At 39.5% G+C, this 144179-nt stretch overlaps 1 protein-coding gene across 5 annotated transcripts; it reads right to left on the reverse strand.

The window, feature by feature from the left end:
• Window positions 1–58900: 58900 nt before the first annotated feature.
• Window positions 58901–106965, reverse strand: ocrl.S (oculocerebrorenal syndrome of Lowe S homeolog). 5 transcript variants are annotated; one of them, XM_018232988.2, is made up of 24 exons: window positions 106812–106965; window positions 93937–94010; window positions 88176–88255; window positions 87436–87474; window positions 86876–86989; window positions 84680–84787; window positions 83973–84096; window positions 83036–83203; window positions 82321–82422; window positions 81445–81559; window positions 81195–81311; window positions 79439–79626; window positions 78448–78559; window positions 77328–77437; window positions 75334–75469; window positions 75036–75146; window positions 73087–73252; window positions 71177–71412; window positions 70552–70575; window positions 67486–67605; window positions 64285–64369; window positions 63977–64104; window positions 61779–61890; window positions 58901–61683 (listed from the first exon to the last, which is right to left on the reverse strand). In XM_018232988.2, exons 1-24 carry the CDS (start codon window positions 106848–106850, stop codon window positions 61559–61561), a joined length of 2733 nt encoding a protein of 910 aa, XP_018088477.1. In that variant the 5' UTR covers window positions 106851–106965; the 3' UTR covers window positions 58901–61558. The 5 variants fall into 5 exon arrangements, with proteins under 5 accessions (XP_018088477.1, XP_018088476.1, XP_018088478.1 ...); XM_018232987.2 differs by having other exon boundaries at window positions 84674–84787; XM_018232989.2 differs by lacking the exon at window positions 70552–70575 and having other exon boundaries at window positions 84674–84787.
• Between the last annotated feature and the right edge of the window lie 37214 nt (window positions 106966–144179).

Raw genomic sequence — 144179 nt, forward strand, 5'->3', positions numbered from 1 at the left:
GGTTGCTGAACAAGGAAAATTTGTGTCAATGTTACTGCATAAACCTCTGTTCACATGTACACTATAGTCACACTGGTTGGTAATATTAGATATGTCACAATGCAATTCATACAAATGCACGTAAATGTTTGTGTATATCCATTCTGAAATGCATTATTGAATTGCATTTAATTTCAACTTTGACAGCTAGGTATGGAAACATAAAGAGTAGGGAATCAATTGCTATTGTGTTTATGTAGTAGCATGTGGAAAAGTTGCCAAAGTGCAGTAACCCTAAGTAATCAATCAACTTACAAATAGCAATTAGTTTTGATCAGTCTATTGCAGCAAAAACAATGAAATCAAATATTTGATTGGCTGTTATGGGTTATTGCACCAGGCGTATTTGTATATCCCTGTATAATCCCATATGAGTTGTCATTTCCCCAACATCTGAAAGAAATCAAGTTCGTCACATCTGGTTTAATTTTGACATTTATTACCAGAAGCCTCTTGCATAGACAAATGATTTATACAGAGTACAGCATTATACATATTCATCTTCTTCATCATTTTGTCTTAGATGGAAACACAACATTAAATAATTGGGAAATTCTGTAGAAGAAAAAGGTTTGCAGATGTTACCTTAATTGCACTTTAGCCATATTTTAAGCCATCGCTGATAACCGATTGTGTAAACAGTGGCTACGCAAACTCCATTAAGCATGGAGTAGTGAAAGGAAACTAATCCGTTGCCAAATTTCCTTATTTATAATACTTGCAAGTGTTTGCCTTTTGATAATAAACCATACCATACTGTCAGGGAGCCGGGAGCCCCCTCTGGGGAGTAGTCCGGATCTAGGAGGAAGCCCCTCAGGAGGGATCAGGGTCGTGGTATCCAAGGGTAAGGCAGGAGAATAAACAAAGTCCAAGCACAGGTCAAAAGACAGGCGGAATACAAACAAAGTCCAGGGCCAGGCAGGGGGTCAAATGGCAGGCAGAGTATCAGCGAAGTCCAAGTCCAGGCAAGGGGTCACAACAAGGAATCAGGCAGATATAAGCAGAGGAAACAGCAAGGGAACCCAGGAATCACTCAGGGAACAGGATCCTATTTTCGGGCGCCATCTTGGCGCCTCAGGCGTCCTTTTATCTTTGAATTTGGTGCCCTTGCGCCAGCGTCAGCGCGCCTGCGACCGTCGCGCTGTGCTGGCGTCACAACGCCAGCGTCGGAACCCACGTGGGTTCCCTGGGCGCCGCCATCTTGGATTCTTCGCCGCCGGGAGCGGACGCGACTCCTCGCGCTCCCGGCGGTCTTGACAGTACCCCCCCCCTCACGGGGGGCCTCAGGACCACCGGGACTTGGTTTCTGGGGAAACTTGGAGTGGAAGTCTCTTACCAAACGAGGAGCATGTACATCACGGTGTCCCTCCCAAGAGCATTCTTCGGGGCCAAAGCCCTTCCAATGGATGAGGTATTGAAGGGACCCTCTGGAGATTCTGGAATCAAGGATTCTCTCCACCTCGAATTCTTGTTGACCCTCCACAGAGACAGCAGGAGGAGGAGATTGGACACCAGAAAAACGGTTGGAGACGGTGGGTTTCACCAGGGAGACGTGGAACACGTTGGGGATTCTCATCTCTGGTGGGAGTTGAAGTCTGATGGCTACAGGGTTAATTATCTCCAAGATGGGGAACGGACCCAGGAACTTCGGACCCAACTTGGGAGATGGCACCTTCAAGCGAATATTTCTGGAAGAGAGCCAGACACAATCACCCACCTTGTAGGGAGGAGAGGGCCTTCTATGGCGATCCGCGAAAGTCTTGTGGACTAGAGCACACTTCTCCAGATTAGACTTGGTTGCAGCCCAAATAGCAAGCATATGGGCTGCCAGATCATCTGCAGCCAGGACGTCCGACAACACGAAGTCCTGAGGAAAGGCTTGAGGGTGCTGTCCATACACCACCATAAATGGAGACCTTCCTGTGGAGGAATGACATGCATTATTATGAGCAAACTCCGCCCACGGGAGGAGGTCAGACCAATCGTCCTGGCAAAGAGACACGTGGTTCCTCAGGAACTGTTCTAAGGCTTGGTTCACACGTTCAGCTGCCCCATTCGTCTGCGGGTGGTAGGCAGACGAAAATTTAAGTGTTATTCCCAAGTCTTTACATAGAGAACGCCAGAACTTGGCGGTAAACTGGGTGCCTCTGTCGGAGACGATCTCCACCGGGAAACCATGCAGGCGGAAGATGTACTTAATAAAGAGTTGGGATAATTCCACCGCAGAGGGTAACTTCTTCAAAGGGATGAAATGGGCCATTTTGCTGAAGCGGTCAATGACAACCCAGATCACAGTATTCCCACCGGAGGGAGGAAGTTCGACAATAAAGTCCATAGAGAGGTGCGTCCACGGACGAGAGGGAACCGGCAAAGGCTGTAACAACCCGCTGGGGCGGGAATGGCTAGGCTTAGAAATGGCACAGACATTACAAGCAGCCACAAAGTCCTTTACATCCTTGCGGATATCAGGCCACCAGACTAGGCGCCTCAAGAGTTCAAGGGTCTTGGCCGGACCAGGATGTCCAGCTTGCCTGGAGCAGTGGGTTTGTTGCAGGATGGCCAGGCGAAGTTCTGGGGGGACGAAGGCCATGCCAATCGGAGTATCTTGAGGAGCCGAGGACTGCCCAGCCAGAATCTGGTCGGCAAATTGGGGATACAGAGAGGCAATGATCTTGACTGGTGGAATGATTGGTTCCTGCCTCTCAGGGTCACGGTCCACCGGAGTGAAGCTACGAGACAAGGCATCGGCCTTCAGATTCTTGGAACCTGGGCGATAAGTCAAAACAAAGTTAAATCGGGAAAAGAAAAGGGCCAACCTGGCTTGTCTGGGATTTAGCCTCTTGAGGGACTGTATAAACTCCAGATTCTTGTGATCTGTGAAAATCTGGACAGGAATTTCAGAGCCCTCCAGGAGGTGACGCCATTCTTCAAGGGCAAGCTTGACTGCTAAGAGTTCTCGATTTCCGACATCATAGTTCTGCTCTGCGGATGAGAACTTCTTGGAGAAAAACGCACAGGGGTGCAATTTTCCATCAGTGGAGTGTCTCTGAGACAGGATAGCTCCGGCTCCGACTTCAGAAGCATGAACTTCGATGCAGAAGGGTAGTGCAGGATTGGGATGTCGGAGAACAGGAGCGGACGTGAAGGCCTCTTTCAAGGACTGAAAGGCTTCTATGGCAGATGGAGGCCACAGGCTGGGTTTACCCCCTTTCCGGATGAGGGCCAGGATAGGTGCAATGCGGGCAGAGAACCCCCGGATGAATTGTCGATAATAATTAGCAAATCCGATGAATCTCTGGATTGCCTTGGTACTCAGTGGGAGAGGCCACTCCTGGATGGCCGACACTTTCACGGGGTCCATCTCAAATCCCTCTGGAGAGATAATGTATCCTAGGAAGGGGATCTTGGATACCTCGAAGACACACTTCTCCAACTTGGCGAAGAGAGAGTTCTTCCTCAGACGAGAGAGAACCTCCTTCACCTGGGAGCGATGACTTTCAAGGTCCTTGGAAAAGATCAGGATGTCGTCCAAGTATACGACTACGAACCTTCCTAGGAGATCTCGGAACACATCATTAACAAACTCCTGGAAGACGGCAGGGGCATTGCAAAGGCCGAAGGGCATAACAAGATATTCATAGTGCCCATCCCGAGTGTTGAATGCCGTCTTCCATTCGTCACCCTCCCGGATGCGAATGAGGTTGTAGGCCCCCCGGAGATCCAACTTGGAGAAAATCTTTGCCCCTTTCAGCTGGTCAAAGAGCTCGGCAATCAAGGGCAGGGGGTACCTGTTTTTCACGGTGATCTTATTCAGGCCCCGATAGTCAATACAAGGCCGAAGGCCTCCGTCCTTCTTCTCCACGAAGAAGAACCCAGCCCCTGCAGGAGAGGTAGAAGGGCGGATAAACCCCCGCTGGAGATTTTCTTGGATGTACTCCTTCATAGCGGTAGTCTCTGCAGGAGAGAGAGGGTAGGTGCGCCCTCTGGGGGGCATAGCTCCTGGCAGGAGTTCAACCGGACAGTCGTAGGAGCGATGTGGGGGAAGGAACTCTGCAGACTTTTTACAAAACACATCAGAAAATCCCTGGTAAGTGGAGGGCAAAGTCTTTAGTTCCGCAGTGGAGACATTCACCTTCTCGAGGGGTTTTGGCGGAAGGCAATGTTGCAGGCAAAATAAACTCCAACGAGAGATCTGCCCAGTGGACCAGTCTATGGTGGGGTTATGCAGACGTAACCACGGAAGACCCAATATTACTGGAGTAGAAGGGCAGGGAATGATGAAGAAAGAAAGTTTTTCTTGATGCAGCGCCCCAACTTGTACAGATAGTTCCGCCGTGAACATTGTGACGAATTCAAACTCCAGGGGTTTGTCATCTATGGCGGTAATTCGCAGGGGTGAAGACAATGGAAGCAGGGGAATCTTCATGCGTTCGGCAAAGAAGGCGTCCATGAAATTGCCATCCGAGGAAGGCCTTTTCGAAGATAGATTTACTTGCCAGGTGAATCTGCAAAGGAAGGAGAAGTCTGCGTGAATTTTCTTGATACTTCTCCTGAGGCCCTCGAGTGATGCCCCCTACATGAGAAACCTGAGACATACCTCGGGGTACAAAACTCTTGGCTTTGGCAGGACAGGCGTTGGCAAAATGGGAATGCCCACCACAGTACAAACAGAGACCTGCCATACGTCTTCGGAGTCTTTCCTGCTCGGAGAGGCGAGCCTTTCCTACTTGCATAGGATCCTCCAGGGGAGACGTGGACACATGAGTCACAGGGACAGCGGATGCTTGCAGAATCGGCCTTTGAAAGCGAGGGGCCAACATGGGAGAAAATCGTCTGCTGCGCTCTCTCTCCACCTGGTGTTCTCTGAGACGGGTGTCAACCTTAATGGATAGAGCGATCAGCCCTTCCAGGGTGTCAGGAGTCTCTCTGGAGACGAGATCATCTTTGATGCGGATGGATAGGCCTTGGTAGTATACGGCCTTGTAAGCGTCATCACACCAGGAAGTCTCCGCCATCAGAGTTCGGAAGTCTATAGCGTACTCATTGACACTGCGGCTTCCCTGCCGGAGCTGCAAGAGACGGGCAGGGGCGTTCGTAACCCGACCTGGAGCATCAAAGACTATGCGAAAAGCTTGGAGAAAGTCTTTAACATCATAAGTCACCGGGGAATTCTTCTCCCAAAGAGACGTTGCCCACTCCAATGGCTTGCCTTCCAATCGAGACATCACATACCCCACCTTAGAACGCTCACTTGGAAACTGTGTGGGTTGGAACTCAAATTGAATTTGGCATTGTGTGGCAAATCCCCTGCAGGCTTGTGGGTCCCCACTGAAGCGAGGGGGAGGTGGAATGCGAGGCTCACCTGTCGGGTAGCTTGCGTTCGTAGAGGCTGCCGCCATGGGGGGATCTCCAGTAGGTGGAGCAGCGGAGGGCGCAGAAGGCACTTGAGCTAGCAGGACATCGAGTGCTTGCCCAATGCGAACCTGCTGGTTTTCGTAGTCCTCCATGCGGGATGCCAGTCCGCGGAGCGCTCGTCCGACATGAGGTGTGGCTTCCTCAGAAGGATCCATGGCCCGAAAATAATGTCAGGGAGCCGGGAGCCCCCTCTGGGGAGTAGTCCGGATCTAGGAGGAAGCCCCTCAGGAGGGATCAGGGTCGTGGTATCCAAGGGTAAGGCAGGAGAATAAACAAAGTCCAAGCACAGGTCAAAAGACAGGCGGAATACAAACAAAGTCCAGGGCCAGGCAGGGGGTCAAATGGCAGGCAGAGTATCAGCGAAGTCCAAGTCCAGGCAAGGGGTCACAACAAGGAATCAGGCAGATATAAGCAGAGGAAACAGCAAGGGAACCCAGGAATCACTCAGGGAACAGGATCCTATTTTCGGGCGCCATCTTGGCGCCTCAGGCGTCCTTTTATCTTTGAATTTGGCGCCCTTGCGCCAGCGTCAGCGCGCCTGCGACCGTCGCGCCGTGCTGGCGTCACAACGCCGGCGTCGGAACCCACGTGGGTTCCCTGGGCGCCGCCATCTTGGATTCTTCGCCGCCGGGAGCGGACACGACTCCTCGCGCTCCCGGCGGTCTTAGCGGTCTTGACACATACCTACCTATAAGGTGAAACTGTTTAAACATTTGAATGACATTGTTTAAATGGGGTTTGGGGCAGATATCAATTGAAAAATAGAACTAATGGTAAATGAAACATCATGTTAAAGTATAAAAAAAAGCACTCATTGAGCTGTTAAAAATGTTTCCATTAATCAAATATATATGGGAAACATTATTTCTACAATCCCTGTTATATGTTGCTCGGAAGACAATAAAGGGTTTGGCTTTTAATGTTAAGATAGCAAAATAAAGTATTCAATACTAAGGGGAAGATTTATCAAGGGTCAAATTTCGAAGTAATGGGAGTTTTTTTTGAACACTCATAACTTCGAAATTTAAATTAAAAATCGAATCGAAATTTATCAAAAAAGCAAATTTTTTTCCCCGGGTGAATAGGTCCGTATTCGTTCGAATTCAAATCGTCCAAATTGAAGTAATAGCGCATTTGAATCGCACAATATAACGTTTTTCCAAAAAAATCTTTGATTTTTCAAAGTCCACCAATTGACTCCAAATAGGTTCTAGCTAAAACAGTAATTCAGCAGGTTTTAGATGGCGAATGGTCGAAGTCTAATTTTTAAAGAGACAGTACATTTTTTTCTCAAATTCAAATCGAATTTGGACTATTCCCTAGTCGAAGTAAACAAAAATTAGCTTGAAATTCAAATCTTTTTCATTCGAATTTTCACTTCGACCTCTGATAAATCTGCCCCTTAGTATCTGGGTATAGGTTATTAAGTTACAATGTAAAGACTGCTTTGTCAGTTCCCAAGTACAATAACCTTATTCATGAATGTTTATGTAGGAGGATGGTGGGAGTTACCTGCACTCACACCCTGTGCCATCCCTCAACAAGGTCTTGTGAGTGGAAAGTCTACATCTCTCATGTTGTGCCAGGAATTTGGATCTGCATAGCATTGCTTTGGATTCACCTGGACACCTGATACTGTATCATAACAAAATCCAAAGCTTAACAGATAGGAACAGCATCCACGTTATTATACAGCACATTCTGTAACCATTGTATTGAGCCATAGATTAAAATGTTGATCTTGCAGAACAAGTAATGGCTGTTGCGAAAAGTGGTTATTCATTGTATAAGAAAGTGAGTGCTAATCCTATCTAGCATTCTTACACAAGAGAACCCAACTAATATACCAGAGATATATAAGACACAGCAGACCCTGGCTTGATTGACCCCAATAAGAATGATCCTACTCTAAAGATGGCCAAAGATGTTAAGATTTTTATAAGATCTTTTTGTCATCGTAAGACCAAGCTTATCTTGAAATGATAGTTTAAATGTACGATTTGTCCATCAACTAAAAAGACAATTTAAAAGAGCAATTTTGTCTAGTTGAAGCCAGGAAAACTGTGGGTAGCTGCCTGCTTGGCCCTGCAAACAATTGAACAATGGATACATTTCACTGTGAACGATGATGCGTGATTGTTCCATGTCCACTAACCTCACGATAATTTGACGGACTTGTCGGATCACACTAAAATCGGTCATTAAGGAAAGAAAACTCTTAACGTCTACGGTGAGCTCAAAAGAACCAGTGGCATCTGAAAAAGAAAAACAGAAATTAACCCACTAAGTGAATGACCCACCTGAAGGTTCCCAAAGAAGATTTCAAGAGTGGAGTCCAAGTTACTATTAACTGCTTGAGGGGCTGCCAGAATGAGTAAGTAATTAAGGAGACTTGAATTTTATCTTTGACCTGTGTTCCAACTAAATACATATCTCATAGGATTCTAGTCTAGTCTAAGGTTACTAAATAAATAATTACTGATTCAACATTATCTGTAATCTGACTTCCCATTTAGGGCCACACATAGTTATTCAGCTGAATCCAACCATATGCAGCCCCTCAAGTTTTACCAGATACTTACTTCTTCTACAGCTTTGCCATTCAGTTTGGTCCCTTGCCCACAGGCATGCACCATGCTCAGAGACAGTTCCAAGAATTTAATGGGCTCCTGTTAGCGACTAAACCATATTTACTAGCTTTTAAAACAATTATAACAATAACTTACATTTTATACAAGCAAATTATTTATATATTGAACTGTAGCTTTTTTTATTTACTGCAAAACACCATACACAGAAATTCTTAATTGCAAGGGTCTACCATAGTATTTACACCATAGCATTTACAAGTTAATACTGGCATGTAATGTGAATAAAATGCCTCAGAGCGATAATAGTGCTTTAACTGCCTCATCAGTTCTAAATAGAATTAAAATATTGTGTTCCCAGTAATTGTAGTCAGCTCACAGGTGGTTTTAAAATGAAAACATAACCTTACATTCTTTTAGCCATAATAATAATAGTAATATGCTGCACATCTGGTTATCAACAGAGAGGAAATGTATTCAACTCAGATATTGATTTTACTAACTACACATGTGCCATATCACAGAATGATACAGGTGGGATATCTTATCAAAAGGATTTCCCTGCACACGTTCTTGTACTGCTGAGTTAAGTATCTGCAGCACGTCTGTTCAAGTGTCTTCCTGTCTGCATGAACCGACACATGTCTAATCTCCCAAAGGAAAGGCTTCATAGTCTGCATTCCTTGATTACATCAGAGTTTACAGTCATTAATTAGAGAGAGGAAAATCCTTTCCTAAAACTGTTTTCCTAAATGTACGGAACAATGGAGTGCTATAATTGGATATGATTTCTCATGCCTTACAATATAGCAATTTGGCATTAAATGTCTCTGGGATTAGGGTTAGACATTATAGAATAAAAAATAAAAAACCTTCTACTTGTAGAAAACTAAAACAGTAATAAATATAGAATGTTTGCTCTAGAATGTTTGTTGTAGTATTTGCTTACCTGCTGTTTGACTGCTGAGGGTACTAGATCTGGAGCAAACTTTGGAGTTAATGTAATACAAAGCACAACAATAGTGCTAGTTATAGTAACCCCTAACAACAAGTCAAATGTTTTCTTTCAAACAGTTGACCTTTTGGCCCTGGTGAGTTATTATACCTAGTGCAAATGCCTTGCCTTTTATTACATTACCCCAAACTTCAACAACCTCTTTCTCTTGACCACAACTGTAAGACTGATTTTTATGGAGTTTTTACCATCCCCACAGCATTTCTACCTCCTCTGTCACTGAGGCCATGTCTTGATTTTTGAAGCTCTTGATTTTTAAACTGTCCTCTCCACCCGTTCTCCATTAGACTCATGGGATGGAACAGATTAAAGACCCTACATAGAAATGACAGGATGCCTTAAGGGGGCAGAACACTGAGCAGAAAAAACACAGACCACTTGACATCAAACTGCTGCTTTACTTCTCACGTTTCAAACCTAGATTTGTCTTTCAGCAACTCCAGTATGAAGCTCACACCCAAAAGGGGCCTAACAGTATGGGGATCTATTTGCACTATGCATATTGGTATTTTACTGTCCACTCTTCACTACAGCAATAGGCAAGTGTGAGAAAAATTCATGAACAATTTACAGCTGTCAATCAAATTTTTTACATTTTGTATTTTATATACTGTTGCTCATTTTACTCTCTGAAAATGAACCATAAAGATATTTACCACCCACATATGCAATCAACCTCCTACATACTCCCAACTTAAACAATATAGCTCTTGCTTCATGCTGCAAATAAGTAAGATTTTCCCAAAAAATAATTCTATTAAAACCAAGCTATATTGTTTAGGTGCAGGAGACAATTTTGTATGTATTTCTCCTAGTTCGAAGCTGTGGTATACTATGTATGTTGTAAATAGCATAAAAGGGGCAAATGAGAAGAGGTATGATGATGCCATCTGGAACCTTTAGACTCTTTTCCTGTTGATTTTGCACTCAAACTGTATCAAATTAAGACACTGACTGACCTTACTTGGGGTTCTATTTGAAAGGAAGTTGTAACTAAGGGTGAGGCAGCATTTAACACAATGTGCTGAATTGACACCTAAGGACCTCAACATGTACAGACTCACACTGAAGGGCACCAAAGGCTTAAGCAAAGATTCTTCCAATTTTCAGATGGCTTCAAGATTTGTCACAGCTTTACTGGTCACCCTTGCCTTTTACAATTTGGAAAAATAGTTCCATGCGGTCCAATTAGAATTTAGGAAGATAAAAACATATTGACATATTATATTAGCTAATAAAGGGTGGCATCTAAACAGCAAAAAGGTGTGCCATAATGACACTGGGGTTAGTAAACTAATATCAATAGAATTTTCAGAATGTAGGATAAAGAACCACCCTAAGGTAGTACAAAGGACATTGCCAAAAAAGCCCAAAAATGTACCCACTTTATTGAGTAGAATATAAAGCATGTGCATATATCAATTTCTTTATACAATTAGATTACATATACCAGTTCATAGGTAAAATAAGGCTTAACAACTAAAAAGAGGCACTGCAGGTATGGGATCCATTATCTGGAAACCCATCAACCAGACCCGTAAACTCCAGACCATGGACATTTTATCAAAAGTGAGTGTAGGAATATGTGTGATAAAAATGATTGACAGTGGGATCCATTGTTTCTTGCATGATTGTGAAAGTGCAATTTACAAACATTTACGTTTGTAAATTTGTATAAGAGAGGTAGTATAATAGTGACAGTAACTGGGAACAAGTGTGTGTTTTTAAATGTCTGATTGATCACATTGAGTTAGTGTGGGACTATGAGAGTGCACCTTATTCACTATTAGCAGACGCAACACTGTGCAAAATCTGGGCACCCTAAAACCCAATACAGAAAGCTCTTGCTTCTTGTCACTGGGTCACCCAGTACCCAATATTTATACCTGTGATTGACCAGGGGTTACGTCCTAAGTTACCTCTGCATACTGAGTTTTGGGTCAAGAGACTAGACACCAATGGATATAGATTGTCAGCTTGTGTGCAGAGAGATAACTGTGTGCAGACACTCCTCCAGAAGTCTAGGGGATTTTTGAAGATGTCTGTCTTGCTCTCAGTATCATAGCAGTGGAGTGTTTTAATCACCCTGCTGCATCACCAAAAATGCTGTGGGTTCTATTTAATTGCTTTGAATGGGAAGGGCCAGTTTAAGGCCTTAGTGTGTCCTGGGCAAAGATACCCTGGGCAAAAATATTTTTGAAACTGATACCCACTGATACCGCACCCATTTTATTTCAAACATAACAGATGTACCAGTATAATTACTAGACAGAATGCATAAGGATCATACTAACCCCAGAAGTGCCAGTATAATACCATAAAAAATGAATAATCAGCATATTAACCTCCAGACGTGCTAGTACATGTACTACAGAAAATGGACAATCAGCCTATTAACCCCAGCTGTGCCAGTGTAATCACTGTAGAAATGGCCAATCAGCGCTGAATCCCAGAAATTCTAAAAAAAACACTGAAAAATGGCCAATGAGCAATCCATTAACTCCATGCATACCAGTAAGATCAGTGGGTAGATTGAAAGCATTACTTTACACTTGCACGAGCAGAATATAAGAAACAAAGTTTTCTTCTTTCCTTGCTCCCACAGTTGGGATAGACTAGTATAAGGTACTGTTTTATTATTTCAATGAAAAGGGGGACTATTTTTTTTAAAATCTGAATTATTTGATTTAATGGAGTTTATGGGAGATGGAGTTCCCATTTTTCAGAGCTTTCTGGATAATAGGTTTCCGAATAACAGATACCATACCTGTACCTGTATATCAGAAACAAACTCATTTTTTAAAACAAATAGGAGGTTGGCAAAATTAAAAATAAATGCAATGGGCAACAAGCCACAATCTTATAGAGTTGTTTTCAGATAGCTTAACTCCTCTGCTGTTGGAGAGGTATAATTTACGAGGATCCTTGGGGTAAATTTACTAAACGTTGAAAATTCACCAGCAATGGCTTCACAGCCAGCACAACAGGTGTAAATTCGCTAGGACAATGCTAATTTACTAAAATGCGAAGTTTTGTCCAGGGCGCCGAACACTGGTGAATTTTTGCTACAGTTACTTCGGCAATCAAAGCAAAGATGCTCTAGCGTTCAATTCTGCCTAGCGCAACTTCGTTAGAGGTCTTTGCTCAGGCTAGTTTGAATACAGCGCGAAATTTAAAGTTGAATGGACGTATATACTGCAGGAAAAACATTACATTACACAAGTCCAGGGAAGCTTAATAAAGAACATAGAGTTGTTATAATGCCCTAAACATGAGCTCACTGTATAGTTTATATTCCATATGTTAGAAAATGTATGGGGGAACCCGGTTACCCAATAAAAAAGGACTTTTGCAGTCTATCACTCTGAGAAAAAAAAAGACGCCAGCGTTTTTTTTGGACTTAGAAACTTTTTCCACTAAAAAATATGATGTAAGTAACAGAAGAATGAGGAAGATATATGCCCTACAGTGCACTTCACCTGGTCTGAACTGGCAAAGGCAAGTCTAGCGAAAGAGGTAACGTTCAGTAAAATCTTATGGAATTTGCGGAGTAACGTCCATTTGCCTGAGCAAAAATTAGCCTGGCGATAGAGTGCGAATCACCGCTAGCGTCTATCTCCTTCGCTAGCAAAGTGACACCCCCAGCCCGTTAGTAAATCCGCGAAGTGGCCAAAAGTGGTAATGCTGGCGAATTGTCACCAGCATTAGTCACTTTGCCCTTTAGTAAATTGACCCCCTTATGCTTTCTGTTTCAGCCATAGTTTGCTTAGACGCAACAGTTCCAGAAATAGAGAAACACAACTAGCATCTGAAGGCAATAAAATCCCTTTTCTTTTTACTACATGAAGCACATTAGATTTAAATCTTTCTTTGTACACACACAATATTAGGGGCTGAATATTAAAGGGTCAAATTCATCTACCTTCTGAAAGTGGTTTAAATTTGTTAATCAGTATACTTTTGATATTCACTTTTGTTGTTTGTGTTTAATAGTAGAAGGATCCATGCCTATTTTCAGTGAATACAGCAGTAAATATGCTAGCTAAGGTTTACATTTAATATTCCCAGTTAAAGTGCCAGAGAACATAAAAATGATAGTTGAACTGTGTATGGCGATAAGCAATTTAATTTTTTTTTTTAAATGTTTCATCATGAAATCCATTTACTTGGGTGAATCTTCAGCTACATGCTCTGATCGAGAGAGAGAGAGAGAGAGAGAGAGAGAGAGAGAGAGAGAGAGAGAGAGAGAGAGAGAGAGAGAGAGAGAGAGATTGAGAGAGAGAGAGAAAACTATGCTGCCATTATCATGAAAACTGTAGGTGTGTGTGGCTAGTTGCATTGGGGGAATCAAGTGCATAAGAAGCCTTAGTGCAAACTAACTATGTTGGGCCCTTTCCCGTAAGAGACTCAGTATCCCTGCTTTGGCTACACTGAGGATATTTACATTAGACATGCCTTTGTTTCTACCCCTGAACTGCTGTGTTGTTGTTACTTTTGTTTGGACACATTTAGGACTTGGTGGTGGTTGAGGTTACATGTTTGAATTGTACAACATATGTTGAATATGGGGTTAATGAATGGGAATTAAAGCTGAAAGTCTGCAGTTCAACTGCATCTGAGTTGTTTCATTTAAAATTCATTGTGCTAATTTACAGAACCAAAATTAGAAAACATTTGTCCCTGTCCAGATATTTATGAACCTAACTGTAAGTTCATGTTAATATCGACACCCCCCTTAAAATGTTGTGCATGCCACACTCTGTTTGTATAGTTTTAAATTAAAAAAAAAAAAAAAAAATATATATATATATATATATATATATATATATAATATTTTTATTGTCTCTATTCTATTGAATGCAGGTTTTTATATGGTTGAAGCGTCAGGCTTATAGCACCCTACAATAATTGCAGCAGAGTAGAATTTGTCTTGAGGTCACGGTTCATCCATGACTTACATAGAAATGTCATCACTATATTTGGAATTTCATAAGGGATGGAGCTCTTTTGTAACCACTCCATAATAAAATGCAATAGGGGTGGCAAGGATGGGGCCTAACCGTACATTTATCAAGGGGCTTTTGGGTTTTTAGTTACACACCTGCCTTTCAGATCTGTATTAGAACCATGTGTAACCCTCTACAAGCCTGAGGGGATTTTTACATCACAGGATACAGCAGAGTAGTTATATACTTATATAATATAAATTATCGTGCAAATTTGAGTGTAGTCTCTTAGAGCCTTCTGTTAAATCTTGATCTATTGCTCATAATTTCCAAAAATCACTTCAAACACTAACATACATGAATGACTTTAAGTTTCCCAGTAGCTTACAACTGCTGTTTGTATAATAACAGAACATAGAAAATGTTCTTTTGTCTGCATTTATGTAAATGCAAGAATATGGCACCATTGTATTATTTGCCTTTAGGCTGACCCTTTCCTCTTTCTAATGAGATCTCAACCAATGGCCAATGTCTAAAGCCAGTTTACTTCAAATAATGTTCCTATTTCATATTTTAATGGGAATATGTAAGAGAGAAACCAGAACTGTGGAACTTGTCTTTTTTTGTCTTTCAGATTGATTCATTTAGTATTTTCATTTTAAATATGTTTAGAAAGGCAGAGACCATAAATGTTAAAAGCCAGGAAAGCCTATTATGAAGCATTGTTCACAAAGTTACTCGTATAATGTTCTGTACAAAACTGTAATCCAATCCTGCCCCAAACAGCATCTACCCAGGCTCATTCTTATAGAGCAAGGACTACATTTAGCTACTTATGTTTAAGATGCTCTAACCTATAGTGATGAGCGAAAATTTTTGCAGAGTTTCAATATCAACATCATTGAGCCACTCTGGTGAGACCTCAAACGTGAAGTTCATGCAAGATAGCCCAAGAATTTATGGTAACTGGAGGCTTTTTGCCAGGAAGAATGGGCAGCTTTGCCATCTGCGAAGATAAAGAGCCTCATCCACAACTACCACAAAAGACTTCAAGCTGTCATTGATATTAAAGGGGGCAATACACGGTATTAACTTTTAAACTTTTGATCAGGGTCATTGGGGTAGTTTGTGTAGTGATTATGATTTAAAAAAAGTAAACACAGTTGTTTGACAATAAATGGCTTCAGCCAACCACTGACCATGAGTGAAAGAAAAGTTTTTATGTTATCATTCATATTCTCTGAAAAAGGGCTAAGAAATTCTGCCAGGGTATGTAAACTTATGAGCACAACGGTATAAATATACTGTATATATATATAGATAGATATAGATATATATATAGATAGATATATATATCTGTTTAATCAATATGCATATCAATTTTATTGAACACAAGCCTCCATAGATGATTCCTGAAAACATGTAGCAGGTTTTTCTATCCTGACAATAAAAAGGATCATGCAGGAAGTCTGAGGTAGGCTTCAAAATGACATAATCCCATGGCAGCTGTAAAAACAGCCTGAGTATTTGTTAATTCTAGCAGTAAAGAAGTCACTAGACATAACTATTTTCTGTGATGTTAAAGACCTTAATTATTTTTAGGTACATTATTTCAGGAAACACATAACAAGGAAATAGTAATGTAAAGATGTAGATAATGGGATTGGCATAGCTGGAATAACTGCATAGTGAATATTGCTATTATACTAGGCAGGCTTCGAAGTTTATGAAAACTTATTTGGAACAAACAGTTATCATTTCTAGTAGCTGGTCAGCACTACTATGTTAGAGCATAAGCACGTGGGTGCTACTAGCAGCTAGTCAACACTAAAGTGCGGAATACACTGCTAGCTGTTTCTTTTGTTTCGGGAACAAGCAGTTTGATGACTTGTTCCAGAAATAGAGGCCATAATCACTGAACATATCTGTGATTTCTAAATTGCACCCACAATTCAATTATTATTATTTCTAGTTGGTGTATATTATTATAATCGGGCAATGCAGTTTCACACTAGCAAACATGTATCTACTTGTCATCTTGAATTCTCAGTTAGAAAGCAATGTCAATAAAACTGTAAAATAACAATACTTATTAACTATTAGTGCAAGTCTCATATTACTGGAAACTAGAAACCAGAGATGGAGGAAAGTTATTGGGTCTAAACCTTTTAAAAACCACAAAACACTTTTAAAACCCTAAAAGGCTTAATGAATTCCCAAGCAATCTATGATGTGGTTTTAGAAAATCTTTAGCCTTAGCTTTAAGTTCCATTTCATACCAAAAACAGATATATTTATTATATAACATTATTAAACATTATATAAGTAAAGCCAAAGACTGGCCTTCCTTTCAACAAGTCATTTAGGTGTGAACCTAAATAATACTCTCCTATGAGTAAATCTTCAGGATTCACCAGTTCAAGATTTATTAAATCAGCTACAAGTATTTAGTTGAATATTCATCTTTTTTTAATAACACATTTTCTTTCTAATTTTACAGTTTGATAATATCACTTACAATGTGCTCTGAACATTATTAATCATATTTGCAATTGCAAACTTAACATAGCTTAGGGCATGGGTGTCCGCAGAAAATTTTCCAGGGTGGGGCAAGGAGGCATCTGTGGGCAGGCCTGTGAGATAGGTGGGTGTGTCACTGCCATCAAGGGGTGGAGCTATGCCACGGCGATCAGCCGATCGCCGGGTCAATCAAGGGAATCCTGCACAGTTTCCCTAATTTGACCCGGGCAACCCTTCAAAATACCGGTTGTCTGACAAGTGGCAACCCTAGTTCACACAAAGATGGCAAAGTGGCAAGTTCATGTATAAATACCCCCAGAACTCACAAACAGATGGCACAGGGGCAAGTACATGTATAAATACCCCCAGAACTCACAAACAGATGGCACAGGGGCAAGTACATGTATAAATACCCCCAGAACTCACAAACAGATGGCACAGGGGCAAGTACATGTATAAATACCCCCAGAACTCACAAACAGATGGCACAGGGGCAAGTACATGTATAAATACCCCCAGAACTCACAAACAGATGGTACAGTGGTAAGTACATGTATAAATACCCCCAGAACTCACAAACAGATGGCACAGGGGCACGTACATGTATAAATACCCCCAGAACTCACAAACAGATAGCACAGGGGCAAGTACATGCATAAATACCCCATGTAGCCACATGTTCTTTTTTTACAATTCATTCTGCTGGGTACCTACATAATCTAGATGACAGTCCCAGACCCAACACCACAGTAATAAAAGCCACACAAACATGGGAGATAAAACAAACACTAGAAACCCACTGGTTACCAGGGACCCCCATACAAGTTAAAAAAAACAATTGGTGGTTAGGATAAGGGCCCCCCATAAAAGTTAAAAAAAAACTTCATTGGTGGACAGATAGAGACTGTAGAAAGAGAGGGACTCACAGAGAGAGTCAGAGTGCAGAGAGAAGCAGAGTGCAGTGAGACAGAGTGCAGAGAACAACAGAGTGCAAAGAGAGAAAAAGACAGAGTAGAGAGAGAGAGAGAGAGACAGTGCAGAGAGAGACAGAGTGCAGTGAAAGAGAGAGTGTAGTGAGAGAGGCAGAGTGCAGAGAGAGACAGAGACTCACAGAGAGAGACAGAGTGCAGTGAGAGAAAGAAAGAGTGCAGCGAGAGAGAGACAGAGGGACAGAGGGACAGAGAGAGAGAGGCAGAGAGAGAAACAAAGACTCAGAGAGAGAGAGGGGTAGAGAGAGACAGAGTGCAGGCTAAAGAGATTCCTGAGAATTACAGTGACTGCTGGCTTCCCCTTCTTACCACATCAGTTCCTGTACTTCCGTCTTCGGCATCAGTGATGTCCACGCTCGTAAGGGGGGCTGGCTAATCCCCCTTTGAGCCTAAATCCTGCCTGGCCCAAAACTTTCTTCCTTGTTCCCCCCTGATGGCAGGCAGGCAGGCCTGCACACAGCACAGCATGAGAACGGAGACGAGTGGAAGGGGCGGAGCCACAGTGGGAGCTGGGACGGAGGAGCGGTCCTAGAGCCCACAGTTTGAAATGAACATTATAGATCAGGAGCGGCCCACATTACAAAATGCCCGAATAAACAGATGGTCAGTCTGCTGGTCCCAGGGGGGGGCACTGACCCCTCTTGCCCCCCTCTGTGGACGCCCATGGCTTAGGGTGTGGTAAGAATATGACTTCTTAAAAGAGAACTAAAGCTTAACTAAAGAAGTAGGCTAGAAATGTTGTACATTATGTTTTGAGCTTCTGTACCAGCCCAGTTCAACCACAGTCCTTTAGCAGTGAAGATTTGTGCTTCCACTGCACATGCTCTGTGCTGCTGTCAATTACTGAGCTTAGGGACTAACCAACAATATACTGAATCTATGTAATATATCAAAATAATTCAAAGTATTGGTACATGGCAGCTCAAAAACCAGCATGATCAGCATTAGAATTGGATAATCATCAACACCCAGGGGACTGTATTTCAGGGGATCTACTAGTAGACCTTTAGCTGGTGATCAGTAGATCTCAAGACACTGTCAACAAACATCTTTTCTAAATCACCCTCCTATTTCATGCTTTTCATTCAAATATTTATTATGTTAAGGTTACATAAGGAATAGTTGTTTGTTAAATATAGCAATATACAATTCCCCATCAATCAATATTTAATAGTTGAATTTGAGTTCTTAAAGGACCAGACTACGATAAATCTTGAAATTTGAATTAAAACTCAAATTTGGTTTGGATAATTCACAAAAAAATAAAAAAATAATTTAATTTTCAATTCGACCCTTACTAAATCTGTCCCTTCAAGTTGCACTAGCAAAACAGGTTTTACAGGACTACAGAACAAGTACCTACTTGACAAGTGCTAAATTTAGTCTCTCGTCTGTCTATGAGAAATATGTATTGTGTGTTCAAATCAAATCTATGTCTGGGTTTTCCCCAAATAGTCATATCCTTCAAACAGGGGTATAAAATCAGTCCCCAGAGTTTTTGATATTTCCCCTCATCAAAAACAAGAATGTGCAGTAGTGTTAAACAATAGACAAACACCTGAAAAATGTGATGATGTTCATACGAAGAATGCTGCTCGCCCAAATCATTCCTGGCAAGGATAAACCTAGCCCTTGAAGGATATAGCAGGAAACACACGGACGAGAGAATTTCAACTATTTCCTACTGTAACATCTCAAAGGGTTTCCATTAGAATATTACCTAGTTTCTCGTGCTTCACATGCTTTGGCACTTGTTGATTTCCTCATTTAAGTAAATCCTTGGAAGATTTGTGTATACAGTAATTCAATGGGAAAGCACTCTCTTTTTCCTGTAGTATGATCAGATATTAAGAATCATGTCATTATTCTAAGGAGAAACCTTTTTGTTAGTTACGAAAAATAGTGGCAAAAGTAGTCATGACAAGGGCATGTTGTGATTATTTTTTTGTTTGCGGTAAATTTATTTTCATTGTTGTGTTTCCTAAGCTACCTTTTCCTCTAGTATAAAGCACAACGCTCTGCCACTGTATTAATAAGGGGCAGACTGGGGTTGGCATGTCAGTCAGATACACAACCTCAGGAGCAGCAGTGGCGGAACTACCGGGGGAGCAGGGGGTGCGAGCAGGCCAGGGCCAGCACCCCCTTAGGGCCCCCCGGCAGTCCGTTCGCCGATGAAAATGCGACCAAATGCGACCGTACGGAGGGGGCGGGCCCGGCTGCGCGTCACGCACCAGGGCCCGCCCCTCTCTAGGATCGCTACTAAGGAGCAGCATCTGGCTCAAGGTGCTAGGTCCACCCTAGTGTCAAATTTAGAATATTTTGCAAGGAGCAGAGTGCAGCAAATTCCATAGCCCCAAGTTTACAGCAGAAGGGTCATATTGGCGTTATTTTGCTCTCACTAGGGCTCACTATGGCTCCTACATCTTTGGAATTAGTAAATGAGCTCTCTGGGTTGAAAAATGAAAGCCATTTGCTGTGCTGCAGTAACATAAATGATTCTAAAACAGGTACAAAATGCGTCTGTTCCAAAGAAGCTGGAGCCGAATCAAACATATGAGCAAAATGCAATCAGCACAGAACCCTAGAACAGAATTAGTGCAGAATATCGTTGAATTTATAAATGTCTATAATGCATTAGATGAACATTCATAAGTCTATAAGTGAGGGATTTCATGAATAGCTGGAAATAAACAGAGTCCAGAAAAGTGCTTTATTTTTAATGACATACTTATTACTTGTATTATAATACATTATGACTGCATGTTGTATGTCACACTAGACTGATTTGACAGTGCCCCACACCCCTCTCAGATCCATCTCTATTTTCTGTTCATATACCCACACCTCAATTTCCCCACAAACAAAAATACAAGCGTGTTGTTTATAACTGGTCAATGGTATCCGAACACTAAGGGGCAAATTCATCAAGGGTCGAATATTGAGGGTTATTTAACCCTCGATATTCGACTGGGAATTAAAATCCTTCGACTTAGAATATCGAAGTCGAAGGATTTTAGCGCAAATAGTTCGATCGAACGATCAAAGGAATAATCCTTCGATCGAACGATTAAATCAATTCGAAGGATTTTAATCCAACGATCGAAGGATTATCCTTCGACCAAAAAAATTTAGGAAAGCCTATGGGGACCTTCCCCATAGGCTAACATTGAGTTCTGTAGGTTTTAGATGGCGAACTAGGGGGTCGAAGTTTTTTCTTAAAGAGATAGTACTTCGACTATCGAATGGTCGAATAGTCGAATGATTTTTAGTTTGAATCCTTCGATTCGAAGTCGAAGTCGAAGGTCGAAGTAGCCCATTCGATGGTCGAAGCAGCCCAAAAAACACTTCGAAATTCAAAGTTTTTTTACTTCGAATCCTTCACTCGAGCTTGGTGAATTGGCACCTAAATGTTAGGAGAAAACTGGGAATTTATCTATGCAAAAATATTTTTTGGTCTCCCATTTATATTATAAACCAGATATAATTAGATAATTGATCATTGGTTTTGAAAAATATTTGTTTTCATCATTTATATATCTTTGACTAATTTAGTGAACATAGTGTATACTTAACTTTTGCCCTCAGGTAAATGAACCAAATTATTTTTGTAAGAGGCTCCCTTTTTAAAAATAACACACAAAATGAGTATTTATAGAAGAGTGGAGTGATGTATATAGGAATAATGATATATGGCCTTATACGCTCATTTATGTAATTATATAGCCTGTCGACAGTGGCCTATGAATATTTTCTCTTTACTCTTGCTCTTATTCCAAATACAAGAAGTCTTATGTGTATTTAATATTGGTTAATATACTGAATTCCACAAATCTTAACTTAAAGAACTGTAATAAATTCATTGCTAGTTAAGAAAATATTGTCCTGTTATAGAATTTTGCAGATGGTTCTGGTAGTAAGTTTGAACAAAAATATAAACTTGTAACAGCACTTTAGGTACAATACTGAACAATATATAGATTAGAAAAGGGGTCCCCAACCGACGCACAAAATTTGATGCTGTCACACCTGGATTTGAGGCGGAGTGCGCAGTTGAGGCCCCACCCCCGGTCCTTATAAAAAATTAGGGCTTTACACTGGTCACTGGGGCAAAAAAGGTTAGGGACCGCTGGATTAGAAGATTGGTGAGGGCAAAAATGCAAATCCAGGTCTAAAATAAGATATCAAACTTTATGTAACAGTCAACCCAAACACCCCGTACATGTGGACACATATCCTGGCTTTCAGAGCTTCAACAGAACTCAGCAGGCAATATATGTGTCTTTACGCACATGGCACACTCATTTAAGTTCTCTTTTTTTGTCTTACTTCAAGATGCTTTGCTTCCATGGTAGATCAGTGACAGCACAGAATACCACAAGCCAGAGTTTACAGTACTCAATGAAGTTCTAAGGGCGCTGTGCTGGAATTACTGAAAATCATACACATGGCTCAAAGCATCTGCCACTGGCATGAAAATAAAAAGGGCATTTTAAATCCTGTCTTTTTGCTCAGAGGGGCACAATGCTCAGAAAGCTATTTAGTGGCTGTTTGCAGTGTGCATTGGTACTTATCTAAGACGCAGGGCTTCATTATTCAGGGGGGTACTAAATGAAACCAGCCAAGTTATCAGTAACAACTAATGAACAGTTAGTTTAGTATAAAATGACCTTGAAAATAAGGCTCAACAGTTTTTATAGTTGTTTGCTGTAGTTTTACAAATGATATACATAATTTCATATTATCAACACAAATTCACTGTTAAAACTCAAAAAAGTCAAATCAGTTACTATGCAGACAGTATTGAAATGATTTCCCTTCTGCTGAACACAAATAAAAGCACCTACCTTAAGTATGAATGCATTAAAAATAAATAGAAGAGATCAGCTATAACCCAGTGGTGTAACTGTAGAGGTAGCAGACCCCGCAGTTGCAGGGGGCGGGAGTCGGCAGAGTTGGGGTGGGGCGGAGGTGGGTCAAGAAGTGGGCAGGAAAATGGGGATTGGAGTGCGCCAGGCCCCTCTGAAGATTTTTTTTGCAAGGGGGGCGGCGCACTCTAGTTGTGCCACTGCTATAACCTATTCTCCATGCGAGTCAAAAATCAGTGCCTTTGTATTGGCAGATTTAGTGAGACTAAGGAGGCAGTTTACTTGCACTAGAAAATGCTGAGATGGTGGACCTAACTGTCACTAAAGCTCTTAGAGGCCTATTTATTAAGGGTTGAATTTAAGTGGTTTCAGAGGCTTTTGAAACTATTTATCTAATAGTATGATGGCACGAAAGTTATTAAAAGACCCCAAGTATGAACAGAAAAAAATGCTGAACGATGCACTAAAAAACACAAAAACCTCTAAAAATTTTATTTTCATATATTTACAATAAAAAAATCTAAAAGTCCAAATTGATTAAAAATGGTCATAATAGGATCAGCGCAGCATAATTTGGAACTTGATACCTTAAGTCTACTAGAAAATCATGTTAACATTAAATAAACCCAATAGACTGGTTTTGCTTCCAGGGTTAATTATTTCTTAGCTTGGATTAAATACAAGGTACTGGTTTATTGTTACAGAAATAAAGGATGTGATTTTTTAAAAATGTGATTATTTGGATAAAATGGAGTCTATGGGAGATGGGTTTCCATAATTGGGATCTTTCTGGATAATCGGTTTCAGGATAACGGATACCATAACTGTATATAAATGGGATTGTATTTACATGACTTGGAAACCTTTATGTTACAAATTTATAGAGATGAGGTGATCGATGCCCTTGTCCCCAATATAGGAAGCATTGTGGGTCACTCACAATGTGCTTTTGTGTCTATATGTATGTATAGTTGCAGGCAGGCCCGGATTTGTGGAAAGGCCACCTAGGCCTGGGCCTAGCACGGCAGGATTTTGGGGGGATGGCATACTGCCCAACCACACCCACATTGGTTCAGAAACACTGGGTTTTCGAGGGAGATACAATCATTTTTTAAATTTCCAGTGCGGCAATCCCCATTGCTCCAGTCCAGATGATGAAAGGGGAGGGGACAGGGGTGACGAATGGCAGTGGGCCTAGGGGCACGCACTAAGTAAATTCGGCAATGGTTGCAGGGCCGTATTTACAATATTTATATAGGCACTTGAGGGCCTGTGCCTAATGTGGCTCCACAGTGAAGAAATAACAGCCCAACTTCCCATGCTTCTTATGCACTTCAGGTTGATTGCTGCCTACAAGTCAGGGGTTATAGCTCTGAAAATATGTGCCAGATATCAAGTTCTGGGAATGAAACTGCAAAAATATTGAAAGGAGATGGAACTCCCATTGTTTTCCTGTTAAGACAGAGGAAGTAAGTTCTTACAAGTCTCACATCTGTGGCTGGGCATTGCAATAATACATCATCAGACAGAGGTAATTCTATATTCCTTTTCCTTGACATCTACAAATGTCTGGGATCAACACTGAATTTTAATATCATTAAAATAAATTATTAAAAATGATTCAGTGTAAGATGTCTCTTTATCCAAAGGTCCATACATCATGCCGTTCTCTCTCATTTCTCAGCCTGCTCAGGATACAGAGCCTGCTTTGAAAATGAGATTTATTATCCACAGTCAGCCTCACAAATAATACTTATTGTCTGTACAAATTTGTGAACATTGTCAGTGTCAAAGGTTTGCTACAAGATGTTTTTAATGCCTTAAACAATACCTGGTGCAATGTGATAATGAAAGTGGGGAGAATATTTCATCTGACAAAATGCCCCTGTATGCAGAAAATTAGAGAGAATTGGGCAGGAGTGTTTTGTGCAGCAATCTGGGTCTAGATAAAGGTGAAAACCAAACACCAATTATTTTTATTCTAGCCTCAGGGGTCACACACACACACACATATGTATATCATTAAGGCACATGTATATGATATGCAGATTTTTGTCTGTTTGTGGTGAATTTGCTCAATTTGAACTTCATAAAACAAACTCCTATAATTTATCAAATATTAGCTGGAAAAAATATATACTGTATAAATTCTTTGCTTGAACTTGTGCTGCTTATAAAATCTACTTCAGCAGAAATGCTTATTTATTTGAAAAAATGTAATCTTCTTAAGAGAAAATATACCGTTAAAGTTCAATTCATTAAAAAAATGAAGCAAAACATAGCACAGTAAAGATAAAAGCTTAATTTAATACATATTTGTGTTTATATAATCAGTAAGGGGCTGTACTGACGCTAGTGAAGCAGTGCCAAAAAGAACAAATGATCATGACAAAATAGTATTTTATGGTATGAAAGCACACATTTGTCATAATATGATATATTCTTACATGAAAGCGTGAATTTAAAATGATTAATGCACAAAAGGAATTCAATCAATTCGATATAACCAGTGTGATTTATCATTAAGTTTTGGGGAAGCAATCTTTTCTATACTGTACGTCTCCCTTCCTTCTATTACATTTTCACCTTGAACTTCAGTTCTTCTTCTATCTGTTATGGGTGTTACTATATGGTAAAAATGGAAGAAAGTCAGTCAGTAAGGCCCTGATTCAGACATTGTAGGCCTGGGTGGCTACGAAACACATCTCAAATTCATGTCTAATGTTATGCAATGGAATTGTAAATGCAATACTTTAAGGGGCACATTTACTAAGTTTGAGTGAAGGATTAGGATAAAAAATACTTTGAATTTCGAAGGTTTTTTTTTGGCTAATTCGACCATCGAATTGGCTACTTCGACCTTCGACTACGACTTTGAATCGAACGATTCAAAATAAAAATTGTTTGACTATTCGACCATTCGATAGTCGAAGTACTGTCTCTTTAAAAAAAACTTTGACCACCTACTTCGCCACCTAAAACCTACCGAGCATCAGTGTTAGCCCATTGGGAAGGTCCCCATAGGCTTTCCAAGCTTTTTTTGATCGAAGGAAAATCGTTTGATCGATCGATGGATTAAAATCCTTAGATTCGTTCGATTTAAAGGATTTTAACAATAATTCCTTCGATCGTTCGATCGAACAATTATTCCTTCGATCGCTCAATCGAACGAATATCGCTAAAGCCTTCAACTTCGATATATATGTGTGTGTGTATTTATCTGTGTATGTATATACTATACTTTACATCCAGAAGGAAATTGAATGAATTTCTGTGGTTGGTAAAATATACATACATATACTGTATATATATATATATCTCTTACCCTGGTGCTACCAGAAATTCAATTATATAAATGGATAGGGAATTTTTTCTTCAAAGTTAATCTTTATTTAATCAACTTTTTTGGTCCTCCCTTGGGATATCTTGATAAAGGTCCGAGGACTGAAACATTCATTAAATAAAGATTAACTGTGAAGATAAAATTCCCTGTGTGCACCAGCATCTATCCGTTTATATGTAGATATAAAATACTCCAATGTGTCTGCAGCACTCCTCCTTGTCTCTTCTCTGGGTGCACGTTGTCAAACCCTCGCCAAGGGTGAACTACATACAAAACAAAAGTCTCACTGGCTCATTGTGCAAATTCACTTTTATATCAAGGGGAAGAATCCCATGCTAAGCAACTATACTCATCACAAAGCAGGGTGTGCCACAGATCATACTGTATGAAAAGCAAATGTAACCTCTGTTTTATACTTTTGGTCTTGGGAGGGAGCCCTAGGCTGGCAGATCAAAATGGTTAAGAGCTACACAACGTTGCAGCCTCATGTGGGCTGGTCTTTATCTAAAGGAATAGTCCAATGGATAGTAAAAAAACGTTTATTGAATCCAATTGTAATCTGAAGAAAAGAGAAGATGCAGAAATCCCCTCTTGGCTAAGATTTAGGGTTCCATCATATGTGGGTGAGGCAGTCGATTCACTCTGTTGTTTAACATACCAATAGTTTCTTTACATTTGTACAATTAAATTTCAAAGTGAGAATATATCTTGTTGCAAAATTATTCAGGTCCCTGAATATTTACCTTACATTTCAGGGCAAAAATATTATTTTAAATAATTTTACTTGTCTTTAACCCACACAAATGCTTTTGAAAAACAATATTTATATAGTTTCGCAGCTAATGCAAATGGCCTCTTGTTCTGATGTGTTGGGTTAGAGAAACTGTAGGACAAACTCATATTAAATGAAACACAATTAGAGGCATGCTTAAAGTACCTAATAATTGGTGGGCTATTCTTCGGTTCATACAACTACAAGTTAGATGAAAGATCTGGTTTGTGGAATAGTTACAAAAGTCCCATAATTGAATTTGTAAATACGTCTTTTGCCTCTATTTGGAATACTTTTTTGAACACACAATGTAATTTTGGGGGTATAATTATACAATGGAATTTTACATGACATTGAAATCACCAGCCAAATCAAATAAAAGCAAATATAAAATAGTAAGTTAAAGAGTATGATGAGCAGTTAGGAATTAAAGGTATTTCCACAGACTCTGAGCACAGTTTTCTCCGGTATGGGAGATGTACTGCTCCTAATGACTTTACCAGGATTGATCCTGACATTAACCTTTCACTTTAATGTTCTGTATATACAGTGAACAGGCAAAATAAACTACCGTTTTAACCCTCCATTAACTTTTTATTGTACCACTTAATTTCACTAAAATCTGCATGTTTTAACATGTCACCAAGAAATAATAATTTATCCAAAATACAAGCAAAATCAGTTTATATGTTGTGTGGATTCTGCTCCCCTAGATGGATGACTGCTTAATGGGCAGCTGTAGCTAAAAGACAAGCTGCTTCTCTATGAAAGTGTGTATTTTATAAAACACGTACAGACATACACATACACACAGACAATGGGAGTCTCCAGAAACTCTTTGAGGGGTTTCTCCTGTCCCCAGGACAATGCTGAGCTTTCAAACTATATTTCTAGCCTTAGGCAAGGGCTTGCGATTAGCCATAAAGGGCATGGCTTCAGCAATAGGCTGCAACACTAAAGATATGAGTGTAGCCAGGACACCGGTAGAATCACCTTTCACGTAATGCCTGGTTTAATAAAGAACTGAAATGGTTACTTAAGCAAACACAGTATTAATACTTCAAAATCCACTTTTAGCATTATTCGTGGACAAGAAGGCTTGGTGTGGCTATATAATTTGAATAAAAGTTCTTGAAAATGCATATAAATTCTACTAACCTTCAGTTGTTAAGAAATTCCACAACATACCCTGTCCTGGCTAGGCAGGATAACTGCTATTAAAATTAGTGATGGGCGAATTTATTCGCCAGGCGCGAATTTGCGTGATTCGCCGCCAGCAAATAAATTCGCAAAACGCCCACGAAAATTTGCCCGAAATTTTCGTCTGTGTTGGAAAAAAGGACGCCGGTGTCAAAAATGGCCGCCGGCATCAAAAAAAGGGCGCCGGCATCAAAAACGAGACACCAGCGCCATTTCGGGAATTTCGCGGGAAATTCGCAAATTTTGTGGCAAAGCGAAACGCCGCAAATTCGTCCATCACTAATTAAAATGTCTATCCTCCCCAAACTGCCCTATTTATTCGAAACGTTGCCAGTGATTGTACCAAACACCACCCTCAGAAGTATTCAGACGATGTTTTTTAAGTTTATTTGGGCAAAATCTAGACATAGGGTACCCAAAGTGGTGATGACTCTGAGTCGGTCTCAGGGAGGGCTGGCAGTACCAAACATACATAGGTACTATGAGGCTGCACACCTACGCCAAGTGCTTGTTTGGACAACATTTGCCCCACTGACTAAATGGGCTCTCATTGAATCCCTTACATTGCCCAGAACCCATCTGAATACCCTGCTTTGGCAGCACCAGAAACCGGTTAAACTCCCACCGGACACCCCACAGGTGATCAAATTCACTCTTAAAATTTGGGAAAGCTGCCATAATAGGAACCATCTAAAGGGCCCTCACCACCTCATGCAGTCCATACTGGCAAATCCCCAATTCCCTCCTGGCCTAGCACACTCTTTCCAGGAGCATTGGAGCTCCAAAGGTCTCTTTAGAATATATGATTTTTGTCACCCATTAGAAAACAGGTTATATACTTTTATAGAGCTGCATGAAAAGCTTCAAATTCCTCGGAATTGGTATTTTGAGTATACCCAAATAGTACACTATGTCCAGAGTGTCTGTGGGCGCAGACTATTCCCTACTTCGCTTACTCCCTTTGAAAAAATGTGTCTAGGGGGCCTTCCTCAGTAAGCTCTAATATCGCATATATACAATGTTATGAATACAGCTACGGAGGACCCCCCTCCCAGACATAAATATATGCTGCAATGGGAGAGGGAGCTCTCCATTACGCTACCCCAAGAACAATGGGAAGACATATGGGAAAACGCTCGTCGGGGTGTCACTTGTGTGCGACAAAAAGAGAGCGTTTATAAGGTTATGTTCTCCTGGTATTACATTCCAGAAAAACTCAGTAGAATCTTCCCGGGCACCTCGGCACTGTGTTGGCGAGAATGCGGACAGGGGGGGCTCTCTCTCCCACATAATGTGGTCATGTCCTAGGTTATCAGAATTCTGGAAAAATATCCAGGTGCTTGTAGCTAACCTCCTTTTTTATGGAAATACCGATTCAAGCATCTAATGCCCTTTTAGGTCTCCCCCACTTAGGCATCTCTGAGCAGAAACTACTGAACTATGTCTATACAACAGCTAGGCTCTCTATTACCTCTAAGTGGAAATCGATCGAGAGCCCCACCATTGCTGAAGTGACTACGCGGGTTCGAGAGATGAAAATAAGAGGGAAAAATCCCCCAACATGAGAGAACCTGGTCAAAGTGGGATTACTATATCTCCCACAGGGTATAACACAGAGCTAAGGGGCTCAAAAGGGCAATAATGTGGTTACTAAACTAAGGTTAGAGTTAGGTATTGTCCTATATATATGTAAAGAATGCGATTGTATCCTTACCTGTTCTTGATGCTATGTTTTTCATTTCTCTTTTCACTCTCTGGTCATTTCTAGTACGAGAGACTAGTATATGTACATCTTAGACACCATAATGTTATACAACAACTGTATTACTGTCAATCAAGAAAATATGCAATGTTTGAATTTTTGTATGTTTAAATTCAAATAAAAAATTTTAAGTTGAAAAAAAAAAGAAAGAAATTCCACAACATCACAGCTCCCACTGTGAAAATTGTTTTTGGCACCTTAACTTTGAGCCTTCTTTATTTTAATATCAATGGATGACCTTACATCTGCAATAGCGTGATTAAGGACAATACTTTTACACATCCCCATACTGGGAAAAGTTTTACAATAAAACAGTTTTTTACCTGTGAATCCACATTTGTGGTTTATCTGATAAAATGCCCCTGCGGGCTAGCATATGTGGAGGAGACAACACATATAGTCAAAGACAGAATTTCAAAACATAAATCGACTATACATCCTATTACACTACTGGGAAATTGTTCTCCGAGTATCACAAGTTGCACAGGAGGGTTGAGTGGATCCTAAAACATTTCAGCTGCAATTGTTTGACTTTATTTAACCCAAAAATGGCCTCTCAAATAGGAATAGGCGAATCTGACCTGTTTAGCTTTGCCGATAATTTGCAAAACGAAAAAAAATATATGCCAAATTCATTGAAGTCAGCGGGACAGGTGTCGAGGAACATTTTTCACACCATGAAATATTTTTTTAAATCGTGCAATGTTTTTTGCAGCAAAATGTGGCATATTTTATTCATCCCTGCTCTCAAAACTTTTATCATGGTGTGGAGAAAAATCTAACAATTTAAGTTTCCAGACCCCAAACTCTATAGGGATAATTTTCCATTCCCTGGGATGCAAGTGCTAGAGTACTATGGGGCATAAGAACATGGGCATGGAACGCATTAGGCTAATGTATGTCCTAATAAAGTTTTTCTAACTTTTATTAATATTGGCTACTTTTTTTTACTAATAATGGATCTCTTCCCATCACCTGATGCTGATTTATTCTACTAAAAGTTGAATAACCCTTGGACTGGGGTCTTCTGGGATGTGACCACTTTGTATAATTTTTCCTATTTATCTAAATTAGACTTCTGAACTTTGTGCTCTAAACACACCGCTACAAACCACAGCATATTTTCCCTGAGTTATGGTGACTCACAATTTACTGTTTGTAATTTAGTAGGTATAAGTTGTTAGTTATTTATTTTGCTGCATTATCTTCTTCTTTTTTCAAACTTCCAGGGGCAGGCGCTTGTGCAGTAGAACGAAATAGCCGACTTAAAGTTCAGCTTTTCTCTCTACTTCACATGCGCACCCGTGCAAACATAGAAAAAGCCAAAGCAGATCGCTCCGTGGAGCACCGGCCCGTGGTCTGAGGTAAGTATATACAGTACAATCACTTGGGGTACCTAATTTTTGGCACAACCAAGTAAAGAGCACCTTTCCTTCTCCTTTAAGAGGCTATAATAGGGAACTGATATTTGAAATAGGTCACTGGTAATTTGAAGCTATTTAAAGAGCTACAAAATTTTAAATCATTGGGGGTGGGATTAACACTTCTTGATACCAAAAATATTTAAAAAGGATAATACATCTAGTAGGAATGGTATTTTTTCTGCTTCAAGTACATGCTATGCCATTCTGACAATGCACCAGCCAAGGATCAAATCGTAGCACAGTGACACACAGCTTGTGACTTGATATGGAAACAGGGGTCAGAGATATGAGCACTGTAGTGATTGGCTCTGCACCCTCCAATGACTTCTCTTGTTGAAAGAGAAAGATGACTGTACTCTGAAAGAGAAATGATTATTTCTTCTATAAACTTTTTTTTTTGTAAATCCTGCTTTGATCACTGTGCTATTTTAGCCAGGCATTTTGGCAGTACAATATTTAACTCATTTTAAATGATTATGCCAGTAATAGTGATAAAACATTCTCTGTGTAGTAGATAAATTAAGTAAGAAGCAACACCCTCTATCCCTATCAGGTATATTATGGATTGCCAGGCCATGTGCTGGATTTTACAGATGTATAGAGAATTCACAGCTGCAAGTGACAGTTCATGCTGCAATATACTGGCACAGAAAGGTATTTCTTCCTGTTTGCAATGAATACACCTTTCTTTGCATGCTTGAGACCTGGTGTTTTCTGGACGATGCATCATGTGGTTCGCCATACCTTAACGGTACTCAGGTCCAGATTTCCATAATGGGTGGCCCTAGGCTCCCCAGTGCTCACTAGATGGTGGCTGGGCGAAATGCCGCCCCTGAAAATTTTCTGCTTTAGGCCCGGGACTTTGTGTTCTTGCCACAAATCCGGGCCTGATGATAGTAAAAAAAAACATTTAAACATGGAATAAACCCAATAGGATAACTTGGATTCATGCAATTTATATTCAATTAAGTACAAGGTATTTATTTTTATTATATTATTTTTATTACAGAGATAAAGGAAATCATTAAAAAAAATGTAGGGACCTATAGGATATCCTATCCCTATAGAGTTAATCCCCTACCTTCTTTATGTAGTTCTCTTATCCTTTGTTATTGGGCACAAGCCCTTGCAACAGTTTAAGTGTAGCCACCTCACCTATTGGACAAAGAGTGTAATGACACTCCCCTGCCACACTGCTATATAGTGCTGTGTAGTAAGTGGCCTCTTCCTCTTTGGCTCCTGGTGCTGTTGCTAGGTGATTCCCATTGAGCCTGGGATCACCATAGGCCCCAGTAAGCTATTTACCCCAAAGGGATCTGACACCTTTGGTGCTGAAGTCGGGGACCAGGTAACCCCGTGAATGAGGAACAGCTAGCTAGTAAGCTCCTGTAATAGACTCTCTAGGAGAGTGAGACAGAGAGGTTTAGCAGTAAGAGCAGTTGTCACTCCAACAAGGATTGTAGAAGGAAGTAGCTTTCCCGCAAGGCCTGTTTGCCTTTAGAGCAGGGAATTCAGTTGATAGGCATCTAAGTTAGCAAAGGACTGCCTGTACCCTACCTGATCGATCCTGATCCCCTCACTGGCAACATTGGTTAAATGAGAATTGATGTACACCTGTCTGCTGATACCTCAAGGAGTCACATCTGTCTGACTGTGATCATTACTCTATTCAAAGTGATTCCATCTTCTGTATCCTACAAGTATTTGTGAATAAACCTGTTGTCGTTTGCCTTTGGCATAATAAACCTGTTCCCTTGTTTTACTATCCAAGAACCTCCTGGCATCCAATTAATCTACTTTTGCACTAACTAGCCTGTGGGTTGTAGTTTTACAACATCTTAAATGGGAAGCTAACATTTGGTGAAGGCTCTGCCCTGGGTGTAGATTCACATATAACCCATGCTCATTCCACTAGCTGGATACCCTTAACTCCTCATTGGCAGGATAGCCCATGAAAGCGTTACAAAAACAAGAATTATTTGCTTAAAAAAGACTCCGTAGTAGATGACCTTCCCATAATTCAGAGCTTTCTGGATATCAGGTTTCCGAATAAGAGATCCTATACTGGTAATAGAACATCAAGTTCTAAAAACATAAGTTGAAACAGACCAGGAAATAGGCAGTGCTTAAGTCCTGGTCTGTTTCAACCTGTGTATTTTTTTATTCTATTACACTTTGGATGATGTGTGTCTGAAACAGCAGATTAAAAAATGTTTTCACTCTGCAACTTTTTGTACTGAATATATAAAACTTCCCTACATATTCTGTATTTCCATGTATTTATTGCGCTACATCGAAAATAGTATAGGAATAGAAAACTATCATTAATAAGTTCTTCCTTGCTCTGCTCCATCATTACTAGAGTATAGCTTTGTGACAAAAGCCAAACAAAACAGCACAATGTGAGGATTAGAATTTAGGGCAAGGGTCCTGGGCAGCTGTTCCAAAAGAGGAAAAGCAGCAGCTGGATTGAGACTGCAGTGCATTCCCATGAGCCCATTCTTCTAAAGAACAGCTCTGATGGACATCACCATTAGAAAAACACACAAAGGGTCAACGAGGAGCATAGAGCTTGCCCCTGTTTCAATCAGAAAGGCAGGAGGAAAAGCTGGTTTGAATTTACAGCTGTAGTTCAAAACAACAGGCAATTAATGGTACCTCTCCAGCTTACATCTAACATGTCAGTATTTCTTTTGGTGTGAGGGAAAATGAAAGAAATGCTTTCAGTCTGTACAGCAATACAGAGGGGTGGCCAACTACAGCTTCTTACAGTTCAACATGTTACAGATACTGGTGAAAGGAAACAAGCCCTTGATCTCCTCTGTGTGGAGTTAACCCTCACACACCTGCCTGTAGGTGCACACGAGGAGCCCCATTTATCAAAGGTCGAATTTCGAATTCATGTGAATTTATTCTTACTCTAATAAATTAGAATTAACTCACAATTAGAATGGGAGGTTATTTCAGAAAAAAATTGAATGTCAAATATTCGATTGAATAGTTCCGACACTAAAATTTGAATTGTATTCAAATGGTATCCGAATCGTACAAATTTCAGGAAGGCAATTAACATTTCCAAATGGCTCAATGGACCTCGACCATTGATTTGTACATGAACTCAGCAGGTTTTAGGGGGTGAATATTCGAATTAGAACTGTTTCCATGGTCGAGAAGTGATAAATCTCACATTTGAGTTTACTTTAGAATAGGAGGTTTAAAAATCAAATGTGTAAATTTTTGTGATTGTGGATTCTATTAATGCCTTTAAGAAGGGCTTGGATAATTTCTTGGACAGACATTATATCCATGTCTATTATCTTTGATTTATGTCTTTATAGGTGTGTGTGTGTGTGTGTGTGTGTGTGTGTGTGTGTGTGGTGTGTGTGTGTGTGTGTGTGTGTGTGTGTGTGTGTGTGTGTGTGTGTGTGTGTGTGTGTGTGTGTGTGTGTGTGTGTGTGTGTGTGTGTGTGTGTGTGTGTGTGTGTGTGTGTGTATTCATTGGATTTAAACGATTGTCTTCAATTAATCAAAGGCTGTTTATCATCACATTCCTCATCATCTTGGCTCCTAAAGCCAATTTTCTTGGTCAGTTGGATCAATGCAAAATGGTAATAATCATGGGTGTCCACATATAGGGGCAAGGGGGGCATCCCCACCCTGGACTTGTACTTCTTGCCTTTTTTGCCCATGTGCATCTGTAATGGCACAGCCCGGGACCCTGAGGAAGAAGCCACTTACCCCACCACACGATCATCAGTGTCAGACTGGGAACCTTAGACCAGGGGCCCACTCTCAGTACTATTATTTTTCCTCTCCTCACTCAACCGCTTTTCTCCTAGTCTCTTTTCTTTACATAATATAATACTATCATCTATTATTCCATCTATTTAGTCTTTTTGTTCTCATAGAAATAAAGAATGACCATGAAATATGCCACATGTTTAGCAGCAGGAGGGCCCACTGACACCTGGGCCCACCGGGAGTTCTCCTGGTATCCCGGTGGGCCAGGTAATTACACCTGGTGAAAACATTTTTATTAGCATTCCTCCTTTGTCTTTGTGTTGTCTGTGAAAATGTTATGTGCTGCTCAGACACCATATGACTTCAAGTATTTATATAATGTAAATGATACACTTTGTCCCAACTCACTGCAATGTTGCTTCATTCAGTAACTGCTTAGACATCCCACTATAGAAAAGAAAAAGAATTGACGTATTGCTTTTCACCTTCCCACCCCTCTTAGTCCAAAAACACAGTCATGTCTACCCCACAACATGTGTTAAAACATAACTTTTAATAAATATCATTAAGAAAGAGAAAGAAGCCCAGATTAACACCAATAAAAATACATTAGGTACAGGGAGGCGAGATGCCACAGGATAGTGGGTTTAAAACAAATCTCTGCGGCAATATATATGCCGAACAATCCCACAAAATAATATGGTGGCGTGTTGTTGTGTATTGGTATCAGCCTTATATACATAGGCAATGGTAATCCACCATGCATAGCATCTTATACATTTAATTGATATTACCGCAGCATATAACGTCTAAAATATTAATATCATAGCATACTGCTGCGTTTAGACCGAAAGAGGCACTATCTAGGTGCGACTCTTAGATTTATTGCGGCGGTAGCAGAAGTAAGTTCAGTTTCCTAACCATTCCAAACCAACCCCTTCACCCACATTATGAACCCTCCCAGGTACTGAAAGAGGTAATAAGTGCGTAGAGCTCTAAGCCTGCTGCGGTGATGAACTTATGATTCCATTTACCCACTGTTGCCAAGCCAACCCCTTCTCCCGCAGTGAACACCCTGCATTTTGGTGAAGAGAAATACCATAAAACTGTCATCTTGGGCATTCCTCTGGGCTTACCAGAACTCTTCTGTAATATGTAAGTGTATAGAATCCCTTTTGGTGTACTTATCTAGATGTGCCAGAAAGAATCCAAGTACAGATATCTCATTCCAGTGCTCTGACATACACACAATAGGCTTAACTTGTTTGAAAGTGTAGCCACATTAACAATAGATATCACTTGCAAACAGAGATCAGAGCTAATGTACTATTCTATATTCTGAAATAAATACCACAATCAGTGCTGTTGGTTCCCTCTACTACTTGTAAAAATGTCATGATATTGAATATTTTAAGGTACTAACATTTAATTTTCAGATAATTTGTTTCTCTTCTAGGGCTGTTTTTAAGTCCGATGCCACCCTAGGCAGCTGACCTAAACATGCCCCCTACACTGTGCGCATGTCATCACTTCCACCAACCAATTGCCTGCATGATCCCTTTATTTATAATACCCTCATTCATACTGTATGTCTAAACTGCTGGTCTTGCTGTCATTTAACCACCCACAGTCTCAGTATTACCCTGTAGCTTTATCAGCTTTTTACAGGGAATTGTCTGATTCTCAACATCTATTTCATAAAACCTATATAGATTATACATTCTTACACTAATAAATAGGTGTGATTAAGGTGTAATAAAGGTGTGATAAAATCCACAGCTTTATTAATAATTAGATAAACTGCGCTTTTTTTATCGCAAGGAAGGCAAAAAACCTCTGAAAAGTAAATTTCCTTCACTAGAGGGAAAAATTCCTTCCTGACCCCTTAAAGGTGATCGGATTTGCTCCCACGATCAATGCGCCACATTGAATCAAGGGAAGCGGAGGGGGGGGGATATGGTAAGGGACTGCGGTGAAAGGATGAGAAAGAGAAGGGAATATGGCAGCATAAACATGGGCACATTTAAGCCACATGATGAATGCTGCATTCCTTTCCATTCCATTGGACACTGGGCAGCCTGCAGACCCCAGCATTTGCAGTCTGAGGGATGGAATGAAAAGGATTGCAGGGTCTAAAAAGTGGCTTAAAGAAGTTCCTGTGTATAACACCATATTTTGGATAAAGGGGAGGGACCACTGGTGGAGCTACGGTGGCTGAAAGTGCAGTGGATGAAAGAGGGGGCATTACTGGTGGAATTGTGATGCCCATTACTGCTGTTTCCTGAAGATGTGGTGCCTAGACTGAGGTGCATCGGTATTTGGTACCGAGGAAACTGCTGGTGGTGCTGGTATCATGTGCCGTTTGTTCTGAGGACCATCTGTAAAACCAAACAAAATAACTCAGACTATGTATTTTTTTTACCTTAGCAAGTGATATCCCTATAAAATCCTTATACGGGTATGGAACCTGTTATCCAGAATGCTTGGGACCTGGGGTTTTCTGGATAACGGATCTTTCTGTAATTTGGATCTTCATACCTCAAGTCTACTAGAAAATCATGTAAACATTAAATAAACCCAATCGAATGGTTTTGCTTCCAATAACTATATCTTAGTTTGAATCAAGTACATGAAACTGTTTTATTTTTACAGAGAAAAAGAAAATCATTTTTAAAAAATTGGATTAGTTGAATAAAATGAAGTCTATGGGAGATGGACTTTCCATAATTCGGAGCTTCTTGGACAACGGGTTTCCGGATAACGGATCCCACAACTGTAATATTTAGGAGCACATTAAGCACAAATCAGGTGATTAAGCAAAATTAAATGATTGACCAAGTGTAGGAAAGAAAAGGATGGATTATATACTGCACCTGAATATCTCTCATTGTTCTTAATCAGTATGGCCTTGTTGATCTTCTCTAGGTCTTTGAAGAGGTGTTTCAGGTGGGCCTTGATGTATCTGTAGTCCTGCCAGAACTCGTTCTTAAAGTGTAATTTCCACCATTTTGTAATCTTCACACAGTCCTTGGCCATCCACAGATCGTAGAGTGCAGTCCTGATGTCATAGGTGATCTTGTCCCTGATGCACTCGAGATAAGGGCCCGGGAGTGGATCCTCAAAATCCCTGATCTCAAAGATGTCCAGATCAGGCTAGATCCACAGTGAGTGCTAGAAAAATGTAAGAAGCAAGAAAACATTGAGGTCAATGCACACACTATGCTTAACCCTGTCAAATTTCTGTTTCATTGTATTTACACAGAAGATATGCCATGTTTAGCATTGGGTTCACCCCTCATTTAACCCCTTGGATACCTTTCTCAGCAGTCAGAAAATAAAATGAGGAAAATGAGGAAATTAGCTATGAGCACCTTTACCTTTTCATAGCGCCACTGGTAGTAAAGCCTGCTACTTGCACTCATGCGCATCTTTGATCTTCCTGTAATATAAAATAGAGATATGGGAAGGTTAGAGTTAATGTAAAGATGTAAGACCCCCAAATAAACACAATAAAGATCATAGGTAAAACAGCAGCATATTTACACCTTATTTAATAATAAGGGCCTAAACATTCCTCTCTCACACACACACTCTCACACACACACACACACTCCCTCTCTCACATACTCTCTCACACACACTTCATAATTGAGGATATTCTCTTGCCATATGTAAAAAAATGGACCAGAAAAATGGTGTAAAGTCAGTGAAATGTATTATGCATTAAATATTGGTCGGACCTCAAGAAGTTGTATAACATATGGAAATGAGGGTATGTAAAATGGAGGCTTCACTGTATGTATCTAGTTGTAACTAGAACTCTAGAGGGAATAACATTCTACAAACCTCTGGCTAGCAATGTTTTTAAGAAAGTAGAAAAGACCAAGTGCTGTCCTGGCAAACAAGGAGTTGGTGTCACTAATAGAATGGCAATGCTATATATGTGCAACAGTTACTCTATATATTTATAGAAAAGCTGTTGTTAGGTTTGTGTGGAAACCAAAATGTGGGTACAAGTAATTTGTAAAATATGTTTTCTTCTTTGCTCCCCCCCTGGAAAATTTTCTGTGGACGCCCATGGTAATAATATTGCAATAATAAGAAAATATGACATCACATGCATATCCAAACAGTATAAAGTTTGGAGCTCTTTAAAAAATCTCATGCTGAGAAATGAGATTAAAGTCCACTGATTTGGGGATAATATATGGAAAAAAAAGAACAAACGCCATTTTAAAAATAGGTTAAAAAAAAAGTAGAAAAAGGTAAAGTTTTTAATTTTAATTAGAAGTGCCTTCATTACACTACTGGGGAATTTCGCCTTTTTACACCCAATGCTTAATTCTTTAAAGTGAAATTTTCACCAAGACATAAAATACTGTTAATAAAAGTTTCAAATTAAACATGAAATCCAAATTATTATTTTTTAATTGAAGTATTCATAGTTGTTGTAAACTCGTTTAAAAATCTCAGCTGTCAATCAAATATTGCCTGCCCCTCCTCTATGCCTTAGGCATAGAGGCAGTATTTACAATGTTCAGAGTGCTCAACCCTTCAGGTAAACCCTGTGCAGGGTATCAGGTGCTTGATCTGGTTGACCCTTTCCTGCCCAACAGGTCCAGCATACCTTTGCTTGACAAAGGGCCCAGTGGGGTCCGAAACGTTGCCCTTACCTTGTATGTATGTGGGCTAAATAAACAATTGACCACTTATTACACCATAATCAGTGTGCTACTGGATTATTCTCTACATTAGGCATAGAGGCAGGGCAAGCAAATACTTTCACTTTCCATTCAGCACTAAATGTCACTGCATTCCCCACATTCCCCCAGTTCTCTTAACCATTTAATTGTGTAGCCAGGGCATGGGACTGGACATCAGGTCGACCATTCTGGTGCACAAACAAGATTCTGAGATGATGCAAGGCTTGCCTTAATAACAGTGTTCACAAAATGGCTCCTGCCTGTTTTTCTATAATTAAGAATTCCCAGAATGATGGAAACAAGATTCAAATAATTTATAATAATAATAAATAAATAATTTAATAATTTGTAATTAAAGTTCATTTTGCTTGGCTTACATAAAAAAAATAGGATTTGGAATTATTTTTTTGGGTGACGGGTCCCCTTTAAAACTTTGATTGCTTTTCTGCATATTCAGTCAATGTGCTTCCCTGATGGCTGGTCTTCCAAATCCAGTACAAAAGCAAGGGTTAGTAGGGGAGATGTTTCAGAACCATTCATTTGCTACAAGAGGAAATTATTAGCCACTAGGAAATGAAGGAAGCTCATAAACTCATATACAGCCAAAGGTCAGAGTAATAGAAGATAGGAGGCAGGAGAAGAGAAAGGATCACTTTGGTTGGTTTGTATATGTTGAACACAAATGTAGCCTGCACTCAGGCGGGGCAAGAAGAATATCACAGGACCCATAAGGAGACACATCAGGTCACTTCTGTTCATGTTACCCTATTCTGAAGAATTTGCAGTTTCCCGTAAATTGTGTTTAAGCTCGGAAAAGTCATAATTTGTTTCTAAAGCTAATAATACCAGTATAAGATCTGTTATCTGGAAACCTGTTATACAGAAAGCTCAGAATTCCTGAAAAGGTCTTCCGTCATAGATTCCATTCTAATCAAATAATCCAATTAGTTAAAAATTATTTCCTTTTTCTCTGTAGTAAGAAAACAGTACCCTGTACTTGTTCCAAACTAAGATATCATTAATACTTATTGGAAGCAAAAGCAGCCTATTGGGTTTCTTTAATGTTTACATGATTTTCTAGTAGATTCAATGTATGAAGATCCAAATTACAGAAAGATCCGTTATCCTGAAAACACCAGGGGGTATATTTATCAAATAGTGAAGTTAATAGTGAAGTTCCGCCACTAGAGTGAAATTCCGCCACTTCCCATTCATTTCTATGGGGTTTTTAAAGGCGTATTTATCACTCTAGTGGCGGAACTTCACTCTTTGATGAATTTACCCCCAGGTCCTGAGCATTCTGTATAACAGGTCCCATACCTGTATACACAGAAATAACTGGCCAAAATGAAGAGTTGAGGATGCTTATCCAAATGGAATATTTTATATAAAAGATCTCCTCAGGAAAAGTTTCAGCCTCCTCCCCTGGGAATACAAGATAGCAAGATAGAAGCACAAAGATAATAATAATAATATAAATTATAATAAATTATTATAGGATCTCCAGTAAAAAAAACTTTCTTTTGGTAGCTTCATCAAATAAAAGTTTCACCCTCCTCCCCTGGAAATATAAGATAGTAAGAGAGAAGTGCAAAGATAATTATAAAGGAACACCATTAGTTGTATGGGGCCCCTAGAAGTCTGACTGACATCCTATTTAGAGACCTGAATCTGTAAAGAGTGCATTTTAGTTCTCGTCATGGCTAATTGGCCCCTGCAGATTGTGGTTTATGTATAGTAATTGCATTTTACTGAATTTTCTGAGTGGGTAATTAGCTGTAAAGATTTATTTTTAAAACTGTGTATTCAAGTACAGTCTCTAAAAATATATGTAAGTGCTAATTGTGAATGACAAGCGCTTTAAACAGTGTTTGCCTCTTGCACATAGACAGCAGCAGTATGACAGTTTGAAACCAATCACTGTCTGATCTCTCTCCAGCTGCCAAACCAGGGAACCAATCTCACTGATTGCAAAGATGTCTCACATGTCTCTTCTCTTGACAAGCGTGTGCAGGAATGTCTGTGCCCAACCCTATGCATACAATTTCTATAGAAAACGCACAGTAAATTAATGGGAACAGTAGGGCTCATTTATTAACACAGCGCAGCGCTAAAAAGAGCGCAGAGGCCTGACATTTGCCCAGCGCATGTGAGTATTTAATAATATAACGCACAAACGTGCACGATACCTTAAAAGTCAGATTTGTGCCCTAATGTCGACGCAGACAGGTGCGACGCATGAAACTGCGTATCAGCTGTCGCAATGCTTATAATAAATTGTGCGCACAGGAAGATACCACAAAGGTAAGGATTAGTTGTGCGCATGTATGAACAAGCTGCTTTAATTAGTTGCATTACATATCGCGCATATTGCGTTCACTGTGCAGCATCTGCATTTGTGTCTGTGCTAATATTTGTTTGGTTGCAACAGTGTTTAGCCTACCTGTTACACTTAAAGGAACCTTGGTCAATATAAACATGTTGGGGGGAAGGCGTGGTTAATCTGCACTTTAAAGGGGTTGTTCACCTTTGAGTTAACAAACATCCCCACCATCAGCAGCCCCATTGTATTTGCCAGAAGCCTGTTTAGCATTATGGCCCTGCACACATACTGTATATAAAATTATTTGCTTTCAAGCAACATGAAATGCAGAAATACGAATATACTAGCGCAGCTGGGCAGGAATGTGCATTTTGAAGAGTGTTACTATTACACCACAAAGAGGCAGTCGTAAAGATTGTGGTTCTGTTGCCCGGGTGCAGTTTTGTGCATATACAGATGCAAATCTGTGACGGCCGTAGTGCAAGCACATGGTAGCCACACCCCCAGCCACGCCCCTCACAAACACGTCATAGTTTGCAACATAAATGCCCAAACTTTTGCGCAAAGCGCATAAACAAAATCATCGCAAAAGCTCCGTGTTATGCACAGTATCACACAAATATATTAGGGATCGTGCTTGTGATGGCGCAGACAATCTTTTGCGTCCACTTATGCGCTGCTTTAATAAATGAGCCCCAATGTGAGCAACATTATTAAAAAAAAAACATTATCTTTCTCCTTTGAAATGAATGGTATAAAATGATTGCGGCATGGTGTGCTGTGTAGTGTCAAAGTGATGTTTTCTCTGTCTATACACACTCATACATAACATATACAGTATATATACTGTATATACTGTATATCTAAGTTACAAAAATAAAGAAAACAGTGAAAGTAAAACTTTTAGTGAAGAAAATAAAAAAATATATATATAAATATATAGCGCTATATATATATATGTCACACAAGTAAGGTCCGCACTCTCAGGTCTCAGAAAAAATAAAAATGTTTATTCACATGGATGACTAACGTTTCGGCCTCCTCTGAGGCCTTTCTCAAAGTTATGATCATAAAGTTGAAAAGCCACCATACCACGTCAAGGTAAACCCCATATGGCGGTCCCTAACTTGTTTATCTCAGGTCATAGTATAAAAAGACTTACTTCTCTGCATAATAGCATTACTTGTAATCAGTGTGTCTTGAACATTGGTTTCAGTCTGAAGGCTAGATCCTCCCCCGCCAGTAAGCAGCTTTTAAGAGAGAGAGATTGCCCAAACCAACGCCCATATTTAAAAGCATAGGACCACCATTACCCACCACTAAAGGTTCAGCTCTCTCATACTTCCAAGCTATATAATTCACTCATGGCGCTTTAGGCAGGTACTAAGTGAAACATTGGAAATGCAGTTAAAGTGCATCAGTAAATATTGTCAGACCCAGTTACAGTAGCAAGGGTACCTGTATTTTACAAAACTGCTCAATAAAATGGATGCATGATGCCAGTTGTAAATGAAAGGGAACAGTGAACAGTGATTAAAGTGATTTTTCTTTTCAGGAAAGTTTGCAGCAATCCCAGTGGTTTAGTAGGCCCTAAGATGATGGGATATTTTCTTGTAAATAAGATAAGTGAAAGAGCTTCAGGTAACACCACTAGTAATTTCCTATACACGTATGTAGTACTACATGGGTAAAGCAATATGAGAAAGAAGTTATCTGCTGCTCCTAGTAGAGTATAAGATGGGACAGATCCCTTTCCAATTGGAGTTGGCGTTGGCTGAAAAATCGGAAAAATGGCTTTTGCACCTCATACAGGAATTGATCCTAGGCCTCCAGTTACTTCATAAAGAATGCTAATCACATGTTTCCATTGGTACAGTATGTACACTGATTATTTTACTGATGCATGTTGCCTTTTAGCTCCTTGCTCCCCCCCATCTTGGATCAGACAGAAGTGGGAAACTCCTTCACCAGTACTTTACAAGAAGACAGCTGCTCTCATGCTCTGACTGATAAACTAGGTTTAAACAGACCAGAACTTCAGTTGTCGATGAGAGCGGTGAATTTTTGGACACTTTTGAAAATTGGACAGTTTCATTTTGTTTGGAATGATAAGGTACTTTTCGTCATACGTAATGAAAAGCTGTTTCCAGCAGAGGTTTAAAAAAAGAACAATTCCTTCTTGAATTCTTGAGGAGACTAGCTGGTTTTCCTTTGGCTCATCCACTAGGTCTTTGTAATTCTTCTGTGGAATTTAAAGGATCTCTGACTCCAGGAAAACTGGCCAGGAAACCCCTATCAATGTTTCCATTTTCTTGCTCCCACTTTCACTCCCTGTGTTTAATTGTAGAAAAGGTTTAACCTTAACAACAGCAGAACCTTCCCCTGTCTCGCCTTAGTATCTATCCTTACGCAAAATATTCCTTCTGATTTCTTTTGTCCATCTCTAAATAAAAAGACAAGAGGACAATATTTAATGACAAGACTAAGAAAACTCTGGGAACAAGGAAAATTAGTAGCAGTAGTGTGCCAAAAAGGCTTACGGACAAAAACACGCGGGAAAATTTACTAACCTCTGAAAATTCGCCAGTGACGGCTTCGCTCACAGTGCAACACTTCGCCAGGTGTAGATTCACCAGGACAGCGCTAATTCAGTAAAATCCAAAGTTGCGATTCCGCTGGTGAAGTTGCGCTAGCGTTACTGCAGCAAGCAAGGCAAAGTTGCGCTATCGTTGCCTAATTTGCATACGGCGGGAAGTTAAAGTACAATGGACGTATATGTTGCAGCCAATACATTACACTACACAAGCCCGGGAAACCTTAATAAAAGAAAATAGAGTTGTTATAATGCCCTACACATGAGCCCAGTGTATAGTTTATGTGCCATATGTTAGGAAATGTAGGGGGGGAGCGGGTTACCCCAAAGAAATGTTATGCTCTTTTGCAGCCTATCACCCTAAAAAAAGACACCAGCGTTTTTTGGGACTTAAAACATTTTTCAACTAAATTTTGTCCTATCTACTCTATTGCACTTTACCTGGTCTGAGGTGGTGAAGGCAAGTCTGGTGCAAGAGGTAACGTTCAGTAAAATCCACATCTTAGTGAATTTGTATAATTACGTCCATTCGCCACAGCGCAAATTCGCCAGGCATTAGGGAGCGAAGTACCGCTAGAGCCTATCTCCTTCGGTATCGAAGTTACGCCAGTGACCATTAGTAAATTGACGAAGTACCGAAATGACGTCACACTGGCGAATTTTCTCCAGCGTTAGTCACTTCGCCCATTAGTGAATTTGCCCCATGGTCTTAGGCACTTGCACATTATACCACCACTTTCTAATCAGTTATCAGCATTAAAGGGTGCCTGCCAAACCCCAAATTTACTGATCAGTAAATATGTTGTGTAGCGTCTCTCCCCTGGCATATAAATCTATGAAGTTAAACATGGCAAACTGCAGATTTAATAGAAATAGCTGGTGTGCAGGGTCACAGGTTGGCACCATGTCTATTTGCAAAGTATTTTGAACTTAAGGTCACGTTCAACAACCCAGGGAGCAACCACAGGGCATGTTGTATATTCAGTACAGACATAAAAACATGACATTCATTCTGCATGGATGTATTTATAGGAAATAATATACTGCCTATTGTCAAATATAAAGATTCGAAGTCAGCAAGAAATTCCGGAGGCAGCTGAACAATTTTTTTTAAAACTGGTCATAGAACTCTGATCTGTGGCCTATAATATCCTCATAGTTTAAGAAGCAAGTAAAATATTTTTTAAAAATGGTTTCAGTGAGTCAAGTCACCAGTGATATCATTAATTGCTGCTTATAAAGATATATAATTCATAGCTATTGTTTTGATATGTCAGCATATATCAGGGCCCCTCATGACTGGTAGGCGCCTGTCACATATAGGTTTACCAGTATAAGGCCTTTTGCAATGAACTTACCGTAACCAGTTTTATTGATGTCACAGCCTACTGCAGGACATAGTTTGCAATGCAGACTGATGCTCTTGTTGCCTACAAGAGTTTTCTTCATACAATATTATTTACTCACATACACAGTGTTCTCCTCCTCTAAAGCATCCAGGGCTCTTGTCCTATAAGATACACCAACAGGAGCATTGTTAGCTGTCAGAGGGGCTCCCTTTTTACATTTTATTTAAAAAAATAAATTTTTAAAAGACTCGCCGGGCTGACTATCTTCATGTGGAATGGTAGGCATTCACCAGTGACATCACTGGTGTGCGACGGCGAAAACCCGCTGCTACTTAAGCAAGTTGAGCGCTGCACGCTCTCGCACACACTAGGTCAGACGCAGACTGACTGTCTGTTTCCTTCGTGACTCAACGTCCACTGTCACTCTCACTCACCATCACCACTTCTCTGAGTCTTGCCAATTTCTTTACCAAGTAGCTGCTGCCCAAGTTAAAGTTGCCTATTACTGGCTGTACTGTGCTGCAACTTGTCTCAATCCCAGGCAGCTAGCCTAGCTAGAAAGCAAGGCACGTGGGCGGGCCCCAACAGGCCACAGGGCCAGCCAGCGTGGTGGTAGAAGTACCCAGGTCCAGGGTCCTGCAGGCTGCAGCAGTCAGTACCAGTGGGCATCAGGCAGAGAATTTTTTTTTAAATTAAAAGCTACCGTGAAGCGGGGGTCGGCCAGCAGCAGGGTGCAGGGGGCACCTGGCCGGGCCCAGCAACAGCTCTAGAGGCACAGCCAGCCTGTCCCTGAAACAGTCTCTGTCTGTGTAGTAATTTTTTCTGTACTGCACTGCAGCCAGAGAAAATTTGCAGCCTGCAGACAATAAGTTTTGTAGCCTGCAGACAGTAAAATAATTTTTGTAGAAAGTGAAATAATTTTTGTAGTCTGCAGACAGTGAAATAATTTTTGCATACAGTGAATACATTTTTGTAGCCTGCAGACAGTGAAATAATTTCTGCAAACAGTGAAATAATTTTTGTAGCCTGCAGACAGTGAAATAATTTCTGCAGACAGTGAAATAATTTTTGTAGCCTGCAGGCAGTGAAATAATTTCTGCAGACAGTGAAATAATTTTTGTGGTCTGCATATTTACACGGCGGTCGGCTTTTTTTTTAAAAAACCGTGGCGCATACCTCGCCGAAATAAGGTCCAAACCTAGAATGGGGCCCTGTGGAAAGTGTAGCCTAGGGGCCTCACATGTCCTTAATCCGCCACTAGGGATGTAGCGAACTGCCGATTTGGTGTTCGCGAACGCCGTTCGCGAACACCGGCAAAAAATGCGAACGTTCGCGAACAGTTCGCGAACTTCGAACACCCGCTAAAATCGTTCGATTCGAATGATCGAAGGATTTTAATTGTTCGATCGAACGATTTTCATTCGAATCGAACGATCGAAGCATTCGATCGAATGCTTTTCATTCGATCGAATGCTTACAATCGTTCGAACGAATGGAAATCGTTCGATTTTTAGCGGTCAAAGGAATTCGAATGGTCGAATGGTCGAACGATTTGTATTCGAATCGAACGCGAACTCAAAATGCGAACGTCGCGCGACGTTCGCGAACATTCGGCAGACGCGAACGGTCGAAGTTCGCGCGAACAAGTTCGCCGGCGAACAGTTCGCTATATCCCTATCCGCCACAGCTCTGTGTGTACAATCAACTCAGGGCCTAGCCCAAACGAATACTCCTTGTTGGGACAACAGGCTGTTAGTGCTCACTAGCCCTCTCTGTTTTTGGGTGGTGGCAGACGGGGAGATTAGTCATCCAGAGACAAATCTTCTCTACTGCAGGCGACTAATGTCCCCAAATGCCTCACCACCGGCAAGAATGCGAATCACCGGCGGGATGGCATATGTAGTGCTTTGTTTTCTGAAGTTGCCTCACAAATCTCCCCGCCTGCCACCCTTTCACTCCTGGAGCGAACTTACTTGCCCCTACTATCCACTGGCTAGCCCTACAGCACCAACCATCCCAACAGGGGACTGGCCACTTCAGTCTGCTCTTGCTTCAAGATGTTACAGGCCAAAAAGAACAAGTGCCTCAGCAAGGCGCTGTCTTATATTTAAGCTCACAGGTGGACTTAGTGCCACCTGCTGGCTTCACTACAGAATAGTTTATTTACATAATAAAAATACATTCTTTATTTGTATCCCTTTACAAGCATACAGTAGTTCTTCATACATGTTGAACACTTTACTTTATCTCTGTAAATGGTGGGGCTTTACCAGAAAGCTGCTGCAGGGAACTATAGACACCAAAGGCACACACGCTTTAGAATTGTTGCTTCAAAAAACTTGAAAAACTCAAATGTAAATCTAGAGCAGGGGTGCCCAAAAGGTAGATCAGGATCTACTAGCAGACCTTTAGCTGGTGATCAGTAGATCTCAAGGCTGTTAACAAACAGATTGACTAAATTACCCTCCTATTTGATGCTTTTCATTGAGATATTTATTATGCTAAGATTACATAAGAAATAGTTGTTTCTTACAAATAGCAATATAAATCAATATAATATTTAAGTAATACGTTCCATGGAACAGAATGCTAACTATAATATTATGGATGTAGATCATTATGGGACAACATCACTAAGGGGGTTATTTACTAAATTCCAAATGCAAAAATCACAAATTTTTTTTAATTTTTTTAATATAAAATCAGACTTTTAAAAAATCAAGGATTTTTCTGAATTTATTATACATCGAAGATTGAAAAGACTTTATCTGAAAATCCGGCATCTCAGACCTGTCGAGGTTGCATATAAGTCAATGGGGGAAGTCCCAATGATTTTTTGATGTGCGCTGGGTTTCGGGCAATACCACAAAGTTTACGCAAAATTACGAAAAAATCGTGAAAATCGAATGAAAAAGTCAGAAAAATTGTCAGGAAAATTTAATAATGAATAAGAGTAAAAAAACAGAGCGGATTTGATTGGAGTTCGTAGCAGAATATATTAAGATAAATTCGGACTTTGATAAATAACCCCCTAAAAGTAGACCTCTCTTGAACTAGAGCATAAAACTTGTGAGTCAATAGGAGTTTGTAGACCCCATTAAAAATGATGAGTAGAATTCAAATTTTATTTGAGTTTTTTCATGGCTTTATTCAATTGAGTTTTTTTTAATAACAAAAAAGTCAAACATTTTGTAAAGCTTTAAGTTTATTTGAATTAGAAAAAAATGTGAGAATTTCACAAACATAAATATTAAGTCTTTAAATTTTTGCTCTTTCTAGTTGATGCTGCAATTTTTGCTATCATGGGAAATAGGCATTCAGTTTGCACAAATTAATGTGGTTTATGAGCTGTGAATCAGCACATTATCTAGAAAAAATGTAGGCCATCCATATATATATATATATATATATATATATATATATATATATATATATATGTTGTTTTTTCCACTCTTGATAAAATGGGCATCAAGTATTATTATTAGCATCCATGTTGGTAAGAAAGCATATATGGGCAATCTGTGCATTACTAATTGACGAACAACCACAAACATCTAAAGTAGAGCACTGCTGGCCTGTATTTTGCCTTCAGTACAAATAGGAATAAACCAAGATACCAATCAGATTGAGAAATAATGACAAAGTTTACTGTGGGAAAAACAGTAACTAGAAATGTGTCAGAGTTCCTGGGCTTTCAGTGTTCTATGGTACCAATGAGTAAATAAACATGTTATCTCAATGGCTTGCTTTGCAAAGGGACATAAACACACAAGTCTGACCTGAGTGGATTTCAGCACGGGAAGCTAAGCGTAAAATAAACTTTCCGGTACAAGATAAACAATTAGCTGTAAATATATCCCCCCCATATGGAAGTTCCATTACATTTTGACCCACGCAACTGCTTCCAACTTGTAGGGTGGGTTTTGTCAATCCGACACCATCCTAAAAAGTCTCCCGTGGAGTTTAGCCCTTAGGCTGAAGGTGCAAATGCCATCTTCTGTATTTTAGCTGTCATTGTATTTAGCTGTCATTGTTCTGTATTACAAACCACTTGAATGCAACAGTAATGGTAGTTCTTAGTCTGAAAATGCACATTACATTGCCTCTTATCAGGTCATTCAGCATGCATGCTACAGACTTTTTTGCCTCAATGCTGCAATGTGCATGAACTGATTACTGTACTATAAATCCATGCTGTGTGTGTGCGGGGGGGGGAGCATTTGGCAACTCATTCCTAAAACCAAATAGGTGTACATCACAAATACTGCAGAAAGGCAGGGCTTTTCTCCAAAAAAATCCATGTCTCCAAGTTAATTTTAAATCAAGCCTACAGGGGATTTTATTGGTGTTTCATTATAAACCCCCCCCCCCCGTAAACTGCAGGTAGACAGGGAGCTTCTTTGTTGTAATAGAATAGATTCATATACAGTTGTGTTCAGAACAATAGCAATATGTTTAAAAAACACTGCACATCCTATTCCAAATCAAAACATGAAGAAAAATGTATCAAAAAAAAATCAGAAAGTGAACAAAGGGGATTATTAGGCTGTTCCAAAAAATAGCAGTGTCTGCATTCTTCTTTACAAACTCAAACATTCACTGTATAAACTGAAAAAAGATTTTGCTTGAACGAATATTTAGTTGTATAAGCAGTGTTTCTGAGAACTGCTGCACATCTGTGTTGCATGGAGTCGACCAACTTCTGGCACCTGTTACATTCCACAATTCTTCTGCATTTCTTGGTTTTGCCTCAGAAACAGCATTTATGATGTCACCCCACAAGTTTTCTGTTGGATTAAGGTCCAGGGATTGGGCTGGCAACTCCATAATGTCAATCTTGCTGGTCTGGAACCAAGATGTTGCTCATTTACTGTGTGTTTGGGGTCGTTGTCTTGTTGAAACCCATTTCAAGGGAATTTCCTCTTTGGCATAAGGCAACATGACCTCTTCAAGTATTTTGTGTACTGTGGATTGAATTCAGTGTTTGGGGTCATCTGAAAAACTGTGGCCCCTAGACACAAAAAAAATTGTAACCTCTTCAGCACAATGGGACTTTGCAGGGGCTTTTTGCTGATAGCTTGTCTTCACAGAGGTGCCTTCCAGTGGAGTAACTAGATGTTACTGAGCCCCACAGCAAATTGATTTTAGGGCCCCACAGCAAATTAATTTTAGGACCCCAAACATATCCAGAGGTTGTACTGTATTACCAATATATGTTGAAATTGCTCATTAATTAGGGCATCATTTGGCTCCCTATACTTCCTGGGCCCCCCTGCAACTGCAGGGTCTGCTTCCTCTGTAGTTAGGCCCCTGGTGTTTCCAATTGTAACAGCACTTACAGGTAACTTTAGACCTTCTTTGATCTTCCTGGAGCTGATCATTTGCAGAGTCTTTGCCATTTTGGCTATTTTTCTATCCATTCAAATGGTAGTTTTCCATTTTCTTCAACAGCTTTCAGCTTTTGGTTGTCATTTTAAAGCATCTGAGATCATTTTAGCTGAGCACATCTTTTTATGTTTTCCCCTCTCCAATCAACTAATCAAAGTATACTGTTCTTCTGAGCAATGTGTGAAACAACCCATTTTACTCAGATTTGAGAAATGCACTATAACCAGCATGCACAACATTTGCTGCCATCCTTCCTTAAATAAGGGTCATAATTGACCCATTTTGACAGAATGAATGACCTCACTAATTGAACTCCACACTGCTATTATTTGGAGCAAGTGATTATTATTTTGAACAAAGCCACAATTAATGATGCAAAGACACAGAATCAGCAGCATGCATGTCATGACTGTTGGGTCTGTTGGTTTTCTATTACTCTACTACATCTACTAGTAAATTATTTGCCATGTAGAAATGTAATTTCTACCAATATCAGTGATTGATCAGGTTAGTGATGTCAGACTGCTATTATTTTGAATGCAACTGTAGGTTTGGCACCTAAGCTTACATACAATACATTTATAATGATGTGAAACTGTTTTATGTTTGATTTCTGGAAATGTGTATAAGCTACTCAAGTTTCTTCCAGCTTGGGAAAGTTTCCTAATGGCACATGCTCATTGATCAGGTGGGAGGGAGTTTTTCAATGCATTGAAAAGCCACTCTCTTATCTCTGAAGCCAAACTTGTTACAGCTTCCATCATTCACTTATTAGGCTGCACTGCATTATAGGCGATGAAAAGGCAGCAATAAAAATGTAGACAGCTTCTCCGGCACTAATGATCTAAAGTGGCTAATGAAAGTTGTGGAAGTATTCTTCTGTATTTAATATAGCAAAAATAAAGCTGGTATGTTTCGGCATTGTGCATTCTCATTTGAGGAAATAATGTATTTAATATTATTTTCTTTAAATATTCCATATGTATGGTTGCTTAGGTGAATACACAGTGTAAAGGTACTTTCAGAGTTACAGGTTATTAAGAAGAATAACTAAGACACAATCTGATTTACCTGAGCAATGGAAGGACATGGGCAGCTGCAGTGAACGGACAGAGTTGGGTGCTGTGGCACCGGGGAGGTTAATCTTCTTGCACAGAGCTCATGTGGTAGCTTAAGCCTACTGTGAGCTGATGCAAAGACAATGATATGGGAGCCTAGGGGGTTAATCCTGTTGCATGGGGCCAATAGTGAGGATCAACTATAGGAGTTGACTTTTCAGTTCTGGGCAGGGAGAGGAGCAACAATGGGATTGGGGAGGCTAATCCAACTATCTATACTTATATGTCAACAAGCTGCCCAATCTCTGATTAAGAAAAACAGTCCCAGAGCAGCCATGTACTTCACTGTCAGTATGGGGCAGCCATACCAAGAGAATAAAACCGGCCTGTACTGTCATTACATTGGCTATGGCCTTCATGTATTTCCTGTACATATTAAAGCAAAGAGAGCAGGACTCATTTTAATTTTCAAAATATTCCAGTTCTATTCTAATGTCCATAAAAAATAATATGTTAATTATTTTCTTATGACATAACCAAGTCCCTTTATAAGGAAATTTACGGATGTTGTGCATGAAGTCGTTGGAGTTGATGACTTTTTCCCGGTGTCTTTCACAAGCTGTCGTTAGAATATGGCCAAATATTTAGTGAAAATCAGTTCTACTTATCTGAAATACATAAAAAGGCACAAATAGGACAGTTTCCAGTGAAGCTGAATTAAAAGGTGTATACATAATTGAACATTACATTACTGTTTGGAATTCTGCAGTGTGTTTCCAAGCAGTGGGAATATATAGAAGAAACAAACATGAAATAAGAACAAATGGACTCTGCAGAAACAGCTCCAGTATCTTGCAAGTTTATTTTCATTGCCCACGTGAGTACATAGAAATAACCTGTGGAAGGGTTCCCCCTGCTGTTTTGGAGTGGTACTGCAGCTTCTGTGAAGGTCTATGCTCAGTGATAAACTGGACCGATGGTATGATGCTGTAACCTGTAGATGTTTGGAATGAATTTAGGGCTCATAGCAATTTTACAAATGTCTATATTTTACAGCATGTTCTGTTCTAGAGGATGAATAGTTGCTCTAATATCATATATATCATCATGAACATTCCAATGTTCCTGACTGTCCCCAATCTCTCCCTTAATGCTCTTTACCTCAGTCATCCCCTTTTGTAATCCAATACCCATACTGTATGTTCTTTGTATCCACCCTAATGACAAAGGGTTCTAGAGATCATTTGTGATAGCACATGGTGACATGATTTGTCCTCTTTTTTTAGCAAATTTAGAGGACAGATCACTTTGGGTCCAATAGCAGCCACATACTGATTGCCCCAAGGCATTAGAGAGAGGGGAGTCCTCTATTGGGCGGAAAGGGGTAAGACAGGATGAGAATAATAAAAAAAGTCATTTATGTCCAATGTGCATCCATTCTATTCTTGATTACCTTCAGCTCCTAGAATCCTCTCAGAAACAATGGAGTTTTGGGTGGAATGCTGGGAGGGCTGTTATTGAAACTATCGAACCATTGCTGCAACAACTGTAACATAATTTGTCTGTGATCTTTAGGGTTGCCATCTGGCTGATATTACTCCGGCCTGGCCAGTAAAAATGCTGGCTCTAACAGTGGCCTACGATCAAAAGGCACCCAATCAAAATTTTCCACCCAGCCCGATCGACGAGCCCACTGATATCCAAGTCTTCTGCCGATCGGTCAGCTTGTCTACCATTAGCTTTTGTGTTGGTAATGAGCTCCTGTATCTAAACCCCCAGGAAGACTGCATTGAGCCAAGGAGCATGAGCCTAAGGGGCCTATTTATTATGCTGTGTAAAATAAAATTTGCGGGAAGTTGAGAAAGGTGTGTAAAATAAATGGTGAGCTTATGAAGGTGTGTGAGATTTTACACCATTATTTTACACTGCTTCAGAACTTTGTAAGTTCTGGCGGCAGTTGCTCAAGAAAAAATGCGTAAAGAAACGAAGCCATTTATACACTGCGATGTCTGGCGAATTATTGCACCGTCTTTTACACCACATAATAAATCTGCCCCTAAGAGTGAAATAGAATTAACTTTAGGCGTAATGGGTCTTTAAGACAGACAAAATAATGCTCTGACAAAATCATAAGGCTAAATGTATTTTTTATACTGCTCTGTATAAGGGTTTTAGAAAACATTTTCAGCACAGTATCAGACTCTCATTGTTGCATATTTATTTAATAACCACTCCTGAACAACTATTTGATATAAGGGATGAAGTGTACATTATAAGGAAAATGATATGCAGCTGAAATAGACTGCTCTGCCATAGAAGAAAACAACTTCTGGGATGTCATTCCCCTATAAGAAATCTGTTGGTTAAGAGAATAAAGGAGAACTTAACCCTCCTACCACCAAAGCCCCCTTAAACTTCCAGGCATAGCACCCCCTCTCCCTCCTCACAATGTGCTTTAGTGTAAAAAAAAAAAAAAAAAAAAAAAGGACATTTAAAAAATTCTGACCCTTAAATGCAGAAGTGCATCTGAGCTCCCGATCGCCATCTTCTGGCTCTTCGTATAGTCTTCGGGTCTTAGCAGGAATTTGCGTATGCGCAATTGAAGCAGATTCCTGACTTGGCAAAACCGTACATGCTCTGGCAGGCTTTGTCGGCAAAGAGACCCGAAGACAATATGCAGGAAGATGGTGACTGGGAGCTCCGATCCGCTTCTCTGCATTTAATAGTCAAAAATGTTTAAAGGTTTTTTTTTTTTTTAAATTAAGCACATTGTGGGGAGAGAGACGATGGGGAGCTTTTGGTAGGGGGGTTTAGTTTTCCTTTAACGCCTTGTTCAGATCTCCAATGTAGTGTATATGTGAATGCAGTCAAAAGAGCAGCTGGTATAAAATCAGGACAGGGCCCTGTATTAAGCGACCTGTAGAAAGCAGCTAGTAATTTTAAATGGTTCAACGTGGAAAAAGAAGTTAATTTCAGTAGTGCTCTAAACAGATCTCTCCAAGGTATTTTCTAATTGACTTTACATCTCATTTAAGATATGCTTAATGTCGTGGTGCAGATCCCATTCACTCATAGCTCTGAGAGTAACAAGGCAAGGAAATCCATCACTGTTCAGTAAGTGCTTCTAAGCCCAATCCTTTAAAGGGATTTTATCACGGAAAACACTTTTTAAATGCATCGGTTAATAATGCTGCTGCTGCAGCAGCAGCAGAATTCTGCACTGAAGCATGTATTAAAGAGCAAACTTTTTTTATATTTAATTTTGAACCTGACATGGGGCTAAACGTTCATTTTCCAGGTTCCCTTGGTCATGTGACTTGTTCTCTGAAACTTCAGTCACTCTACTGCTGCACCGCAAGTTGGGAGAGATATCCCCCTCCCTTTCCCACTGAGCAGCCGATCAACAGAACAGTGGGAAAGTAACTGTAGAACAGCTCCCTGACACAAGAGTACAGCTTCCTGGTAGATATGAAAATAGTACTCAGTAGTAAAAATCCAAGTCCTGCTTTGACTCCTCCAGTTGCATTTTTGGGATAAACAATATCTTATCTGAAAGCAGTTCCATTGTGAAGTGGTGGCCTTATTGTGAAAGCACAGAATCAGGCACAATAACCCGAGATGACTGTCTACACACCAATATTAAAGCTAAAAAATACATTGGTTAGTTCAAGATTAAAATTTTATATTGTAAAGTGAATTATTTGTAAGGTAAACAGTGTAATTTAGAAATAAAAACACCATAAAAAGCATAACAACCAGGGAAGTCCAACTGGAGGTCTGTCAGTTGGATGTGGCCCTCCAACATTTTTTAGAGCCCACAATCTCCATAGAGCGCTATTTATCAATAATATGGACCCACACACAAATTTAAATAGTAGCAGCCCAATGTTGGTAAGTGAGCCTGACAAAGTAAGGTACAGTGCTACAAAAGATGACATACTAGCATTCCAGGACATAAAAGTACTTTATTGATTGCACAGTTGTTTTGTTTCTTCAGTACATTTTCCAAATAAATTATTTCCTATATATAAAAATAAAACAGTGACTGAAAGATACAGAAGGAGTTACCTAGGCTGATTTACAGCAAGATACAGGAAGCCTGCACTAGAGTCTTTATGGACGGCGTACACAAGATGAAACCAGAAGCCCTACTGGAGTGTATAAAAAGGTGAAATAAAAACGTTCAAGGGAAATGGACTTCAAAATAAAAAGTGTTGCCATATACATGTAATAAAAAAAGGATTAAAGTAGTGTAGCTCTGGAAATATATTCATTTACTGCTGGAAAAAAAAAAACCTTTGGGTGTGTATGAATGTGTTTCCTGTCTGGCACAAAACTGCACACTGGCTTTACTTTATGGCCTGGGATTGAAGAAACACCTATAGAGCCAGAGCAAATATCTAGCATGTCACAAACAATTGCTACTCTACTACATTTACTGTATTGCAGACGTGAAAAGGTAGTGGACTAGATTGGCCCAGTTGGAAAAAATTACCTGATGAAGACCATGGCCCGCATCCCAACAGGTCTCCCTAAGGCCTCCAATCTGATTTTGCCCAGCATGCTGGTGGTAAAATTGGGTAAATGAACAGATCTTACAATGAATGGAAGTGGGTTACATTAAAGTAGCTATGAGTATGCCTTTGTAGCCGAGACTAACCCTGTATAATGAAAGTACCATAGAGGAATCAAGACATCAGCAATGGATCAACGGAGAGATGAAGAGTAAGATCCAGATCATACAAGAGGTTTATATTGAATTAGAGGATTTTCCTCATTCATTAATAACAGGATTTGTACTCGGTGGCTTAAAATAATAATGGCTTATGGACTTAATAATCAATAAACCACAACCTCTGTCCCACTGCTTGACAGTCATTGGTTATTTTAATGCATGGGGGGATGCTTGTAGTACATTTTATTCATTTCCAGAAAGGGGTGATAACTCTATTCAGAAATATATTTGTCTTCACTTGCTTGTGGGCAACAAAGAGGTATGACTGGAATTGGGAACTAAAGTGGATTTCCTTTGCAAGGTCATGCTTTAATGGGTCTGTGCATTAAACCACACAGCTAGAACTATTCCAATCCAGGACCAAACATACATGGTATCATTATAGGTCCTATGTAAAGTTGAATGAAAAAAACAAAACAAAAACATACAAGTACACACGTACATATCTAATAGTCCACATTAGCATATTCTACCGCTATTCCCTCACATTTTCCAGCAGAACACAGGAATACTTTGTTGCCATAGATTTATAAGAATATCTAAAGAATTGCTCCTGCTGGAACATACCATTTAAAGCCAAGTTTGGCCACAGCATACCTCTAAGACTGTCAGGCCATGTCCCTTCTAGCTTCTTGTAACTAGGGATACACCAAATCCAGGATTCAGTTCAGTATTTGGCCAGGATTTGGCATTTTTTAGCAGGATTCGAACAAATCCTTAATATGTGACTTTTCATCAAAAAAACCCACTGCGCACGGCTCTCTTTCTCCCTCCCCTCACCGTTTTGCATATGCAAATTAGGGTTCGTTCGAATCTTTACGACGGATTTGGCTGAATCCAAAGTAGTGAATTCGGTGCCTCCCTACTTGTAAGCGAAATGTAAACATACGTCCTTGAGAAATGTATGGCAACACATTGCAGAGAAGAAGGAAATGTGCAGAATATGCAAAGCATTGCTGGAATAGGAGTCTTGGCTGGATGGGAGATGCCTACTGTTTTTATGATAGTCAAGAAGCAATGCAGAGAAGAGCGATCACGAAGACAATAGAAACCAGTGACACTGTTAATAATGTACATTGGAAATTTGCTTGAAATTAAATTTGCTTTCAACCCCTTTTTTTGGCATTTTGTATATGGATAGGAATTGCTGGTGCTCTCCTAGTTCTTATACATTCATGAAAGCAAACAGAGATACGCCTAAAAAATCATTGGTTGTTTGAAAACATTGAACCATGCTGACTCCGCATACATGACATTTTTGGGGGCTTTCCTTCTCTCACACCTCTGACACATGTCGTGTACGATGCTAAAATAAACTCCAACATCTGCATTAGCCGTCTGTTTATTTACTACAATATCCAGATACACGTATGGGATCTGTTATCTGGAAACCCATTATCCAGAAAGCTCCAAAATACGGAAAGGCCGTCTCCCATAGACTCCATTATAATCAAATAATCCAAAAGTTTTAAAATGTTTTCCTTTTTCTCTGTAATAATAAAACAGTACCTTGTACTTGATCCAAACTAAGATATAATTAATCCTTTTTGGAAGCAAAACCAGCCTATTAGGTTTATTTAATGTTTACATGATTTTTTAGTAGACTTAGGACATGAAGATCCAAATTATGGAAAGACCACTTATCCCGAGCATTCTTGATAACAGATCCCATACTTGTACTAATTTTAGATGGTGTGGCGGTACCAGTCCTAAATGAAATGAATCATAAGCCTAACCAAATACTACCAGAATCAGGTTATTTCGAGTCGTTTGGAGCTTTCTGGATAACAGATCCCATACTTGGGTTCAAATACCATTTATCCAAAAAGTAATCAGTTTTAGATTTCCACCGTCTGCAATACCAATTACTAATGTTCTTTAATAAAAAAAGAGTCAGGTTGCAAAAGTTATTCCATTTAACTGGCACAGATCACCTTTGCTCTACACGAACAAGCACAAATACTGTGAATGAAATGAGTAAAAACCTTGAGCATTATTGGACCTGTATAAAAAAATGAACCCTACTAGCAACATGTGAAATGTCTAAAATGCCTTACACCTACGTGTAGCCCATACAGCACCAAAAGTACATGTCGAGTCTTGATTTAAATAATTAATAGGAGATGGCTTCATCTCTGTAATGAAGAATGTTTTATTATGGCTAGCAGCTTGAATATTACTTTAATATTACATATTGCCACATCATTCATGGCTGCATTTTATAGGTATAGCCGTTTCCCACAACATACTCAGGTCCAATGAGCCAATGGGAGCGCAAGTACATGCACAAAAAAACTAAATAGGCATTTTCCTAAATGAAAGAGTTTGTGTGTGCGTCATTTTTCACAATTAAAATACTTTTGACGCCAACGTATAATGATATAAATGGAAACATTATCTAAGCAAAATTCAAATTGGGCCATAGGTTGCAGATCTCTTAGTGTTCTCTTAGTGTTAGTGTATCACAACCCTGCTGCTGGCTGTATAAATAACCCAGAAATAAAATGGTGAGTGGAGAGCTCATGAGTACAGACCAAGGTATTTATTTTATGTAGTGTCTGACCTTTCTGAAGAATAAAAAACAGTTTAGTGAACTTAAGGCTAACTACACGTGGGGCAGTCAAAGGCGGACCAATAACTCAGAAAGGCTTGAGCATTTGTGTGTAGTGACTGCATTGTGACTATTTGCTGCCTAATTCAAGCCCTTATGCTTAAAACAACATGCTGTCGAATAAGAGAGTACATTGCAATACAAGCTTCTGCACAGTTTGCTAGCAATATACTCTCTTATGGAAAGTACACCGGGCCAATTGAGTTCTGCTCCCAGTGCAGTTATAGACAAACTATTTCATTCCAGGCACTGCAGAACTACAACTGCCAAATCTTACATTACCTTAGCTTATGAAAGAAAGCTGTCCTTTTGTTGGCACTTGGAAGCAGCAGACAAACTCCCATTCATTCGTGTACATCCCATTGTGCAACCTCTTAAATACAAAAGCACAGAGGCATCAAACGAAAAGCTCCTGCCTGTCTGAAATAAACAACCCATAGTCATTTCATGGCAGAGGATCCTCGGGTAATAGACTTTCCCTTTAAAGGAAAGTAACACCAAACAATTAAAGTGATTTAATGGAATGACAATATAATGCACTGTTGTCATGTAATAGTTAAATGGCTGTGTTTGCTTCAGAAACACAACTATAGTTTATATAAAGAAGCTGTTGTGTAGCCAAGGGGCAGCCATTCAAGCACAGGATAGACAGTAGTTAATAGATACGTTTTAAAGAATCCCGTTGTATACTACAGAACATATCTGTTATCGGCTGTTTAAGCTACACAGGAGCTTGTTAATATAAACTAGTAGGGATTCTGAATCAAATAATAAATCTAAAGGTGGTGTTTCCAACTTGTAAGTAATAACTCACCACATCAAGGAAGAGGCCCAGGTAGACCACCCTGAGTCCTAAACATGGGGAGCAGACAAATCGAAAATTCTTTGGAGCAGGCACTCAATAAAGGCAATCTTCCACCAGGCAGTTGAATCAAAGTGAAATGGGTTATTGTGTCCACAGCCTTACGCGCTTCGTGTTACAAACACTTAGTCATAGCGTAAGGCTGTGGACACAAACTATTTCTGAATTAAATACACCATTTTTACCAGGGCAGCACAACAATACATTATATTTTCATTCATTTTGAATGTTTTTAATATTTGTAACTACAGCTCCTTTAATAAGCTGATGAACATGTGTCTGTACAGGGATGTTATATGATGTTCACCTCCTTCCCATGCTTGCCACTGGGAATATTTACTTATTGAAAACAAGGAGTTCATTAAAATAGAAAAAACACAGTAAAGCTCATATGCAGAATATCATGGGTAAAGTGCTTGAATTTCTTGCATGTGAGCAGTAGCTTGTTTAATGCAATGCTACTAAAAACAGGACTTCCACCATTATAAGCATTTGCTGATGGCATCACTGATATATGCCATTGGATATGTTAGGTGCCCTTTAGTATCTGTAATATTCCCAGAATATTAATGTAATAATAGCAATGCCAGAATCCACTGAACACTGGTTGAAAAATGTAATTAACCTTTGACTTCTTTCTAAGGTGCTTTATGTTACCAACACAGCCCTCCCATCTGAAAGTATAAGAAAAACTATCCAAAAGCCCAGGGCAAGTAAAAAAGTATACCAACATAAAATTCTAGAAATTAAAAAAAAAAAAAAAAAATCACAGACCATGAACAGTCACTTGGAGAGTGACTATGGCTGCTAATCCCTGTGCAAAACTAAACATGTAAATCTTATGAGGCAGAATAAGAGGAAATGAATATTTTCCAATATACTATATACAATGAAATAAAATTTTTACAGGAAACAGCCACAGAGAGCTGTGACAATGGCACCACTGTTCAAGACTGACAAAAAGCGTGACAAGGAGGGCTGGGTTCATGGCTATTATACAAGGTGACTTGTGTTTCACAATGACGGCTACTATACAAGGTGACTTGTGTTCCACAGAGACAATAATGAAAGCATGGAAACAGATCAACACTTTGTACAAATAAACCAACAAGGAAGTGTGGTCCATTCTTTGGAGATCATTTTATACACTCCATGGGCCAAGCATAGGTACAGTACTAAAAACAACTGGTGTCGTTTTTTTCCTGTCCCTGCCATATATATCAGAACCATATGCAATGTTGCCAGTCATAGTCCTTTGGCTCTGTAGTGCCTACTTGTCTTAATCCTCCACAGCACGCCTTACAGTCCTCATATGGCTTACTCCTCGTCAACTGACAAAAGGAATCCCAGAATGAAATTTATTCCCCGTTGCCTTTCGCTCGGTGTCTGTTTCCCAATTAAGTTTGGTGGAGGTCGTAGCAGGAGGCTAGTAAAGACTGTAGCTGTTTAAAACAGAAAAGTGGAATGTAAATATGTAAGCCAGGTCATTGTGGTACGGAATACTTAAATAAAACAAATTCATATCCTAAGCCATTACCGATCATGTTGGCGCTCAGGTTGTTGTCTCCAGTGTACTTAAGCAGCTCTCTCAGAAATGCCATCAAATATCGGAAAACATTTCGATGACAACGTGACAGCTGAGAAATCACCTGTGCGTTAAAGATGGGAAACATTATGGACTGTGTCAAGATAAGGGCAAGTGTCAGTTGGAAGGAACTAAAAAGAGGTACCAGAGTATAAGGCATATTCAGTATCTTTAGCATATATGGCTGATGTTTGTTCCCCTACAGTGGAAACATGATGGCAATGTAATAGGTGCAGTGATGTGCAGATTAGGAAAACCCCAACCCGAACCCAAACCAAATCCATAAAACCTTAACCCACACCTGACCCTAATTAGCAGAATGTGCCATTGTAGGACCTGAATACAACTGGTACCCATGTCTCCTTGCTCTGTATCCAGTATTTTTCTGTGTGCCTCTTTGGGAGCAGAGGAAACGTGTACTTCCCCAGTCTGACCCACATCCAACCCTAACCCTAATGGTTGTCCAAATTTCAACTCAAACCTGGCCAACTGGTGGTAAATCCTCGGGTCACCAATGGTTTTTGGATCAATCTACACATCGCTAAAAACATGCACTAAGATCTGAAGGAATGATGTTGATTACTACATTTGAAGGAGAGTTTAAACTATTATTACATTATCCATGCAGGTAAAAACATTGAAACGTAGCTGTGAAGTCCTTTATGTAAATAAATAGCTTGATGCCAGTGAAAAATATCAGAAGATTATGCCCCAATGTGCCATGGATTATAAGAGCTCCAACATCTCTCTAAAGCAATAAAACATATATTGCTTACAATGCAACTTGGTAAAAAATGTCAGTCCTCTAGGTATTCCTTGCCGATCCCTTCACAGTCCCTCAGCTGTAAAAAAAGTCCAGAGCAAATATATACGTATTCCCTAGGGAATATATATAAGGAGATCAGCGCCTGTGGCAACAGAAATTAGAAACAAATATAGCGTAATACGTTTCAAATAAAGGGAATTACACCCTGTGCATATACAAAAAAGTTTTTTTTTAAAAAGTGTGCTCCCCTTTTCTTTGAGCAGCTATTAGTTAGAGAAGGAGAGAGAAAATTGGATCCAAGTGAATGTAAGAACAAAAAGTGACCTTCCTTGTATAAAGAAGGTGCAATCCGATAGTGGAGCGCCTCCACACTATGTATAAAATGCCTACTTACAAACCACTACTGTGGCGTCGTGCATATCAAAAGATTTCTTTCTGGTCCCTCCAGCTCACCGCTCCTGCCAGACTCCGGATTAGAAATAGGAACTGAGGATAGTGTAATACCGCTTTTATTAAAACATAATTAAAAACAAGTAAAATATACACTCACATTTACCCTCCTTGGGTAATACGCATTCAGTCCCAACAAAGTTTGAGTGTGCTCCCTCGGGGCGGTCCTGCCAATTCTTTCGAGTTCCCCTGTGGTGCCTCTCCTGGGTCCAAAGCGTACCCCAAGGAGAGGCACCACAGGGGAACTCGAAAGAATTGGCAGGACCGCCCAGAGGGAGCACACTCAAACTTTGTTGGGACTGAATGCGTATTACCCAAGGAGGGTAAATGTGAGTGTATATTTTACTTGTTTTTAATTATGTTTTAATAAAAGCGGTATTACACTATCCTCAGTTCCTATTTCTAATCCGGAGTCTGGCAGGAGCGGTGAGCTGGAGGGACCAGAAAGAAATCTTTTGATATGCACGACGCCACAGTAGTGGTTTGTAAGTAGGCATTTTATACATAGTGTGGAGGCGCTCCACTATCGGATTGCACCTTCTTTATACAAGGAAGGTCACTTTTTGTTCTTACATTCACTTGGATCCAATTTTCTCTCTCCTTCTCTAACTAATAGCTGCTCAAAGAAAAGGGGAGCACACTTTTTAAAAAAAACCTTTTAAAAACCTTTTTTGTATATGCACAGGGTGTAATTCCCTTTATTTGAAACGTATTACGCTATATTTGTTTCTAATTTCTGTTGCCACAGGCGCTGATCTCCTTATATATATTCCCTAGGGAATACGTATATATCTCTCTAAAGCAACAGGTTTATTTCTTGATAACATCTGCACATATATAAAATATTATTGATAAAAACAAATGGAGAGAATATGTTTAGCTAATGATTTCATAACAAAAAACTATTATGGTATAATAACTATAATGCTTATACCTGTCGACATAGTCGAGTATCATGGGAGCAGTCAATACATCTCTGATACAGCTCGTAGCAAATGACTGGTTCTGGCAATGCTTCCAAAAAGATCAGTAATGCTTCTGCAACAGAATGGTTACTACCAGCTAAAGTAAAGAGTTAAGGTTGACTGTCATACTTGTACATTAAATAATATTACTATACGGTGTCCCCTCGACAGCATGTTTTTTTAGCTTCATATTATATTTCTTAATTTATGTTGAAGGACTGAACACAAAGAACCAATTCTTTGCAACATAACCGATTCACCAGCCTGTTAAGGATACGGATTGTCTCAGGAATGCTCGTATCTAAACAGTCAATAATCTGCTGCAACTCCTCTTGTTTTCCTGGGGTTTGAAAGAGATCCTCCTGTAAAACAGCAAAAAGAAAGTGAAAAATGTACACACACATATATTTAACATACATTTAGTTTCCCTTATACAGATTGTTGTCTATAAAGGGTAAGCTTGCTATTTGCAACATCATCTACAGTACTCTACAAATCTGCATTTATCTATAAGAGACATCTTCCAGTTTATAGGCACTCCTTAGGCTGCAGATCTGCTCAGTGTGCATTTATATAAGATAGAGATTTCTTTTCATTGTATAAGCATTCTCTATAGGCTGTTTCAAAAGAGCAGGACTCTCTCTTTATATTGTAACTGAATGAAATGACTAACTATAAATAGCTTTAAAAAGCAGAAAGAGGAATTCCATTTAAGATTTTGAGAATATAGCCTCCCTATCAGTCTCATTACCCATTAAATAATTTTAAATAACCATCTGTACTTGTGCTTGTCGAAATCATTTACTTAATTTTCCTGCATGGGGTGGTTTACTAAAGCACTTTTGTCTTGTTTAATATATATACCTTGGTAGCTAAAGCCAATGTAAATAAAGCTAATGTTAACCGATTAACTGGCCCCTCTGAACAAAATCAGCAGCTTACTGGCCTTTTTCTATTGGATGAAGGTCTGGGTATTAGGCTGGCCACTCCATAACGTCAATCTTGTTGCACAGGAATCAAAATGTTACTCATTTACTGGTGTGTTTGGGGTCATTGTCTTGTTGAAACACCTATTTCCTCTTCGGCATAAGGCAACATGACCTCTTCAAGTATTTTGATATATTGAAAGTGATCCATGATAAATAGGCCCATCAGCATACACAGTTGCTGGGGGATTTGATTATAAAAGCACTACAAACTTATAATGCTCATAAATAGTGTAGGACTCGCGTACAATGAGCGGCCTTTACATGGCTCGTGAGCTTACATATTTTGGCCAAAGTGTGGTACTAACACCTAATTTTTTTGTAAAAAATATTTTTAAAGGCAAACTATGCACTGGCAATTTTTCTTTTTTTTTTGTGTACAAATATTGGCTTTATATCATCTATAGCAGATAGTCAACTCCAGAATGTGGTGTTTATAGCAGCTGGTCATGCCACAGCGTGAGTTAGACCGAGCGCTGGCAATATTTTTTCTGTGTTTTGTTTACAAATTTTAGCCAAATATTGCCTATAGCTGCCATTCAGCCTTTAAAACAGGGAATCATTTTCAGATGTATTTTAATCAGCTGGGGCTACTAGAGCTCCTGAGCTAAGGAGAAGTGCACAGTTTGTGCCGTACAGTTTAGAATATGCCGTACAGTTTTGGTCTCTATCACTCAAATAGGACATTATTGTATTAGAGAGGGTACAGAGAAGGGCAACTAAGATGATAAAAGAAAAAAAATCTTAGCTATGAGGAAAGACTGGCTAAATTGGGGATGTTCACGCTGGAGAAGAGGTGCTTAACGGGTGATATGATAACTATGTATAAATATTTAAGGGGATTGTATAATAATCTCTCTAATGCTTTATTTAGCAGTAGGTCTTTCCAGCTTACACAAGGTCACCCATTCTGATTAGAAGAAAAGAGGTTCCGCCTAAATATTCGGAAGGGGTTTTTTACAGTGAGAGCTGTGGAGATGTGGAATTCTCTACCTGAATCAGTTGTACAGGCTGATACATTAGATAGCTTTAAGAAGGGGTTGGATTGCTTTTTAGCAAGTGAGGGAATACAGGGTTATGGGAGATAGCTCATAGTACAAGTTGATCCAGGGACTAGTCCAATTGCCATTTTATAGTCAGGAAGGAATTTTTCCCCATCTGAGGCACATTGGAGAGGCTTCAGATGTTTTTTTTTGCCTTCCTCTGGATCAACTAGCAATTAGGCAGATAAATAAAAAAATAAATAAAAGATTGAACTTGATGGACGTGTTTCTTTTTTCAACCTTACTTACTATGTTACAATGAGGGGCCTTGACCTGGCACATGATCTTACATATTTTGGCCAAAGTGTGGTACTAACACCAATTTTTCTCTTTTTTAGGCCCAATAGCATAGTATGAGAAACATCCCTATATCACACTTGTGCCACCATGCTTCAATGTCTTCACAGTGTATTGTGACTTAAATAAAGTGTTTGGGGGTCGTCTAACAAACTGTCTGCAGCCCCTAGATCCAAAATGAACAATCCTGCTTTCATTCATCCTTGAAATAGTGCACCATTTATCTTTAGGCCAGTGTGTTCTTTAACAAACTAACCACTTCAGCACGTCTTGTATTCAACAATGCCACTTTGCGGGGGCTTCTTGCCGATAGCTTGGCTTCACATGGGCGTCTTCTAATTGTAACAGTACTCACAGGTAACTTTAGACCTTCGTTGATCTTCATGGAGCTGATCATTGGACAAGTCTTTGCCATTTTGGCTATTCTACTCCATTTGAATGGTAGTTTTCCATTTTCTTCCAAGTCTTACAGGTTTTGGTTGATATTTTAAAGCATTTGAGATCATTTTAGCTGACCAGCCTATCATTTTCTGCACTTCTTTACATGTTTTCCCCTCTCCAATCTATGTTTTAATCAAAGTACACTGTTCTTCTGAATGTGTGAAATAACCCATTTTACTCAGATTTTCAGAGAGAAATGCACTATAAACGGCACGCTCAACATTTGCTGTAATTGACATCTGTTTTTTTACAGAATAAATGACCTTTACTAATTGAACTCCACACTGCTATTATTTGTAACAATCTATTATGATTTTGAACACTGCTATTATTTGGAACAATCCTCAATTAATGTTTCAATCACACAGAATCAGCAACATGCATGTCATGACTGTTGGGGTTTTCTATACTACACCTACTAGTAACATTACTAACAGTGATTGATAAGGTTAGTTATGTCTGACTGCTATTATTCTGAACACAACTGTACAAACTTAGCCAATACAAAAGCAACCATAGAAATGTAATACAGCCTCCTAAAGTTACTATTTTTAGGACAGACTCTAGAGCTCTATAATGTTGAATTTGTGATTCAATGATTGCAAACTAAATATATAAAAATACATTTTATTCCAATCTACACTTTCCAAATTGTTTGCAGATGTCTGTTTTTTGAATATATTAAGTATTGACACATGCATCCCAACAAACCTGGTGGCAAGCATTTTTATATAAGTGATCGACCAAAAGCCAGATCTCCTTTGGAATTTTCAGGGGCTTGTCAACTGACTCATCAGTTTCCACTGGAAGCATCTGAAGAGCGGATTTCTCCTAAAGGAATAAAGAGATTTAATAATTATTGTAGAACTTAATATGTGCACTGCAGGGAAAGTTACATTAAAAAGTCACAAACTGGAGACTATGTCCAAAATTGCAGGCTAAAGATACAAGCTACTTTCACATAGAAGCAGAAGCTCAGTTGGTAAGTTAGTGTACTCAGGAATGCCTAGGTGTGGTTCTTATTCTCGTTGTTTCCTTCAGTTATTTTGTTTTCGGCGTTATTTTATTTGAAGTAATACTAATTTTACATAAATAAACATAAATAATGTGCGGTGTCCCTGCGAGTATGCACAACCCCCACCTATTAGCTTGCATATCTTATGGTCTGCAATTTCAATTTTTTCATGCACTAAAGTAAATAATTTTACAATTAATATTAGTATTTTATGTAGCTTTTGTAATGTCTGCAGTTCTTATACATATAGTGAAATGTATCCTGAGCACCCCCTGCTGTTCTAACCAGGCAACAGCTGGGCAGAATAGCAAAAGTTAATTTCTATGCTGCAGGAAGGGTCTCTTCTCTAATCTTTTTTTCTTTTTTTTGTGCTCCTGTCACGTTAGCCTATGCTGCTGCAGGTAAAAGTAGTGAAAAGTGGTGCTTAACTACAGCAATGAGTGGGTTAAAAACAATATATTAGCAACAATATATTAGGCATGAATCCCAGCCTGTAAGAGTCCTTTGTATCCAGCTAAGTCTTTCAGATCTTGTTGGCATGTGCAACAGTTTGGACACCCTCCCACTTGTACAGTGATAAAACGCTATTTTTGCAAGTTCCATTTACCTCATTAGGCCTTAAAAGCCGTTAGGAGTTGTCACTTCAAAGAGCTTAATTAAATCTCCAAACTGTCAATTGTCACATAACGACCATGTGCTTCTGAGTGAGGGTGTGATAATAAAGCTACCTAAAAAGCAGGGGCAGGCTGCAAAAAGACTGAAAAAGGCTTTCAGCATCCAGTTTTACCTTCAACTTCTTTATATACATTAGGAGTATGCAGAACAGCACCTAGACAAGACAGAGGCCTTTTGGAAACTAGTGCAGTGGGAAAAATGGAACTCTTTGACCACAATCACTAAAGGGATAGAAAGAAAACATTTGGTGAAAAAAATATCTTGCCAACAGATAACCAGGCGGGAGTATCCATTATGCTTTGCAGGTATATGATAGCCAGTGGCTTGGGAAACACTGTATGTGTCTACTAAATATCAGCAAATTCTACATGTCAATGTTAAACAGTCCACCAAGATGATGAAGCTGAAAAGGGAAGTGGCACCTCCAAGAAGATACTGCAAAGAAAAAGACCTAAATATACAGAACAAGACCTAAAGAAAATGCAAAGCCACCATGAGCTCCTTAAAGAAAAGCAAACTGAGGTTTAGGAATGGTCCTCATAGTCCCTTCATTGAAAATTTTCCACAGACCCAAAAAGATCTCAGAATTAGAAGTGATCTGCAAGTAAGAGTGGGCAAAAAGCCTACAGCAAGAACTGAAAGACTCTTTTGCTACATTTGCTAATATGTTGTTACTTTTACACACCGATTCCTGCGTTAGTCATTTCCAACTTTTCACTTCGAAAATTAACAAAACATCCAATTTGGCAAGGGCTGCTAAAAAGTTCGTTTCCAGCTGTATGTCCCCTTTGAATGTAGACAGATATTCTGAGACAATCTGCAATTGGTGTTTATTTTGTTATGTGATTTTTTAGTTACTTGGCTTTCTGTTCAGTAGTTTTCCAGTAGGGCCAGAACTAGGGGTAGGAAGAAGAAGCATGTTACTAGGACGCAACAGTGTTGGAGCGCTGGCCACATACCTATTCTGCCTGTACTCCTCTAGTTCAGGCTCTGGAGGATCTCAAATGCTGCCAATTTTAAGAATTCCCTGCACTCTCTTGGTCTCCCTCTTGCTGCTTGTTGTAGCGTACACAGGAGGGGGTGCAACAAACATCGGTTGCCTAGGGTGCTCATGAAACTTGGATGCTCTCCAGTTTGGTATTTCAGCAGCTACCTGGTTGCTATGGTCTTATTAACCTTAGCAACTAGGCAGTGTTTTCAATCTTGAGGGGCTATCAGGAAGTTATGTAATAAAGAGTAGAAATAACAAAATGTTAGCCTCACAGAGCTGCTAAGGTCAGTAACCCTCATTTGACCACAGGAAAGAGCCACAAGAAGAAAACAAATATTTCAAAAACTTTAAACAATAAATAATGAAGACCAATTGAAAATTTGCTAGGAATAGGACATTTTATAACATATAACTGAAAGGTGAACCACCCTACAGTAAAGCAGAACAGGGACAAAATAGATGAAAAAAGGATACACCTAATAACATTTTCTGCTTTAGGTTGTGTGATAATGTAGAGCATAGTGTTAATCAACTGACAGATGAACACAAACAGGAATGGGACAGAATGAAGACTGCATAAATAATAAAACCAATATGAACACCATCTATAAAAGGCAATATACACCCATCAAGTTCAATTTGAGCCCAATAAAATATTGTTTTTCAGATGCTTTAATCACGCAGTGAACTGGGACAGTTGAAATAAATATCTCTGCTTCCTACATTTAAAATACAATACCTACACACCTACAATATCTGGGTGCACAGGGCTGATGCCAAAGAAGAAAAGTTCCCATGCAAACTCATGTATCAGCTGCTCTTTAAATAATGGTGCCTTTAAAAAAAAAAAAAAAAAAAAAAAAAAAAACACACAACAGGAAGAAGCAGCTTTGGATAAACCCTGTACATAGATCTATATATAATATATATTGCCCCTTTAATCATTTTGCTGATAAAGAGGCCTGAACCTGTGGCAAGCTCCTCTGACAGGGAAAGGCAGAGAACAACACAAAGACATTACTAAATCCCACTATATTTAAGATCAAATCACCAACAAAAGGGGCAAATACAAATCCTACAATCTACATTATGTTACCTTCTCTGAGAAGCTGTCTTCTCCCTAAGAGCAGAGGAAAGCAGGAGGCAGAGAGAAGGAAAAAGAAATGGTCAGATTTACCAATAGCGAATTTTAAAGATACAAAGTATGGGGATTTTATAGTGTACCATGATCTGCTGCGATTAGTGCATCCTGGAAAGAAGCAGTTAACGTTGGCTGCATTATAAAAAAAAAAGAGTTCTAAATTACAATTACATTATCTGGAGATATATTCTTTGAACTTTCTGGAATCATTATACAGTCTGGTGATGGGGTGCAGGAAAAGTAATTTCATAGAAAACAAGATCAGAAACACATACTATTCAAGGTATTACAATCAAATATTTTACAGTGCTACAAACTGGGTTTCGCACTGTTTTTTTTCCAAGAATATAACACTGGAATAGTTCTTGATGTGAAATAAACCAAATAGTTATAGCAGGGATTTGATTTATTTCAAACTAACAGTGCAAATGCATTACACTTATGTTACAGTAAATCACTTCATAAGGGACAGCTTTGGGACACACCCAACGCAACAAGGCGTTTTAAATAATTCATAAAGTGTACAGGAATTTTAGCCCAAATTAATACAGTTTTGTTTACGTATTCTTTCCTTACTTACCAGATCTATGAGTTTGGTGACTGGAATCTCCCGAATTGGCCTTTTTATTCGGCAGAGGGCCTCCAACGATGTACCAAAACAGCTTACTAAGTAGCTCCCACTGATGGTTAGAAAGTAATCCTTGCCTCGATCAAGGTGAAGGACTAAGATATCTTCAATCCTGTCCTCCCCTGAGTTAAGCATGGTGACAGAATCTTTACTGACATATACATCAAGGCTTATGTCCACAGTTTCCTCTAAGAAAGGAAAAAAAAAAAAAGGAGTTATAAGAAGGTATCGAAATCGAACAGTTATATGCAGCTTTAGAGATACAGAGATACAGAAAGAGGTAGAGTTTGGGGTTTTGCAAAATTTTGTTTAACTGGAGATAATGCTTAAAATTATACTCAACATGAGATTCACAAGTACAAAAGAAAGCAACAGAAATCAGACGAGGACCAAAATTTTGCATCAGAAAGTTAAATTGGGGTGGGTAATACAATAAGATGTTCAAAGTTTAATACAGATCTTGTAATCTACAACAAACAATAAGCAGATTGTTGTTTAAAGCAAACATTGGGTTGGTTGTGCCGTGCTACTAGACCTCTGCAAATGTTGTTAGAAATTTGCAAACATTTGACTCTGCTTAGTCCTAACAAAAGTCAACTGAAAGCATGATGATAGCTTATAGGTATATAGTAATTAACTCGAGTCCTAATTGACAGCTAACCATATTTTATGCTTAAAACCCAAACATGATAAATATGACTAAAGGTTTCCCATCCTTTAGTTGTAACTTCATCCAATAAAATCACAAATAGTATTTTCAGTATTTTGTGCAATACATTTTCAATGGCCAGTTGGGTTTCAAATGTTTTGTGAGGATGTTCTTGTTGGGTTAAACTCACATCTCTGGAAAAGAGGTGTGTTCTAAATGCAATAAAAAATACAGCTCTTGTATAGCTCAGAAGTCCACTTCACCTGAATATAACAAAGTCATTCAAATTATTGTTCAAATTGATTTACTGTCAGACTGGACAAACCTGTTAATTACTGCTCAAATTTCCCTTCCACATACACAAGGTATGAGATCATTCAGGACCAGTGGTTATGCCAAGACAGGTGAAAGCAATACAAGAGACTAGTGGTTATGCCAATACAGGTGAAAGCAATAAAGGGAGAGAATGTGTAAGGCTGAAATACCAGTTTAGAAAATTCAGTGGAGTAATTGAACCATTTAAATGTGACTAAGAGGCATGCCTCTCACTAAAGGTGTAACAGGATGCGGTCATCTGAATCAGTTTTACGTTTAGCCAGTAGAATTACCATTCTTGCACAGAGGAATCCACATTCTTAACACCAGTTCTATTTATTGTATTTGTGTATAATCATACTGACCAGATGCAAAGTAAACAGATAACTATATAAACATACCAACTCTGAACTTCAGTGTGAGAGGGTATAAAAGAACAATATTAAAAGATTGTAATAAAATGTAGTATTATGATAAATACAGGATAATTATATGTTGACCGTATGATTAAGTTGAAGGTCCTGTTATTTATTTCATTGTTTACTTTAGAAATTGGTCTATTCCCTAGCTTCTATAAGGGTTTAAAGCTGACCACAGAAGATGAGATGCTTAAGCACTTTCTTGGTATGTATGTCAGGTCAGGGCTTGGTTTATGATGCTGGACTGCAGAACAACTGTCCAGACTGAAAATGTAATGCATTAGGAATTTTTATAGCAGGCCATCATGTTTTGAGTATAATTATCAGTGGGGATTTGATGAAAATGCATTTACCTGAAGCAGCATCAGTTTTTTTGTCTAGCTAAATACATATTAATTGGTACCCATTAGTATATAGCCACACACAGTCGGTATATGTGTGTAAAGAGAACGATGCAAGAAAAATATATATAAACATACCTGGCTCCAAATAACCTTCACACGGTTCGGCTCGCAGCCATGTTTTACAGTACTGTGTATCATTGAGCTTAGGAATAAAGGAGAAGTGGCATGTAACTTGCCCATCATTTTTGATCTCGAACCTCTCTTTCTGAAGCTGACGGAACCGCACGCGCTCAAAAATAAACTGTAAATAATAATATGTTAAAATTATAACTAGAATGTACAATATATAACGTGCTGAAATGGAAGTTATTCTTTAGGACGCAGACCAACAGCAGGGCTAAAGCCCAAGTTAACAATGCTTTATTTTATTAGTCCTAAAACTGTTGTGTTGCTTTCCACAATCCTCCAGAGTGCCCTACTTCTCCAATCTTCTGGAGTGCTGGGCACAGAGGAACAAATGAGCAGACCGCGCAATAAGTCAATGAACATTGCTGAAAACACATTCAGGAATTAGAGTTGGAGCATTGGACCAGAAGTCTGCAGAAAATATATTTTTTTAATTTCTGACTTCAATGGCACAAGTCTAATATAAAAAGTGGCAGTTAAGGCAGTGGCGCATGAGTTATTCTGGCAATGCATTAAATATTTGATAATCTCCCCTCCATTCATTTGAATTGTAGACTGAAATCTTCCTTGGACTTTCAAGGCAGGTGATGGTCACTCAAAAACGAGCAACAGTGAGTGAGCAACTATGTCACCGACTAATTTTTTAGTGAGACTGTGCTAGAATCACATGACTGGAAGAAACATGAAAGGCCCATATCTAAGGATATTCAATCAGAAGTGTGGCTTAAACTTTTCAAAATACACACAGCTGTGTTCAGACCAATAGCAAATCAAACCATGAAGAAAAATCTATCACATTTGTGTTATTCCTTTACTGAAAGTGAAGAAAAGGAAATATAAGGCTGTTCTTCGGCAACATGCCCTCTTCAAGTATTTTGATGTATTGAAAGTGACCCATGATCCCTGGTATGCGATAAACAGGCCCAACATCATAGTATAAGACTCATCCCCATATCATGATGCTTGTGCCACCATGTTTTACGGTCTTCACAGTGTACTGTGGATTGAATTCAGACAAACTGTCTGTGGCCCCTAAACCCAAAATGAACAATCTTGCTTTAATCAGTCAACAAAATATTGCACCATTTCTCTTTAGGCCAGTCAATTTATTTGGCAAATTATAAACTCTTCAGCATGTAATTTTTTCAACGATGGGACTTGGCAGGGGCTTCTTGCCAATAGCTTGGCTTCACATAGGCATCTTCTAATTGTAACAGTACTCATAGGTAACTTTAGACCTTCTTTGTTCTTCCTGGATTGAGTCTGTCATTTTGGATATTCATATATCCGTTCGAATGGTAGTTTTCGGTTTTCTTCTAAGTTTTTCAGGTTTTGGTTGCCATTTCAAAGCATTTGAGATACATTTATCTGAGCAGCCTATCATTTTCTGCACTTCTTTATATGTTTTTCCCTCTCTGATCAACTTTTATAATCAAAGTACACTTTTCTTCTGAACAACGTGACCCATTTTACTCAGAGAAATGCACTATAACCAACATTTGCTGCCACCTTCCTGAAATAAGGGCAGTAATTGACATCTGTTTTTTCACAGAATGAATGACTGAACTGCACACCGCTATTATTTGCAACAAGTGATTATTATTTTGAACACTGCTGTTATTTGGAATAAGCCTCAATTAATGATTCAATTATAGAGAATCAGCAGCATGCATGTCATGACTGTTGGGTCTGTTGGTTTTCTATTACTCTTCTACACCTACTAGTAAATTATTTGCCATGCAGAAATTTTATTTCTATAAAAAACAGTGATTGATCAGGTTAGTGACTGCTATTATTCTGAACACAAATGTATTTTGCTGCTGTTTACTAAAGCATATATATTGTTTTGGGTAAAAAAAAAACAGATAACGACCAAAATCAACAGGCTGAACACTCACTTCTCTTCTGCTGAGATTTAAAGATGGAAGAAATTCATTCTCCATTCTGTCCATCATGCGCACAATGTCTTCAAATGCCTTCCGATACCGTCGCTCGTCAACAACTTTCACCTGAAAAAACAGCATATAAGCATGAGGCCCACTTGCTGATAGGTACGCTGTACACTTAAAATCTATTAAGCAAATGTTAAAAACATCATAGTATACATTTAGTTTATATTCTATTGTGTGCAAGTCATTAAAATGCAGTATCAAAAGGTACTTTTCTAAAATTACTTTCTAAATTAAGTATTATTACCCCGATGCTGAATAAGGAGCTGACTGGTTTATGGTCACTGGTTTTGAGTTCCATGTGGCTGCGGTATTTAAGCTGCATGATATTTATCCCTCTCCACAGTACCCGATCACACCAGGCAGGAACACGACACTTTCCACTGTGTATGAGAGCTGGCATTAAGCAATATTCATTTTTAGGCACAATACCAAAAAGGTATTATGAATCTATTTTTTAACAAAAAGACAACAGTTTTCAACAATGTCCATATACTCACAAAGTGTCACTACACCTTCTGGTAGAATGCTTATGGGATAAATGTATAATGTAGTCCCTATTGCTTTGTTTCTATGCTTCACTGACTGAATTTGCAGCTTAAACTAAACCCTAAAATTAACATGGTTACAAATGTCATATTTTACATACTGAACTTATTGTACCAACCTACAGTTTCAGCTTCTCAATAGCAGCAATGATCCAAAACCTTAAACTTGTCACAGGGGTCACCATCTTGGAAGTTGTCTGCGACACTCACATGCTCAGTGGGCTCTGAGCAGCTGTTAAGAAGTTAAGCTTAGAGGTTGTCGCAAATTATCAAGCAGAAAATGTTGTTGGTCTGTAATATAAGCTGATGCAACAAGGCTGCATATTAAAATATGATGTTAAGTGCACTGGTTTCTGTGCTGCCATGTAGTAATTATCTGTATTAATTACTAATCAGCCTTATATTGTACCATTTATAGTCTATGTGTACTGTATATTGTCAGTTGGTCCCTAAGCTCAGTAAGTGACAGCAGCAGAGAGCATGTGCAGTGATTCAACAGAAAAGATGAGGAGCTACTTGGGCATCTTTGCAGATACAGATCTTCCCTGCTAAAGGGCTGTGGTTGCCTTCGACTGGCAGAGAAACCCAAACATAATGTACAACATTTCTAACCTACTTTTTAGTTAAGCTTTAGTTCTCCTTTAAGCCTTGCCAAATATGTAACTGTTTGAATTGGCAATTGACAGACAATAGGTGCACTTTGGCCATTAAAGGAATTGTTCAGTGTAAAAATAAAAAGTGGGTAAATAGATAGGCTGTGCAAAATAAAAAATGTTTCTAATATAGTTAGTTAGCCAAAAATGTAATGTAAAAAGGCTGGAGTGACTTGATATATAACATGTCAGTCAGACTCTACTTCCTGCTTTTCAGCTCTCTTGGTTTACACCGACTGGTTACCCTGGCTACCAGGCAGTAACCAATCAGAGACTTGAGGGGGAGCCACATGGGTCATACCTGTTGCTTTTGAATCTGAGCTGAATGCTGAGGATCAATTACAAACTCACTGAACAGAAATGTACCATGTGGCCCCCCTTCAAGTCACTGACTAACTCAGAGTTATAGAGCTGAAAAGCAGGAAGTTGGATTCTGGCTGTTTTAATAGACATCTGTTCACTCCAGTCTTTATACATTACATTTTTGGCTAACTAACTATATTAGAAACATTTTTTATTTTGCAAAGCCTATCTATTTACCCAGTTTTCACTTTCACACTGAACTATTCCTTTAATGCAAGCCAGTAGGTTGAATCTCTATGCCGAACAACAGGCTTGGTTCAGGTGGTTTGGTGGGTAGATGGTGTTATTGCACTAGCATGTATTACACTAGGCAGTGTGGTTCACGCTTATTGGGGTCATACAGTTAGTTCCGAATAAATGATACTAATTTGGCCAGCATAATAGCAAAAGACTATTCTACAATGCTGTGCAACTACTGCAAATTGCTGTCATCAGGCAGCAAGACTTGGCTTTGGAGCACACAGGGCCAAAAGTGCATGCCCAGTCAACATTGAGTGATAAAATAATGGTATATTCCAACCACAGTATTAGCAAAACCTAGCCTCTAAATTTACGCCTCTGATAAAACTTTGCGAGCATAACATATTACTATTCTATTGAAAAAGGAAAACTGTAGGCTATAAAATGGAAGTTTGTAAGAGACAAGAAGAAGCTACTTAAATGAACTATATACCTACCTGGAATCCCATCGATCTGTTTTTGGATCAAACTTGTATGTGGGAATAAAACTGATGGTGCCTTCGGTGAAATCAGAGAAGACATTTTTCATCTCTCTTTGGATATTCAACTAAAAAAAACAAAGGGGGTTAATTAAAAAAAATACCTAAAATAAAACCATTATCTCTACACATAGGGGCAAATTGACTTAAGGTTGAATATCGAGGTTTAATTAACCCTCGATATTCGACTGTCGAAGTTAAATCCTTCGACTTCAAATATCGTTCGATTCGAAGGATTTTAATCCATCGATCGAACAATTTTTGTTCGACCAAAAAAAGCTAGCAAAGCCTACGGGGACCTTCCCCAAAGGCTAATATTGACTTCGGTAGCTTTTAGGTGGCGAACTAGGGGGTCGAAGTTTTTTCTTAAAGAGACAGTACTTCGACTATCGAATGGTCGATAGTCGAACGATTTTTACTTTGAATCGTTTGTTTCGAAGTCGAAGGTCGAAGTAGCCCATTCGATGGTCGAAGTAGCCAAAAAAAAGCATTCGAAATTCGGCGTTTTTTTCCTCTATTCCTTCACTCGAGCTAAATGGGCCCCATAATCTAACAATTACATGCATGAGAATTGAAAACCTTTTCACATATATATGAAGAAAACTGGGAAGACACAAAGAGATCGAGCATACTTTCTTTTGACACAACAGTGCAACACGCAACATAAATGATTTCAATAAGAAAAAAAAGAGCAATAATTAGCTATTGATTATATATATATGTAAGCTCTCTATAGAGACTGATCATTCACATCAGTAGCCTCTCCAGTGAAGCTTACAATCTATTACAGATGCACAAGAAGACACATCAGGGTCAATTTTACCATAAGCCAAATAGCTTATGTTAATTGTGTTTAATGTTTTGTGTGGCAAGAAACTAGTATAAAAAAGCCACACATAAACAGGGGAAACCTATAACCTCTTCGATCAGAAGAGAATTTAGAACCAGCACTGGAAGGCAGCAGCGCTACATACTGAGCCATTTATACTGTCAAGGGACATAACACTGTGAAGCATAAGTACTCCATCTGTAGACAAAAAATCACATGCAGATTTAGGAGTTAACCCTTTCTCTTTACCTGGTCATATTTCAACAGAGTCTGAATGTCATTTTTTAAAATCAAGCTTTTGGCTTCTGCAGCATCAAATTTGCACAGACGGTAGTTTAAGTCTCCCAGCCAAATAACAACACTGTGGAAAAAAAGATATTAAAAGCAATAAAGCATGGCAAAACATTGTTCTAAATAAAAGAAAACAAGGCTGTGGAAAAAAAAGAAACAAGGCGGTACATAGGTCAATGCACTAAGCTGCTTATCTGGCCAATGAGTGCTTCTGATCAGAAATTGTACAGAGATAAGACCTGTGCTAGTGACACATCCATTTTCAAATCTGTAGGTCTAGATCAGTGATCCCCAACCAGTAGCTCGTGAGCAACATGTTGCTCTCCAACCTCTTGGATGTTGCTCTCAGGGTCCTCAAAGCAGGGGCTTATTTTTGAATTCCAGGCTTGGAAGCAAGTTTTAATTGCATAATAACAAAGTATAGTGCCAAGTAGAGCCTCTTGTAGGCTACCAGTCCACATAGGAGCTCCCAAATAGCCAATTGCAGCCCTTATTTGTTACCCCAAGGGACTTTTTCATGCTTGTGTTGCTCCCCAAATCTATTTACATTTGAATGTGGCTCACAGGTAAAAAAGGTTGGGGACCCCTGGTCTAGATGGCTAGACAGAGTCACTGAAATCTGCTGGAGCCACAGGATAATCTGTCAGAAATTTCTTCTGAGGTGACCCATAATACCCACCAACCCACCCACCCAATGGTCAGGAAAATAGGCCAAAATATTTGTCCAGAAAGGGCAGACAAAATGCAGTTACCAGGCTCTCTCAATGCTGTTACAAACTTCCTGAACAAATATTACGTCTTCAAATAACACATGACCAGTCCTTATTTGTACTGTCCATCCCAGGTCACTACTTTCTGGACGACCTTCCTTTCACTTTCGAAGAATGACAGTGATGAGAATGCCAACAATTATGTATTGCATGAAGCTTATTGCTACACTGGAACTTACTCATTCTTCATAATATTCAAGGTAGGTATGTTCTGGTCTGGGACAGTGAAGTTGAGACGGGCACAGATATCTTTGTAATCTTGGTTCCTCCTCTCAAAGTCCTCCACATGGGCAGCCAGATGAGAGTTAACGAAACAGAAGGAGGTATTGTGGAATACAAACCTAACTGCAACACCTCCCTTGTTACCCTAAAAGTGAGTCGAAAGTAAGGATAAATATACATGTATACAACACGTACAGCATTTGTAGGGTTACATAGCTAAGTTGGGTTGAAAAAAAGACTCCTCCAAATGAAGCCCAATGTCCACACAAATACACACACTTAAACTCACCCTCCATACACTAACAAACTGCATATACCAATATCTAGTATTATTGTAGATTTTAGTATCACAATATCCTATGATATTATGCTTGTCCAAGAAAACATCCAAGCCCATCTTAAAAGCATTAACAGAATCAGCCATCACAACAGCATCCAGCAGTGCTTTGCAAGTTATGCCGCACAGCCCAGTTACACTGCGTGGTGCACGTTGTCAATAACAATAAATCTGTAGCCAAACAGAGCATTTGTTTTTAGATGGGGTCAGTGACCCCCATTTGAAAGCTGGAAAGAGTCAGAAGAAAAATGCAAATAACTAAAAAGTAATACATATCAATAATGAAGACGAATTGCTAAGCATTGGACATTCTATAACATACTGAAAGTTACCTCAAAAGTGAACCACCCCTTTAAGGAATACATGGAACATAAACCTTAGCTATAAATATGGTGGATTTTCCTCTGAAAAGGCTTTGTTTCCTGTTTAAATGAACCGTTTTTGGTGCAGTGGTACAACTTTTTTTAGCTCACTAATCTTGCTTCTATCCTTTTGTTTAGTATGTGTTAACGGATGTCTCTTCTCTGTATATATTACTTTGCCTGTTTGTGGGAATCTGTGAATGTCTGCCACAAAACTTTGTTGAGGATATTATTACACTACTGCAGTTTTGTTTGCGGTTATGCTGGTTTTACAACTTGCATATAACATGCAAATATCTTATTTTGTGTGAGAGAATTTAAATCAGTGTAGAAATATGCAACAATCACCTGATAATATACTCAGATGAGCAGTAAATGGAGTAGTTTAAGAATTGTTCCATGTTTAGAAACATGGAAATGGTTTCTCATGCTTAGAAACACAAGAAGTACTATTCACAGGGCACCAACCATTCACAACAACAAATTCAAAGAGCAACAGTGATTCATGCTACGGTTATTTACATTTTAAATGATTCCTTTGTTTTGGGGATTTCAGGTCAGGTGCCAGAAAACGGTTACAAAACTAGAAGACCAATGACCACTTTGAATGTAGTACGAGGGCTGCTCTGATCATAAGGTTTTCTGGCCTAGATGCACTGTAGGAAGGCGAGTAAAGCAAGGACATTTAGGGTATGTGCTGACATGTGCAGGGGACCTAGTAAGAGTGAAATTTATAGTCCCTGGGGGTTTAAAGCCACCTGACCTAACAGTGGCAAAAGGGAAACCCAAGCTATTTGGCACCAAAATGTCTGCTACAAAGGACACTGGAAAAAAGGCAGGAGGAAGTGGCTAATGGCATAAAAGATAAAGAGAGAATGAACTGTCAGTCCACTTTTTCTTCTTTTTCCTAGCAAATAGGGGCACTTTACTCCGCAATTTCTACCCTGGGTACACCAAAAGTCTGACATAGTAATTATGTGCATAAATACTTTTTATAAAAGGGATAATAATTACCATTTTTCCCATGATGCCCGTTCCCACGGATTCTGCTACAACCTCTCGTATGTGCTTAAAGTGCTCGTTCTTTGCAAAGACAAGCATCATCATTCCAACAAGGCGGATTAGTCGGACCTAAAAGTATAACACGGTTATTCAAGGCCTTGTACTAAAAGAACCATACAAAGAGCTAGAGCAAGGTTGGTAGGCAATAAGTCCTTTGAGAATTGTGGCAAACTAAGTAGAGAAATGTAGAAATATTGCATACGTTCTTATACTTGGCTTTGGTGTGCAGACTTCTTTCTACTGCTTCCAGCCACTCCTGCTCCTTCCCTGAGTCAAAATAAAAGAATGCTTCTGTGCTGAGGTCCAGTTCCTGAAATCTGAAACAAGAAAATGCACTGAAAGCAGTCAAGCGCCCATACACATGAAATAATGCTATACATCCCTCGAAATAGAAATAATGAATGGTGCAATCTTTGCAGTGTATAGATCAACCGCATACCTGCGGTTCACTTCCGCTGCACTGGTGGTGCTGGCCCCAACTTTTTAGTCTGGCATATAGAACAAAACCAACAATGTGCAGTAAAACTTAAGAGGTTCATTAGGAGTTTTCCTAATTTAAACTAGTTTTAAATTAGCAAAACAAAATTAGTTTTAAACTATGAAATCATTTTAAACAAAGGCATTTACCAAATACAACACAAACATACAGCCAAGACTTTACTGTATAAAGCAGCCCAGTTTACTGCAGTAAACTTTGCTCACAAAACATAAATAGATTACGGGAAATTATAATTTTTTAATGTATTTTTCATTCATTATGCCCACAGATACTGCTGCCAATAGCACTTTTAGCTATGACCTTTAGATATTTTATTTTTTTATTTCTAACAATGTTTTTTGCACTTAAATTTCTTCATAGTCAAATCCCATCAACCTCCAACAGAGGGTTTTTTAAGGGATACTAAGAGGAATACAATATATCTTCAATGCATATAATGATGTGAAATGGAAACAAACAACAGGCAATTGAGTTTTATTGTCCCTTACAGGGAGAAACCCCACGAGTTGCTACAATAGCAACAAATTTTAGCAGTGATGAAATAAGGCTTAATGTCAAGCAATGTTGATCGAAACTTACCCAATAACGTATACATCAGGAGGCTCTGAATCTGCTTGTAACCAAGGTTCCAATCCGCCATCTGGAGACTGACCATTTACATTCCATGTTCCAACAAAAAACCTTCAGAAATAAAGAAAGCACATTAAGTATATGAAAGAGTTAAAACATAAGTTTACATAAACGCCAATGCTCACCCATCAATTTCTTTTGCAATTCTACATAAATGTAAGCAAGAATTTATTTTTGGAACTCAAAGTATATAATATCAAGGACTGAAAGGCAGTAGAGCATTAATGCTACTGGCAAACACTCCCTTATGGCTAAAGCAATGTATATAGTTACATAGTTAAATTGGGTTGAAAAAAGAAAGTCCATCAAGTTCAACCCCTCCAAATGAAAACCCAGCATCCATACACACACCCCTCTCTACTTTTAATTAAATTGTATATACCCATATATAGAATTTAATTAAAAGTAGACATTCCAGGTTTTTGACAGGCCAGGCAAAAAGCAAACACCAGGTGAGCTAGCTGCAGGTGCCGAGAGAGAAAAAATGCTGATAGTGTTTGAAGGGAGAGCTCCCTAAACATTTACCACTGAAATGCATTCCTTGCAGCAATTTTTGCTCACTGCAAGAAGTGACAGAAACAAGGCTTTTAAAATCCCTTTTTCTTCAAAAGCCAAGCTGCACATTTGGAACCATAAGAAAGATACCATTAAAATTTTTACTTACCTAAAGTTCTTTATATTTACAAATTCACTTTCTTTCTTTGCAAGAATGTGCTTTATTAATCCTTCCCTTTGTCCAGACTGGGGATTTGGTGTAAACAGTTTCCTCATGCTGTGGGTCACTCTTGGTTTTTCCCATCCAGATGAATCTCTTTCTCTGTCCAGTGGGAGCCTTTAAAATAAAAAAAAAAAAAAATGAAAAGAGAGGAAGAAGATGGAGCTTGCCTAACTGAAGCACATGACCCACTATAAGCTGTCACGTTGTTTAGTTAAGTGTTTCTTAACAGCAGTAAAATTATAAAACACAGGCATGTTTATCAGACCCTGAACCCATTGCAGTAATTATGCTGGGCAGTATCTAAATAGAATACCCTAACTAAAGAACCTGAATTAAACACTGGAGAAATTTGCTTCCACAGTCTAAAGTGGTCATGGGAACCAACACTGCTCTAGAGGTTAGGGCAAAACTCCATGCAGGGTGTTAGAAATTGGAATTCACTGCAAACTGGATGGGTGAAGGTGGCGTATCACTGTTATATATTAAATTAATTCACTCTGGAACTGTAAGCTATCAACAATCACACGAGTTAAATGGCAAAACTGGTTCCTGGAAAATGCAGGATAAGTAATAATTTGCACGGCGCTTCTTTGTGTGCCCAATAGTAAAGTAGAAACCAGACATAGAAAGAAGTTGTTGAATGCCTTTAGCTCCCTTTCATCAAAAGAAAGTCTTATAAATAAAAAAAAGTCTTTCAACGTTTTAAAGGCTATAAACCAACCTAGATTTCCACTCTGAATACCAAGGAACTACATGTGAATGCATGCAAGGATATATACATATTGTGAGATGCAAAGACTTGGGAAGGGTAAAACTGGACAGCCAGGTGTTTGGACACTTAGGTGAACAACTCCAGAGCTAATTCTGGCTTTAAGGTACTTACGGCCGTTCCACTGGTGGGGGAGGAGGAGGAGGAGGCTCTCTGCGAGATCCCATTTGCTGATTTTGAATGTTTCTTCTCTTCTCTAGATTTATTGAACTAAAATTGTCTTCAAACCCCAAAGTACCTGTGAGATAAACAATAAGAGCAAGAGAGAAACATGTTCAGAACAGTTCATTTAAGCAATACAAAGGAGCATCTTCTGTCTGCTCTTAAATGTACATGTGAATTCTCTCATTAGTGCTAAAACACATTTATATTTGTGTCTTGGTACACCTTTCTATAACCCCAATGGGGGGGGGGGGGATTGATTAAAGCAATGTAAAAATGTTGCAGTAGAATACCTACTAGTCTGGTCATGCTAAATTGGTGCACTGGGAAAGGGAATTGCATTAAACCAAAAAAATAAATAAATAAAACTCAAAAGAGATATAAAGAATGTTGATACTTCTTTTTAGTAAATGTGGCCTCACCAGTGTTTTTTGAATTGCACAAATGTAGTATTACATGTCAGTTAAATTTGACATGTAAATATGTTTCACTTCTAAAAAGCAAATATTTCCGTTTCTTAGTATGGATGCAACTGTGAAATGAAATGGGAGGAGTGAGGGTGATCATTGGCAGGCAAGTCCTATAAATGGCTGTTTTGGTTACAGAATTAGCTTCACAAGACAACAAGATCCTGTCACGGTTCTTGCATATACCGGTACCCTGGGTTGGTTCCTTTGATGAAGTGCCGGCTGTATCGTCTGTTTTGTTTCCGGGCTGGTACCAATTTGAGGACTCTTTCTTTTCAGACTGAGAGTGCCTCACAAGCCCTTTGAGAAAAAGAATAAGTTATTATAAGGTGCACTTTTGTCCATTAACTTTCATTGCTAACAGTTATCACTTAAATAAGTCAAAGTGTAAAGTTCTAAAGAATCTAAATAGAAATTACATATCACATGATAACTCAAAGAGAAATGTACATGCATGTAAATATGTTTTGGTCTTTAGTCAGTGATCCAAGTGACCTTTTACAAGTTTTTTAAAAATATATAAGGAATGATTTACTCAATAAAATACATACATCTTAGAAACAAAAATTTGCTTAAATTCTTATCCTTAATTTATCCTTTATGTTCAGTGATCACTTATACTAACAATAGGGATGCACCGAATCCACAATTTTGGATTCGGCCGAACCCCCGAATCCTTCTTGAAAGATTCGGCCGAATACCGAACCCTAATTTGCATATGCGAATCCGAATCCTGCTTAAAAAGGCTGAATCCTGGCCGAATCCCGAACCGAATCCTGGATTCTGTTCATCCCTAACAATAAACCATATTCACCACAATATGCCTATTTTAACTGATGATATGACTGGACACTTTTCTAAGGATGTATTTTACCATTTAGTTACACTAATATTTGTCTCCAAGGAATTATAGTTTTCTTTTTTCAATGAAGACACATATTTCAGTTTTTTTGGAGATTGTCTGGGTTTACATACATGCTCACAACCTCACAATTTGAGAAGTTTAAGCACAAATAATTTAACTTTTCTTTTAAATGCAGCTTTTACCAGATGTACAGCAGACAGTATGTTTTTTTTCAGTAGCATAAATATATGCCATCAAGTTTGTATACCAAAGGCACATTTTGGGGTGACTACATACAACATAGTTGTGTAATCCTATGCATACTGGTATCAAACTGTTCAGAAGCCACTTGACATTCACATTTACCGTATATACTCGAGTATAAGCTGAGTTTTTCAGCATCCAAAATGTGCTGAAAAAGTCTACCTCGGCTTATACTCGGGTCAGCGGGAAGTAGCCGAGATTGCAGTCACTTTTAATCATTCCTATACCAACAGTTCACTTGGGGAGAGACTGCAATATCCCACAATGCCCTCTGTTGGTTTTATGAAAGAATAACAGTGTGCCCTCTGTTGGTTATATCAAAGAATAACAGTAACTGCAATATCACACAGCGCCATCTGTTGGTTGAATAAAGGATTAACAGTGATGGCAATATCACACAGCGCCATCTGTTGGTTATACGAAAGATCAGTGATGGTTTTATGACATACAGCACTCTCTGCACAATTCTCTGTCACCATCAACTTTGCAAAGAAGTCCGGTCGATCGCTGGGGGAGTCTCTTTGGCGGAAGGTGCGCTGCTGGGAGACAGGGCTGTAGTTGTGTCTAGGCTTATACTAGAGTCAATAAGTTTTCCCAGTTTTCGTAGGTAAAATTAGGTACCTCGGCTTATACTCGGATCGGCTTATACTCGAGTATATACGGTATGTTTCATCTTGTATTTGGCAACAATATGTCAGAGATGCTGTAAAATACAAGCTTAATAGAAATGTGAACTTTCCTGTGGTGAATGCTTTTTGTGGATTTAACCGACATGAAATGCATTAAATGTGTTGATTTTGCAGAAGTCAAAGAGATAGCCATGACAATTCATGTATACCATTTTAATTTCAGGCTTTTTACATGACAGTAACTTTGCTAATTCCATAATATAAACTGTTCAGTGGACCCCTGGCATTTCTATTTACAATGTTTTATTTTGGTACCCAATGATATGTGGGAGGTAAGACACGGCAAACTAAAAGCCTTTATAGTTAATTTTTCAGAATCTCATTGATGAATATGGAAACTGAACATTTAATACCAGGTAGATAATCATAATTTCCCTGTGTAATTTCCAAAACAAACTTAATAACCAAGGTACAATGTGTGTGCCCTCTGTCAAGTTTGTACTGTGACATTAATAGATGCACGTACTCTATTTAACTAGAGCACCATACATGCATACAGCTAGCCGGTAGGCAGTTTTCATCATTCACCTGTACTTATGGGGTACACGAGAAACCTGTTCTGTTTAAGCCTGAAGAATCCCACACCCTTACCTTCCTGCACATGTCTCATTTCTGCAAGCAGCTCCATACATTTCTCCTCATCTGGGATCTCAAATCGGCGTTCTATAGACCAAGGGTCTGCCTGCACTCTGAGCTTGCATCCACCTGCAAAGACAGATGCACAAAAATATCAATGTAACTGCACCAGTACCCTATACTGCACTGTATGTTGTACTGTTAAGTCTAAAGCAACTTGACTTTCTAAAATATCCTAAAAAAATTGTACCACTAAGAGAGGCTACTTCAGTTTGAATGAGAGGTTTTTGCGATTGGCAGGCGAGTCCAATTAGCTTTAGCTTTCTATGATAGCTAGTATAGCCTGTATCCCTGAGAGCCAAACAATCACATATACCCAATATTGTCCACCTCAAGGTGGTCATATCAGGGAAAGATAACACTTGTTTGGTGACCTCACCAAACAAGTAGATATTTCAGTGTATGGCTAAGTGACTTTAAATTTCTGGGCAAGTAAAAAAAAAAGTCTTGTTCATACGTTGTTCTTCTACATACACATATGTGTGCTTTACATAAAGAAATGTTTTTCTACTTACTATTTGTTGGAATGTCAATGAGAAGTGTCTCTTCTGCTTCTGAAATACAAAATATAAGAAATAAGTACTAAACCAAAATTGACAGATGAGAATATTACTGCTTAACGACTAGAGGGGATTTTTCACTGGATATCCAACACAATCCATGGTTGCAAAGAACTAAAACAATTTATCTGTAAATCTGAAATGACTGCCAGTCTGGAGAACCAAGCATAATAATTCTGCACCTATTAAATACTGCTCACTCTCTTTACTGCGAGTTGAAGTGGAGAGTGAAAGTCTGCTAGTAAAAAGCTTATTATCAGAGAGCCCCAAGTGATATTACAGATTTAGTGCGAAATAAAGTTGTTAGAAGTTTAAACAAAACAAACACTTAATTAAATCTAAAGATACAAATTCTGACACAAGGCAGTGCCAAAACACTGTTTTAAAACATTTCCTCACCTACTTCTCTAGCATCACTCTCATTTAAAAAGTATTGGTGCATTTACATTTCCCAATTAGCATTTTAATCAGGAACAATGAAAGTGTAACACAAAGCTAAACAGTGCAGCCTTTTCTTATATATTTATTTTTACTTTTCTTTATTTGCCTGGTTATAGCTCTTGCCTAGGGTATAATGTCACTGCAGTAAGCAGCATATTGCATTTATAGGAGGATACCAATAGCATACAGCATGTTTGCATATTTATTGTCTTTCAAAATGTGCTACTAGTGCTGTAGCCTTGTTTATACAATACCTTGCACAAATTTAAAGTTGCTGGTTATAGGCAAAATATCTTCGCTGACTGAATTTTTCCCTTGATTGTGAATAACTAGCCTAGAAAGAAAAGAGATGGATCTCTATTTAGTATAGTACATCATTTCAAAATGAATGGTTGCATGCCTTTAATTAGTTCTAAACATTTAGTCAGTTTATTCTAACCTACTTTCCATGATCATGCAGCTTTTCTCAATACAGTTCTCTGTTTTATGCAGATACCACTTACACAGAAACACTTCACACTTAAAATCAGATCCCAGGCACTTTTTATTGAGCTTTTGCGTTTACGGAATTTAAACGCATTCATAGCTCAACAACAGAAAGCTGTATAATACTAATAAACAAATACAGGAGAGAAAGCATATGGTAATACAGAATAAAAGCAAATCCAGCCTGAAAGTACATCAGGTATTATAGAGATTTAATCAATGCAAACATAAATGATATATTTTAGTGTGAACTTTTCTGTCTTCATTATAGTGTGATACTTATTCCAAAGATCTGATGATGCTCTCCTGATCATTTCCAGAAACTCAAAAGATTGACACCATACCCACACTTCTGCAGTGTGACAAAAGGTCAATGGCAAAACAATAAACACTTATTACAACTGTAGTGCAGTCTTTGGAATTAGATTCTGTACATTAGGTACATACCCTCTCTCATAAGTTAAGGTTGTCTGGGAAATTCAGTTACTGGATATCACTTGAGAAAGATTGACATGTTTATTTAACATGTGCTAAGTGGATTCTGAACTCAACAAAAGTCAGATCATTGAACAAAGATATCACTGGGTTTATATGTACTTTTACATGGGAACATTATACAAAGGAATGCAGAAGATAAAGGGAGACACCATTAAGAGCATAGAGATATCTCTCCAAAGTGCAGAAAAAGAACTGTTCTTACAGTTAAACAGGTGGCTCTGCCCTCATGGCCAATGTAGCAGTGACCAATGCTAGCTTGAAAACAGAATCCTTCCTAGTCAGGGGGGCTGGAAAGTGGACAATGCATACATATAATTTTGTTCTCTATAGGGTCAATATAGCAACCTTATAGGGTTTACAATGGGGTGAAAGGTCATGCACCCAAGTAGAATTTAATTGACTAAATACACTACTGAACACCTACCCTTGAGTAGGCCATTCAAGACAAGACTCCAAATGGTATACAAACAAAAACATTAATATTGCAAAACTAATCGCAACAGATTATGTATGTTTATACAAAAACCCTAAAAGGCAGAACTCTCTTAGTGCACCATTATTTTACCATGTTTAAGAGAAAACATATCAATAAATAAGTGTAAGCTGGTGCATAATAGTGTGATCAGGTCAGAAGGCAGTCAAGAGCCTCTTTTGAGTATAAACCTCTTGTGATGGACTGTAAATTTAAAAGGACTTAATTCGTCAAGGACTGCGATATAAAAAAAACTAATTATATATAAAAGATATACTATTCTTTTGCTTGTTTCTTTTTAAATTACAATTTTGTTTCAAAGTATTTGTTTTCTGGCTAACCACCTACTTATACTACCAGTAGAAGCCTCCTTTCCTGTCTGTGGTCATGGTGGTGGACTGCTGCATAATTACTGTGCAATCACAAGCCTCTTTTTCTCTCTATGGCCATGGTTATGGGAAACTTTGTACAATGACTGTCATTATAAGCAGACACAACCCAAGAGATGTCCGCAGACATGGATAGAAGAAGATGAGCTTCCACTGACAACATGATTACGCTACCCGACTAAACACTTTTACTGTACAAAACTGTAAAAATGAGAAAAAAAAAGTAACAACAAATGCTAAAGACAATCATGTATGAGATAATGTGTATGAGTTTATTTTATGTTGCAGAGAGAGAGAGAGATTTAATACTCTTTTTAATACACTAAATTCATTGGTAGCTAGGAGAGTAATGGATGTTTCAGTGGTACATAACACCGCACTAAAGGCCAGTGGTCTTTGCTGAAACTGAAAACTTAAATCAATATTTAAAGAGGCTATTCACCTTTTAAAGGGGTTGTTCACCTTTGAGTTAACTTTTAGTTTGATGTATTGTTCTGAAACAATTTGCTTTCATTTTTTATTACTTAAGGTTTTCGAGATATTTTGCTTTTTATTCAGCAGCTCTTCAATTTGAATTATAAACAATCTGGTTTCTAGGGTCCAAATTACCCTAGTAACCATGCATTGATTTGAAAAAGAGACTGGAATATGTATAGGAGAGGACCTTACTAGAAAGATGAGTAATACAAATTAGAAATAACAATACATTTGTAGCCTTACAGAGTGTTTGCTTTTTAGATGGGGCCAGCGACACCCATTTGAAAGCTGGAAAGAGTCAGAGGGAAAAGGCAAATAATTATAAAACTACTAAAATAAATAATGAAAACCAATGGAAAAGTTGCTTAGAATTGGCCATTCTAGTACATACTAAAAGTTTATTTAAAGGTGAACCACCCCTTTAACACTTTTTTCAGTTCAGTTGGTTTCAGGGAGTTCACCAAAAATAAAAATGTTTTTCAGTAACCTTCTATTTTTCTATTTGTAACTGTTTTTTGAATATCAAAGTTTAAAGTTTAATTTGTCATTTTTTTATGTCTTTGTCAAGCAGCTCTGGGAGGTGGGTCACCATCCCTGTAACTAAATTGATACATTAGTTGATCTCGGCTCCTGGACTACTGAGCTGTCAGACCAAAACACTAGAGACAGGAACTTTAAACTCTAATTTTTGGAAAAACTGTAAATGAATGAATGAATGAATGAATGAATGAATGCTTGAATGAATGCAATATGAAAAGCAGTTGAAATAAATGAATGAAAACCTGTTGAAAGTCTTTATTTATCTTAAACAATCTAAAAAAATCTGACGTGAAAAGAGTTTGGAAGTTGAACAACCCCTTTAATCAACTCAGGTGTGGATGCAATGGAATTTGTTACCTCAAACTTCCTTCAATGGGCAGTTATAAGGGTTTCTAAATCATTATTCTCTTCTCCCCATCCAACCCACACAATCAGAGGATGGAAGAAAGATGGTGTCATGGGGGTGTACAGAAAGGTTTTTTTAGGTTTACTTTTTGACCCTTAAAGTCTCTATTTTAGTTGTTCAAGTCCACTTTCATTGAGGTTAAGCTTTCCATTTTGAGGATGTTTTAAGAGTAATTATGGGGGCTTTAAAGAGAACTAAAGCGTAAAAATGTAAATAGCTATAAATGCCATATTTATTGAATATTAAATGCCAACTTATTGAAACAGCCTATAGGTTCAGCATCTCCACAATGATTAATGACCCAGGTCTTTAATGTTGTCACAGGAGTTTCTCATAGATTTTGTTAGGAGAATATGTGACACACCCATGCTCATTGTGCTTTGAGCAGCTATTGAGAAGCTAAGCTTAGGGATTGTTGCTAAACATTAAGCAGAAAATAAGGTCTGCCCGTTGCTGATGCTACAGGGCTGATTATTAAATTCTGATGCTAAATGTACTGGGTTTCTGAGCTGCCATGTACCGATAATCTGAATTATTTACTAATTTACCCTTATATTGTGAAATTTATATTATAAATATTTAGTATATTGTGAGCTGGTCCCTAAGCTCAGTAAGTGACAGCAGCACAGAGCATGTGCAGCGAATCACCAGAAAAGAAGATGGGGAGCTATTGGGGCATATTTGGAAGCACAGATCTTCCCTGCTAAAGGGCTGTGGTTGCCTTGGGATGATAGAGAAGCCTACTATATTTCTGCCCTACTTCCTTAAAGTTAGTTATACTTTAAACAAATCAGCAGGAATAACTTATTACTAAGAAATGTAATTCTTAAACTATAAAATCCACAGAACTAAAAATGGAAAGGTGCTCCGTAGGTGTGAAAATTCTAGCAACTGATCAATACTTTTGTTTTTGTTCAATTTTACAAAAGGTCAGATCAATGTTAGCAGAAATCATATTTACCTGTTACACCTGCATTTATAACAGGTGTAACAGAAAAAAAAGGAACAAAGCCCTGTTCTCCTTGCTGCCAACTAACATGTCGATGAAAGGTAGATTAATGCTAAAAGTGCACAATTTGTTCTGAATTCTACCTTCATGAAAAAATCATTGCCAACATGGAAACTTTTCCACTAACTGGAAAAAGAACATTCCCATCTAGAGCTGCAGGATGAAATCTTAGCACTCAGCAATGTTTTTATTGAAATAATTCACAAGGCCACAGATACATTAGGTCTAAGTTGCAAGAAAAAAAATATTTTCTCACAAAAATAATGGAACTTTACTATGAATGCCAAACAGAGTATCTCAGTTAATTTACCAGTCAGGTCTAGCAGCAGCATTACATATATGTTACATATAGATCAGGGGTGTCCAAACTGCGGCCCGAGGGCCACATGCGGCCCAGGAAGGATATGAATGCGGCCCAGCATGAAAGTCTCAGTTCCCGAAAAAACGTCATAATAATAATACAATGATAAGTTTATTTAATATCCAGATGCCCATTATTCCAGTGTATAGCTCCATCTTGTTATCCAACTGGTATTGCAGTTCTTTTCTGTGTATTTTCTTTACTTTTACAAATCAAAAGTGTTTGTGTATTTCATGCGTGGCCCCCGGACAATTTTTCTTTTTCCAATGTGGCCCAGGGAAGTCAAAAGATTGAACACCCCTGATATAGATGCACACATGCCTCACCTAAATGACTTCTAAATGATCACATCAATTATGAGCTTAAACTAGGTGATACATAGAATTGATCTGGTAAGCCATGTCTGCTTAGGAATTATCTCACATGAAGTCTAACATTAAATAGAAAGTCAATAAGAATACTTCAAATATGTGTCTTTTAGAGGAATTGTATAGATTTAATACTTTTTTACGTTTCTATTATCAGATTGACAGTCTATTCTTAGCAAGAAAAGAGAAGACGAGTTCCACAAAAAAAAACCCATATAATTATTGAATAAAAGATTGTACATTCACCTACGCAATAACTATTTCAGACAGATCTATCTTTCTGTATAGGTTACAAGTAAATCAAAAGTAGTGTTTCTCAAACTTTAAGGATTGGCCCAGGGTGTGAGAGCAAAACAGCAGCTGAAGAAGCATCATGAAGGCCAGTTTGGGTTTAAATTTATGGATAATGTTTATTTGGTTGGTAATCGAAGCCCATCTTGAAGTCCATTTACGGTAAGATTTGTAGAACATATTTATATATTGCCCTAGATATTATTGGAACTATAACTGAATGACTGACACAGCAATGAGTTAAGCTTGTCCCTGGACCAAACTTGGAGCACAAAAGGGGGTCCAAAAAATGTGACCTAAGGTGTTCCTTTAAATATTATTATGCTTGGTCATATTCAGTTTTATAAACTAGACAAAATGCTTTAAATGATATAAAATGGCCAATGTTAAAATAAGCTAAATAGCTAAAAGCTCAATTAGCTAATAGTTAGTATAATTCTGATCTTATGAATTAAGTTGCCCTTCCATGATGACACAGTAACAAAGAATGTGCACCTGACTCAAGATCTCAGGGGTATAAAGGAGGAAGGATGAATGATGGAGGGGCAATGCTCTATTTAAAAAAAAAAAAAAAAATGGAGTACCCTAACTGCAACACATTACTTGACACCTGTCAAGCCTAATATTTTGGTCAGTTTTGATCTTATTGCTTGGTATGCCCAAACACACTATGTAGTTACTCAACGTAGAATTCACACCAGGTTTGTGTTTTACTTACGCATATTGGCCATCATGCAACTGGCTTAAGATGAGAAGGCAAGGTTCTTTACATCCAGACTTCAATTCAATAGCCTTAAGTCAATTAAGGTGGTCAAGGAAAATACTCAGCAACAGCAGAGTAGACAGTCATTTAGACATTTTAAACTGCTGAAACACAAACATTTACCTGCAAATGCAGAGTCAAAATATATACAATAATAAAATGAACATAATTTGCCTAAATCAATGCACATAAAGGCTCTTAGAGTCTTGTTAGCAGCAACTGAAGATCTACAAATTAGTCCATGTCCCATTACTAAAGTTATAATTCTTTATACTTTAAGCTTCAGTAATGGTTCAAATGACAGCAGATGGATAGATCATAATCACTTGTTAAAGGAAAACTATATCCCCAAAATGAATACTTAAGCAACAGATAGTTTATATCAAATTGAATGACATATTAAAGAATCTTACCAAACTGGAATATATATTTACATAAATATTCTCTTTTACATCTCTTGCCTTGAACCACCATTTCGTGACTCTATCTGTGCTGCCTCAGAGATCACCTGTCCAGAAATACTACAACACTAACTGTAACAGGAAGAAGTGAGGAAGCAAAAGGCAGAACTCTGTCTGTTAATTGGCTCATGTGACCTTACATGTGGTTTGTATGTGAGCACAGTGAATCTTACGATCTCAGGGGGCGGCCCTTATTTTTTAAAATGGCAATTTTCTATTTATGATTACCCAATGGCACATACTACTAAAAAAGTATATTATTATGATAATGGTTCATTTACATGAAGCAGGGTTTTACACATGAGCTGTTTTACTCAGTATCTTTTAATAGAGACCTACATTGTTTGGGGGGTATAGTTTTCCTTTAAAGCACAACCAAAATGTTCAAACCTGACTAATCACCATGTGCAATAAGTTCCAGCCATTACTTGGACATATATGTCGCAAAAATATACTGAATATTAAATCTGTACATAAAACATCATTAAAAAAACACTGTTTCCTATGGTACAATAGCTGATCAATGTATATCGGCAATAAAAACACAGTGCAGTTTGGTGTTTTGCACTGAAAAAACTGCCTACCTGGACAAAAATCAAGCCAGTCCCAAAAAGGTATATATATCTTCCAAAAAGATCAGGATGAATGCAAACAATATAAAAACACAACATATAAAGATAAGGATCAATAATTGTTCTATGACTATCTACACAGGCCAAGCAGGTGCTTGTCATAACTAGTAACACCTATGCAGCTCCAACAAACCTGCAAATTCATTTTTTCTGGAATAAAAATTGCAAATTTACCAATGGACAGTTACCTATAGCAACCAATCAGTGCTAAAGGTAGCTAGCCAGCTGTGAGTAGAACAATGAATGCAACAATCCGATTGGTTGCCATGGGTTACTACCCAGTGTTGATAAATGACCCCCACTGTATTGTGTGTGTAAATACAGTGTTATAGTGCATTATTTTGAAATGCTACAAACTAATTTCATTTTTGAGACCTATCAGTCCTCTACACAGGCCAAGCAGGTGGTTGTCATAACTAGCAACACCTATGCAGCTCTAACAAACCTGCAAATTCACTTTTTCTTGAATAAAAATTGCAAATTTACCAATGAACAGTTACCTATAGCAACCAATCAGTGCTAAAGGTAACTAGCCAGCTGTGAGTAGAACAATGAATGCAACAATCCGATTGGTTGCCATGGGTTACTACCCAGTGTTGATAAATGACCCCCACTGCATTGTGTGTGTAAATACAGTGTTATAGTGCATTATTTTGAAATGCTACAAACTAATTTCATTTTTGAGACCTATCAGTCCTGTAATTGGCTTTAACACTTTCTGTTTGTTAAAACTGGTTACTACCTGTCAATAACCTGACACTTCAGGGCAAACAAAAGATAACAGATATATAAAGATAAAGATATATTTTAGCTGATCTTATCCGAGATTCAGACTGTATGTAAAATTCTGCTTTATCTTGCCTTGAAACACATTAAATATGGTTAGGATACAGCGACCAGTTTAAAGTGATTCCCGGCATACTTTGCATGTCATACATGCTGAAATTGATATTTGGTTAACACGCATAAAGCCACACACATATAATATATACAGAGTTTGTACGTATTTCACACTGGTGCACAGAATAAATACAATGATCTACAATTTGAAAAATGCTTGAACACAAACACAGAAAAATCAGTTAATTTTACCTGCCGTATATAATCGAGTATAAGCAGAGTTTTTCAGCACCCAAATTGTGCTGAAAAAGTCTACCTCGGCTTATACTCGAGTCAACTGATCGGAAAAGGACATGCTCCTGCGTGCGCTCTGCTAGGGAAGAACTAAAAAGTATACCGGTATGTTAAATTTGCTGCTTACTCACTGATCTGAAGCATGCAATGACTCCTCCGTGCTGCCCATACTTGTTGTTGTAATCTCCCCCCTCGTGGCTTGATCCTTCTTCCTTAGCCCACAGCCCCTCCCCACTCAGCTCTCGTCACTCAGTCCTCCCTCCTCAGCCCCTTCCCCTCTTAACCCTCCGTGCTCTGCGTTCAAGTTTGTGAGCTAGTTTTGTCGTGTCAGCTTTGAGCACGGAGGAGAATGGCTGAGGAGGAGTAAGCAGCAACTTTCAGATACCGGTATACTTTTTAGAAGACTATTAGACTGCTTGCTGATTTGCATTGTGAAACAAAACCGTACAATACAGTGTAAAACATGGGATTATTATTGTCAACGAAGATGCTGGGCAACACCAAAGACACTCATCTGATCTTCACTAAACTTTTTACTTAAAGGGATACTGTCATGGGAAAAAATTTTTTTTCAAAATGTATCAGTTAATAGTGCTGCTCAGCAGAATTCTGATTCTGCACTTAAATCCATTTATCAAAAGAGCAAACAGATTTTTTTATATTCAATTTTGAAATCTGACATGGGGCTAGACATTTTATCAATTTCCCAGCTGCCCCATGTCATGTGACTTGTGCCTTCCAAAGGGCCTCCGCGACCGATGATCTGGCAGGTTTGATTTTCCCCTGCGATCAAGAACTGCATTGGATAGTTGATGTGGCCCTCATCCCATCGGCATCTGTTTGCTAAATTAGTGGATCTTATAGAATATGGCCACCTTTAGACAGAAGACACAGAGAACACAAAGCAGATCTTTGGCAGTAACAGAGCTAATGTACCAATGGGTACTGGAGGGAGAGGTAAAAATAATTGTAGAATATTGCAAAATAAATTATTTTGAGGGATTCTAATAGAATCCATGACCTTACTGGGATGCCTTTTCATTCCCTATAATATCAGTTGCCCTTTAGCTGTGGTGTGACTACCACCAATATTCAGACCTTCAAATATATTTGGACTAGAATTCCATGCATCCAATGGTAAACCCTCTATATAGTCTTCGTACTCTTACACACTGGCATTTTTTCTCCACTTGCTGAGCACGAAAAACAAGTTTCATGAATTTTTTTTAAAGGAACTAATCAAATTTGTGTCCATTCCAAACACAACCCTCTATTCTATTTTATTGATAGCTGAACGCTTGTCAAGTGCAAGCTGCATCTAAACAGAATGATCATAAGTACAACCAGGAAGAATATAATGAAATCAAATAGCGAATGTGTTTAGTTGCACTCAAGCATGCGTTTAAAAATGTGTTAAACACATAATGAACACCCATGTTTAAGAGCCCTAAACTGCTCAATAACAATTAGTGCAATAGCTTGACAACAACTGAATGGCAAACCCTGATGTAAAAAAGATCTGTGTACCCAAACATTTAGTGTTTAGTAGATGCTACACACAAATACACATGTGCTTCAGACTTATAAAATAGATTAATGAGCTCAGAGTTGTTAAAGGAACAGTAACACCAATAAAAAATGAAAGTGTGTGTTAAAGGAATGACCATATAATGTAACATAGTAAGTTAGGTTGAAAAAAGACACACGTCCATCAAGTTCAACCCTTTAACTTGCCTGACTGCCAATTGATCCAGAGGAAGAACAAGCAAAATTCTGAGATGATAAAAGGCTAGGGTTGCCACCTTTTCTGGAAAAAAATACCGGCCTTCCTGTACATTTATCTTTTTTCCCTATTAATAACATTGGGATCAACCATCATTTTTACTGGCCAGACCAGAAAAATACCGGCCAGATGGCTTGCCTTAATAACAGTGTCCACAAAATGGCTCCTGCCTGCTTGCTATAATTAGGAGTTCCCAGACTGATTAAAACAAGATTCAAATAGGGGGCGTGGCCAGCCACAGTGAAGAAAGCACGCACTTGTTGAGAGCTCCGCATTGGGTACCTTAATTTACCCGAAAACTAGCTGTCGATCGAGCACATTTAATGTCAATCGGGTCAAGACAGTACCAGAGGTGCCCATAAATCCAAAGATGGGAAAAAAGAAGCTCAAAGACCAGCGCACAACCATGTTGCCTTTTCTTCGCAAAACGGTAGGTGCAGATAAGCGAAGAGAGATTGGAGCCAGCGCTACAGGAAACAGGAGACGCTGATGGATCTCCTCCTGACTCCGTAAGTACTGTGCATTCCCCGCTATTTGAATCACCGGCTCCTTCCCCTAGCCAGCCTGGCCAGCAACAAACAGAGGACAGTCTTCCAGTTGCAGCCCAGATTTAAAGCGAGCAACTAGGCCGCCTCCAAGCATCCCTGCAAATAACAATTGCACAGGCAGTTTCATCGGCGGTGGCCTTGGCGATCAAAGAGATACAAAAAGATGTTACTGATATTGGGGAGCGTACGGACAAACTAGAGACATTTACCGACGACATTGTACAACGTATAGCTAATGTTGAGGAATGTTTTAAATGCTTATTTCAAAGAGGAAATAATACAACTGCGTAGCTTATGCGAAGACCAGGAAAATCGGTCTAGGTGGCAGAACCTTAGAATAAGGGGAGTCCCTGAGGAAGTACCTCCATTTGAGCTTCCGACTTACTTGAAGGGTTTATTCTGAACTACTTGCCCGGAATTTCCGCCGGATTCTTGGCGATTTGACAGGGCTCACCGCTCATTAGCCCCTAAACCTATGGGAATAAAACCCCCACGTGATGTAATTGTCTGTTTTCACTATTTTGAGCACAAGGAAGCTATATTGATGAAAACACGCAACACAGCTTTTACTGAGTTTCGTAATCACAAACTACAAATATATGCAGACATCTCACCAATAACGCTGGCCAAGAGACAGGAATTAAAACCGATCACGCAGATACTCCGGGACCTTAAAATCCCTTACAGATGGGGATATCCATTTAAGTTAACGATAACCCAAATGGGTCAAACCCCCGTTCTACTACATCCTCAGGAAGGCCATAAATTCCTCAGGGCCCTGGGTCTCAGCTTAAGCCCCAAATCTTCCTCCTCCCAGGCCGTGAAGCATCGCAGCCCTCCACTAATGCAAGGTTCCTGAGAATCCTCAAACTTCCAGGTCAAGGCTTAGCCCTTCTCCCTCGTAAACAGAACTTTAACTAAAAGCAGACACCTCTGCTACCCTTTATTTTGGATACAATCTTAAAGGTCCCCATGGAGAGATCTCTACAAAAAACCCTACATCACTGTTGTGGTTCTGCTAAGGTTTGGTCTACCATACCCCCCACATAGTGGAACTGGTTTTGTTCCATTTCCACTTCTATCTGAACTTTCTACGTATTGTTATATTTGAATATAACTTACATCTCTGTTAAAGTTGTCATTTCTTTGGTTCATTTTAGGATATATTCTTACGCTTTCTCTACTTTCTTTTCTACCAACCTTTCCTGCTCTGCTCTGTACTCACTATATACCAGAGGTAACGCTTCAAATGGCTGGAACCCATATGTTTATATACTTTGAGCATTTCTATAACCAATGTTGCCTTGCTGAATTATGTAAACCGATGTTATCTATGGGAAAATGCTATGGATGGCTTTCATGGTTTAAACTGGTTGTGACGGATGTTTTATCTATTGGAGGGGAGCTTGACCTCAGGCGGCCTTTCTTATTCAATCACTATATATACTTTAGCACATTCGCTATAATCTCACTATGGTGATTATAATTTAATTGAATGTTAAAGGCTTGAACAGCATTACAAAAGGGTACTTAGGTTGGTAATACTAGTAAACTCTGCTCTAAATTTTACCCCACGGCATATTATGCTTCTGGCCCTACAAAAAAAGCAGGGGTAGCAATTCTTATCCATAAGGATTGCCCACTGAGTGTTGAGCAAACCTCCATAGATCCAAATGGGCATTATCTTATCATAATAGGCAAATGGGCTGCCATTTCGGTATTGCTCTTAAATATTTATGCCCCCAATAGGCACCAAATACGATTTTTAAGGAAACTCATTGCTAAGATCCAGCAATTTTCAGACCGGTACATCATTATGGGGGTGATTTCAATATGCTTTATTCACAGGTTACGGATAGATCCGCCCCCTCCCCCAGGCTCATGTCACTTCTAAATCTTTTAGGCTGACAATGGGGCAAGCCTCTTTATTTGACACATGGCGAATCAATCACCCCACAGCACGCCAATATTCCTTTTATTCTGCAGTTTATAAATCTCACTCTCGATTAGATTATTTTTTTGTTTCCCAACCTTGCCTACGTCTTACATTTATGACGGAGTTGCTCCCTATTACTTGGTCGGACCATGCGCCATTACTTTTACAGATTAATTTGGCCTCCCCACCCCCTAGAGAATTCCACTGGCGCCTGAATGAAACTGTTCTTCATAACCCCAAGGTATTTAAGCAAATTGAAACGGACTTCAATAATTATTTTCAATTGAATGAAGGTACAGTATCTTCTCTGCCAACAATCTGGGAAGCCCACAAGGCTACTATTAGGGTCAACTTATATCTTTAACTTCCCACTTAAAGAAAAAGCGAGTTGAGGTCTAGAACTCCTTAGAACAGCAACTACGTAAGCTGGAAACCCAACATAACACCTCTTACTCGGATTTAGTTCTCCCACAGATTCTTGAGCTACGTAAAACATTGGCCTCTTTGGGATATAAAGAAGAAAAAGCCATTTTATGGACCAAGCATTCTTACTATGAAAAGGGTGATAAACAGCACACATTACTAGCACGTAAATTAAAGGACCAAACAGCACAGGCAAAAATTAACGCGTTAAAGACTCCTGCAGGGCATTTAACGTATGACACGGAACAAATAGCAACTCAATTCTATTCGTATCAACAGAAACTTTATAGCTTACCCGCACACAAAACGGCTACTTCCCACGATTCTGAATATATTACTCGATTTCTAACTAGCCTCACTGTCCCTAAATTTTCACAAGAGGTTTTGCAAACTTTAAACGCTGCAATCACTAGTGAGGAGGTATTATATACTTTGAAAAATATGCCGTAAAAACACCAGGCCCAGATGGATTCCCCTATAAATATTATACATTTTTTTCACATATTCTTATTCCCTACTTAACCAAAATTTTTAATCATTACCTAAAGAAGACTCAGATCCCTACATCAGACCTTACTTATTTTTTAACGTTAATTCCCAAATCAGGCAAGGATCATACTTTATGCACCAATTATAGGCCCATAGCACTCCTTAATACAGACTTAAAACTGTTTGCAAAAATAACAGATTGGCCCCCATTTTGCCGAAACGAATCCATCCCGACCAGGTAGGCTTTATAATGGGACGTCAGGCAGGAGACAATACGAGGCGAACAATAGACCTTATAGAGATCATCAACCGCCAAAAACTTCCCTCATTAATTTTAAGCCTTAATACAGAAAAGGCATTTGATCGCTTACAATGGCCCTACCTTTTTTCCTTAGTACAACATCTAACTACCAGGTATGGCGCATAGACCAATTTTAATAAAGAATGGGACCAGACAGGGCTGCCCTCTGTCCCCTTTATTATATGCTCTTAGCATAGAGCCTTTGGCTGCGGCGATTAAGAGGTAACCCAGATATCTCAGGCATTACATTGGGGCAATTGCAATTAAAAACCGCTATGTTTGCTGATGATGTTCTATTGACGTTATCCAAGCCTTTGACTTCACTTCCTAATTTGCATAAACTGCTGGATCAGTATAGTGTTTTGTCTGGTTATAAGCTAAATTTAAACAAAACAGAAGCCCTACCGATTAATATTCCAAGCTCCACACTGGCTCTCATTTAACTTAAAAACCCTGCCTTTCAACCTGGTTTAGATTTGTCTTTCTATACTAGATGGTCAAGCATCAACTCCTTCACCGTTGGAGATCTTATGGATCAGCGAATCCATAACATTATTCCGCTACAGGAGATACAAGAGAGGTCTCCGACCAATAAACTGTTGCTGCTTGAATTTCTTCAATTACGCCACTTCGTGACCCCTTATTACAAAGCAGCGGTTACGGCATCTCCCACAGAATTTGAAAAGCTAGCCAGGAAGGGCCTTCCTCAAAAGGGCCTAATTATTGATTCGGCCTCCCTCTGACCTCCCATTAATACACACATATATGTCTAAATTGAACTTTCTCCTATCACATCCACTCTCCCAGAGTGACTACTCTATAATGGACTAATGCAAAAAAGATGGTGAGCTGTACTAGGCAAAGAGAGCAAATCTATAAATTACTGACGTGCTGGTACCATACACTGGACAAGCTTTATAAGCTATTTCCAGACTGCCCTTCTACCTGTTGGAGGAACTGTGGGCAACAAGGTGCTTTATTTCATATATTTTGGGACTGCCCACTCATTCAACCCCTCTGGAAAGCAGTGAAAACTCTGTTAATTCACTTACTGGGATATAATGTTCCTATGGAGGTCCCTACTTTTCTTTTAGGTAAGCCTTTTTCTAAGACTTATAGAAACACTCAAGTTTTACTTAATCAAGTGCTTACTGAAACCCGCATATCAATTGCATCACGATGGAAATCCCCAAGTGTGCCGCCACTGTCGGAAGTACAAAGGAGAGTTAATAGTAATAGACTTTTCGAATCTAGGATCTCCTTCCTGCGCAATCAAACTGAAACCTATCTTAAGGTCTGGTCTCTTTGGGAACTAAAAGTATATGCAGCTTCATGAACACCCAGCCTTGTACGTGAGGGACAATCTCCTCCAGTTTGCCAGTTAAGAAATCTGAGTCAGGTACCTCTCTTAGCCTTACCTCTCATGGTTATCATGTGCTGTTATGATGTCTCAACTACTTATTACATTACTATTGAATGCTTTTAATGTCATAATTCAGTTATATGAACTATATATTGTATGTGGCACACCATGATAACTAATTATCTGAAGTCCTTTACTTCTCTCCTCTTTTCTTTCATAATGTATGATCTTTATTGCTTATGCATATCATATGTTGTGTTTCTTTATTCCTTTAATAAAAATAGAAGTTACAAAAAAAAAAAAAAAAAAAAAAAAACAAGATTCAAATAATGTACCAGTATACAGTGTAATAAAAGGTTATCATGCTTGACTAACATGATAACATAGGATTTAGAATAATTTTTTGGGTGACGGGTTCCCTTTAAAACACTAATTTTTTGATGTTACCGTTCCTTTAATCATGTGAGCATTCAACAAAGCATCAAAAAAAACCCACAATAAATGTGAATATCTAAATGTATTAAGTCACAAAAATAGTACTACAGGCTACATAAGCATGGTCTTATTTCTGCATGAATTATGGAATTTCTGAGCAAGAGCAGCCAAGTTTAGGGGGTGGTTTTCCTAAAACATACACCATCTGCTAAACACTGACTGCACAGCAAACTAAGACCACAGTAATGCAACTTGTTCTCGTTTAAAAACAAACAAGCATTTTTCTAATGCTGACAGCACAAAAAGTCACTGCTTTATTACAAACAAAGTATTTGCCAAGAAACAACACCAAATTGTGTTTAATCAATATAAGTATAGCAAGGGCAACCTCATAGATCTATGTGAACTTATAAAAAGGCACAATCCCTTTTCCTACAAAGGGCTCTAGGAGGCTGAAAAGCAGAACTGTTATTAAGTGTAATCTAAGTATGGGTAGGTACCCATCATTATAGTTATTATTAGCGCAGATGTATAAAACATCAACAAGAATACTGCCCATTGAAGTTGGGTATTGCCTTTTAGGGCGAGCAATATTTTTTAAAGGTGAATGAAGGCTGGTAAAAATGATAGTTGATTTATTGTTAATATAATTTTAAATATGATTTAAACTGTCCTTTTGTCCTTGTGTTTGTAAATATAATGCATTTAAAATTATGAGCCTTTTTAAAGATATTTATTTTAACTAAATTACAAATAATTTTATGACAGTCATCCTTTAAAATTCAATAAGAAGAATATTGTTCCATTTCTCCGAAACTCACAAAAGCTAACATAGCTACATTCTGAACCCCTGTATAACTCTGGAACTGCCCATATAGCAAGGATCTATTTTAGAAAAAAAGATTTTACATATTAAAGAGCAAATGGTAGCACTTGTTTTATATAATTTTTATATCAAATAAATATATATTTTTTATATAATTTTCACCAGCCATTATTTACCCTTTATTAGCAACAGCCAAACGCAGCAGACTTCGTACAGAAACAAGCTCCTATGTACACATAGCATAAAGCATCCTAAGTTAAATATCAACGAAAAATAACACTGGGACAATTGGTCTGTCTCTATGTGACATAACCGGTTATATTTGCATTATGTTACAATACTGTTTAAACATTTCTCACTGTGCAAAAACTGACATTTCTCACTGTGCAAAACTGACACTTGGTTATAACAACACATGAAGCAACACATGCTGAAAATCATTGAAGATATCAGTCATTAGAAAATGCTCCACTACATGTCAAGCAAAACAGAGGCCTCATGGAAGTACTTTAAACCTAATTTACAGTAGGAAGTACATAAAGCTGTAAAAATGCAACAAAATGTTACTGTGCACAGAATAGACATCGCATAACATACAGGAAATTCTGTGTTTTCTGCAACAATCAATCATGATGGAAGGATTTCTGCTTATGCCCCACACAAGTTCTGGCATCAAAATATGTAGAACTGTCATGGATCACTCTATTCTTGTCAATGGCAAATCACACAAGCAAGATGACAAACTTTTGGGGCAATATTCTTGGGCCGAGGCAATTCTGACAAAAGAAAAGCAATGCGATGCACCAAAACTTAATGTGACAAAACACAAAAATTGCCATGATATAAATACTGTATATGTATCAAACAGGAAGAAGCAAGAGGATAATGGTAATGATGACATTATATGATCTCAGAAAGCTTTGGTGACCTCAAACAGAACATACAACTGAACGTACTCTAACTAAAAAATATATTTTGAGCTCATGTTAATCACTGTAGCATTAGTACCAAACTGTAAAGACACAGGTACCAAGTATAGTAAATAAATGAGAATGTTCAATGTTACTATTTCATAACTTAGTTTAATCACAGAATAAAAACCATCATGATCACAACCTGACAAATACTATTGTGAACAAAATCAAATAACCATGGTATTATTTGCCTTATACCTAGATGGCACAGTGCCATATGTCTCATTGCATTTATAATTTAGAGTAGGTTATACATGTCACAGAAATTCGATTGTAGCCAGGCACCAATCAGGAACACCATAAAATAGAATACAGGAGCCCAAATCTTAAATAGTACAAAAATGTTTTGTGTCACCCAAGGACACTTAATCATAGGCTCTATGAGCCTATAATGTAAAATAAAAACTTTTTGTACGATTTAAACTTTGGGCTCCTGAATTCTACTTTATGGTGTTCCGGATTGGTGCCTGCCTACAATCGAATTTCTGTGACATACTCCCTCTTGCTGAAGGTCTGGGGTATGAGCACCTGGACCCACCATGTAAAGTGGTAAGCTTATCCTATAATTCAAAGATTCAAGCTTCTTGTGGTTTGAAAATATAGGTCATACATGTCCAAATTTTCTCAGGTTGCTTGGCCAAATTCTACCACATTTCCTTACCTACTGGGTCAGAGATATACTCCCAAACCTCTAGCTCGATACAGCTTGTAAGTGGGTGCATGGTGCATCAGCATATGACAATGTGAGAGGAGCTGTAACTCCTTTTCAACGCTTGTCAGATCTGGACACTTTGGTTGTTGTCCAGCAAAAAAATATGAACAGGAGACAAACAGATGCCGCCTCCTTAAATGCCCAGAATCCTTTGTTGGCCTAATAGAGTTCACATGTGGTTATTTTGAACATAGGGCTCAGATCAACTTAATATATATTAACCAGGATACAGATTAACTAGGAGTGCAGAAGCTAGGCTTATACTCCATCAGCAATGTAAAAAACAATTATATAATAAAAAAAAAACTAGGCTTCCTAGGTGTAATAACCCATAGCAACCAAGCAGCATTTGCTGGTCACGTGTTTCAAATGCTAAGTTTTTATTGGTTGCTGTGAATTACTGCACATAAGGCAACGTGGTTGTGCAGGGTTCTGAGCAACAGAGGATTTAGAATCCGGAGCTCTGATTCGCTGGGGAATTAATATGTCTCTGGGCTCATGGTTTGGAGTATATAACAACATCTAGAGCCAATGTATACAATACAGAACTTGACTGCTTTGAATTCGAATTGCCACCTTGCCATTTAACACAGCCTCAAATGCTTTTGTAGGACTGCAACTCCCTCCAGCCAAAGAGCGCAGGATGCTGGGAGCTGTAGTGCAGCTGCAGTTAGAACGTCGCTGGCCTTTTGGCGACGAACAGCAGCTTCGACATGGCACAAGAGGTTCCCTGGTTTTCTTCGCTTCCATTTCTCCCCCCACCCTGCAAAAAAAGGTACGAACTGTCTCACCCCAGGCTGATATAAAGGATACAGATACCCCACCGCTAGGAACTTGCTCAAGCCGATCCATAGTGTAACGCTATAATGCTCCTTGCCGGCCCTTCTCTTCCCAGGCCCAGGCTCGTCCACCGGCTCCGCCTCCCGGGATTGACGTCAACACGCGGCGTCGGAACTGCTGCCATCTTGTGGTGCAAAAGATCATTGGTAGCGGGCTAGTTCCTATCCTAGGAAAGGACCTGACGTCACGGTCATGTGATCCTACCATGTGACCGCTCCACTGCGGCTTACCTATTCGTGAGCGGCAAATTCAAACATGGGAAAGTAGTAATGGGTTCTGGTGGCGGCTGCGGACTCTTGACAGGACCTGCAACTAAATTCCCAGGGTTGCCAACTTGTATTGTAGGTTTAGTACAAGTTGCAACCTCTACCTCAGGTTTTGGGGCAGTTCATTGTGTCGCTGGATGTTTGTAGGGATAGAAGGGATCACTGCCCCTGAATTTCTGTGGGGTGAGGGGGGATCACAGTGAATTAATGTCAGGTAGACGCTATACAATATTTAGACACCCAAATGCAGCTACAATATTGTTGTTGGAGCTTGGTTTTTTTTTACCATTACTCTCGCACAATTACGGTGCAACAATGGCAAGATAAAAATGAAAGGAAAGACATACTGACACAGCTATAATAATATTATATTCATTAACCATAAACAAATTTGCTTTTCTGCCATGCACTGAAATGTCTCCCTTAATGGAGAATAATGAAATGGACAACTTGGGAACAATAAATTGTATAGAAACTGTTGCCTTGGTGTTTCATGAGCTGACAGAAAATGTGGAGCGCCCAGTCAAGTAATAGAACATGGGATAACGGTCATGAGAGGGACTTCTATTTAAGGAGAGGATCATTGCCCCTAAACCTTTTTAAAGGACCAGTAACACCAAGTTAACGTAACACTGAATTCCCCTCAAACTTCTATATAAGTAAGGCTTAGTCTCCCCTTTGGTTTTCTTTTTAAATCTTGAGCTTCAATTTGACTTCCGAAGTGCTTCATAACAGAATGAGAAAAGGTAACGGCCTCTTGAATTCCTCTGTGTGCTGAACCAGAAGTCAGCTTCACGCTGATGACCTAAAGCACCCAAGCTTTTTTTTTTTTTTAAGCATCTGCAGTTAAAATGTGTTTCTTTTCCTCCAGACAGCTTTGGGTAATATTGTAATATTGTGAGCATATATATTAAAGGAACAGTTCAGTGTATTGTAGGTTTAGTACAAATTAAAACACTGGGTAAATAGTGCAAAATAAAAAAAAATGTTTTCGATATAGTTAGCCAAAAATGTAATGTATAAAGGCTGGAGTGATTGGATGTCGAACAGAATAGAACAGAATCCAACTTCCTGCTTTTCAACTCTCCAACTCTGAGTTAAGGTGGCCAAACACGGCCAGATTAAAGCTGTTGATATGGGTCCTTTAGACCGATTCGGCATCTTATCTGCCCGTGTGTGGGGACTCCCAATGGGTCCCCCCAATCGATATCAAGCCAAAAATCGGGCAGATACAGATCGAGCAAGTTTGATTTTTTTTCTTTAACCCTTTCCCTGCCAGCCGTTTTGTCCTAGATGCGAACATCTACTATTCTTGTGTACTTGAGTCAGCTGAATTCCTTGATTAGAAAGCAGTATCAGGTGCACGTACCATTAGCGGTCCAACATCCACCATAAGTTCAGTGAAGAAATTTTTCGTACAGCACCCATCAATTTAAAATGCCTTTATTGGTACATTTATATGGCAAACAGCCTGGTCTGCGACGTTTCAGGCCTACCGGCCTTTTTTCAAGCTCTAAAATCACCTTCTAAAACCACCCCTTTTATACAAAGGGAATTTTCGCCATCTACTGGTTGTACAGCAGTATTCGCAACAAAATGCATACATATTGTTATAATGGTTACAAAATTGTATCATAAACACGCCACCTATTGGTTACATTAAAGTATCAGAAAAGTATATTACATACATACTGTTACTAAGTACTTCAAATCATTATGTTTCGTAGTGAACTCTTTGTCGGTCACAGACCAATCAATATATGCAAGTTGTCTGAAAAACAAGAACAATTAAAATAGCGAATTAAAAAATGTTTAAAAACAAAATCAGCGAAAGATAGCCTGTAGATCGTATTCCCTGTTCAGTCCCTGTGGGGACAGTGTCCCAAGTCTCCTAATCCATTGAGCTTCCTTTCTCAATAGAAGTTTTTTACGATCACCCCCTCGTCTAAGCATGGGTATATGATCCAATACCTGGAATTTTAATTGATGAATACCATGTCCCGCCTCTATGAAGTGTGCGGCAACTGCTTGGTCAACCTTTTTTCTTCTAATTGCTGATTTATGTTCCCTAATTCTTTCACGAATAGGGCGTGAGGTTTGACCAACATATAGAAAGCCACAAGGGCATTTAATGCTGTATATTACAAAGCTTGTGGCGCATGTGTAATAACCACGTATCTTAAATGGTATGCCCTGTCGGGGATGATGCACTACTTCACCCTTTTGGCAATTAGAACAACAGTTACATCCAAGACACGGGAAAGTGTCACATTTAATTGGTCTTAATGTGCCTTGTTTCATTTTTTGGCTGCCTATGTCAGATTTTACTAGTGTTGAGGCTAAAGTTTTACTTTTCTTATATGACATAATGGGAAATTTTTGAAAGCTACTCACATTGGGAAGACCTTCCCTTAATATTTTCCAGTGTTTTTTACAATATTTGAAACATTATGGGATAAGGTATTGAACTTGGAGACAAAGGGAATACGATCTTGCTCTTGAGTTATCTGGCACGTTCTACTATTTATTCCCTCCATTTCTTCAACCTGTCTACGTTGAGACATAAGCATATCATTGGGGTAACCTCGTACTTTGAATTTATCCTGCATCTCAGTTAATCTTATGCCCAACAGGGGCTCGTCCCTTACAATTCGCTTAACCCTAGTGAACTGGGATTTAGGGAGGGACTTTTTTACCTGCTTGGGGTGAAAGGAATCAAAGTGAAGTAGGGTATTCCTGTCGGTTGGTTTGACGTACAGATCAACCGACAGGGACCCACCACATCTCGACACCCTTGTGTCCAAAAACGGGATACAATCTGAGCTGAACGCTAAAGTGAATTTGATGCACGTTAATGCAGAATTAATTTCTCCAACAAACATCTCTAGGGTCGACTGTGGCCCCGTCCAAATGGCGAAAACATCATCGATGAACCGAAACCATTTATGGCAATATTTCGTAAATAACATGTTGGTGTAGATATATTGTTCCTCAAATCTGTTCATGAAGATGTTCGCGTAGGACGGGGCCACATTCGATCCCATCGCCGTACCTCGTATTTGTACGTAGTATTGGTCTTGGAACAAAAAGAAATTGTTATACAGAACCATTTCAAGACATTGTATGACAAACTTTTTTTGGGCATTGTCCATTGCCGGATCCATGTCAAGCTCGAGGCGGATCGCCTCCACACCCCCATCATGTGGGATGGAGGTGTAGAGGCTCTCCACATCAAGCGTGACTAGTAATATGTTATCCCCTAGTTCTGTACATGTATGAATCTTATCCAAGAAATCTCCTGTATCTTTGAGATATGACTTGTGTGCTTTAACGTATGGATTAATAATGCGGTCAACAAATACAGAGAGAGGAGAAAGAAGGGATCCTACACAAGATACAATGGGGCGCCCAGGGGGATTATTCAAATTTTTGTGTATCTTCGGAAGAATGTAGAAAACGGGCGTGATTGGATGTTCGACCTCTAAAAAGACTGCTAATGTCCCATCAATAACTTTGAGCTCCATGGCATTTTTCACTAATTGGTTAATTTGCTTGCGGATACGTGGGAGGGGACTGTGATCCAAGATTTGATATGTTGTCGAATCGGACAACTGCCTCTGAATTTCGTCCACATAGGACTTTTTATCCATGATCACAAGTGCCCCTCCCTTATCTGCAGATTTAATGATAAGACTCTTATTATTAGTTAATTCCTGTAAAGCATCCATTTGCGGTTTACTCAAATTATAGGATGTCAATTTACATTCTCCCTTTCTGTATTTGTTTTCAAGTGTCACTATATCCTTCATAACATTTTTAATAAATGCCCCAATGAACACATTATCGGAATCAGGTACATAATTACTAGGCAATTTTAATCCCAATGGACCCCCATTGAAAGTCCCAATAGGGTCTGGTATATCTAGGGGAGTGCTATCCTGAAATTGTGCCTTTAACTTAATGGTCCTGAAAAAACGGTAAAGTTCCAGATCTAACTCAAAAAAGTCAGGTTTGTTAGTTAAACCAAACGATAAGCCCTTTTCCAATACCTGAGTCTGTAAAGGTGTCAGAGAAAATGAAGAAATGTTCACCACCGTTTTCGTCCCTTCTTGTAGTATCCTTTGTTCTTTTGCTTTTTTTATGCTTGTGTCCTCCCCGCTTTCTCTTCCGGATAATTCCGATGCTTGAGATGCTTCTAAAAAAGACGCGGTGGTGGAGGCTGAGTTGGATCTAGAGCGTGTAATTGCATAATCATGTCGCGTTGCAAATTCAGAGTTGGGCTGCATACGGGACCGGTCGCGTCCTCTGGCGCGTGTAAACTCACCCGGAGATAAGGCCCATCGATATACGCTCCCTGTAGCATAATCTGTTGCATCCCTTTGGAACTTCTGCCGCTTGCGTGTCTGCACCTCCGTGCGGAACCTGTCCTAGATGCGAACATCTACTGCCAAGCAGTTTTTAGACATTTTGTACTCTTTCACTTTAAGGGCCTTTCCTGGGGTGGTCTTTTAGCTTACCCAGTAAAACAATATATTGTTTTTTTTCAGGACAACCTGAACTTTCAAAATATTCAAGAATTTTGGTGTAATTCTACTTCTGTAAAAAAATATAGGCTTCTAAGTGTCTAATAAAATGAAAAAAATCATGTTTCACAAAGAACAATCACATATATCAGAAACATCATTTATTTTATGTATGAGAACACAGCTGATTTGGAAAGGTCTATGCCTCCTGAATGCTGCAATACCAAATATATATAGTTTTATGGAGATTTCTCACTTGTATAGATCAAAATCTACAAGCAGTACACTACCAAATTTCCAAAGCACCGCTCCCCAAACGACATACTTCTGATTTCAAGGCCAAACATTCCACTAACAATAGGTTTACCCTAGAAAACTACCCATTATTAGAAAGAACAGATTCTGGTGAATCAAAAATGGGTAAATATATCTTTGTACTCCAAACTACAAAGTTGCAATTGTTTCCTAACGTTATAATGTTTTATAGAAATTGGTGAATTTTTTTAAAAATTACTTCAAAGCTTCCATTCTACAGCATCATATCTCCCACACATCATTAGGTATCAATTTAACACACCCCACATATGAAAGCCTGGGATTCACTGAACAGTTTGATGCCCAATATGTATTGGTTTACCTAAACATGTGATGTATAGGGGCCCTAAAATGTAGACACCCCATTTGAGTTATCAGTTCTGTAATGCCAGATACTGCAAAATCAACACATTTACATAGATTGGGGGGGCAAAGTTAGAAAAAAGTATGTTCACCCCAGAAAACCATATATTTCCGGAAAGTACACATTCCCACGAATCCAAATTGGGTATGCATGTCTTTCTACTCCAAAGCACCAAGCTGCAAAATGTTCCTAAATTTGGCAATTTTGGTGACATTTCCAAAAATCACCTCAAAACTTCCACCCTGCAGCATTGTATGACCCACATACTATTGAGTATCAAGATAAATCACCCCAAATATGAAAGCCTGGGGTCCTCTGAACAGTTTTATGCCCAATATGTATAGGTGTACCCAAGCACGTGGCATATAGGGGCCCCAAAATGAAGACCCCCATATGGTCTGTCATTTTAGGTGCTGCAAAATCAACACATTTACACATCGTTTCGGGGGGCGGCAAAGGTAGAAAAAAGTACGTTCACCCCAGAAAACCAAATATTTTCGGAAAGTACACATTCCCACGAATCAAAATTGGGTATGCATGTCTTTCTACTCCAAAGCACCAAGCTGTGGGGGCGTGGCTGAACTGCTGATGGAGTAAGACGTGCTCTGGAAGAGCTCCGTGCACCCTTCAATAATCCTGTCTTAAATACTGTGCTGGGGTACGCTGCGTGTACAAGAAAAGGGGTACACTACCCCCCAACGGAGATGAGTAATAGGAGACAGCAACAAAAACAACAAACGCCAAAATTGGACGCACTTACATGAATGGAAAGATATGTACGCAAGGCCGCATCGGGGCTGGAAATGCCCAATATGGCGCCTGAACCCGAGGAGCAAATACAGGACGGGCAGTCAGAAGACCCTCAGCCGCAACCATCCATGCAAGATATCCTGAAGGCTGTTCAACAATGCAATGCCAGCAATCTTGCCAAGCCACTTCTATGGCGAAGACGGGTGAATTAAAGGCGGAACTGTCCTTGATAAAGCACGATTTACAACGGATATGGGAGCGCACAACTGAGGCGGAAGCCAGAATTTCCTCGCTTGAGGATTTGTGCAACCCACTACAACAAAGTACAAGGGACTTGCAACAGCAGGTGGAACAGTGGCGGGCGAAGGTGGACGACCTAGAGAATAGGGCGAGAAGGAGCAACATTAGTTTGATAGGCCTACCGGAACGCGAGGAAGGTGAGCAGCCTGTGGCCTTTGTGGAAACACTTTTTAAGGGCTGGGCGGGCGCTGAAAATCTAACCGCGGCGTTCTCAATAGAGCGGGCCCACAGAATTCCTGCTAAGCCCCTTATACCTGGGGCACCTTCGAGGCCTCTGATCGCCACAATGCAAGGACAGGGACAAGCTGCTGATGTTAGCCCGCAAGAAAGGCCAATTGCAACACAACAACTCCAACATCTCCCTGTACCCTGATTATTCGGCGGAATTGCAGAGACAGCGAGCCAGATTTCTGGACATCAAGAAACGCCTGCGCCAAAAAGAGATCTTGTATTCCATGATGTATCCTTCGCTGCTTAGAGTACAGACCACTACAGGCACCAAGTTTTTTGACTCCCCTTCGGATGCATGTAACTGGCTGTACTCGATGGGTCGGTAATGTATCACCCCCCTCCCTGATATTTTCATCCTATGCCGAGACTGCATGGGAGTAGTACAGAAAAGGAATGTTTACCTAGTTATACATATTTTTTTTGCCTCAATTGAGACACTACACTTTTACTGATGTAGGAACAGTTCCTTGACTTTATCTGGGCATTTGCCCCCCGGATACCCTAGGCACTGTGGCAACACCATCTCATCCGGTTCCTTAACTGTAGTCTGCACGACCACGCATTGTGCCCCTTGACGTGAGAGGGGGGGGGCATCTTTGATATTTAACAACAGCTGCCCTGGACTAACCATCATGCAGGGTGTTATGGCACAGGAAACGCCGCTTCAACGCACCCCCCATACTTTGGGTTCCATTTGCTCAAATCAAAGTTTGGTTTTGGGAAAAGTAGCCCCATCTGTTCTTTGTTATAATGGGGCCACTGGGAGGGAAGGGTGGTTGGGTTCTACGGTTTGATGATATGAGAAATACATATTACTTTGTAGATGACAACAACAATGTGACATACGACGTGAATACTGTTTGCATGTATATAGAGGGAGGCAATACCATGCTATGCCTGAGGAATGCTGCATTTGGTAATTTTATGGTAATTACTGTGTTGAAATATTTGCATATCTTGTTAATGTACGCAAGCTTGCCTTACATAACACGGTGGCCAGCTGGTCGGATTAGAGTCCTCTGCTGGTTATAATTATGGTGGGTAATTTAAAACTGATTACATGGAACGTCAGGGGATTAAACGACCCTATACGCACTGCCTTAAGTCACGCCAAATCATATAACCCAGATCTATTGTTTCTTCAAGAAACGCACCTCACGGGATCATCCGTATTAGCACTTAGGAAACCCTGGGTGGGATGGGGCTACCATTCTACGTACTCGGTGTATACGGGAGGAGTATCCATTTTGATACATAAAAGGGTTATATTCGAGTTGCTGCATCTAAAAACCGATCCAAAGGGAAGGTATGTTTTTCTGCATTGTAAATTACATTCCACAGAGTATCTCCTTGCCAATATTTATATACCTCCACCCTTTGTGGAGGACCTCTTATTTGACTTCACCAAATGGGCTCTCCAGTTCCCCAACTCTATCATTTTAATGGCAGGAGACTTTAACACTACCCCCAATCCTGAAATGGATAGATGGAAAAGGGATGGATCACGGGGGGGGGGGAGTGGAGATAACCAGAGGTTTACCAATTTCCTCCAATCTCTAGATCTTCTGGATATTTGGAGAACGTTTCATTTAAATACCCAACAATACTCCTGTTACTCCACTTCCCACCAGAGCCTATCCCGCATTGATTTGATTCTAGCCCCGAGACAAATGGTGCCATTGACTAAGACCATAGAATACTTACCACGAGGCATATCCGATCATGCCCCCTTAGAAATGATGTGGGCTGGTAAAACTGTGATTGGCTCCAGACGTTGGCGTCTTAATCCTGCCTGGATAGATATCGTCGGAAAGACTGAGGAGATAGATGCCCTGATAAAGGAATACTCAATTAATAACACCCCCCAGGGGGATAACCCCTATAATTGGGATGCATTCAAGGTCTACTTTAGGGTTATCTATATATCTGAAATTAATACTATTAAATCCAAAACTAGGTTGGCAGAAACAAGGTTACAACAGGAGGTAAGTCTCGCTGAGACTCAGGTGATGGCTAGCCCTACCCCACATTCCCACTTAGCGTTACAGAGAGCGCAGGACAAATACCAAAAATTTCTAGAGGCCAAATCTAATAAGAGACATCTATTTCTTAAATATAATGTATTTGAGCAAGGAGCCAGAACAGGTAAAATGTTGGCTCATCTGGCAAGAGCGGACTCTACTCCGCCAATTATTCCAGCAATCAGGAATGTTTCAGGGACCGTTATTGAGAACCCTAAGGCAGTTAGCGAGATTTTTGGGTTATTCTATGAACAGTTATATCAGTCACAACTACAATATAACAGCCAGCAAATAGTAGCATATTTGGAACAGGTTCCACTCCCTAGCTTAAGCCCAGAACAAACTAATAGTCTTGAAGCAGAAATTACCCCGACTGTGATCCAAGAAGCTATTCAATCTCTTTCTAGTGGTAAATCACCAGGCACTGATGGACTCCCCCATAGATATATATAAAACCTATGCTGAAACATTAGCTCCTAACTTACTTTCAGTGTACAACTCTGTTTTGGCGAGGGGGGCACTCCCGTCTTCGATTCCCGAAGCGATAATTATTGTACTGCCTAAGCCTGGCAAGGACACGCTAGAATGTTGGTCTTATCGGCCCATTTCACTATTGAATAGTGATGTAAAAGTCCTCGCAAAGGTGTTGGCTAGAAGGTTGCAGCTAGTAATAGAATCTCTCATTGCACCTGACCAAACTGGTTTTATGCCCCATAAGAGCACTGCCATAAACCTTAAAAGATTATATACCAACTTGACCATTAACCACGATAATAAGGGGGACAGGGCCTTGGCGATGCTGGACATTGCCAAGGCCTTTGACACAGTTGAATGGCCTTTTCTTTGGCAGGTAATGGGCAAGATGGGTTTTGGTCCGAACTTCCTAGCCTTCACTTAATTACTTTACTCCAACCCGGTGGCTTAAGTAGTAGTCAATGGGATGGCCTCACCTTCTTTTACACTTTTGTTCTTGTTTGCGATTGCTATTGAACCATTGGCAGCTATTATTAGAGCAGACCCTGAAATAATTGGTTGGAATGTAGGAACTCTTCAGGAAAAAATTCAGCTATACGCTGACTTTACTTAATTACTGTCACGGCCGGCACCCAACACCAGAACAAGTGCTCGAATCCTGGGTCTGAGCTAAGCTTCACCAGTGGTGTGACCACCTTTGAGCTTCGGGAGGAGCCCTCAGCCTAATCGGGTGCCACCTGGTCTTACGAGAGGTTCAAGCAAGTGTTCTGGCAGGCAATGGGGCACGGCTGGTAGCTAGAGTCTTTGGGACCGAGGATCACGGTAACAGACAAGGATAAGGCAGAAGGATCGTCAGACAGGCTGGGTCGTGGCAGGCAGAAAGCAAGGATCGTCAGGCAGGCAAGGGTCAAAACCGGGTATCAAGCAGGAAGGGTACAAGCAGAAGAGTAGTCGGATATCAGGCACTGGTCAGGATACAGAATTCGGGATGGTCAAGGTACAGGCTGGGTCAAACACGGATAATCAGATTCAAACAGACAAAATAGCACAAGGCTTCAGAACAGAGCACCAGAAACAAGTTCTATCACGGGCAGTTTGCTGGGAGTGGAAGTGGCCTATTTATACCTAGTTTGGACGCAAAGGTTTTCGCGCCAAAATCGGCGCACACGCGTCAGGATCGACGCGCGCGCGTCCGCGTCAATAAAGGAAACGAGACGCGGGCGCGCGCGTCCTAAGGAGGCAAGATGGTGGAACCACGAGGCGGGCGTCCCCGCGGCCGGCGTGGCGGGCGTCCCCGCGGCCGACTTACAGCACCCCCAATCCCAGGTAAGACAGATTTCCTTACAATTACTTTACTCCAACCCGGTGGCTTCAGTAGTAGTCAATGGGATGGCCTCACCTTCTTTTACACTTTTGCGAGGGATGAGACAGGGGTGCCCTGTATCCCCATTCTTATAGCTGCATTGGCAGCTATTATTAGAGCAGACCCTGAAATAATTGATTGGAATGTAGGAACTCTTCAGGAAAAAATTCAGCTATACGCTGATGACAAACAATTCATCAATTCAGCGCTTCTATTAAGAATTATATAGTCAATCAATTACAGGGCACAGGGATTTTAACTCTCTCGGGAACTTATACCACCCTTAGCGTCGCTCACCGTTTAAGGCTAGTGGTCCGGGTGCTAATAGCCCCGGAACCTGCACTGAAGCTCTATGCAAACGTACGTCCCATCGGGCTCCCCATCGGGCTCCCCATCGAAAAACATCAAGTTTATTAGTAAATAGATATTTGTAGAGTCTTACCCTGTCCACGTGGTGACCCGGGTGCAGCCGCCCCGAGTCCGTCACAGAGGAGACGTATTCACAGCACAACAGGTTTTGTAGCAGCGCACACCGGCACCCGAAGGAATCGCCCACACGAGGTTATGGTTAAAAAGGTATAACTTTATTTTCTCATCTGATCAAACATCTAGCGTCTGAGATCTGACGTGTTTCGTGGCTACGCACTTCCTCAGAGACCTCAAGGTCTCTGAGGAAGTGCGTAGTCACGAAACGCGTCAGACCTCAGACGCTAGATGTTTGATCAGATGAGAAAATAAAGTTATACCTTTTTAACCATAACCTCGTGTGGGCGATTCCTTCGGGTGCCGGTGTGCGCTGCTACAAAACCTGTTATACGCTGATGACTCCTTAATATACTTGTTAGATTGTAAAAACTCATTAGATAGGCTGGTGGTTCATCTTCAAAAATTTGGAGATCATTCGGGTTTGAAGGTGAATATGTCTAAATCAACCCTTTGCCTGATAGACGGCCAGGAGGTGACCGCGGTCCCCAACCGACACTCACTGGAGTTGGCCTCAGAGTTTAAATATTTGGAAATTAAAGTATCTAGGCCAATATCTGCTTTCTGGTCTTTGAATGTACTACCTCTACTAGACATGGTGGAAACTAAGTTTAGGCAATGGTCCGGGCTGCCTCTCAGTCCACAGGGACGTATTAGTTTAATCAAAATGACAATCCTCCCTAAAATCTTATATGTGCTTACACAGGCACCGATAGTGCTCTCCAAGGCTTTTTTCCAGAAACTGGACAGGCTGTTGGGCCCTTTCTTATGGGGGTCTGGTAGAACTAGGCTAAAACTTGACTCTCTTAAAAAAGCGGCGGATAGTAGAGGAGCGGCTTTGCCAGACTTTGAGTTATATTGCTTAGCTGACCAATTAGCTCATGTCGAACCTTGGGCTTGTTCAGATGTGCAGTGCCCCTCATCCCTACTGCTGATGGCTGTCCATAATCTAGTGAATTCATTGCTACATGTGCTTTTGAGACCCCCACCAGATAGGAAAGAATCCATATTAAGCCCCCTTATGCATTTAGCCTGTAAAGTGTGGGAGCGAGCACGAGTTGTATGCACTCATCAATTAAAACATCCAGATACTCCTATTTGGCATAACCCACAACTTCAGGAATTTGCATTGATACCAATGGGTCGGGCATGGGAAGGTAAAGGTGTAAAGTTATTGCACCATATATTTCACAATAATGCTGTTAAACCGTTTGAGCAACTCCAAAGGGACTTTGATATCCCAGCCTCTCACTGGCTACATTATAGGCAGATTCAAATGCATATTCTAAGGACCCATTTAAAATTGGGAACCCCCCCTTTTTGCAGAATACTGGAACTGCAGGACAACCAGCATCTTATTTCAAATATATATAAAGTTTTGCGATCTAGTAAATTTGATAAAACCAATGCTAGCTTATTCAGGACCTGGCAAATTGACATCCCTTCACTCACAGATGAGGAATGGCTAGATGCCCTGGAGGCGCCTGGATTTGTGTCCCCCAACGCCAAACAAAATGATCCAGAGGTACATTCTGCATAGGGCCTATTTCACCCCAGTGAGATTGCACAGAATAAACTCCCAGAACCCCCCCTACCTGTACTAGATGTACCTCAGAGATGGGAATGCTCAAACATATGTTTTGGGATTGTAGGAAAATACAGAAGTACTGGGAGGAAGTGTTTACTACGTTAACAAATGTACTGGGAACCCCTTCAGTCCCAACCCCTGAATTAGCCATATTGGGTGCTTGTGATGAATCCCAATTCAATAAGGATCAATTAGTTACTATACGGCAGAGCCTATTCCGTGCACGCAAATGCCTAACTCAACAGTGGAAAAATATCAATCCCCCAACCCACCAGATGTGGATGGAACAAATGTCTGCTTCATTAACTGTATGTCTTACCTATACACTAAATGGGGATCATCTAACAAATTTGATAAGGTTTGGGGATCGTGGCCAGCCCCTTAAGCACGGTGACTGGTTTGGTCTATTGTGTATAAGGTATATGCCTGCAAATGGACAGTGTCAATCACCACACTCGAAAATCCTATCCATATATACTATTGCTAACAAATCATTGTATTGTTGTTTTCTAGACAATGTTGACTATATGTGCTTTCTCTTTTTTTTTTTCTTTTTATTTGCCTTGCTGTTTTCTTTTCTTTTAATTACCACATTGTATAACTCTGTATGACTGGTATGAAGATGTCATGAGATGTCATTTGCTACAATGTCAATAGACCCACATATGTTGCACTCTTAAATACATGTCATGCCTATTATCTTTTAATAAAGGTTATGATGTTAAAAAAAAAAAAAGCACCAAGCTGTAAAACGTTCCTAAATTTGGCAATTTTGTTGACATTTCCAAAAATCACCTCAAAACTTCCACCCTGCAGCATTGTATGTCCCACATACTTATAGGTATCAAGCCTAGGGTCGTCTCAACAGTTTGGTGTCCAATATGTATAGGTGTACCCAAGCATGGGGCATATAAGGGCCCCAAAATGAAGACCCCCCAATATGGTCTGTCATTTCAGGTACTGCAAAATGAACACATTTACATAGTTTGGGGAGCGCAAAGGTAGAAAACATTTTGTTCACCCCAGAAAACCATATATTTTCGGAAAGTACACATTCCCCTGAATCCAAATTGGATATGCATGTCTTTCTACTCCAAAGCACCAAGCCAGAACCTTTCCTAAATTTGGCGATAAAGGCAGCTGTTTTTACATTTTTAAAAATATTGCCCACATTTATCTCACCCAATTTCTTACATACAATTGTAAAACACCCTAAATATTGACGGCAAGGGTCTACGGAACAGTTTGATGCCCAATATGCATAGATATACCAAAGGAGCTGGCATGTGCTGACCCCAAATAAAAACAGTGCATATGCTGCTGATTCGCTTTCTGTGAACAAAGATCTGTGACTGAGCATTGTCTGCCACAAGACCCTCCTAACAGTACAAAGACCCCCCAGAGCCATATATTTTTGGGAAGTACACATGCTGATGAATCAAAAATAGGTAATTATGTCTTTCTACTCCAAACTACCATACTGCAAATCTACGCTAAAGGCAGCGGTTTTTATGACATTTCTGAAAATCGCCTAAAAATATTGCAATTGGCTGCATATATCTCACCGAATTTCTTACATACAATTGTAAAACACCCTAAATATTGCGGTAAGACCCCCAAACTGTAAAAAAAACAAAAAAAAAAACAGAAAACCATATATTTTTGGAAAGCACAAATTCTCACGGATCAAACAAAGTAAAATACATCTTTCTATACCAAAACACCAAACAGCAAAACTATACTAAAGATACATAAGCAAAACAGAAAATAATATTCAATAAAAAAAATCACAGAAAATGCAATAATGATAAAATTACAGCAAATAAATATAATTATACAGGTGTATAGGTGTGTGTGGGTGTGTATATGTGCGAGTATATGTGTGGGTATATGGGTGTACAACAATAAGTGGGAAAAGCAAAAAAAAAAGACAAGTCTGACAAAAACAAATGTGAAAAAAAGCACATTTTGTACCTGGGGACAGGCAAAGTCTCTCTTTCTCAAGCAACACCGGAGGACCGCAGCAGGAAGGCTCCCAGGCAGATCAGCACCAGCAGAGAAGGGGGCAGTGCTGGGAGGCAGGATTTTTTTCCCCCTAGAAGCACACACATGTCTGATGTTTGCGCTGCTTCTGGTCATGTGCGGGGCGATCTGTGGGGCCAGCAGGCGACCCGGAGCTCATTGCCTAGGGAGAGCCAAGTGATCTGCGGCTTTTCCCCAGCATCGCAAGCCGCAGATCACATGTGGACATTGTACATGCGGACATCGTACAAGGTACGTGTCCATGTGGTTGGCCATCTTGGGGTCGGGTGGGGGGGTCGATTGGGGGGGCAAGTAGGGGATTGAGGACCCTTTGCTCATTTCCTAGGGGGTTGCCAAGTGATCTGTGTCTTTTTCGCTGCATTGCAAGCCGCAAATCACAGAAGAAAACCGGAAGTGCCAAACAACGTACTATGTACGTGTTTGGCAGTCTGAGCCCTTGCCTGCCAGAACGTATGGCGTACATGCTTGGCAGGCAAAGGGTTAATCCAGGATCGCATCGGCTATTTTATGAGGTCCTGTGACCCGTTGGCACCCATTCACAGCATTGTAATCTGATCATTCGGATTAACCTGACATCGCCCAGACGTTAGTGGGCATATTGAGTTAAGATTCGCTCATTTGGCGACCTCTAATAGTGTATGGCCACCTTTAGTCAGCGACTCTCTCTGGACATGAGTGCTTCAGTGAGTGCTTCAGAACAGACCCCTGCAGCTTTCACTGTGAGCAGAAAAACCTCTGTACCTATGTGTCTCTCAAAAGCTCACTGATAGCTGCTAACACTGGGGGGGGGGGTACGGCAGGGCCCTGAGACAGTAATCCCGGTGGGTCCCGGACCCCCAGCCCGACCCTGACAACATATGTAAGGGAACAGCCTGCTGCTAGTTATCTAAAGTCAAATGTGGTAATGACTAAACTGGTATGCAAGAATATGATAGAATTTTTTTTATTTCAGATACTGGAGCATACAAATACCAGCATCCTCCCTGCTAGTGCAGGAATATGTGGAAGTGCCACAACAGGATCAAACTTTTTGTTTTATATATGACATTTGGTACTAAAGTTACACTTCCTACGCTAAATGCAGAACTCCCTGTACCCCCTCAGTGGGTGCCCCCGCTGCTGCCTCAGAGATCTCTGTATGTTTCTAGCCATTGCTAAACTACCCAGCTGTCCCCGTGATAACTAGTAGCTGAGCTGTAGTTCAGTTACAGACAGAGATCTAAGCAGGGCCGTCATTAAATGGGGACAGAGGGGTCCAGTCAGGGGTCCCAGGATATCTGATGGGGGCCCTGGTTCTAAAGCTGCTGTTTATAGTTTATTAGTGTTGTTTCAGAATGTGCAAGTTTGATATGTATGCGATTGGCTACTGGGATATCATGCCTTATCTCGGTGACATCACTCCCAGCTCAGCTCTGATTAGCTGAAAGCTGCAAGGAAGGTGATAGAGGCACCACATTAGCAATTTGCCAGTCTCTCAGCACTATGCCAGACCTCAATGAATCCTGAAAAATTAAATAAAGATGTTTGGCAATCACAGAGCTAAGCTCACTAAGTACCCTGGGATGAACACCATCTGGACCCGGACCTTTGTTAATTTTAATATGTTCTGGTCTCTTTTGAATGTCCTCATGTGTGAACCATGCATCATTAGTTGTATTACTAAAATTGGGACTATTAAATGAACAGTTCAGTGTGAAAATAAAAACTGTGTAAATAGATAGGCTGTGCAAAATAAAAAATGTGTCTAATATAGTTAGTTAGCCAAAAATGTAATATATAAAGGCTGGAGTGAACAGATGTCGAATAAAACAGCCAGAATCCAACTTCCTACTTTTCAGCTCTATAACTCTGAGCTAGTCAGCAACTTGAAGGGGGGCCACAGGGTACATTTCTGTTCAGTGAGTTTGCAATTGATCCTCAGCATTCAGCTCAGATTCAAAAGCAACAGATATGACCCATGTGGCCCCCCTCAAGTCTCTGATCAAATCACTCCAGTCTTTATACATTACATTTTTGGCTAACGAACTATATTAGAAACATTTTTTATTTTGCACAGCGTATCTATTTACACAGTTTTTATTTTTACACTGAACAATTCCTTTAAGAAGGAAACCTTCATTAACTGGTTCCTCATTTGTGTAGAAAGGCGAAAAACATGAGTTCCGAATCTGTGCATTTATTTTATTTTCATCAACCAGCTGACCGCCCTCTGATACTAAAGGTCCCACCCCTTCCTGCTTCATTTTTTACTATTAACATATTTAAAAAATAATTTTGGATTATTTTTTAAAAAATATCCTTTACCATATCAATTTAAGCATGCCTTATAGCTTTTTTGCATGATTTATTGGCCTCCTTGTACCTTATAAATGATTCAGCTATCCCAGCTAACTTGAAAGCCTTAAAAGCCTGTCTTTTCTTACCCACCTCAACACCAACACTTCTTTTGAACCAAAAAGTTTTTACTTTGCAACGACGATCAATGTAACAGCTCCCCTAGTGGTAATAAATACATATTGTTTTGCTTATTGTGCCTATGGGAAGAAATTGTTACTTTCATTATTACTGGGGATTAAAAACAAACTGCTGGAAACCTTAATGTCTTCTTGTTTCTTACATTTCTCTAGTGCTCACAGTGGATCTACAGGAAGGAGGAGAGGATCTGTAAGATCACTGAGAGCATGAGGAAGGACATCATTGGGGCAATAAAATGGACAAGCTATGATTATTGTATAGCTAGAGACAGCCTGGAATTAACGAGGTGGTGGAAAATCAGATTTATGACTGAGGTCCTGCAGGACAAGATGAAGGCCAAAGCCCAACTGAAATCCCTCTACAAACAACTAGAGGAGATAAACTGGGCAATTTTCAGGAAGTACATAGAAACATATCCAGGTACAGTATCTAATGAATTTATTTGTTCAATTATTACTATTTTGTAATGGGGCTGAAAGCCATTGCAAAGCTGTGATTTTGTGAAAAACAACAAAAAGAAAATATAAATCCTGTGCAGCTGAAACCTATTGAGATGCCATAGAAACTAATAGGAAGTGTATCTTCATAATTTTGGCAAGGAATTGGGATTGGGATCAAATGGCTGAAAATGCAGAGAAACCTGTGATTTGCAACTTGTCCCATAATCACAGAGGGAAATGGTACATTTGCATTTAGTCATGTTAATTTGCATAGCTGCCATATTTCTGATTAAAATCCCCCAAAATGTTATAGAATTTCTACAGTGAAATCACTTGCTAAGGTAAAACCCTTAGGTACAAGTTTAACATTATTTTGTTTGGTTTTGCAGAGAGCCCACTAGCCACCAGCACCGTCGCAGTTTACACGGTACCACGTATTGATGCACCTCTGTGTAGGAGATCTTCATGACACAGAGGTGAGTGAGCCATTCTCAATTCCACCAGCGGTGCTTCCACTCAAATACACCATGATTCCACCAGTGGTGCCCTCCCCCTTACACCTAAAATATGGTTCCATAGAGAGGAGCACCCTTAGGCCACTTGGTAGACCCTGCATTCCTTTTCAATCCATCCCTCAATCTGCAGAAGCCCGGGTCTGCAGGCTGCCTGAGGTCCAATGGAAGGACGAGGAATGCATGGTTCACTTTGTAGCTTAATGGTGCTCATGTATATGCAGCCATATTCCCTTCTATTTTAGTTCCCTCCACTGCAATTCCAACCACAGTGTCCCTTATTTCCGCAATTTCTACTGTAATTCTACCAGCAGTGCCACACTTACACCTAAAATATGGTTCCATAGACAAGAGCACCCTCAAGCCACTTGGTAGACCCTGCGTTCCTTTTCACTCCATCCCTCAGACTGCAGAAGCCGGGTCTGCAGGCTGCCTGGGGTCCAATGGAATGGAGTGGAATGCAGTGTTCACCTAGCAGCTTAAAGGCGCTCCCATGTATATGTAGCCATATTCCACTCTGTTTCAATTCCCTCCACTGTAATTTCACCAGTGATGCCCCCTTACACCTAAAATATGGTTTTATAGACAAGAGCACCCTTAAGCCACTCAGTAGACCCTGCATTCCTTTCCATTCCATCCGTCAAGACTGCTGAAGCTGGGTTCTGCAGGCTGCCTGGGGTCCAATGGAATGGAGAGGAATGCAGTGTTCACCTTGTAGCTTAAAGGTGCTCGTGTGTATGCTGCCATATTACCTTTTATTTCCAATCCATCCATCGCAATTCCAACCACAGTGTCCCTTCTTTCCCCCTAAATATGGTTCCATAGACAGGAGCACCTTTAAGCCACTGGGTAGACCCTGCATTCCTGTCCACTCCATCCCTCAGACTGCAGAAGCTGGGTCTACAGGTTGCTTGGGGTCCAATAGAATGGAATGTAATGTTCACCTTGTAGCTTAAAGGCGCTCATATGTATGCTGTCATATTCCCTTCTGTTTCCCTCACCCTGCTTCCCTTGATTTAATTTGGCGCATTGATCCTGGGAGCTAATCCAATCACCATTAAGGGTTCAGGAAGAAATTTTTCCCTCTAGTAAGCAGATTGTCCCAAGCTTGCCAGAGGTTTTTTGCCTTCCTCTGGATCAAATAGTGCAGTTTATCTAATTATTATCAATAAAACTGTGACTTACACAGATTTAACATCAAGTTGCTTTGTGTGTGTGTGTCTTTATTCTGGGTATTGGTCACATTTGGGATTGGTAACAGATGGGGTGGGTGGGGTGAGAATGGAACAAATAAGAAACACTAAAAAGTTAAAGAAGAATGAAAGTGAAATCTACTCATGTTCTTGTTTTATAAGAAACCCAATCAGTGGAAACCAAGTGAGCTTCAAAGCAGGGAGTAGTTTTCTGTTCTGTTAAACATGCAGTCACTCCAGTCTTTATACATTACATTTTTGGCTAACTAACCATATTAGGAACATATTTTTTTGCACAGCCTATCTATTTACACAGTTTTTATTTTTATACTGAACAATTCCTTTAAGCTCAGCATATCAGAGGAATTCAAGCTGCCAGTAAACCTGACCTAGTACTATAGCTATTTGAAGATGAATTAAGTGTTAAAAAATGTTGGTGTTACTGTTCCTTTAAGTTCTGTCATGCCAGTGTCTTTACTATAGAAACTTGACAGGGCTGGTAAATACTTGTAGGCTGCAGCTACATTTATATGCAAAATGTATTTCAATAAGTGGGGAGAAGTTATTGTGAAACGGGTTACTACACAGGACAGGATATGGTTAAAACTTAGCTGCACAAGGGAGATGAAGGCAAATTATAGACTAAGAAAACTGAATGGAAAGGATAAAGTGAATGTATGTGTGCACTTTGTGGAGAACGTGAGATAACGTGATATCTTTTCCCTCCTATAAGTGTAATGGAACACCAAAGGTTTTGTTAAGCAAAATGTTTGAAAATTCATTCTTATGGGAACAGCTTGCAAGTGCTAGCTAATGCAATAATGTATTTACAGGCACAAGCAATTTCTACAGAAATGAATTGGGTGGGGGTGGCAATTTGGAGTGGTTTGGTGTATGTTCACAGCACTGAAAACACACCTGGAATGCAGAAATGGAGTTTCAGTAAACATAATGAATACATGTTATTATATTTTAAGACTAGAACGTAGTCTCTGACCATCTCCCCACTCAAGACATAAGCCTTCATGCACATGATTGACACGTTTCCCAGAAAGCACCAGCGGCCCTGTACAAGTGGAGAATGTGGAGCTTGGGGTGCACCAAGGAACCAAGGAAAAGGCTGGTCAAGATAAGACATATGGAGCTCCACAAGGAAACATGGGCCTTTTCTGCATTAGGGCTGCTGTGTATCTGAACTGGTAACATCACCCCTAGCACGAGAAACATTATTTCTATTCCAACACTTTTTTATCCATAATACATCATTTAAAACCTGCTTACTAGGTGCAAGCTTTAAAATGTATCAGTACTGAGATTAACTGGCCACTGCACAGATTACACTTCAAATTCAGATTGTAAAATCCTGCATAGTTCACACACTGTTCACACCTAATGCAAACTGCTGGAGGGGCACCAGCATTGTGTCACTGTATGTAGCACAGTATGAACTGCCAGGGCTGGATTTATAATGGAGGTGCCCCTATGCCTACTGCCGTTCATCACCCCCATCCCTTTCCTTTGTGTACATGCAGAAATTTTCAGCATGTACACAAATCAACTGGTGATTGGTGCACATGGCATTTTAAAAACTATTGTATCTCCTGCAAATTCCCTGTGCTTCCGAACCAATGCGGGCATGGTTGGGCGGCATGCCGCCCCTCTAAAATTCTGCCATCCTAGGCCCAGGCCTTTCTGGCCTTTCCACAAATCTGGGCCTGTGAACTGCTCATGTTAGAGACGTCCTGATAGGTTTCCCTATCTCCAGCTGTAGTCTGCCTTCCAGATGCTCCCTGTGTGTGCCATACTCTGCCTGCTCTTTGCCTCCTTTGTGTGCCATACTCTGCCTGCCCTATGTGTGCTGAAGCTGTGTGTCATACTCTTCTTGTAATGTTCCCACCATAAAACCCAACTACATCTGCCACAGATATGGAGAAATGTTTTGTGCAACAAAGTATGCCCTTGTATTTCGAAGTCTTGTAAGTCTAGTGATTGTGAATCCCACTTGGGGTTGTTTACCTTAAAGGGGTTGTTCACCTTTAAGTTAACTTTTAGTATATTATAGAATGGCTTATTCTAAGCAACTTTTTCAACTGGCCTTTATTTTTTTATAGTTTTTGAATTATTTGCCTTCTTCTTCTGACCCTTTACAGCTTTCTAATTTGGTCACTGACCCCACGTAAAAACAAATGCTCTGCAAGACTACACATGATCAACCGGACTTCTTTGCAAAGCTGATGGTGACAGAGAATTGCCAAACGGATTACTGTGTGCATTGTCCCACTGTCCCACTACCATGTGCAGTGGGTGCTGTTTGATATTGCCATCACTGTTAATCTTTCGTATAACCAACAGAGGGCGCTGTGTGATATTGCAGACACTGTTATTCTTTCATATAACCAACAGGGGGCGCACTGTTATTCTTTCATATAACCAACAGAGGGTGCTGTGTGATATTGCAGTCCCTGTTATTCTTTAATATAACCAACAGAGGGCGCTGTGTGATATTGCAGTCACTGTTAATCTTTCATATAACCAACAGATGGTGCACTGTTATTCTTTCATACAACCAACAGATGGCGCTGTGTGATATTGCAGTCACTGTTATTCTTTCATATAACCAACAGATGGCGCTGTGTGATATTGCGGTCACTGTTATTCTTTCATATAACCAACAGAGGGCGCACTGTTGTTCTTTCATATAACCAACAGAGGGTGCTGTGTGATATTGCAGTCCCTGTTATTCTTTAATATAACCAACAGAGGACGCTGTGTGATATTGCAGTCACTGTTAATCTTTCATATAACCAACAGATGGCGCACTGTTATTCTTTCATACAACCAACAGATGGCGCTGTGTGATATTGCAGTCACTGTTATTCTTTCATATAACCAACAGAGGGCGCACTATTATTCTTTCATATAACCAACAGAGGGCATTGTGGGATATTGCAGTCTCTCCCCAAGTGAACTGTTGGTATAGGAATGATTAAAAGTGACTGCAATCTCAGCTACTCGGGTCGGGTACCGCTGACCCGAGTATAAGCCGAGGTAGACTTTTTCAGCACATTTTGGATGCTGAAAAACTCGGCTTATACTCGGGTAGGGATGTAGCGAACGTCGGAAAAAAAGTTCGCGAACATATTCGCGAACTTGCGCAAAAATGCGAGCGGTTCGCGAACGGTTCGCGAACCCCATAGACTTCAATGGGAAGGCGAACTTTAACATCTAGAAAAGACATTTCTGGCCAGAAAAATGATTTTAAAGTTGTTTAAAGGGTGCAACGACCTGGACAGTGGCATGCCAGAGGGGGATCAAGGGCAAAAATGTATCTGAAAAATCTGCCTGTGTGTGCTTGGAAGAGATAGTGTAGGGGGAGAGCTGTTAGTGATTTCAGGGACAGATGATAGTAAGTTTGCTGGCTAGTAATCTGCTTGATACTGCTCTGTATTGGAGGGACAGAAGTCTGCAGGGATTTGAGGGACATTTTAGCTTAGGTAGCTTTGCTGGCTAGTAATCTACTGTTCTCTTTAAACAACTGCCATACGTTGACCTTGTAGGCATTGTTTGCCCAGTTTTTTTGGACGCAGCCACTGAAGCACAGTTGCCAGAAAAAATATGCCATATAAATGCTGAAAATAGTCATTTTTCGCCATACGTTGACCTTGTAGACATTGTTTGCCCAGTTTTTTTGGACGCAGCCACTGAAGCACAGTTGCCAGAAAAAATATGCCATATAAATGCTGAAAATAGTAATTTTTCGCCATACGTTGACCTTGTAGACATTGTTTGCCCAGTTTTTTTGGTTGCAGCCACTGAAGCACAGTTGCCAGAAAAAATATGCCACATAAATGCTGAAAATAGTCATTTTTTGCCATATACGTTGAGTCAACGTATGGCAAAAAATGACTATTTTCAGCATTTATATGGCATATTTTTTCTGGCCTCTGTGCTTCAGTGGCTGTGGCCAAAAAAACTGGGCAAACAATGCCTACAAGGTCAACGTATACACTACTACAGCGGTGGATACGGATTACGTAAAATATATTATGGCTGCTTGAAAAAAGTGACTCCGGTGTTTTTTCTGGAGACGGTAATATTATGGATATTTAGACAGAATGGGAACAAGGTCACACAGCTCGATGGCGGGTTGAAGAAAACAGTGTGCAAATAATGCCTACAAGGCCAACGTATACACTACTACAGCGGTGGATACGGATTACGTAAAATATATGAATGCTGCTTGAAAAAAGTGACTCCGGTGTTTTTTCTGGAGACGGTAATATTATGGATATTTAGACAGAATGGGAACAAGGTCACACAGCTCGATGGCGGGTTGAAGAAAACAGTGTGCAAATAATGCCTACAAGGCCAACGTATACACTACTACAGCGGTGGATACGGATTACGTAAAATATATGAATGCTGCTTGAAAAAAGTGACTCCGGTGTTTTTTCTGGAGACGGTAATATTATGGATATTTAGACAGAATGGGAACAAGGTCACACAGCTCGATGGCGGGTTGAAGAAAACAGTGTGCAAATAATGCCTACAAGGCCAACGTATACACTACTACAGCGGTGGATACGGATTACGTAAAATATATGAATGCTGCTTGAAAAAAGTGACTCCGGTGTTTTTTCTGGAGACGGTAATATTATGGATATTTAGACAGAATGGGAACAAGGTCACACAGCTCGATGGCGGGTTGAAGAAAACAGTGTGCAAATAATGCCTACAAGGCCAACGTATACACTACTACAGCGGTGGATACGGATTACGTAAAATATATGAATGCTGCTTGAAAAAAGTGACTCCGGTGTTTTTTCTGGAGACGGTAATATTATGGATATTTAGACAGAATGGGAACAAGGTCACACAGCTCGATGGCGGGTTGAAGAAAACAGTGTGCAAATAATGCCTACAGGGCAAATAATGCCTAAAAGGTCAACTTATACACTACTACAGCGGTAGTAAAATAAAAAAAAGTAAAATAAAAAAAAATGAATATTAAAAAAAAAAAATTAAAGTTGGTGCTGCTGAACTACTAGGAGCAGCAGATTAGCACACCAGTCCCACTCCCCAACACTGCTAGACTAATAGCACTGGGCTCTTATAGTAGTAGTAGTAGTAGTAGTAGTAAAACAACAAAAAAATAAATAAAAGCAGTCCTTACAAGGACTACTGTTATTGCAGCAGTCAGCAGATGAGATCAGAAGCAGGACAGCTGCCCACTGCAGCTACATACAGAGCACTGCAGTAGAAGGTAGATTACTAGCCAGCAAAGCTACCTAAGCTAAAATGTCCCTCAAACCCCTGCAGACTTCTGTCCCTCCAATAACAGAGCAGTATCAAAACGATTACTAGCCAGCAAACTTTCAACTGTCCCTGAAATCACTAACAGGCAGCAGCTCTCTCCCTACACTATCTCTTCAGCACACACAGGCAGAGTGAAAAAACGCTGCAGGGCTTCGGTTTTTATAGGGAAGGGGAGTGGTCCAGGGGAGAGCTTCCTGATTGGCTGCCATGTACCTGCTGGTCTGGGGTGAGAGGGCAAAAAAAAGCGCCAACAATGGCGAACCCAAAATGGCGAACGTCGCGCGACGTTCGCGAACTTCCGGCGAGCGCGAACACCCGATGTTCGCGCGAACAAGTTCGCCGGCGAACAGTTCGCGACATCTCTATACTCGGGTATATATGGTACTTTTTATTATTACAGAGAAAAAGGAAATTATATTTAAAAATGTGGATTATTTGGATAAAATGGAGCCTATGGGCGAAAGTCATTCCGAAATTTGGAACTTTCAGAATAATGGATTCCCGGATAATGGATCCAATACCGGTACAAGTTTCTGTTATAGGTTGTTTCCCATCACCCAGTATATTTACATCCAATTAGTAGTTAGCCAATCACAGCCCTGCAGTCACACAAGCAAAGACTGGCCTTAGTCCCCTACCAGGTCAGCCCAGCTGCTGATCCCCCAGTATCTGTCTATATTGCACTTGAGTACTTGTAATGTACTTGTAAAGAAGAATTATATCCCCTCGCAAGTGTCTTTCCCCCCCAAGATAAAACTGCCACCATAACAGTCTGCCCTCATAATTTAAATCTTCCACCAGTTTAGTTACACATCTTTGCATCTTCTCCAATTATTTATATACTTCTTAAAGAGGTAGTTCATCTTTAACTTAACTTTTAATATGTTATAGAATGGCTAATTCTAAGCAACTCCTCAATGGATTTTCATTGTTTTTTTGTATTTCCTTTTTCTCTGTAATAATAAAACAGTACAGGTATGGGATCCATTATCCGGAAACCCATTATCCAGAAAGCTCCGAATAACAGAGAGGCCATCTACCATAGACTCCATTTTATCCAAATAATCCACATCCACACAGTTCCTTTTTTTCTGTAATAATAAAACAGTAGCTTGTACTTGATCTCAACTAAGATACATTTAATCCTTAATGTAAGCAAAGCCAGTCTATTGGGTTTATTTAATGTTTACATGATTTTCTTCTTGACCTAAGGTATGAAGATCCAAATTAAGAAAAGATCCATTATCTGGAAAACATCAGGTCTCGACCATTCTGGATAACAGGTCCCATACCCGTACCTTGCACTTGATCCAAACTAAAATATAATTATTTCTTATTGGAAGCAACACCAGCCTACTGGGTTTATTTAATGTTTACAGGATTTTTTGGTAGACTTAAGGTACAAAGACCGAAATTAGGGAAAGATCCCTTATCAGGAATACCCCAGGTCCCGACCATTCTGGATAACAGGTCCCATATCTGTACCTTGCACTTGATCCAAACTAAGATATAATTAATCCTTATTGAAAGCAAAACCAGCCTATTCGGTTTATTTAATGTTTACGTGATTTTCTAGCAGACTTAACCTTTTCACTGCCAGCCAATTTGGCCAAGTTGGAACTTCTTTTGCCAGACCGTTTTTGAACATTTTTTGCTCTTTCACTTTAGGGGACTTTCCTGGGGATGTCTTTTAGTTTACCCATGAAAACAAGATATTGTTTTTTTTTCAGGACAGCCTAAGCTTTCAAAATATGCTAGAATTTTGTTGTCATTCCAGTCCTGTAAAAAGATATGGGCTTCTAAGTGTATAAAAAAAAAAAAAAACAGTTTCACATGATACAAACGCATATATCAGAAGCATAATTTATTTTATGCATGAGAACATGGCAGATTTGGAAAGTTCTGTGTCTCCCGAACGCGCCAATACCAAATATAAATAATTTTATGGAGATTTCTTACTTCTATGAGTTTTCTGATGAGTCTCTTATCAGACTGGCACTAGCAGCTGTCCCTTGTAACCATGAATATGGCCTCCCGAGTAGAATACCAGGTACAACCCTCTGTATTCCTGCGGGCCCTATGCATATTTTTTTTAAAAAAACTATACCTGCAGAGCAAGTGGTTCCCCCTACATACAATATTTAGTGTTTCACAATTCATTGTGTTGGTGTTCTAAAGGGAAAGTATAGGTATGGGACCTGTTATCCAGAATGCTCAGGACCTGGGGTTTTCCAGATAAGGGATCTTTCCCTAATTTGGGTCTTTGTACCTTAAGTCTGCTAGAAAATCACGTTAACATTAAATAAACCGAATAGGCTGGTTTTGCTTTCAATAAGGATTAATTATATCTTAGTTTGGATCAAGTGCAAGGTACAGATATGGGACCTGTTATCCAGAATGGTCGGGACCTGGGGTATTCCTGATAAGGGATCTTTCCCTAATTTGGGTCTTTGTACCTTAAGGACCTGACATCACGGTCATGTGATCCTACCATGTGACCGCTCCACTGCTGAATACCTATTAGTGAGCGGCAAATTCAAACATGGGAAAGCGGTAATGGTGATCATTGTACCTCTGAATTTCTGTAGGGTGAGGGAGATCACTGTGCCTATGAATTTCTTTGGGGTGAGGGGGAGTCACTGTGCCTCTAAATTTCTGTGGGGTGAGGAGGGATCACTGTGCCTATGAATTTCTGTACATCGTGGGTGTTCAGTAACCAAGCCCCGGCAGAATAACTGCGCAAAGCAACATTTTACCACTTTTGACACCTTTTCGGCACTTGACACACGCTTTGGCAGGAAGGTTTTACAAGCCGCAGTGATCTCTTCCACATAGGACCTCTTGCCCACCCTACGTTGGGGACAGCTTTGGTATTCCCCATTGTTTTCTGTGTCACTGAAACAGACAATGGAGAAAAGGAGATTTTGTGGACTCACTGTTAAATCCCTTTCTCTTCAGTCACTTGGGGGACACAGGACTTCCCTCCCTGGTTGGAGGCCCACGGTTTTCATTAGACATGGTTTGGCATTAGCCAATAGGTTTGTTCATTAATTCTTACTTGGGTCACGTTTTTCGACTTTCCATGGTACAAACTGATTAGGGCACCGCCAGTGGGGGAGGAGCTACTTATTCTTTTGGTTGTGTCCTGCCTCCTAGTGATACGAGCTATACCCCACTGTTTCCTGTGTCCCCCAAGCTACTGAAGAAAAAGAGATTTAATGGTGAGTCCACAAAATCTCCCTATTTGATATTTGCGCGTTCAGGAGACACAGAACTTTACAAATCTGCTGTGTTCTCATACATAAAATAAATTATGTTTCTTATATATGTGATTGTACTATGTGAAACATGATTTTTCATTATATTAGACACTTAAAAGCCTATATCGTTTTACAGAAGTGGAATTGAACCAAAACTCTAGCATATTTTGAAAGCTCAGGTTGTCCTGAAAAAAACAATGTATTGTTTCCCTGGGTAAACTAAAAGACCCCCACAGGAAAGGCCCTTAAAGTGAAAGAGTACAAATTGTCTAAAAACTGCTGTCAGGGTTAAAAACTACAAGTCTGTTGGGACAAAAAAAATATAAACACTATAATGAATGTTATAAAACAGCAATCCAGAAGGCAAAGAAAGGAAATGAAGAGAGCATTGCGGCTGAGGCTAAGACTAACCCCTAAAAAGTTTTTTAAGTATATTAATAGTAAAAAGATGCAGGTTATTTGAAGGCTTGTTAAGGGATCATGTTCAAAATGTCCTAGGGAATGGCATTATTAGCGGCAATCAGCATGGCTTCATGAAGGAAAGGTCATGTAAGACAAATTTAATTGCTTTTTATGATGAGGTAAGTAAGATGTAGTACAGTGGGGGGCAGTAGATGTCAACTATTTGGATTTTGCCAAAGCATTTGATACCGTGCCCCACAAACTACTGCTTTCTAAACTAAGGTCTGTTGGGCTTAATGAAGTTGTTTCCACATGGATAGGAAACTTGCTACAGGATAGGGTACAGAGGGTGGTTGTTAATGGTACATTCTCTACTTGGAGTAAGGTTCTTAGTGGGGTCTATCAGGGCTCAGTATTGGGTCCACTTTTATTTAACTTGTTCATTAATGACTTAGGGGAGGGTATTGTAAGTAATTTATCAATGTTTGCACAGAACTATCCAGCCAAATTAGTTCCATCCAGGATGTGGCACTTGCAACAGGATCTTGACAAACTGGCAATCTGGGCAGCTAAGTGGCAAATGAGATTCAATGTTGATAAATGTAAAGTCATGCACCTGGGATGTAAAAATATCCACTTAATATAGAATTCTCCCCTCTATACTCACCTCTAATCAGATGGGTTTTCTCCAGAACTGGCACCCTGTACAAGCGATCAGGAAAGCGATAGCCACAATCTATCAATGTAACCTGGAAAAAAGAAGACAAGGTTTATTAATCAACTTAGATGCAGATAAACATTTGATAGGATCTCGCACACACATATACGACAACTTCTGAAATTCAAACACTTTGGGATACACATGCTTAATCTTTTCAAAGCCTTATATGAATCACCTCAAACCTTCCTGACAGTTAATTGGTATAACTCAGCAAAATTTAGAACTCAACAAGGAACCAGGCAGGGTTGCCCCCTCTCCCCTCTATTATTTAACATAGCATTAGACCCTTTAATACAACATCTCCTTCTTAATAAAACCTTTCAAAGAATCCCTCTGGGACACTTAAAATAAAAAATAACAGCTTTCGCAGATGATATCTTATTATTTATTCAACATCCCCAAACAGAATTGCCCGCAATTTTAGATACCATCCAACTCTTTAGTACATTCGCAGGCTTCCGAATAAGTCTGACTAAATTAGAAGCATTGAATATTGGTGTCGAAGGAACAAATAACAGGAGTGACTTTCCATTTACATTAGCAAGATCACATATAACATATTTGGGTACTAAACTACCAAAAAAACATACAGAATTATACTCTCTGAACATTCGCCATACTATAGATAATACACAACAAGAACTAAAAAAATGGGAGACGTTGAACTTAACATTTCTAGGTAGAATTCATTTAATAAAAATTATTGTTTTCCCCAAAATACTATATCAACTGCAGATGTTACCGTTGAGCATAAAACCCTCCCATTTCTATCTGAGGACTACATACTCTCTATTCAAAGTCTACATTTTGCTACAAAAGCTCTACAACATCTTTCTCAGATCGATAAAAATAACCCAATAAATACATTATGGCCCAGAGGCACTACAGTTAAGACTACATCTCAAATCTATCTTACAATTAGGACCACATTATTGATTGAAACTCCAACTAATTTTATAAGCAAATGGACCTCAGTAATTCCGCAGACAGAAGCTGCTAAAATACTCCAATTTCACACAAAGACTATGCAAACGCTTTCTACTAGTAAATAGCAGGAAATGTCTCTACAGATACTACATCAATCGTTTCTGACACCACTTCGGAGACATCATATATGTACTACAGATACAGACAAATGCCTGAGATGCCAACAACCTAGAGCTGACCTCGTACACTGTCTATGGCTTTGCCCTAGTATCCAAAAATTATGGGCAGAAATTCAGGGATATTGGAAATCTCTAATTCAACAAACTGAACCCTTTACATTAACATGGGCAATTTTTGGAATACCCCCCCACAATTAAAACTTACATGTTCGGAGAGACTCTTAGCAGAAAGGTTAACTGCTGCAATCAGGAAAACTATTTTACATCACTGGCTTTCTTTGTTAATTATTTTCAAACTATGATGTAAGGAAATATTGTTGTTTTAATTAATCCCATATTAAAGCTATCTACATTAACTCACAAGTTGACAGGTTTTCAGATAAATCACTAAGCTTGTATTGACAATGGAATCTGTATAATTTATGTACCTCCAAATTTCAATTTTGTTATTTTGTTATTTATTTGATTTGGAAAATAAATAAAAACATAATATCAACTTATACCCTTAATGGGACTGCACTAGGCAAATCCATAATGGAGATGGAGCTTGGCGGTTTTTTATATAATAAACTTGGCTGTAGCAAACAATGCAGGTCAGCAGCATCAAGGGCAAATAAGGTCTTGAGCTTTATTAAAACGGGCATAGATTCACTGGAGGAGGGGGTCATTCTTCCACTTTATAGAGGCCCCATCTAGAATATGCCATACAGTTTTGGTCTCCATCACTCAAACAGGACATTATTGAATTAGAGAGGGTACAGAGAAGGGCAACTAAGCTGGTAAAAGGTATGGAAATCTTAGCTATGAGGAAAGACTGGCCAAATTGGGGATGTTCACACTGGAGAAGAGGGGCTAAAATCGATACTGACACAATCCTTTAAAAATCATAGGAACTTGTCAGTATCAGGTGCTGCACCCGAAATAGTTCCCCTCAATGCCATCGCCAGCCCCGTGAACCTGCATTGACCCGACCCTTTGACACTGCTTTAAGACCTTCTGTGCTGTTTCAGTGACACTGGTCTGGGGAGGCACAATCCTTCCATAGGCTAATTACAAATGAAAACAGAACTTCAGTCTATGGAAGGATCACTCCGCCCCCAGCACGGCATGCAGAAGAAGCAAGGCAGAAGATCCATTAGTAGTTTCAGAGGGTTGTCTGCTTTGAGGGGAACTATTCTGGGTGCAGCAACTACTTGTTACTGACACATTCCTATGATTTTTATAGGAACTTGTCAGTATCGCTTTAAGGGGTGATATGATACTATGTACTGTATAAATATATAAGGGGATCATATAATAGTCTCTGTAATGCTTTATTTACAAGTAGGTCTTTACAGCTGACATAAGAAAGAGGTTCCAGATAAATATTCGGAAGGGGTTTTTTACAGTGAGAGCTGTGAAGATGTGGAATTCTCTCCCTGAATCAGCTGTACATGCTGATAGATTAGATAACTTTAAGAAGGGGTTGGATGGCTTTTTAGCAAGGGATCGAATACAGGGTTATGGAAGATAGCTCATAATACAAGTTGATCCAGGGACTAGTCCGATTGCCATTTTGGAGTCAGGAAGGAAAGGCTTCGATCAAAGGGGTTTTTCGGCTTCCTCTGGATCAACTGGCAGTTAGGCAGGTTATATATAGACTTAAAAGGTTGAACTTGATGGACGTGTTTTTTTTCAGCCTAACTTACTATACTATATTATACCATGCTACTGTGTCAAAGATTTGTTGTCTGATCCTGCTACATAAATAAAATGACGTTTAAAGTTAAATTTACCTACTTGGCTTTAAATAGACCCTGCATAATATTACACTTGTCAAAGTCAGCCTTAGTTGATAGTACATGTATGGGACCTGATATCAAGAATGCTTGGGACCTGGGATTTTCCGGATAATGGGTCTTTCTGTAATTTGGATCTTCATACCTTAAGTCTACTAGAAAATCATGTAAACAATAAATAGCCAGACTAATGGCTTCCACTGATCACCTTTGGCCAGGTAAGGTACAGGGGAAACAGGCCATACCTACTTGCAAATTCAGGGATAGCAATATGGGATAGCAATATAAGTGAACCAGTACCATAGCTGTCTGCTCATTTAGAGTGGCGTTTATCCAAACAACATAAAAACACCAGATCATAGACAGGATGTTATGTTACCCCAAAGGGCTGCCTCTGGACCCTATAGTTGGTGTCTTGGAGCAACTTAAAGAAATGTGAATCACAGTATTCATCCATTGGCAGCTCTAAACAAACCTTGACAGACTTAGAATTTCAAGGATTTTGTATGGACCAATAAACTTAGGTCATAACTCATAACTGGAATTGGATATTTTTAGAAGACTGCTAAACCTTGGTACCTAGGAGCAGTCCTATGATGTATGTCAATGGCTCTGTTAGAGAAGGTCCTTAGACAGGATAGGAATCACCTAGAATTCCCCTACTTTCTATCCCTTTACTGGACCTGTCAGGTATTGCCTAATACAAATGGTTCCTGTACTGTTAGAGAAGGTCTTTAGACAGGATAGGAATTAGCTTGTTCTTATATGAACTGACTAATTTATATCCCTTTACTGGACCTGTCAGGTAATTGTCTAATACAGATGGTCCTTGTACTGTTAGAGAAGGTCCTTAGAGAGGATAGGAATTAATTTGTCCTTATATGAACTAACTAGTTTCTATCCCTTTATTGTACCTGTCAGGTATTTACCCAATACAGATGGTCCCTGTACTGTTAGTGAAGGTCCTTTGACAGGATAGGAATTAGTTTGTTCTTATATTAACTAACTAGTTTCTATCCCTTTACTGAACCTGTCAGATATTTACCCAATACAAATGGTCCTTGTACTGTTAGAGAAGGTCCTTAGACAGTATAGGAATTAGCTTGTTCTTATATGAACTGACTAGTTTATATCCCTTTACTGGACCTGTCAGGTAAATGCCTAATACAAAACAATATACAGCAATAAAGAAATAGTTAGCCCTTTAGAGTATCTCCCTCCTGCTGTTCTCTTTCAGTCTCTCAACTGTGTAAAAATGTCCAAAAAAAGGAAAAAATATATTCCAAAAAATATGTTTTCTTATAGAACAGTGCCTAAAGCAAACAAAGAGAACAAAGAAGCAGGAACATAATATGGTGTAGCATTTTCAATTTATTAGAACACCCTGTGATGGAAAAATAAAAATCAAGAAATGTTTTGATAGTGTGGGTTTCCTTTTAAAAAGACCTTCACTTTCCGTCCCAAAGTGTGTACAAACGAGATTGGTGTTTTCTAGGTCCTTCACCAAGTTCTAGTAAAATTGCCTAATTACAAGATAGTAGCAGTTATATCACATGTAGTTTGGTTTCCCGTATTCTCCTCTCCTTTGCCTGCCACCGTTAAGCTCCCAGGTAAGAATACAAAAATTGCATAGTATTATAACATTTTATTAAAAAAAATATATTTTTAAAACATTAAAAATTACACTCACATTTGTTTGTAAGGTTTTGTTACATATAGGCAAGTCTTTCAGCGATATCACCAGCTGTAGTACAAAGGAGGAGGTTGTGCCGGCTTCTTCTCTCTCGTGGTGTTCTCTCTGTGGCCTGCCTGTGACGTCACTTCCGCCTGACGCGTTCCACCGACCAATCGGTCAAAGCCTCTGAGGAAGCCGATTGGTCGGTGAAACTACTTACCAGATTGCTTAGGATTTAAATTAAAGAGCTGCTGATGCTAAATAACTCAAAAAACACAAATATTTAAAAATGAAAACAAATTGTACATTTTCTATCACTCTCTACATCATACTAAAAGTTTTCTCAAAGATGAACAACCCCTTTAAACCTCATAGAAAGCAAGGTGTATAAAGGCCTGGATTTGTGGGAATACCACAAAGGCCTTGGCCTAGGGCAGTACATTTTTTGGGGTGGGATGTTGCCTATGGGTTAAATAGTTCTAGCAATAGAGAGAATGGAGTGCTCAGTGCAGCTACCTTTTAGCAGTATGGCACCTGTTATCCAGAATAATGTAAGATAAATAAAGAGAAGGGTAGACCATTATGTCAGTTAAGTGATTGAGTCCAGGGTCCGGTTATCAAAATTTACTTTCAAAGAATATGGGGTAGATTTACTAAAGGCCGACGTGACTAACGCTGACCACCATTTGCCAGCATTACTGCTTTCAGGCACTTCGCCGATTTACTAACAGGCGCAGGCTTAACTTCGCTAGTGAGACAGACGCTAGTGTTATTTGCACTCTATCGCCAGGCAAAATTTCGCTCTGGCGAATGGACATTACTCTGCAATTTCACTAAGATGCGGATTTTACTGAACGTTACCACTTTCGCCAGACTTGCCTTCACCAGCTCAGACCAGGCAAAGTGAATTGGAGTGCATACATCTCATGTCACTTACATCATATTTTTAGTGGAAAAACTTTCTAAGTGCCAAAAAACACTGGCGTCTTTTCGTTTTTTCAGAGTGATAGCCTGCAAAAGTCCTTAAATTTTTTTGGGGGTAACCGGGTTCCTCCATACATTTTCTAACATATGGAACATTAACTATACAGTGGACTCATGTGTAGGACATTATAACAACTCTATTTTCTTTATTAAGGGTCCCTGGACTTGTGTAATGTAATGTATTTGCTGCAACATATACATTCATTCAACTTTATAATTTCCCGCCGTATGCAAAGTAAAGACCTCTAACGAAGTTGCGTTAAGCATATTTGAACGCTAGCGCATCTTCGCTTTGATTGCCGAAGTAAAGAAAATTTGCCATCGTTTGGCGCCCTGGACACAACTTCGCACCCCAAGTAATTGTATTGACTTACCTGGTTATACCAGTGAGCACCACAGAGCAATCCTCTTCCATCTTCCTCTTTCCTTCACGCGGCTGCACATGCACAGTAGAATGAAATGCCGAACTTTAACTAAAAAGTCAGCTATTTCGTTCGACTGTATATCTTCCCCGGGAAATTTGAAGAAAGTAGACGCCGGAAGAAGATCACTCCGTGGTGCTCACTGGTATAACCCCGGGCCAGTGCAGTTTTCTGCTGATAGGAGCACTGGCCCAGGGTTTCAGGTAAGTCAATACAATCACTTGGGGTGCCTAACATCCCCCAAGTGTACGAAGCCTTTCCTTCTCCTTTAACACAATTTTCATATTCTCTCTAAACAGCAAATATCTTTGCTCCACTGCATTGCTCAATAAAATTTAGGATCATTAGGTTTGTACCAAGCGTAAGTGTTTTATTTATTCAGTTTTTTTTAACAAAACTACTTTATGGCCTACTCTGGTTATGGCATCAAAGAATATGGCCATGCATGCTAATTAACACAACTATTGCAAGGAAATAACAAATGAAAAGGACAGAACACAAACCACGGGTCCCTCTGCTTAGATCAACTTGCTGAAATAATTCACCAGTGGCTGAGATGTTACAGATGGGTTAGTTAGCATATGAGATATTAATTATACATTTGGGCTTCAAACCAGCCCACTGTAAGTGGAGACAATGGGGGTCATTTATCAACACTGGGCACATTTGCCCATGGGCAGTAACCCATGGCAACCAATCAGATTGCTGCATTCATTGTTCTACTTGCAGATGGCTTTTAAAAGATAATCGCTGATTGGTTGCTATGGGTAACTGCCCATGGGCAAATTTGCCCAGTGTTGATAAATGAGCCCCAATGTTCTTTATTGTAGGTGACTAATGGATATTTCCTTGGCACTAGCTAGCACTGTGAGAGACAGCTGGATTCACCATATTCTATTTGTAGATTAAATGTAGCAAATCTGGATTGAACTGTGACTCTAAATTAATACCCAGCAACATGTTTGCCATCAATAGTTGCAAAGTTCACACAGGATCCTTTATCCGGAAACCGGTTTTCTGGACGGTTCAACAATTCACCACTGTCATTGCATCCATACTGCTGGACTTGCTTAAAGGGGACCTGTCACCCTAAGAAACAATTGCCAAGTGCCCCTAGGCCCACTGCCGTTCGTCGCCCGTGCCCCCCCTTTGTTCATGCAAATTTTCAGAAACTACAAACATTCCTTATAGTTAAAACAGACATATGATATATGACAGTCAGGATATACTAGCTCATCTGGGCCAAACACTAGTAAAACAACTATGCACTGGGCTTTATTCTTACTGCAGAGAAGTACTTTATTATGACTATTATTTGTGAAAATTACATGCTAGCCTTTGTAAAATTATTATTAACATGTATTTATATAGCGCCAACATATTGTGTAGCAATAATAAATTACATGCTAGCCTTTGGCCGAAATTATTCTCCGTCTCAACAGTGGATAGGGACTTCCATACCCCCCTTAACTATGGAATATCCCACCACTGATAAGAACAGATATTACACTTGATCTTAGCCAAAAGGACGAAGTTATATCTGAAGAAACTCGTTCACATTGCTGCATGGACACTTGTGAGAACACGACACTGACACCTAGTGGTGGAAGAAGAAAAGGACAATTGCCATTTGATTGAAAAAATAAGTTTTTATTCTCAACAAGGAACTATATATATATATATATATGGATTTATGACTTCATTCTGGCGCCAACATTTACTGGTGGGGGTGGGTATTTAAGTTGTTACACTGCAGATGCACAATATCCTTGAAAAAGGTCCCTGAAGTGGAACTGAAACGTTGGATAAAATGCAAAAATAAAAGCTTTCATTCACCATTAAAAAAAGGTGTATGCTGATCCCTTATTCTTATTTGATTTACCAATTGATCGAGCACCTCCAACTATTGGATGTCAGAAGTGCGGGCGCTCCAAGCTATTTTGTGTGTGTGTGTGTGTGTATATATATATAAAACAGTATCCTAATCTCATTATAAATACATTATAAATAAATATATATATATATATATATATATATATTTATTTATAATGTATTTATAATGAGATTAGGATACTGTTTTGTATATATTGTATACTGCATTGTGCATAGTGCTGGGAAATTAATGATAATGATCATTCATTTAGTGATCTGTTCAGATGCAAGTCATCTTCCAGTCTTGGCTGTCCTTTGAAGCTGTGCCAATACAGAGTAATATTTGCGTGATCAAACTATTCAAACTTCATTATTTCCACTATTGTCATCACAGCCATTGTAACTTTAAAAGTGCTGATTTTGCCGACAACCTACGAGCTGCTGGATTTTTTACAACACTCAAG

This window comes from Xenopus laevis, chromosome 8S (genome assembly GCF_017654675.1).
Source record: "Xenopus laevis strain J_2021 chromosome 8S, Xenopus_laevis_v10.1, whole genome shotgun sequence".
Taxonomy (NCBI): Eukaryota; Metazoa; Chordata; class Amphibia; order Anura; family Pipidae; genus Xenopus; species Xenopus laevis.

What these genes read in the sequence shown, in the direction of transcription:
- ocrl.S (XM_018232987.2), bottom strand. Translation starts at nt 106,850, where the DNA reads ATGGATCGGCTTGAGCAAGTTCCTAGCGGTGGGGTATCT. An exon ending in GAGCATTCCTGAGACAATCC is followed by an intron (nt 64,105 to 64,284) that starts GTATCCTTAACA and finishes TCTTTACTTTAG; the next exon opens with CTGGTAGTAACCATTCTGTT. An exon ending in ATACTCGACTATGTCGACAG is followed by an intron (nt 61,891 to 63,976) that starts GTATAAGCATTA and finishes TTTAACGCACAG; the next exon opens with GTGATTTCTCAGCTGTCACG.